The following is a 125,342-nucleotide window of genomic DNA, read 5'->3' on the forward strand; positions in this document are numbered from 1 at the left end:
CAATTTACCTATCAACCTGCAAGTCTTTGGCATGTGGGAGGAAACCGGAGCACCCGGAGGAAACCCACGCAGACACAGGGAGAACTTGCAAACTCCACACAGGCAGTACCCAGAATTGAACCCGGGTCACTGGAGCTGTGAGGCTGCGATGCTAACCACTGCGCCACTGTGCCGCCCCTATTGTTAATATAATATATGTAGCTTCCAGTACACATTAATACACAGGGCCCTCTTCTTTGCAGACAGAAAGAATATGCACAAACATTGCGCCTGTTTCAGCTAAACAAAATAAATGACAGCCATTTGCTGGTTCATTCCTCAGGACAATGCCTTGACCAATCAGAGTCAAGCTGCCTGGTTTAAATTTCAAACAAAGCTTGGCAGTTAACTGTCAGTCACCGTAAACTGGTGCATTCTCCATGACAACGCCTCTACCAATCAGAGTTCACTTGCCAACCAAAAAGCCCTCTCTTCTCATGCATATAAGGTGTTGTTTTTGCTTACATTGGTTATTCTTGCGGATTGTCCTGATGAGTGCAAGACGAAAAGCTTCGACAACATGTCTCTATTTTCAGCAATACTTAGTCGTTTGGTAGTACAGAACTTATTTCTATTTTATTATGCTATAGGTGCTATATAAATATAATTTGTTGTTGTTTAAAAATAAATACAAACTGCTAAGTTTTCAGATATATTCAGGTAGTTACTTTTGTCAACTTCAGTATTGTGACCAGATTTTATTTGAAATAAATGAGACTGACAATCTGCATTGATGAGTACAGAACCCAAACAAATATCCTGAACCTGCATTACAGCAAAAGCTTGTCATTTCTGTAGTGAAGTAACTTTAAAATTATAAAATTAGTACACAAGATCAGAAGGTTTTACAGCTTATGTTTTTTATAATTGAGAACAGGGAAATGGCAGAGAAACTAAGCAATTACTTTGTATCTGTCTTCACAGAGGAAAATACAGAAAATCTGCCATAAATACTAGGGAACCAAGGGATATGAAACTGAGGAACTGGAAGAAATTAGTATTAGTAAAGAGGTAGTACTTGAAAAACTAACTGAGTTGAAGGTTGATAAATCCCTTGGACCAGATGAGCTACATCCCAGAGTGTTGAAGGAGGTGGCTATAGAGCTAATAGATACATTGGTGGTTATCTTTCAAAATTCTACAGATTCTGGAAAGTTTCCTGCAGACTGAAAAGCAGCAAATGTAACCCCACTATTTAAAAACAGGGAACTACAGGCCTGTTAGTTTGATGTCAGTAGTAGGGAAAATGTTAGAATCTATTATAAAGGATGTGTGAACTAGACACTTAGAGAATAATGATATGATTGGGCAGAGTCAACATGGATTTATGAAAGGGAAATCATGTTTGACAAACCAGTTTGAGTTTTTTGAGGATGTTACTTGTAACATAGATAAAGGCAAACCAGTGGATGTGGTGTATTTAGATTTTCAGAAGGCTTTTGATAAGGTCCCACACAGGAGGTTAGTAAACAAAATTAGAGCACATGGGATGGGGGGTAATATACTAGTATGGGTTAAGAATTGGTTAACAGACAGGAAACAGAGAGTCAGAATAAACGGGTCATTCTCAGGATTGCAGGCTGTTACTAGTGGGGTACCGCAAGGATCAGTGCTGAGGCCACAGCTGTTCACAATCTATATAAATGATTTGGATGTGGGGACCAAATGTAATATTTTCAAATTTGCTGATGACACAAAATTAGATGGGAATGTAAGTTGTGAGGAGAATGCAGGGAGGCTTCAAGGGGACTTGGACTGTCTAAGTGAATGGGCAAGAACATGGCAGATGGAATATAATGCGAATAAGTTTGAAGTTATCCATTTCAGTTCATAAACAGATAGACAGAGTATTTCTTAAATGATGAGAGATTGGGAAATGTTGATTTCTAAAGGTACCTGGGTGTCCTTGTTCATGAGTCACTAAAAACTAGCATGCAGGTGCAGCAAGCAATTAGGAAGGTAAATGGTATGTTGGCCTTCATCGCAAAGGGTTTTGAGTACAGTGGAAAGAAGTCTTGCTGCAATTGTATAGAGCCTTGGTGAGACCACACCTGGAGTATTGTGTACAGTTTGGTCTCCTCATCTAAGGAAGGATATATCTGCCATAGAGGGAGTGCAATGGAAGTTCACCAGACTAATCCCTGGGATGGCGTGATTGTCTTACGAGAAGAAATTGAGGAAACTGGGCCTGTATTCTCTAGAGTTTCGAAGAATGAAAGGTAATCTCATTGAAACTTAGAAAATTCTTACAGGGCGTGACAGGGTGGATGTAGCTAGGATGTTTCCCCTGGCTGGTGAGTCTAGAACCAGGGGACATAATCTCAGAATAACGGGTAGGCCATTTAAGACTGAGATGAGGAGGAATTTCCTCACTCAGAGGGTGGTGAATCTTTGGAATTCTCTACCCCAGAGGGCTGTGGAAGCTCAATCATTGAGTATGTTCAATACAGAAATCAATAGATTTCTTGATACTACTGTCATTAGGGAATATGGGGATAGCGTGGGAAAGTGGTGTTGAGGTCGATGAACAGCCATGGCCAAAACATTGTATGTTTTCAAGAAGGAGTTAGATATAGCTCTTGGGTCTAAAGGGATCAAAGGGTATGGGGCGAAAGCGGGAACAGGTTACTGAGTTGGATGATCAGCCATGATCATAATGAATGGCGGAGCAGTCTCGAAGGGCCGAATGGCCTACTCCTGCTCCTTTTTTCTATGTTTCTATGTTAATTGAATGGCGGAGCAGGCTTGATGACTCCTGCTCCTATGTTCTTATGTTATGCTAATTTATCTACTAGAGCGATTTGAATGCGCCATCCATTCCAGCATCTAATTGTTTTTTAAAGGTTTCCAGAGCTTTAGCTTTCACTCTACTCTCTGGACGTCTATTTCACACTTTGATCGCTCTTTGGATAAAGAATAAGGAATTCCCTAACATCAGCCCTAAATGTATCTTTTACCAGTTTGAATCTATGTCCCGTTGTCTTTCTCTCACAATTTAATTTTAAATAATATTCCATAGGTTTCTGTATCTATTCCCTTAACTTACCTTGCAAACTCACATAAAACCAAGGGCTAAAAATTCGTCATGGCCCATTTTAGGGCATGGAGGGTCACGGTTGAGGCCTGCCCTCATTCCCAATGAGGCAGACTTAGTGCTGCCTCCTCATTTACCTAATTGGCGCATTGGTCCAAGTGGGCATCGTGCTGCCAGCTACCTGAATACTCAACAGCGGCGGAGCTGCGTGCACTGATAGCAAGTGGTGCAACCAGTCTGCTCCTTTTAAAGGCAGTCTCCCCCTCTTAAAGGGGAGTTGCACTCAGCAGAGTTGGCTGCTAAGGACTGCCTGTACTGACATTATCTGCAAGTAGGAGCTGGACAAATTGAGCACCAGGGAACAGAGAGGACTCCTAGGTTCACGGATGCAGCCCCAGAGGCATTGGTCATGGAGCTGGACAGGAGGAGAGAGGCTATGTTTCTGTGCTGGACCAGGAGGCCCTCAAAGACCACCCTAAGAAAGGAATGGGAACAGGTGGCTAGGGAGGTCAATACAAGGAGTCCAGCCCTGAGAATCCGGCAGCAGTGCTGCAGAAGTTTAATGTCTTCACTTGGATGTCACAGTCAGTGAATGCATCTTCAAAGGACCTCATACCCACCTCACCACCAACCTCTCATGCTGCTCAATGTAACATACCCCCATCACACACCCATCTGCAGTCCTTGGCTCTCAAGAAACATCCTAACTTCAAGATACTCAACCTCACCAGCATATACATTTCAATAGTGCAGGTCTCACACTCAGCTCCCATAGCTTACACATACTTAGTTTTTAGAGATACAGCACTGAAACAGGCCCTTCGGCCCACCGAGTCTGTGCCGACCATCAACCACCCATTTATACTAATCCTACACTAATTCCATATTCCTATCACATCCCCAAATGTCCCTATATTTCCCTACCACCTACCTATACTGGGGGCAATTTATAATGGCCAATTAACCTATCAACCTGCAAGTCTTTGGCATGTGGGAGGAAACCGGAGCACCCGGAGGAAACCCACGCAGACACAGGGAGAACTTGCAAACTCCACACAGGCAGTACCCAGAATTGAACCCGGGTCACTGGAGCTGTGAGGCTGCGGTGCTAACCACTGCGCCGCCCCAGCTATTTAACTGTAACAGGCACATCACCCAAATAAAGTGCACCACACTGATATTCACTGAAATTCTACTCGCTCTCTTTCAGGACAAGGTCATCCATAACCACTGGGAGTAGAACAGAACTGGCGGGAGAAAAATAAACTCTCATGTTCTGGGCCCTATGGTGGAGATAATTCTCCACATCATGGGTTCAGCTGCGACAGAATGCATGGCATCCAGCATCACTGAGAACATTGAGGATATTGTGTGCTCCTGACTTATGCCCCTTCTTAACTACCAGCTCACCCTCATCCTGCTATCTGGCATGATGAGCAAGCTGCTGATAGCGTGACCATGGACCTCTTGCTTTCCAACCCACCCTACTTCCCTTGCTCCAGCCTTCCCTTTCTGATTTTCTGTTTTCAGACACCAAACTGTCTGCCCAGCGACAGAAGCTCAGGAGAAAGAGAAAGTGTGCAGCAGCACATCACTGATGAAGAGGCCCTGTCACTTGATCTGATACTCGCAGCCATTAGCTCAGATATTGGCACTGCATGTACCTTAGAGGCTAGTATAGAGTTGAATCTGCACATGGTGAGTCACCGAGCACGAGTGGGCTGCATCCAGGCCAGGGAAGAAGGATAGTTCCTGTGCCAGCTCATCAGAGGGCAAGGTCGCAGACGGGTTCTGCTACAGGAGACACAGATGAGGATTTTGTTGGGACAGTATACAGGAGAATGCTGATGAGATGCTCAGTGAGATGCGGGTGCATTGGCTAGCCTGCCAGACTGCCTTCTGTCAAGGAGCATGGAGGAGCCTGGCTCTAACTTGGCAAAGTGCACCGTGTAGGGCTTGACCTCTCTCTAGCCTTTGCTCCATCTCCCTGTTGTGTTGCAGACCCAGAGACTGCAACTGCAACCCCCATATCTGTTTCTGTGGGTAGATAACCAAATTCTCTGCCTTCCCTATGAGGATGCAACAACACTACCTGCCAAATCAAGCACCACTACATCTCCAAAAACTCATCACAGAACTTTCAGAAACTTTGCAATCGCATAAGTTAATCTAAATGATCTTACCTTCAAGTTGGTTGCCTGGCCCTTCAAATAATGCTACTGATGGGTCTCTCTTGCATTTGTACAAACGTTCTTTTGCAAGTGACAAGCGAATACTTTGAGTGAGACTGTATGGTCCAAGTTTGTAAATAGTGCACCAAATTAGCCATTTGATGGTATGATCTGGTTAGTTGGGAAGCTTCCAGTACACGCATGGCACACCTGCATGAGCGCCCTTCCAAACATGGAGTGCCATGCAGACCATGGTGGACGCGGTGGGAGGCACTACATGCCCCACTTGGAGGACTTGTATTTAACTGCTTTGTAAATGTAGTTCAACATTGTATTGGGTTTATTGATTGCTGCTGTACATTGGTCGGACATGTTAAACCAACCTAGACATAATTCCTTTAATGTGTCCTTATTGTTTTAGGAACAAAGGAACATAGGAACAGGAGTAGGCCATTCAGCCCATCGAGCCTGCTCCACCATTCAATTAGGTCGTGGTTGATTAACTACCCCAATGCCACTTTCCCGCTTCTACCCTTCAGCCAACATTTAGCCCTATATCCTTATCTTGTATTGGGGATAGAAAAACAGAATACTGGCAATTAAAAGGTCCTGAAGATCATAAGATCATTGCAAGTCATTTTTGTTTGACAGAGAATGAGGTGGTTTCAATTCCTGCCCTTTGCAGAAAGAGCAGCTGACAGAGCCCAGAATTTGCTGACTTAATGTTAGTCTTGGTCTGTTCATGATCTTAGACAGAAAAACAGAATATGTTTGGAAACACACAAGGTCTGTCAGCATTTGTGCAAGAAAACAGATCCTGTTCTTTCCAGTGACTGACTGCCCTGCCGTATGCTTTCAGATTTCCAGCATTTGCAGCTTTTTAATGTTATTTTTACACTGGATTTAAACAGATTCACACTAGAAACTTTGGGTTGGATTCTCCCATGGGCTTCAGGACCCTGATGTCAGGAATAAATGGGTGTCCCGAGTCTGCACTTATTGGCAGCACAATCTTCCCAGGTGTCCTGCTAATTGGCCACCAACATGTTTGCCATCCTATTAAGTACACCGGACAGGCACCTGATGCTGCCAACCCAGTCAGAGGGCCAGTAGCTCTGGAGCCTCGGCAGCCCCACTTGGAGAGGTGAAAACTGCTCAGGCAGGCTCCCTCAGTGGCGTGGATCTAAAATAAAAATGATCAGGGGTGTTAGGCTCCTCAGAGCAGAGGGGAAACTCTTACGGGATGAATTGGTTCGGCCTTTCCTGCTCGCGGCCCCATCATTGGGGCATGAAGCCTCTGACTCTGATGGTCTCCTGTCTGCTGCACAGAGGCTGCATCTATTGAGGTGGCGGTAGCTGCACATGGTGAGTGGGCCGTTCTGCCAGCAGCAAAATGCCGGGGGACTCCCAAAATTGCCCCTAATTGGGGCCTTGAACATTTATTTGGCTGCCCGCCTAGAACTATAGAAAAGTTATGGCCAGGAAAGAGGCCATTCAGCCGATCATGTCTGCGCCGGCTGAAAAAACTAGCCGCCCAATCTATTCCCACCTTCCAGCACCTGCCTTGCAGGTTACAGCACCTCAGGTGCAGGTCCAGGTACCTTTTAAATGAATTGAGGGTTTCTGCCTCCACCACCGATCTAGGCAGCAAATTCCAGACACCCACCACCCTCTGGGTGAAAAAGCTTTTCCTCATGTCCCCTCTAATCCTTCTACCAATCACCTTAAATCTATGCCCCCTGGAAATTGACCTCTCTGCTAGGGGAAACAGGTCCTTCCTGTCTACTCTATCTAGGCCCCTCATAATTTTGTATACCTCAATTGAGTCACCCGTCAGCCTCCCCTGTTCTAAGGAAAACAACCCTTTTCTTTCCTCATATCTGCAATTTTCAAGCTCTGGCAACATTCTTGTAAATCTCCTCTGTACTCTCTCCAGAGCAATTATGTCCTTCCTGTAATGCGGTGACCAGAACTGTACGCAATACTCCAACTGTGGCCTAACCAGCATTTTATGCAGTTCCAGCACTACATCCCTGCTTTTGTATTCTATACCTCAGCCAATAAAGGAAAGCATTCCATATGCCTTCTTCACCACTTTATCTACCTGTCCTACCACCTTCGGGGACCTGTGGACATGCACTCCAAGGTCTCTCACATCCTCTACTCCTCTCAATATCCTCCCGTTTATTGTGTATTTCCTTGCTTTGTTTGCTCTCCCCAAATGCATTACCTCACACTTCTCTAGACTGAATTCCTTTTCCGCCCACTCAACCAACTGTACAGGGTGTTGGTGAGGCCCCACCTGGAGTACTGTGTAAAGTTTGGTCCCCGTATTTAAGAAAGGAGATACTGGCATTGGAGGCAGTTCAAAAGAGATTCACTAGACTGATTCCTGGGATGAAGGGGTTGACTTGTCAAGAACGGCTAAACAGATTAGGCTTTTATTCATTAGAGTTTAGAAGAATGAGGGGTGATCTTATTGAAACGTATGAGATTCTGAGGGGGCTTGACAGGGTAGATGTTGAGAAGATGTTTCCACTAGTGGGGGAATCTCGAACTGGGGACATAGTTACAGAATAAGGGGACACTCATTTAAAACTGAGATGCGAAGGAATTTCTTCTCTAAGAGGGTAGTGAATGTCTGGAATTCTCTACGCCAAAGGCTAGATCACTGAAAGTATTTAAAGATGAGGTAGATAGATTTTTGAAATATCGGGGAGTTGAGGGCTCTGAGGAGAGGAGCTGGCAAGAAAGAGGAGTTGAGGTCTGGGGCAGATCAGCCATGATCTTGTTGAATGACACGGCAGGCTTGAGGGGCGGAATGGCCTACTTCTGCTCCTATTTCTTATGTTCTTATAAACCATTGATATCATTCTGGAGTCTACAGCTATCCTCTTCACTATCAACTACACGGCCAATTTTTGTGTTATCTGCAAATTTCCTAATTGTGCCTCCCACATTTAAGTCCAAGTCATTAATATATACCACAAACAGCAAGAAATCCAACACTGAGCCCTGTGGATCACCACTGGAAACTACTTTACATTTGCAAAAACATTTGTCGACCACTACCCGTTGTTTCCTCATTGAACCAATTTTGGATCCAACCTGCCACATTCCACTGTATCCCATGGGCTTTTACTTTTCTGAACAGTCTGCCGTGTGGTACCTTGTCAAATGCCTTTCTAAAATCCATGCATACAACATCCACTGCACTACCCTCATCAATCCTCCTTGTTACTAATTTAATTGAATTTTTTGAGAAAGACTCTTTTTAAACAATGGTACAATGTTGGCAGACTTCCACTCCTCTGGTACCTCGCCTGTGTCTAGTCAGGATTTGAAGATGATCCTCAGAGCATCTGCTATTTCCTCCCTGGCTTTCTTTAACAGCCTGGGATACAATCCATATGGCCCTGGTTATTTATTCACTTTCAAGGATGTCAGACCCTCTAGTACTTCCTCTCTCATTATGATTATCATATCTAATATTTCACACTCCTGCTCTTTAACTACAATGTCTGCATCATCCCTTTCCTTTGTGAAGCCAGAGACAAAGTACTCATTAAGAACACTGCCCACATATTCTGCATCCACGCATAAGTTCCCTTGTACATCTCTGAAATGCAGTGAAAGATCCCCGGCGATGGGAATGCATCAGGGAGCCATCCGGACCTGGCTCCCCACTATTATCCCGGCCCCCTCCCCCCCAACTCTAAGCCTGCCACCACAGGGCCAGGAAAAGTCAGCCCTTTCTTTCACTGACATCCTCATGTGCCGTTGAGACAGTGAATATTGTTGAAAACCAGTTGAGAAAATATTCTCAAGTGAAAGACATCAATAACTTTTTATTTAACTATTATATTTTTACTTAATCTTCAAAATGTGCTGACTTTGTTTTAAAAACACAATCTTCAAATATATTATACTGCCACAAAATAAAGTCCTTGGGCTACATCTTCAAAAATGCTCGAGGTACAATGTCCAGAACTCATTTGTTTTTTTTTTTGCAGAAGACTAGTTAGTCTTGATAGTTAATCCAGGCACCCATCTGAGGGAAGAGATGGCAAGAGTTGGCAAATGTCTGTATGAACAGATGTTTGATAGTAAGTTTCTATGTTCACAAAGGAACAATAATTATATCTGTATTTTAGATTGCTAGATATTACAGATCTGATATGCAGAGACTGAGTAATGTTTAAAATTGCCATTTCACCTCTAAGTAAATGATAGAGGCTATAAGGTTTGAAATATTTTCATGAATTTACAGTATATGGTTATCTGTGAATCAATTAGCCCTAGAGTGAATGCCTTTTTTAAACAAGGATGTTTTTGACTATTTGGCTTGAAAAAAGGTACCCAGAGATTGTTGAAAGAACACAATGAATAGATGGCACAGCAAGGAGAAATGCACGGTAGTCATTGGTTAAGATTCAGATCACTCAGTGTTATGTGGTGCCACAAGTGGAGATTCTCGAGATGGCGCTTCCATTTCATCCTCTGGCATATGAACTGTCAGGGTACATGCCCGAATGCCACCAAGCGGTTCTGGCACATCAAAAACTTTCTGCCACTCATTTTTTTCCGGATCATACCGCTGGACAATTTCTACCATACAACGATTGTTCCATGAGTATCCCCCAATGACGTATATGTTATTGTTAAAAACTGCTACACCAACGTCACTCTGTCCTCGTAGCATTGGAGCAATATGAGTCCACTGATCTGCAACGGGGCAATAGTACTCACAACACAGTACATCATCATAGTCATTTATCCCTTGGAAATGGTTCCCTCCAATAACATAAAGCCGATCTCCAATTGAGCACATACAATGTAGTCCACGGACAGTAGACATGTCTGTTTTCCGGGACCAGCTATTACTTTCTGGATTATAGCACTGCAGTTCTTTCTGAAATGCATCATGGGTAATTCCACCTATAAGTAGAGGTTATAAATGGTTATAATTAGGAAGACAAAGAGTTAGTGTGACAGCATTGGCTATTAGCTTATGTTTGTCATTCTTCCTGAAAATCTGATTCTTGCAGTTAACTAACCCATGCTTTAGTCTGAGGTAATTTGCTTGCTGGTTGGACTTTTTAGATTACCATTATCCTCATATAACAGTCAGAATAGTTACCATAGGGTTTATCTTATTGCAATTTCAGATACATCTATCATGGATATAAGAACCATCCACAATACTTTAAAAATAGAAATGTACAAACTGGAAAATGGAAACTGCACAATTTATTCACTGAAAAATGTCCATTACCCGTAAGAAAAAAAAGGTTTGCATTTATATAATGCCTTTCATAACCTCAAGATCTCCCAAAACACTTTACATCCAATGAAGTACTTTAGAAGTGTAGGCACTGCTGTGATGTTGGAAACAGAGCAGCCAATTTGCCCACAAACAACAATGTGATAACAATCAGATAACCTGATTTTGTGATGTTGATTGAAGGATAAATCCCCTGCTCTAATAGAGGCATAGAGTCATTTATGGCATAGAAGGCGGCCATTTGGCCCATTGTGTCCATACTGGCTCTCCGCAGAGCAATCCAGTCAGACTCACTCCCCTGCTCGATCCCCTTGTACCATCAGTTAATGGGAAGTTTTTCCTTGTCTAACTTATGTAAGCCTGTCATAATCTTGTACACCTCTTATCAAATCTCCCCTCAATCTCCTTTGCTCCCGGCAGAACAACCCCAGCTTTTCCAACCTAACTTTGTAACTAAAATCCTCCATCCCTGGAACCATTCAGGTAAATCTCCCCTGCACTCTCTCAAGGACCTTCACATTCTTCTTAAAGTGTGGTGACCAGATCTAGACGCAATATTCCAATTGGGGCCTAACCAGAGCTTTATAAAGGTTCAGCATAACTTCCCTGCTTTTGTACTCTATGCCTCTATTTATGAAGCCCAAAGTCCTATATGTTTTACAAACCACTCTCTCAACATGTCCTGCCACCTTCAAAGATCGATGCACATGAACCCAAGGTCCCTCTGTTCCTGCACACATTTTAGAACTGTGCCATTAGGTCTATATTACCTCACCCTATCCCTTCTTCCAAAATGCATCACCTCACACTTGTCTGTATTAAATTCTATATGCCACTTATCTGCTCATTCTGCGAGCCTATCTTCGTCCTGTTGCATGCAGTCGTATCGTCCTCACTGTTTGCTGCTTCTCCAAGTTTGGTATCATCAGCAAATTTTGAAATTCTACTCTGTATTCCAAGATCAAAGCCATTTATGTATTACAAAAAAGGAGTGGTCCTAGCACTGACCCTTGGGAACATCACTATTCTCCAACCTCCAGTCTGAAAAACAGCCATTTACCGCGACTGTTTTCTGTCCTTAAGCCAATTTTTTTTATCCAACTGAACATTAACCCTTCTATTCCATGAGCCTCAATATTGTTAACCAGTCTTTTATATGGTACTTTATCAAACACTTTCTTAAAATCCATATAGACAACATTCACTGCATTCCCTTCATCACCTTCTCTGTTACTTCATCACAAAATTCAATTAGATCAGTAAAGCATGATATTCCTGTTACAAATCCGTGCTGACTATCCTTAATTAATTCACACCTTTCCAAGTGCCTGTTGATTTTCCCCACCCCCTGATTATTGTTCTTTCTTTGAAATAGAGTCATAGGACCTTTTAAATCCATGTGAGAGGGCAGACACGGCCTTGTTTTAACACCAGAGTCATTTATGGAACAGAAGGAGGCTATTCGGCCCATCGAGTCCATGCCGGCTCTGCATGAAGCTATGCTATCAGTTCCATGCCCCGGCTCGATCCCCGAAGCCCTGCAAGTCTATTTCTCTCAAGTGGCCATCCAACTTCCGCTTGAAGTCAATGATTGTCTCTGTTTCCACCACCCTTGTGGGCAACGAGTTCCAGGTCATTACCACCCGCTGCATCAAAAAGTGCTTCCTCATATTCCCTCGCATCTTTTGCCCAAAGCCTTCAATCTGTCTCCCCTAGTCCTTGTACCATCAGTTAATGGGAACAGCTTTTCCTTGTCTAACTTATCTAAACTTGACATAATCTTGTACACTTCTATTGAATCTCCCCTCAATTTCCTTTGTTCCAAGGAGAACAAACACAGCTTTTCCAACCTAACCCTATAACTAAAATCCTCCATCCCTGGAACCATTCTGGTAAATCTCCTCTGCACCCTCTCAAGGACCCTTACATCCTTCCTGAAATGTGGTGACCAGATTTGGATGCAATACTCCAGTTGGGGCCTAACCAGAGCTTTATAAAGGTTCAGCATAATTTACCTGCTTTTGTACTCTATGCCTCTATTTATGAAGCCCAAAGTCCTATATGCTTTACAAATCACTCTCTCAATACATCCTGCCACCTTTAAAGATCACTGCACATGCACCCCCAGGTCCCTCTGTTCCTGCTCACTCTTTAGAACTGTGCCATTAAGTATATATTGCCTCTCCCTATTCCTTTACCTCACATTTGTCAGTATTAAATTCTGTCTGCCACCTCTCTGCTCATTCTACTAGCCTATGTTCTGTTACAGGCGGTTCAGATTATCCTCACTGTTTGCCACACCTCCAATTTTGGTGTCGTCAGCAAATTTTGAGATTCTACTCTATATTCCAAGATCCAAGTCATTTATATGTAGCAAAAAAGCAGTGGTTCCAGCACTGACCCTTGGGGAACGTCAGTGTCTACCATCCTCCAGTCTGAAAAGCAACCATTTACTATAACTCACTATTTTCTGTCCTTCAGCCAATTTTTTTGCCCAATTGGACACTGAGTCCCCTATTCCATGAGCTTCAATTTTGTTAACCAGCCTCTTATGCTAAAGACAGTACTGGAATGTCAGCCTAGATTTTTGTGCTCCAAGTCCTGGAGGGAGACTCAAATCCACAACCTTCTGACTCAGAGGCGAGAGTACTAATAGAACCATGGCTGATACAGCTAGAAAAATCAATTGAAAATTCCTTGTTAACCTTCTAGTTTATACAACAACTAAAGCATAGATACAATAAGGATTAAAAGTGTTAAAATAATAATGCTTCTTTGTATGTGTAAACAGTGATAAAAACTTAATCACTTTGATGTTATGACATTCGAGAACAATTATATCCTGTATTAAAATAATTTTACTGCAATTAAGTTGTTATGCTGCCAAACATCACACAGTTGTCTTAGTTTTTATCTACCTGATATGTACATGTATCCCCCGTGAACAGTCCCAGCATGTCCATAGTGAGGCTCATTCATTCGAGCGGCATAAGTCCATTCATCAGTTGCTAGATTGTAGCGTTCAACTGTGGCTATTAAAACAGTAGAATTATAGAGGACATTTGGTTTAAAATTTGTGTTCATCAAGATTAATGTCTTAACTGGTGAACAAAAAAAATTAGTTTCACTCTATGTAAGAGTAACATTATTAAGCAGTAATCATTCATAATTAAGCATGAAGCATTGGAATAATATTCAGTTAGAGTCTCTTAGACTCATTCACAGTAGACCAATAGCTGGGGCTAAGCAAATACCAACTTTGATTTCAGAATTAGCTATGGAACCACCTCTGAGCTAATCGAATAGACTCTTTCACTGGTTGTCCCCATAGTTGAAGCTCACTAAGAACTGGATTGCTGTTTGCATGGTGTTCATACCTTTTTCATGATCTACTGGTCATACGATACCCATCATTGCTTGTCTGACTCATACGAACATAAGAAAGCATGGATTGAGAAAAGACCATTGAGCCTTCAAGCTTGCTCACAGACCATATTATTAACTTTACCCTAAAACCTCTGCATAAATATTCACTGACACTCAAAGGTAATGAAGTAAAACACCAGACTATCTGGGGTTCATTTTGACTCCCTTTGCTTGGCATAAGTGGGATGGAACAACCTCAAGATTAATGTCAGCTAGCTCCATTTTGGAAGGTGTCCATGGCCCAGAAAAGTGATTTGGGTCGCGGTCACACATGACCCTTACTCTCCACGATTGCGTCCCCCAGCCCTTCCAAAGTACATTGCTAGCAGCTGCCCCAGCCCAATCTTGGGGCAACAATCCAGCGAACTGAACTGGAACATCTGTTTTGCACCCTGAAGCTCAACTGCCAAATTTAAGCGAGGCCGGGGCCTCAAAATCATTGTGGCGTCTTCGCTGCCAGAACGGGTGGCCTACCAGCACACTCCACCAGTTGGTCACCACAAGTTATAATCAATGGGCTTAATTTTTGGGCCCCACCGACGTCAGGAACAGAAAAGCTATGAGGCTGGCCGGCGCGCTGGCTTCCTGATCCTCTTCCTGACATCCGCCATTTTTGCCAACGTGGATTCAGGGCCCGGGAAGGCTGCCCACTGCCATGAGGTGGGCAGGCAGTTAGGCTCATTACGAACCTTGTTAACCAGAGATAGAGGAGGATAGGAGGCTGACTGGGATTTTCCAGTCGGCCATCAGTTTCCCGACACAACGATGGGGCATATTAACTGCCTGGAGGCGGCACCTAGCCTGGGTGGGGGTACAGCCAAAGTCCGCCCTGTAGAGGTGGTGGGCTGGCCGCTTTTTGTGTTTTTAATTGAAGTTTTTAAAAAGTGGCTGAGAAGGTAACTTCCTGTTGAAGCACCCTCCCAGTTACTTACCGTCTACTGCAGCTGGGTGCTTCTCTGAAGCTGGAAAGCCTCTTACAGGCTCTCCAGCTTCAAACGACCACCCACTGGCCTTAATTAGACAGCGAACTGTTGTATATTGTTGATAGCATTTAAGACGCTAGGTCGAGCTTTGTCTACAGAATTCTCAGAGTCTGTGTATGCCCAAATAATACTTGTTTATTGTATTTACACAACTATATATACTTTCCTTAAGCATGTCTTGCTCGCACCTGTCATGATGGTCCTTGCTTCTTCCAAGCCTATTACCTAATTGGAGGAGGTGGTTCCATAAATATCCCCATCTTCAATGATGGGGGAGCCCAGCACATCAGTGCAAAAGATAAGGCTAAATCATTTGCAACAACCTTCAGTCAGAAGTGTCGAGTTGATGATCCATCTCGGCCTGCTCCTGAAGTCCCCAGCATCATAGATGCCAGTCTTCAGCCAATTCGATTCACTCCGCGTGATATCAAGAAACGACTGAAGGCACTGGATACTGCAAAGGCTATGGGCCCTGACAACATTCCGGTAGTAGTACTGAAGACCTGTGCTCCTGAACTTGCTGTGCCCCTAGCCAAGCTGTTCCAGTACAGCTACAACACTGGCATCTACCTGGCAATGTGGAAAATTGCCCAAGTATGTCCTGTCCACAAAAAGCAGGACTAATCCAACCCCACCAATTACTGCCCCATCAGTCTATTCTCAATCACCAGTAAAGTGATGGAAGCTGTCGTCGACAGTGCTATCAAGCGACACTTTCTTAGCAATAACCTGCTCACCGACGCTCAGTTTGGGTTCTGCCAGGGCCACTCAACTCCTGACCTCATTACAGCCTTGGTTCAAATATGGATAAAAGAGCTAAACTCAAGAGGTGAGGTGAGAGTGACTGCCCTTGATATCAAGGCAGCATTTGATCGAGTATGGCATCAAGGAGCCCTAGCAAAACTGGAGTAAATGGGAATCAGGGAGAAAACTTTCCGCTGGTTGGAGTCATACCCAGCACAAAGGAAGATGGTTGTGGTTATTGGAGGTCAATCATCTCAGCTCCAGGACATCACTGCAGCAGTTCCTCAGGGTAGTGTCCGAAGCCCAGTCATCTTCAGCTGCTTCATCAATGACCTTCCTTCAATCATAAGGTCAGAAGTGGGAATGTTTGCTGATGGTTACATAATGTTCAGCACCATTTGCGACTCCTCAGATACTGAAGCAGTCCGTGTAGAAATGCAGCAAGACCTGGACAATATCCAGGCTTGGGACGATAAGTGACAAGTAACATTCGCACCACACAAGTGCCAGGCAATGACCATGTCTAACAAGAGAGAATCTAACCATCTCCCCTTGACATTCAATGGCATTACGATCACTGAATCCCCCACTATCTACATCCTGGGGGTTACCATTGACCAGAAACTGAACTGCAGTAGCCATATAAATACTGTGGCTAAAAGAGCAGGTCAGAGGCTAGGAATCCTGCGGCGAGTAACTCACCTCCTGACTCCCCAAAGCCTGTCCACCAACTACAAGGCACAAGTCAGGAGTGTGATGGAATACTCTCCACTTGCCTGGATAGGTGCAGCTCCAGCAACACTCAAGAAACTCAACACCATCCAGGACAAAGCAGCGCACTTGATTGGCACCCCATCCACAAACATTCACTCCCACCACCACCGACGCACAGTGGCAGCAATGTGTACCATCTATAAGATGCACTGCAGCAACGCACCAAGGCTCCTTAGACAGCACCTTCCAAACCCGCAACCTCTATCACCGAGAAGGACAAGGCAACAGATACATGGGAACACCACCACCTGCAAGTTCCTCTCCAAGCCACACACCATCCTGACTTGGAACTATATCACCGTTCCTTCACTGTCACTGTGTCAAAATCCTGGAACTCCCTTCCTAACAGCACTGTGGATGTACCTACCCCACATGGACTGCAGTGATTCAAGAAGGCAGCTCACCATCACCTTCTCAAGGGCAATTAGGGAGGGGCAATAAATGCTGGCCTAGCCAGTGATGCCCACAACCTTAGAATGAATAAAAAAATGTGACTCTTACATCATCATCACCACTACAGTGGGACGGGATTACTCTCACTGTCTCAAACATTAACCCTTTTAGACCCTTATACTACATCTCCCCCCAGTGTCTTTGTCCATGAAAGGGAAATCATGTTTAACCAATTTATTGGAGTTCTTTGAGGGAGTTACATGTGCTGTGGATAAAGGGGAACTGGTGGATCTATTGTACTTAGATTTCCAGAAGGCATTTGATAAGGTGCCACATCAAAGGTTATTGTGGAAAATAAAAGCTCATTGGCATGGATAGAAGATTGGTTAACTAACAGGAAACAGACAGTAAGCATAAATGGGTCATTTTCTGGTTGGCAAGATGTAATGAGTGGTGTGCCACCGGGATCTGTGCTGGGGCCTCAACTTTTTACAATTTATATAAATGACTTAGATGAAGAGACAGAAGGTATGGTTGCTAAATTTGCTGATGACATAAAGATAGGTAGGAAAGTAACTTGCGAAGAGGACTTAAGGAGGCTACAAAGGGATATAGATAGGTTAAGGGAGTGGGCAAAGACCTGGCAAATGGAGTATAATGTGGGAAAGTGTGAAATTGTCCACTTTGGCAGGAAGAATAAAAAAGAAGCATATTATCGAAATGGTGAGAGATTGCAGAGTTCTGAGATGCAGAGGCATCTGGATGTCCTCGTGCATGAATCGCAAAAAGTTAGAATGCAGCTACAGCTCGTAATTAGGAAAGCTAATTGAATGTTATCGTTTATCATGAGGGGAATTGAATACAAAAGTAGGGAGGTTATGCTTCAGCTTTACAGGGCATTGGTGTGACCACATCTGGAGTACTGTGTACAGTACTGGTCTCGTTATTTAAGGATGGATGTAAATGCATTGGAGGCAGTACAGAGAAGGTTTACTAGACTAATACCTGGGATGGGTGGGCTGTCTTATGAGGAAAGATTGGACACGCTAGGCTTGTATCCGCTGCAACTTAGAAGAGTAAGAGGCGACTTGATTGAAACATAAGATCCTGAGTGGTCTTGACAGGGTGGATGTGGAAAGGATGTTTCCCCTTGTGGGAGAATCTAGAACTAGGTGTCACTGTTTAAAAATAAGGGGTCGTCCATTTAAGACAGAGATGAGGAGAAATATTTTCTCTCAGAGAGTCGTGAGTCTTTGGAATTCTCTTCCTCAAAAGGCAGTGGAAGCAGAGTCTTTGTATATTTTTAAGGCAGAGATAGATAGATTCTTGATAAGCAAGGGGGTGGAAGGTTATTGGGGTAGGTGGGAATGTGGATTAATTAGTTCAGCCATTAACATATTGAATGGCGGAGCAGGCTCGAAGGGCCAAGTGGCCTACTCCTGCTCCTAATTTGTATGTTCGTATATATATTTTTGATATATATACACTCATTCATCTTGACTTTACATACTAATCCATCTCCCCGCCGAGTCTCTGACGTTACAGATTCAATCTGTCTGGCGGCTTCACAACTCTCCCCAATAGTGTTCTTTTCGAACTCGGAAGATCAGTAGTCATCCGCGTGAGTCTTGGTCAACAATTTGGATTAAGGTTTGTAGTATCTTGTTGTCTCTGGGTATCATAATCACCATCTGGCTCATCCAAATATATAACTGATTGTTGTTTCTGAGGAATAGGGAAGAGTTTTCTCTGATTTCATATTATAGTACCTTCTGAAGTATGTACTAAATAAGATTTCTGATGATTTTCATCTCTCTGGATGGCTACACCTTCTCTTCCTAGATCTCGTATCCATACCTTTCCTCCTTCCTTGGTTAGGTTTCTGGTACAAAATCTCATTGTAATTGTGAGCTTATTGTTTCCTCTAAGACTTCTCTCTGTTTACAACGCTCTGATAATCCTGGACGTCTAGCCCTGGAAGTAGCGTTTTGGATAGAATAGGAAGTTGAGATTTTAGCTTCCTCCCATCAACAACTCTGAAGTTGATAGTCCATATAACAATGGAGTAGATTAATAATTCAAGAGTGCAGTTAGAAGATCTTCGTTCTTCATCAACGACTTAATTCTAACTTCTTTTTTGGCTTCTCCATTAGATTGAGGATATCTTGGGGAACTTGTGAGATGTTCAAATCCCCAATTTCTTGCAAATTGTATTTGTATAAAAGTATTTATTTGCAAACTGTGGTCCTTTGTCTGACACAACCTAGTCTGGAATACCATGAGTTGCAAAGATCTCATGTTAAACACAAATAACAGATTCTGTAGTTGTTAAATACGACCTTTTCACTTCAATCCATCTTGAAAAATAATCGATCATAACATGTAAGATTTTCCATTATACATAAATAAATCCATACCTAGATGTTCCCACAGTCTGTTTGGAAATTGTGTCGCTATAAGAGGTTCTTTCTGGTCCGGTCTGTGTACTGCACATATCTGGCAATTCGAGATCATGTGTTCTCTGTCTCTGTATATTCCTGGTAACCAAATGGATGACTGAGCCCATGCTCTGCATTTCTTGGTACCTATGTGGCCCTCATGTATTATTTCCAAGATATCTAAGCTAAGTGAGATCGGAATGGCCAGTCTGTCACTATATTCCATGATAGTGAATTGTTTCCTGAACTCAAAGAAGATTTTCATTATCTTACCACTGGGACATTGTTGTGGCCAACCCTGTGTACAATATTGGCATATACAAATGCTTTTGAGTGTGACAGATTTCTTGGAGCTTTTGTGAACTTGCTGGCCATTGCAACGCTGTGTACTGTGAATACAACTCAATCTCGTCCACGAAGTTAACATCCTATTGTGTAGGATGGTCAACAGTTGCTCTTGATAATGCATCAGCAGAAGTTTGCATCTTTCTTTGTACATATACCATCTCCTATGTATATCTCATCAACCTCAACCAGAATCTGAATTCTCGGAGGCATCCTCACAATTTCCTTTTCATCCAATAAGGAAACTAAGGGCTTGTGGTCTGTCTCAATGACAACTTTCAAGTCAATAATGTAATCTGAGAACTTCTCGCAAGCCCACGTGACTGCGAGTGCTTCTTTCTCAATGACAGCATACCTTGTCTCAGTGTCGGACAAAGCTCCAGATGCATAATAGATCAGTCTTCGACATTCATCTGGCTGTTCTTGAAAAGAAGGACTGCCCCTAACACTGTAGATGAGGCATCTGCTGCAATTGTGGTTGGTACTGAAGGGTTTTAGTGAGCAAAGACATCTGGCGATATGAGCATTTCTTTGATCATTCAGAATGCCTGCTCTTGATGTGCATTCCAAAACCACACTTGATCTTTCTTCAAGAGTTGTCTTACTAGATCGGTAACATGTGCTAAATTGAGTAAAAACTTTGCCAACTGATTCACTATTCCAAGGAATCGTTGGAGATGTTGGACAGACGTAGGAATTGGGAATTCCCTAATGGCGGTTATCTTTTGTGGGTCTGCTATTATATCCTTTCTACTTGCAATGTATCCTAAGAAACGAATAGATGTTTTTGAGAATTCACACTTTTCATTAAGTGTCAGCCCTTCTTCCTGAAGATGATCTTAAACTGCTCTAACCCTCAGGTCATATTCTTCGATGGATTTCCCATGGTCTAGGATGTCATCCATATGGCACATTACTCCTTTAAGGCCTTGTAGCATATTCAACATAGTTCTTTGGAAAATTTCATGTGTGGATGTTATACCGAATGGTAAGCGATTAAAACAAAATCTTCCGAATGGAGTGATAAATGTTGTCAGTAATCTTGACTTCTTGTCCAAAGGAACCTGCCAAAAGCCACTATTCCTGTCGAGTTAGTAAACATAATGCTTTTGGATAACTTTACCGAGCTTTTGTCTACCGAAGGCATAGGATGAATTTCCCTCGGCACAGCTTTGTTAAGCTGCGTGAAGTCCACACAGATACAAAGAGTACCATTTGGTTTTGGAACTGGAAGCATAGCTGAACACCACTCTGTTGGTTTCATGACAGGAGAAATGACTCCCATCCTGGTCATCTCTTCCAGCTGATGTTAAGTTTGGTTCATCAACAGGTGTGATATCTTCCCAGGTGTAAAGATGTATGGCATCTTCTTTTAAACCTATGTTATACTCGGTCTTCAGTCTTCCTAGACCCGAAAATAGTTCTGGAAAGTCTGCTTGAAAGCAACTGTTGGACTTTAGCTGTTTAATTTTATCCATTTTTAAAAATTAGATGTAAGTCTAAGCATGCTTTTCTGCTTAACAGAGAAAATTCTTGGTTTTTCAGAACGTACAGGGTTTCCAGTATCTGCCTTCCCCTGTATTACAGTGTTGCTTGTAGCTTTCCCTTGACCTTCACTTCAATCCCTCTGTATCTGCTGGTTGCAAGCAATGCATCGACAACCACAGCTCTTGGTCTGGCAATACTGAAACGTGCATCTGTGTCCAATTTGAAATTAGTAATATGTCCATTGACATAAATGTCCACCATCTGGAATCCCTGATTGGGATACGAACATACAAACTAGGAGCAGCGGTAGACTATTCGGCCTCTTGAGCCTGCTCCACCATGCTATAAGATCATGACTGGTCGGTTTGTGGACTCAACTTCACTTTCCTGCCTACCCCTGATACCCTTTGACTCCCTTGTTTGTCAAGAATCTGTCTACCTCTGCCTTAAAAACATTCAATGACCCTGCTCTCTGGGGAAGAGAGTTCCACAAACTCACTACCTTCTGAGACAAAAAAGTTCTCCTCATCTCTGTCCTAAATGGGAGACCTCTTATTTTTAAACTGTGATCCTTAGTTTTAGTCTCTCCCACAAGGGGAAACATCCTTTCAACATCCACCCTGTCAAGTCCTGTCAGGATCTTAAATGTTTCAATAAGATCTCCTCTCATCCTTCTAAACTACAATGAATATAGACCCAACCTGCCCAACCTTTCCTCATAAGATAAGATCAGATCATTAATCTCTCCTAGGAGGTCTCCTGGTTTATTTTCCAATGGAAGTTGTTCCACTTCATTCACAGCTTTATGTGTGAAGACTTTTTGTTTGGCATATTTGTAAGAAGTGGTCTTGCTCTGGCACATCTTTCCAAAATGGCCTGTCTTTTTGCAATTAAAGCATTTTGCTTTACTAGCAGGACACTGTTTGTGCCTGTGGGTCCTTTTGGCACCACAGTGGCAGGGTTTCATGGCATCCTGCACCTTCCCACCTGAGTTAACCTTTTTATCTGTAGAGTGCTTTTCTGTCCTGGGTTTCAGGATTTCTACAGTCATCAGATTTTTTCTGACCCAATGCTTCTCTTCAGCCAGCAGGATGGCTGTTTTCTCTTTGAACCTTTGCCTGTCGCACCATCTGAATCGCTTTCTCAAGGGTGAGGTCATCATTTGACTGTGAGAGATCTGATAAAGACTCATCAGCTATTCCCACTACTATTCGGTCCTTTATTAACTCAGACTTCAGTCCTCCATACTCACATCCCTCAGCCAATCTGTACAAATCATTAATGAAAGCATCCACTGATTCGCCCAGCTTCTGGACCCTTTTATTAAACTTCGGTCCTTCCCAAATCTTATTGTTTCTTAAATTAAAGTACTTATCAAAGGCTTGTAAAACATCATCAAACTTGTCTGAAGCCTCATTGATGCCTTGTCTTACGATCACGTCATCAGCAATTGCACCCATGAAGTATAGTAGTGCATTTATTTGCTCCACTTCAGATCTTCTGTGTAGCTGAGAAATTATTCTAAATCTTAGAAATTGTTTTCTCCACGTAGACCAATTCTGTATCTGATTGGGCCCTTCCGAATTCTGAAAGCTTTCAGGCATCATGTATTTTGAATCCATCCTTTGATAAACTCTTCAGAGTGTTGCCTTACTATTTAGAAATTTTCATTGCTTTAATGGGGATGTTCCCGCTCTTTTCAGAGGTTTCCCCTGCTTCAACTTTGCGATGCGCTCGAGTAATGGCCGCCAACTCCGGACCCACCCTTCGTGAGGGATCGGCTTTTCTCCCTGTTTTGCCTGCTGTTAGACAATGTTTCTACCCTTTTCAAAAGGTTTCTCACCTGATCCCTGACCATTGCTCTGTTCTGTGACTTGTAATGTGTGATCGCTAGACCTGGATTCTTCTCGCAGACCACCACATTTCTGTAGTGCAACCTGAATGCCTTTGCGGCTGACTCACTGACTGTCCATATCTTCCTTCGGATACAGAGCAGCTCTGGAGCTCTTTGCAGTCTCCCTTTGAGATCTGCAGTCTTCTTGGCACTACTGTACTGGGTTAGAACCATAGAACCATAGAAAAATTATAGCACAGAAGGAGGCCATTCAGCCAGTCGTGCCTGTGCCGGCTGAAAAACCTAGCCGCCCAATCTAATCCCACCTTACAGCACCTGGTCCAGAGCCTTGCCAGTTACAGCACTTCAGGTGCATGTCCAGGTACCTTTTAAAAGAATTGAGGGTTTCTGCCTCCATCACCGTTCCTGGCAGTGAATTCCAGACACCCATCACCTTCTGGGTGACAAAGTTTAACCTCATGTCCCCTCTAATCATTCTACCAATCACCTTAAATCTGTGCCCCCTGGAAATTGACCTCTCCGCTAGGGGAAACAGGTCCTTCCTGTCTACTCTATCTAGACCCCTCATAATTTTGTACACATCTATTAAGTCACACCTCAGCCTCCTCTGTTCTAAGGAAAACAACCCTAGCCTATCCAATCTTTCCTCATAGCTGCAACTTTCGAGCCCTGGCAACATTCTTGTAAATCTCCTCTGTACTCTCCAGAACAATTATGTCCTTTCTGTAATGTGGTGACCAGAACTGTATGCAATACTCCAACTGTGGTCTAACCAGCGTTTTATACAGTTCCAGCAGGTCGTTCAATATTCTTTGGGTATGTTCACCATTGCCACCACATTGTACATTGTTGACAGCATTTAAGATGCTAGGTTGAGCTTTGTTTACAAAATTCTCAGAGTCTGTGTCTGTCTAAATAATAACTCGCTTATTGAATTTACACAACTATATACACTCTCCTTAAGCATGTCTTGTTAGTACCTCTCAAGATGCTTCTTGCTTCTTCCAAGCCTATTACCCATGTGACAATTACATTATTACCATTACTACAGTGGGAGAGGTTACTTTCACAGTCTGAAATATTAACCCTTTCAGACCCATATACTACAGGAAACTGTCTCCATACCAATTAAAGGCTCACCCACATGAAAATCTTGACTTTAATCAGTTTCCCATTGGAGGTGGGTTTGGGAAAACAGTCCCGGCTCCTGTTTCCTGCATCCATGGGAAAAATTGAGCTCAATATCGCTGTCTAAGTTTCCATTCAACCTTGGCTACTTATCTTCCACAGAGTTGATTCGCATTTTCTGACCCAGCAGTACACTGCTTTGGATTGCACTGGGTGCTGCTGGTGGGCACAGAGTGTGAAGAAGGGAGTTTGGTAAGTGAAGAAATTCGGTAAGGAGGAGAACTATAAATTAATTAATAAAAAATAAATTTAATTAAATTAACACAATAAAGATGGGACAGGTGATGAGTCACGGCTGCAGTATGTGGGAGCTTCTGGATGCCATGGCAATCCATAACAACCACGTCTGTAGAAAGTGTCTGCGGCTTGAGGAGCTTCGGCTCATGAGTCATTGAGCTGGAGGCTGAGCTGCAGACAGTGCACTGCATGGTATTATGCAATGGGATAGGAGTAATTAATGACCTCATAGTGAAGGCACCCCTAGGAAGCAGCGATCATAATATGATTGAATATTATATTCAGTTTGAAGGAGAGAAGAGTGTGTCTAAGACGAGTATTTTAAACTTAAATAAGGCAATTACTGGGCATGAAAGCAGAGCTAGCAAAAGTGAACTGGCAAAGTAGGTTAAGGGATAGGTCAATAGAGATGCAGTGGCAGACATTTAAGGGGATATTTCAGAATACACAGAATAGATACATTCCAACGAGAAAGAAAAATTCCAAGGGGAGGACCCATTATCCGTGGTTAACTAAAAAGTTAAAGGTAGTATCAAACTTAAAGAAAAACATATAATTGTGCAAAGATGGGTGGCAGGTCAGAAGATTTGACAGAATATAAAAAGCAGCAAAGAATGACTAAAAGATTAATAAGGAAGAAAAAATTAGAGTAAGAGTTTCTATAGATATTTAAGAAAGAAAAGAGTTAACAAAGTGAGCGTTGGTTCTACAGAAAGTGAGTCTGGGGAATTAATAAGGGAAAAGAGGGCAGATGAATTGAACAGGTATTTTGCATCGGTCTTCATCATAGAGGATACAAGTAACATCCCAGAAATAGCTGTAAATCAGGAAATGGAAGGGAGGGAGGAACACAAGAAAATTACAATCACCAGAGAAGTGGTACTGAGCAAATTGTTGGAGCTGCGGACTGACAAGTCCCCGGGTCCTGATGGACATCATCCTAGGGTCATAAAAGAAATGGCTAGTGAGATAGTTGATGCTTTGGTTTTTAATTTTCCAAAATTCCCTAGATCAGGGAAGGTTCCAATAGATTGGAAAATAGAAAATATAACTCCTTTATTCAAAAAGGGAGGGAGGCAAAAAGCAGGAAACTACAGGCTAGTTAGCTTAACATCTGTCATAGGGAAAATGTTAGAAGCTATTAGTAAAGACGTTATAGCAGGGCACTTAGAAAAATTCGAGGTAATCAGGCAGAATCAACATGGTTTTGTGAAAGGGAAATCATGTTTTACAAATTTATTGGCGTTCTTTGAAGAAGTAACATGTCCTGTGGATATAGAGAAACTGGTGGATGTACTGTACTTAGATTTCCAGACGGCATTTGATAATCAAAGATTATTGCGGAAAATAAAAGTAGGGGGTAACATATTGGCATGGATAGAAGATTGGCTAGCTAACAGGAAACAGAAAGCAGGCATAAATGGGTCATTTTCTGGTTAACAAGATGTAGTGAGTGGTGTGCCACAGGGATTTAAGAAAGGGGCCTCAACGTTTTATAATTTATATAAATGACTTAGATGAAGGGACCGAAGGTATGGTTGCTAAATTTGCTGATAACACAAAGATAAGTTGAGAAGAGGACATAAGGAGGCTACAAAGGGATATAGATAGGTTAAGTGAGTGGGCAAAGATCTGGCAAATGGAGTATAATGTGGGTAAATGTGAAAATGTCCATTTTGGCAGGAAGTATAAAAAAGAAGCATATTATCTAAATGGTGAGAGGTTGCAAAACTCTGAAATGCAGAAGTTTCTGGGTGTCCTGGTGCATGAATCGCAAAAGGTTAGTATGCAGGTACAGCAAGTAATTAGGAAAGCTAATAGAATGTTATCATTTATTGTGAGAGGAATTTAATACAAAAGTAGGGAGGTTATACTTCAGTTATACAGGGCATTGGTGAGACCACATCTGGGGTACTGTGTACAGTATTGGTCTCCTTATTTAAGGGAGGATGTAAATGCGTTGTAAGCAGTTCAGAGAAGGTTTACTAGACTAATACCTGGAATGGGCAGGTTGGCTTATGATGAAAGTTTGGACAGGCTAGGATTGTATCACTACAGTTTAGAAGAGTAAGAGGCGACTTGATTGAAACATATAAGATTCTAAGGGGTCTTGACAGGGTGGATATGGGAACGATGTTTCCTCTTGTGGGAGAATCTGGAACTAGGGGTCATTGTTTAAAAATATGGGGTCGCCCATTTAAGACAGAGATGGGGAGAAATATTTTCTCTCAGAGGGTCATGAGTCTTTGGAACTCTCTTCCTCAAAAGGTGGTAGAAGCAGAGTCTTTGAATATTTTTAAGGCAGGGGTAGATAGATTCTTGATAAGCGAGGAGGTGAAAGGTTATTGGGGGTAGGCGGAAATATGGAGTTGAGGTTACAATCAGATCAGCCATGATCTTGTTGAATGGTGAAGCAGGCTCGAGGGACCGAGTGGCCTACTCCGGCTCCTAATTCATTTGTTCGTATGTACAGAAACATTGCATTCTGTGGAGTTTATAATCATGTAATGATAAGAACAATGACAGATCTTTTGGCCCATCCACCATGTTCCATATGAGATCATCTCAGTCTATAACTATCTCTTGAGCCTTAACTCCCATTGTTTATTTAATAATTCTCCAGCTCATTTTCTTGAAGGAGTTAATCAACACACCAACAACTTTTTTAATCTGCTCCTCATATCTATTACTCTGGGAAAAGTCTTCTAAGGGTTGGTTGTTTTGAACCTGTGCCTGCTAGTTTTGTGTTCACAAGCAAGTTAAATAACTTGCTTATATCTGTGTCATTCATGCATCGCTCTGTTTTAAAAGCACTGATCATCCTTCAAACGTACTCTCCAAATCAAATAAACTAAGCGCTTCCTTCTTATAAATTCATCATCTAAATCCAGAATCATCTCTGTAACTCTTCTCATCACTCTTTAATTTGCAAATGTCCTTTTGAAAATGGGTATTCAGAATTGCAGACAGTATTCCAACTGTGGCCTCATCAGTGATTTTTGCAAGATTAGAATAATCTTTTAAACCTAAAGGAGCTGATAATCTCAATCTAGCACAGCAATCTAGCTCTTTCCCTGCTGCGTGCATCTGTAGCTCTATGAGCTGCCTTTGAGCTATGATGAGTCAACTCATTTTCATGATATTGTGCCTCGCCCAGTGCACAATGCCTAATGCACTGAAAGCATACTGGGGTCAAGGAGTGGTTTATCCAACACTGGCAGCTCTTGAAAAGCTGCTGGTTATCTTGCGATTGAGGGGGGAAAATGGCTGCAGCAAGGCTAAATGAGTGATTATTGTTTCAAATGTCCCATAAACCTGGGAGTAGCAAGTTTGCCAAATACACTGCACTCAATTTTTAAATGTATGCTAGGGATGATGCAGTAGCACACAATTTCAAACAGCAGTCACTGTCAGTCACTGATCAAGTCAGCCCTGTACTCAAAGTGGCTTCAAGATTTGCTTGAAGGACACTGCCCAGTTGTCATGGCCTCTTCAGTAAATTGTATTCTTTGCATACAGATCCTCTTTGACATATGCCGGTCTGAATGCCTTTGCTTATGTCCATGGCTGGTGGCATATAGATGGCAACTTCCTGCTTGCTTAAGATATGAGAGCACCTGCCTGGCATGCCTCTACCTCCAGAATCTATACAGAGAGGGAAACCTCATTAGATACCTACGGGTGCTTGATAGTCTGCATAAGTTCCCTATGTAAACAGGTGTGCATAGCTTCAGCAGTAAAAGGAAAAAGAAGCAGTTCAATCAAAATATGGCTGCTTGTTTAAACTGCAAAACAGACACCCATTAAAAAAAGTGACATCATAAACTGTGAGAATGAAGCTCAAATGGCATATAATTTATGCCTGAGCACAGTTATTATCATTTCAGGGATTGGTTACTTCCATAACTGATTCCAATTTTGTGAGTTTGCTATAGTTTACTCAGTGTTGATTTCATTTCCTCAGCAGCAATGGGTCTTTTGGTGTCCGGTGAACTAACGTTCCTAATGGAGGAGAATGTTAACACTGCAAGAATTATTAACTTTGCTTGGACTATGACGTGAAAATATCCTAGTGTTTGTTGAGAATTTGCAGGGGTTCACAAAAACACTTTATTGTCAGTACCTCACGGGAAAGGAGACTTTTGATTCCATGTTGAAAATGAACACAAAGAAATATGTAGCAGATATCATCACTACAAGAGATCAGAAAATAACCCTCACTGGAGCATCATTACCAACATTAGAGATTTCAGGCACCAGAAACAAAGCAACTGATCAGATGAAACTCAACTGCTGAATACAGTCAAATGGGCAAGGTGCAGAATAGTGGGTGCCAAAAGCTACCAGTGGCTGAAATCAAAATTGTTGGTTCCAGCTGCTTTCATGGTCTAGTTCTCACCACTTATAGTGGCCACATTCAACTCAATGGGATTTTCCTAATATCGGACAAATACATATGGTGCAAATGGCTGGGGGCTGGAATGACAGACTGAGCTGCTCAAAATTCTTAGATGAAATGCTTAAGGTTTATGAAGGATGAGAATGTACTGTAGCCAAAAATGATTGCCCACCATTTGCATGTGTGCAGCATTCCCATTCCTTTCAGGAAAGAACAAGGGCTATTGGGAATACCTGTAAGAGAGTTGAGATTTTCCTAGGTCTCAACACATTTTGCACTGGGTAAAGTCTGCTGAGCTTTATAATTTCTATGCCAACCATGACATAGAGTTAAACATATCCTCAATGTACTTAGCTTAGAAAAAATGGGTTAACAGCTGAATTCTGACAGTAAGCAATAACTATCTGGCCCTCATATTTAAAAAAAACCATAAAAAATACTGCATTCATCAGATACTCTTTCCATAAGAATGTTTTTTGGGGGAAAACACATTTTAGCCTCATTGTGCCACCTTCATGTCCCTAGATATAAATTGTTCACCCAATGGTTCAACACACCATTAACATATCTGTGCTCCATGACCTTCTGGTCAGCTATTCTGTGACCTTGTCCTATCTACACTTTCTCCTTTGTTACCTCTTGCCCCACCCCCACTTTACTTGCTTGTAACCTTTTACATTTCTAATATTTGCCAGTTCTGAAGAAGGATCACTGACCTGAAACGTTAACTCTGCTTCTCTCTCCACAGATGCTGCCAGACCTGCTGAGTGTTTCCAGCATTTCTTGTTTTTAGTTTAATTTTGGAGCCTCCTCAAAGGCCTGCAGACGAGCACAATTAGCAGAAACATCCAATAGTGATTAACCATTCTGGGGGCTGTGGCCAATTTTGTGGATGGGGCTAACTTCTAGTGTGATGTTTTTTAAACGAGTTCAAAAGATTGCAGAAACTGGAATTGTGCTGAAAGCAATTTACACTTAAATTTCTGTGGTCCTTTGCATTGAAAAACCAGCATAATTGAGTCGAAATTCCAAGTCAGGATATTGGATGAGTTTCCTGGACTTATGTCTGTTAGAACAGAAGAGGTATCCCCCGTGTACTGTGATTGCTACTCAACCATAAAAAAAGATTTTTATTTTTAACACCGAATTGAACACAAATGCTGCAGCCACCTGTACTTATCACATTCTGCTTGAAATCTACATTGCACTTGTAACAATACCCATTCCTTTGTAAAGGAGCAGTGTTCACTATTTTCTGTATTTTTAGCAAACAGGATTGCTGAAAGTCCATCATGTATAACTGGAATATAGTGCTGAATACAATGAACATAAATTAAAAACATTTAGAAACTTTGCGAATGAAGATGTGACTGCTGTATTGAAAAGAAACTGATCTAATAAAGTGAAACCATTACGATTTGTCCTTTAAAAGAGAATAGAACTGTGTGTTTTTCCTCACTGTGAGGTGTGGAAATACTGGGATTTGGAGCAATAAACCAAGATCAATGTAATCCAAGGGAAGATACCCTTGATATTGCACAGTTCCAATTTGCAACCTATAGTGTTAAGATTTGCTCGGAATTGTGGTTCTGATATGGGATTTATATTCATAACCTGCTCCAAAAGTCAAAATATTACCAAATGATCTTACTAAGCAATAAGTGGATGTAGATAGATCACAATTTACCTAATTCTCCAGTGACATTCCGGCCTCCCACTGCATACAGATTTCCTGAAAGAGCACTTAAATGGAAGAAAGTTCTCTTTTCATTTAGGGAACCCATCTGTTTCCACTTGTTGTAGCGGGGGTCATATCTGTATGTTGTATCAACAGCAGTTTTTCCTTTTGTGTCATAGTTGCTCTGCCCACCAACTACAAAGAGGAAATTTCCGATCACAGCTACACCATGCTGGTAACGCGGCACATCCATGGCAGCCAACGACTTCCACATTTGGGCGTCCTCATCAAACAAACGCAGCTCCTTGCTCACCAGTAGCTGCTGGCGGAGCACACCACCCAGAGTGACCAGGTGTGTTGAATTGGAACGGATCCTAGTCCTTTCTGACTGCATGATTGGTTGCATGTTGGGCAACATCTGGTAGTTGCTAGCTTCAAGTAGAAGGTTAACACAAGTGGTATCAGTTCGCATGAACTCAACTTTCTGAACATGTTCAAGAAGGTCCTGCGGTGAAATCAATGGGAAGCGAATGTGCTTCATCAGTTTTGCAGCAAACTGCATTCGACATTCCTCCTGCTCCAGCCACTGACAGGCAGCTTTAAACAGCTGAAGCTCAGAGCAGTTTTTCAGGCTATCATTGCCAAGTGCAAAGGCAAGTTGGTCGTATGACAACTTAATAAATTCTCCATTGTTTAACATAGTTGAGAAATTCTTCAGTATACAGTCTTTGATATAATCATCTACTTTGGTCAAGTGGTAAGCATTGGCAATACGACCAATTTCTACACAATTTTCAAGAGAAACCTGGAAAATGAATTCAAGGAAGGTTACTTAATAAGCACAGTTTACCACCAATAGTTCCGGTCTGGCAGAAGTCAACACTATCTCAGCACCATGAGTCACGCAGCATCTTATTTCAATGCGAGATCTTATTAGGATGGGAATTTCCTACATCAAAGCAAGAAAGAACAGCTGTGGATCCCATGTTTCTACTGGCTCATTGATATGCCTTTATACCATGCATATTTGTACAGCAATTAATCAGGCTGTCTGGTTCATAAAGAGGACAGCTAATGTATATTGGTCATTCACATAATTATTGGGAGTGGTGGTGGTGGCGGGGAATGGGGGGCGGTGGTGGGCAGGATGAACAGAGAGCTACTTAAGAGTTCTGTGCATTTATGCTCCAGCACACAACGTCATTACTAAAGTAGCAATTTTATCTTCTGTTTAGAAGACAATGACAAGAATTTCAATATAGCATCAACTTTAAAAGTGCTGTAGAGTTTCATTTTGGTTCACAGGGTTAATACACATGGGAGATTTTTCTATTGAAATGTTAATACACCAAGGGTTACATTTACTCTTTATTAGTGTACTGGAACACAAGCTAATGTAATATGTCATTCAGTGCCCTTAGGCAGAGCTGAAGTTACTTTATTCAACAGTATAAAGTACCGTTTCACACAGGCAAGTAAATTCATGAGGTGATTTAAATTAATCACCAGTATGTTCTTAGACCAGGATTTTGTTGGGGCAAGAATAGTCTCATATTACATATCCTAAAACCTGATGCCACTTCCTCTCTGGCATAAACAACAATTTGATTTAGGATTAAGCAATGCTGAAAGAGTGAACAGATGAAAAAGATTGCCAAGTTTAGCACAGGAATAAATTAGAAAGGATTGACTGAAACGGCCTTCCTGCTCTGTGTCAATTGAGACCCTTAACTGGGTAATTAACCCCCAATTAAGGGCCTCTTTCTGCCACAGTTGCAATTACCCATGTGGTGGGTGGCCATGTGGCCGCACAGAAAGCACGGCATGAAAATCCATGTGGGCTGCTTCCACCCCTCCCGCCTTGACCTACCTTAAGCCTGGTTCCAGAGTAGTTCCTTGGTGTCTGATCACTGCAGCTACAGCAGCAGCCACTGCCTCTGCGGTGTCCAGTTAAGTGCCTGATTGGCATTAAATTTGGCAGGCCTTCCATTGAAGAGGTGACGCAGGGATCCCGGCGTCTGTTTCCCCTGACATCGAGGCCGCCACCATAACATTTGACCCACTCTGTTCAACATGTCCAATAGTTGGAAAAATTTGCAGCCTGACATTCTGCAATTGGCTGTCTGGGCCTACTTGCCTGATTAAGTGAGGAACCATTCCAGGGTGCAAAGGTGCACAGGTACACTTTGTGAGTAGGTCTTTGATGAATTCACTTTTCTATTCCAAAACTTTTAGATCTAAGATATTTTGTCAATTTAATAAACAGTTCAACAATGGACCCCCTTTCAGAAGGCTGTAGTCTAAATCTTAGCCTCCAATGGTGAGGTTCACCAATTCTTGACTGAATCAATAGAACTCTTTAGAGCGATCAAACTCTCTACGGAGGAGATTGGCAAAAGCAAACATAACCAACCTGAAACTGAGTAGCATCCCAAATCTCTGACTCAGATTGCAGTGGATCATGGAAGATAATAGCATGAAGCCAAAGCAAAGCAAGAGCTGAAGGCAAAAAATAGAAGCATATTTTCAACACGAATCCTACCGCCCCAAAAAAGTGAAACAAGTATTTTATTTGGGCATAGAGATAATGAGACAAACCTGAGAAATTAGAAGCTCTTTACAGAACTCAAGAATAGGCATTATCTGGAGGAAGCTGGCTGCTTCTAGTGTGTCCTGGAGGTTGTCCATATTGAGAGACAGCTTTGATGTATAGATGAACTCTATGATATTTTTCAGTCCTATTTTGCTTATTCCATGCAGTTTGATAGACATCAGCTCTTGTTCTTTCATACCACCTAAGACCAATTGAACCTGAGGTTAGATGTACAATGGTTCCAAATGCTCGAGCATGCACTTACTACATTTGTTAAAGTTGTACAAACTCTATCTGTGAGCACTCATTAGGAACAGCTTTGAAAAGTCACAAATTCAGGTTATTTGAGTCCTTTAAGAGACAGCAGAGAGATTTGTAATGGCTGAAGTGAAACAAAAAATGTTGGAAATACATGAGTTAATGCTTTAAGATAAAGGTCTTTCCTTAGAATTAAAAAGGACAATTGATGAACCTCTTTATAAAATTGAACAAAACAAAGAGGTTAAAAGAAAACAAAAAGATAAAAGTCACGACCTTGAAATTTTTCAGTTGTAGCATTGAGATCGAACTTCACGGTGCCAACCAGTGCTGCAGTTTTCAGGGTTAGTGAGAGGGCACATCATTTATAAAGGGACAGGTGGGCACAGGTGCTACTATGAGCTCATATACCACTACCAGCCCACCTTCCCATATTTTCTGGAAACTTCAGTGCCTATCTATGGGGCAGCGGGCTATTAGTCCCATCACGGACCCCATACATGACCACTGATCCCTGAGGGGGTAGATATGCAAAAATAATTTCCAGTGTCCCCAGAGGGGTTTAGACGGTCTCCTGCAGGAATTACAGTGGGATATTGCTGTAACCCCTGAAGAGGTGTCAGGCATTTTGCATTAAATAGACAAATTACTAGTACAAAGTAGCATCCATTGAGTTTATTAGATTGTAAATTGATTTTTCTTTTGAAGCAACGAAAAGAGATGAAAAGTACATGGATGATATGCATTGTCCATCTTAGTCTATGAAAAGTTATTAGAAGAATAAAAAGTGAAAAAAGCACTGAAAAATGAAACAGAGGTTGGAAGATGAATTGGAGAAACTGGCAGGTGAATGGAAGAGACAGTTAAAATCTGCAGCTGCATATGCTCAATGTCCAGACTGGAAGGCTGCAGAATGCCCATGAGAAAGATGAGATAATATTCTTGAACAGTGGTACATCTGGCCGGGACCTTCACCATTGTACGATCAAGGGGAGATCCCCTGGTTTTCTTGGCACTGACAGGCATCTGTACCACTAGGGGCCCATCTAGAAACTTCTCATTGAAAGTCTGTCTGGAGAGTAGCTGGTCAAATAACTGGAATACTTCCTTATAACTTAGGTGTAGATTTTTCATGAAGGTTCTCATAATTTTCTCAGGTAACTTTGGTGGCCAATCAGCAGAAACTCAATAGAAATGTCATAAACAAATCTTCTGCTAAAGTTACAGCAAGTAGAACATCCCAACACCAACCTCCCCCCCCCCCACCCCCACCCCCATAGACATTCTACCTCATAGTTTGTTGGAAGGTGTGGAACATTCATTGTTTATGTTAGATGACCTAAATAATAATTGATAAAAATCATAATTACCTGTGAACATGGCCTTAAAATAGTCACTTGCAGATGCCATCATGGCTCTGTGCACAGGAAACCTTTCATCTCCATCTTCTGGCACTAAAGTGACATCACAGAGTAAACCATCATTCCTCAGGTTGTTAAATCCCTGAGAAAGGAAGAAAATAAGAGCACCAAGATCAGAATTTAATGAATGTAAAATATCACGACAAGAGTGAAACCATATTAGAAGTAAACGCAAATGGGCCAAAAATCTGTGTCTAAAGATTAGCAAATTAATTAGCCACCAATTTTAACTCTCATAGTTTGTCAACATTATAAGATAGACCTAATGATTGAACAATCCTTAGTGTTATTCTTGGAAAGAAACAAAACAAAACTTGCAAAAATATTGATAGAATATTTTCTCAATATAAGACAAGTGCACAAAGAGAGATTTTATACCATTTTGGCAGACAAAAGCTCAATCCCTGATTTCAGTCTGGTCAGTGGTAAAGAAAGTTTGATGAGCAAGTGAAAATTAACTTCTCAAACTCTGCTTGGTATGACTTCACCTGAAAATGACTTATTTTACTCATAGATGCAAAGCACCCACATGTATGACAGGAATAAAAATATTTTTGAATTTACCTGCAGCACAGCTGAACTGTGTGTCTCGCTGTTGAAGGCTTGAGGGCTCCCAAGAGAGGCAGAAGACTGACAATCTTTTGACACTCCCATCCTACTACAGGCCAAAGACACTTTCAGAGGAAAAGTGTCCTCGTCTAGCAGTGAACTGAAAGGCAGAATAATATAGACAGATGTTTAGTTAGGTAATGAGGGTCAGACATCGCTCTGTCACAGGCAACACCTGTTTCTGGGACATTCCCTAGGAGAAAATATTAGGCCAGATGGGTCTGCATTAGAATACATAACTGCAAATGTATCACTAAGTATTATTGTATCCCAACTGTCAGTAAATGGAATTTTTTATGCAAATAGTCTATTTATAAGTAGTTTCCATTTATATCTTTATGCCAGCTCTTTTGAATCTGATGCCAGTTTGGAACACCAAAATGATAAAACTTTCATACTCAAGCAAAATCTGAATTGTACTGGATCAAACTTAGACTTGACATTGACAGCCAGACCAATTTGGAGCCCTGCTCATTAAAGCAGAAATTGGGGTATTATGCAGAAGCTGGGCGATATTGTATGCTCACCCTCATGGCATGTTTGAAGGTGGGGACAGCATTTAACTGGGCGGGATGGTGGTGAGTGGGGACACCCGCCACCTTCCTGCCACCAATTGAGGCCCTTAAGGGGCAATTAATGCCCAGCTAAGGGTCTCTTCCTGCCATTGCTGGTATTAACCCAGCAGCGGGTGGGCCTGTTGCCATGCAGTGAGCACAACATGCAAACCCATGCGGGGCTGCTTGTGGTCTCCGGGTGGGGGGGGTTCCCTCATTCAAAGGCACTCAGTGCCTGATTGAGGGACACGGCACGGAGGAGAGGGGGGCCACTGAGAGCCAGTCCCCTGCCCTTACTGCCAACCTGCTACACCCTCCTCCCCCACAACTCCCATCCCGTGATACCCCTCCCACCATCGCTCACCTCTGCCCTGGGTTCCTTCCCGATCCTGAGCCTCCGGTGGGTGTCATTCTGGCAGCAGCCACCGCCTCCCCAGTGGCGCTGCTGAGCAACAGAGCTGCTGTCCTCTTTTTGGCTGGCAGCTCTCGGCAGGCGGGATTTCCCTCCCCTGGAGTCCTGATTCTGGGGAGACCCACCGGTGCCCTCTCAAGTGCCCGATTGGCTCATAAGACTGGCGAGCCTTCCCGCAGGAGGCAGTGCGGATCTCTCGCCAGCTCTCCAGCCGGCGACCAAGACTCCCTTGCCTCCATAAAATCCCCCTGGTCGTGCACTGCTTCTCCAACTCTACGGTGGTGCTGCTCAGAGGGTGGGACCTCCATTGCCAGGGTCCTCGATCCCGTGGAGGGCCTACCGCTGTCCACTTAAGTGCCCTATTGGCACAAGATGTGGCAGGCCTCCCACAGAAGTGGTAATGCAGGGTTCTCGGTGTCGCTTTTCCCCATCACCAGGATAAAATCTCGGCCCTCATGTTAGACTAACTCAGTGAATACACAACAGAAAGATGCCAACGAAGATGTGATTGATTATTTTTTACATTAATTCGAGAGATTGCAGTCTGAAGAACATTGGGAGCTCCAAAAAGTGTCAATTTTTTAGAAGCTTGGGTGATTTGAAAAATTGCTCTGGGTGTGTCTGCACTTTGTGTTCAAGTACAACTCAGCAGTGTGAGTCAGCACAGTACGTAACTGAGAAAAAAATGGCACTGAATACATATTTTGGAACAATGGGGGAATTCAACCCTAACAAAGGGGACTGGTGTAAATGTGAATGAAGGTTACACATTTGTCTGCAAGCTAATAAAATAGGGGATGAGGATGAAGTGAATGTTTTCCTCACCATGATAGGGCCAGATGCTTTTGAGGTTGTGTTTAACCAGTGTTGCCCATGAGACACCAGTACTTTGGACTATTCTGAAATTAATGAGATTCTGGACTCATATTATGGCACAACTAAGAATGAAATTGCACTCCAGGTTGCATTGCATGAAAGGAAGCAGTTGTCAAGTGAGTCTATTGCAGATTATATTCTTTAATTAAAGAAACTCTCTCATCACTGTGGTTCTGGCACTGACTTAGAAGTCAACCTTACAGACACGCTTATTGGAGGTGTAAAGAACAGTAAAATCCAGACCAAGCTTTTGAGTAAAGGCATCAAGTAGACGTGGAAGGAGGCCAGAGCCAGGGAAATGGCAGAAAGAGATAGCTGCAGATTGCACTAAGCCAGCAGGGGAAGTCCACCAGATTTCAGTGGGAACCAGGCCACGGCAGCCAAGTTCACAGTCTCAGGGTCAGAAATTTAGATGCTACCATTGCCATGGTCAAAATGCTATGCCTGTGGAAAAGTCTGTCATATCCAGATGGCATGCAGGAGTAATGGAAACAGTAATGCTCCAGGTCTCAGCAACGCACCAGGTTGAGTTTGTGGTAGACCTAAAGCTAGTTCAGGAGCCTGGAAGTCCTTGAACGTGCACATGATAGATATTGAAACAGAAGTTGATGTTATTGAGCAGGAAGATCAAGAGTTGTACTCAGACAAAAATCAAGAAAAACAACACATAGAAGATGACAGTAAAAAGGCTGAAGATATAATTCTAGTGCCCACAGTAAAATGAAAGTTGGAGATTCTCAACTTACTTTCATCATTGATACAGCCACAACAGTGTCTGTTATCTTGGAAGGAGGGTACAACGAGTCCCAAAGTCACATTCCCTTACAAAATATTGGTGTGAAACTGACCAGTTATTCCAATAACAGTATTCCAGTGTTAGGTGAAATTAGTGTTAGGATGGAATACGATGATGCATCCTATTACTTGCCAATCTTAGTAGTAGGAGGGAACAAAGTCTCCCTGATTGGAAGAAATTGGCTTAAGCAAATTTGTTTAATCTGGGCTGAGTTATTTACAGTAGGGATCAGTAAGAGTATGTCTAACATTGAGGAAGTGCTAAGAGTGCACAAAGTGGTCTTTGAGCAAGCAGCACCAAATGATAAAATTAAGCATTATGAGACCGAAGTCAAGATAAAGCACAATGTACAGCCAACATATTGCAAAGCTAGGCCAGTGCCATAAGCATAGTTAGAAGCAGTAAGCAAAGAGCTGGATAGATTAGAAAGAACAGGGGCAATTAAAAAGGTGAAGAGCACCCATTGTGGTAGTTCAAAAAGCAGACGGGTCCGTTCAGATTTGTGGAGATTATAAACTAATAGTAAATAAGGTGATTGAAAATGATACCCACTGTCTACTAATGACTTGTTTTTAATTTAGCAAATGGGAAGGTGTTCAGTAAGATGGATCTGTCAAATGCATATTTGCAATTAGAATTAACTGACAACAGCAAGGAATTGCTACCATTCATACACACAAAAGGTTGTACCAGTATGAAAAGTTACCATTTGGGGTGTCTACTGCTCCTGCAGTGTTCCAGTGAGTCATGGATCAGATACTAAGTGGGAAAAAAGAAGTTTGCTGCTTCTTGGATGACATTTTAATTAGCAATAAGACAGAGAAAGAGCACATTGTAAGGTTGAACAAAGTCCTAGATCGATTACAAGAGTATGGCATCAAAACTAAAAAGCACAAGTGTTGCTTCATGGTGTCAAGTGTAACATACCTAGGTGGTGAAGGTATCCACCTAATGCAGAAAGTTGAGGGATTTTGAAAACAAAGATACTGAGAACAAAGAACTTAGAACATTCATAGGAATTGATTTGTATTAGTCTAAGTTCATCCCCGATTTAGCTAATACATTCGCTCCATTGTATCAACTGCACAAAGTTGGAATAGAATGGGATTGGTCTCTGCAGTATCAGAAAGCATTTGAAGAGTGAAGAAAGTACTGAGTAGCGATACTGTTTTGACCCACTATGATCCCAAGAAATCATTGTTTTAGCGCACGTGCCTCACCACAAGAGTTAGGTGTGGTGTTATCTCACATAATGGAAGACGGAGTGGAGAAGCCTGTAGCATATGCTTCGCATACTTCAATGAAGTCAGAACAAAATTACTCAGAATTTGAGGAAGAGACATTAGCGATCATGGTATGGTATTCCAAAGTTCCATAAATGCCTGTATGGTAGAAGTTCACTTTGTTAACTGACCACCAAGATTTTACGATCATACATGGTTCAAAGACAGGAGGACCATCTCTAGCGGCAGCACGATTTCAGAGATAGGTGTTAAATTTGATGGCCATTAGTACAATATTAAATATTGTAAGTCAGCAGATCATGCAAATGCAGATGTTCTTTCAAGATTTCCCGTGAAGACTGATTCAATTTTAGCAAATGAGTTACCTGTGAATTACTTAACATACATAAATGACATGCCAGTGTCTGCCAGAGGAATTAGTGAAGAAATTTGTAAGAATGTTGTGCTCAGTAAAGCGCTCAATTATGTCATGAATGGCTGGTTTAAAGAGTGTGATGAAGAGAAATTGCAGGAGTATTTCACACGTAGAAATGAACTGAGTTTATACCAAGGCTGTCTCCTATGGGGTTTAAGAGTCATTATTCTGTCAAGGTTTAGGGAGAGATTGTCAGAGGAACTTCACCAAGATCACGCAGGGATAGTTCGTATGAAAGCAGTAACAAGAAGCAATTTTTGGTATCCAAAGGTAGATAGAGATATTGAAAAGTTGGTGAAAAGTTGTGAAGTGTGTCTCAGAATGAGAAATGATCCAACCAAGGTTCCTTTCAGTTCCGAAGAAGGGTCACTGACCCGAAACGTTAACTCTGCTTCTCTTTCCACAGATGCTGCCAGACCTGCTGAGTGATTCCAGCATTTCTTGTTTTTGTTTCAGATTTCCAGCATCCGCAGTATTTTGCTTTTATTTTAAGGTTCCTTTCATTCCCTGGTCAAACACAAGAAAACCATGGGAATGAGTACATGTCGATTTCTTTGAAGTGGAGGGTAAAGAGTATTTTGTTTCGGTTAATATAGATATTGTGTCAATGCCTAATACCACGAGTGCCAAAACTACTGAGGTTTTGAGAATTTGAGGTTTGCAATTTATGGGTTGCCAGCAGTGTTGGTGTCAGATAATGGTCCACAGTTTACATCAGAAGAGTCTGAAATATTCCTAAGAAGTCAAACACACTCTAATATCACTCAGCATCGAAGGATGCTGCAGACGAAGTGTACAAATTTGAAGAGGTCTTTGCAGAAGTATTTGCTAGGTGACAAGCTTGGCAGTATTTTCCAGGTTTCTCTTTGACACAGACTTGACAATTTTCTGTTCTCTTACAGAATAACCCCACTGTCTACAACAGGTTGCTCACCTTATGAGTTAGTGTTTAAACACACTCCTAGGACAAAGTTTAGTTTGCTTTAGCCTGATCTCAATAGCAAAGTAAGAGAAAAGCAAGACCAAGTGAAGATGAGTCATGATACTCGAGGCATGAAACTCGTGAATCTCCTCTGTACCCTCTCTAGTGTAATTACATGCTTTCTGTAATGAGGAGACCAGAACTGAATGCAGTACTCAAATTGTGGCCTAACTAGTGTTTTATATAGCTCCAGCATAACTTCTGGAAATATTGGTCATATATGTTTTAGTTGTGATTACAGTAACAAGCATGCAACCCAACCTGTTAAATGTCAGATACTGTAATTGTATTCTAGGAAAATATGTACATGTACCAGTTTATATTTTAATATATATATTGTTTTTTTTTAAAGTGGGCTAGGGAGTATGGTATATTTTAATAGCTGAGCATTTTGTATACTGTCCTCTCTGTTGGGGAGGTGGAATAAGGTTTGTTCAACAAAGGCTGCTTGCACTGTGAGACCGCATGTTAGACTAACTCAGTGAATACACAATAGTTTCACTTCAATTAGTAATAAACTATAAGGGGACAAATGCAACATCATCACTCCCAATTTACAGTCATAAAATGGCTGCAACAACGCTGAATTTAGCAATGTGACAGCCAGTATCTGATGTGTGTGTGTATGTTTGGGCAACTGCTAAGTTCATTAGAATTTTTTTTAGGCAGTCCTGGTGGTTGCCTGAAATGAATGCACCCCTCATTTCAAGATTGCAATGAGGGTCATGGGTACATTTCAGGACCCATTTGTTAAATTTGTGAAGACTAGTTGTATCTTGCGCTGTGCAGGCTTCGACTAGCTTTTGTGATTCAACAGTGGTCTAACCAGAAGTGGAACCGACTCGGGATAAAGCTATCTTAGATCTAGTATTGTGTATTTAGATTAGATTAGATTAGAGATACAGCACTGAAACAGGCCCTTCGGCCCACCGAGTCTGTGCCAACCATTAACCACCCATTTATACTAATCCTACACTAATTCCATATTTCTACCACATCCCCACCTGTCCCTATATTTCCCTACCACCTACCTATACTAGGGGCAATTGCTAATGGCCAATTTACCTATCAAATGAAGCAGGGTTAATTAGTAATGTCATAGTAAAAGAGCCACTGGGAATTAGTGACCATAATACCATTGAATTCCATGTTAAGTTTGAAAGTGACATACTCCAATCACAAATAAGAATCTTAAACTTAAACAAAGGTAATTATGTAAGTATGAGGAGAGAACTGGCTAAGGTTAATTGGTTCAATAGGCTAAAAGGCCTGGCAGTAAATGAACATGGTAAACCTTTGAAGAAACCATTTGAAATGTTCAACAAAAATACATTCCACTGAAAAAAAACTCAGCAAGAAAGACCCATCCGTGGCTCACTCAGGAAATTAAGGATAGTATTAAATTAGAAGAAGAGGCTTACAATGTTACAAAGAAGGGTAGCAAGTCTGAGGATTGGGAGTGTTTTAGAAACCAGCAAAGGGCCACCGAAAAGTTGATTAAAAAAAGGAAAAAAAATAGAATGAGAGTAAACTAGCCAGTAATATAAAAACAGATTGTAAGAGCTTTCATAGGTATATAAAAAGGAGAATAGCTAAAGTAAACGTTGGCCCTTTAGAAGCAGAGACAGGAGAAATTATTATGGGGAATGAGAAAATGGCAGAGGCATTGAACAAAGTAGAAGACACAAGTTTCACACCAGAAATAGATGGTAACCTAGCGGCTTAAAAGAATGAGGAAATTAATGAAAATCATATGAGCAGAGAAAAAGTATTAGAGAAATTTAAGGGACTAAATCTGACAAATCCCGGGGACCTGATGGCCTACATCCTAGGGTTCTAAAAGAAATAGCTGCAGAGATAGTGGATGCATTGGCTATAATTTCCCAAAATTCCTTAGAATTGGTAATGGTCCCATCAGATTGGAAGTTGGCAAATGTTACACTGCCTTTCAAGAAAGGAGGGAGAGAGAAAATAGGGAACTACAGGCAAGTTAACCTAACATCAGTCATTGGGAAAATGCTGGAAACTATTATTAAGGAAGTCTGAAGAATGCACTTAGAAAAGCACTTGATTGGAACAAGTCAACATGGTTTTACTAAAGGGAGATCCTGTTTGACAAATTTCTTAGAGTTTTTTGACGATGTAACTAGTAGGGTAGATAAATGGGAACAGTAGATGTAGTATACCTGGATTTCCAAAAGGCATTCGATAAGATGCCACACAAAAGGTTAATAATCAAGATAAGGGCTCATGGAGTTGGGGATAATATATTAGCATGGATAGCGACTGGATAGTGGACAGGAAGCAAAGAATGGGCATAAAGGGGGCATTTTTAAGTTGACAGGCAGTGAATAGTGGAGTGCCGCAAGGATCAGTACTGGGGCCTCAGTTATTTACAGTCTATGTCTGTAGGCACTCTTGATTATTTCAGGGGTAATGCTGTCCTTTCCAGGGGCTTTTCCACTGGCTAGAGAATCAATGGCATCACTGAGTTCCGATTTTGTTGGCTGTATGTCCAGCTCATCCATGACTGGTAGAGGCTGGGCTGCATTGAGGGCAGTCTCAGTGACAACATTCTCCCTGGAGTACAGGTAGTGCTCAACCCAGCGGTCCATTTGTTTGCATTGGTCAGTGATTATGTCCCCTGATTTAGATTTGAGGGGGGTGATCTTCTTGATGGTTGGTCCAAAAGCTCTCTTAATGCCATCATACATTCCTCTGATGTTTCCGGTGTCTGAGGCCAGCTGAATATGACTGCATAGGTGTTGCCAGTAGTCATTTGCGCAGCGCCTGACTGTTCTTTGTGCAGTGCTTCTGGCTGCTTTAAGTGCTACGGATGTTAACTCGCTGGGGGCTTTCTTGTAGTTCAACAGTGCAATGCGCTTAGCGGCTATGACAGGTTCCAGCTCTTCAATATGAGATTGAAACCATTCTGCATTTCTCTTCGTACGTTTGCCGTAGGTGGTCAAAGCTGACTCATAGTACAAGAATTAAGTACAGGAATAAAGAATTCCTGTTATAATTAAATATCCCATTGAAACATACAAAATTCTGAAGGGGCTGGATAGGGTAGACGCTGAGAGATTGTTTCCACTGGTCGAGGAATCTAAAACATGGGGACGGTCTCAGGATAAGGGGTCGATCATTTAGGACTGAAATGAGGAGAAATTACTTCACTCAAAGGGTTGTGAATCTTTGGACTTCTCCACCCCAGAGGGCTGTGGAAGCTCAATAATTCAGCATGTTCAAGACAGAAATTGATAAATACCTGGATACTAATGACATCAAGGGATATGGGGTTAGCGTGGGAAAGTGGCATTGAGGTAGATGATCAGCCATGATCTAATTGAATGGGGGAGAAGGCTTGATGGCTGAATGGCCTACTCTTGCTCCTATGTTCCTATATTCCTAAACCTACGCACACAGCACGTGGTAGTCTCTCCGTCAAACCTACACAAACAGCACATTGTAATCTCTCCCTCAAACATAAACACACGCAGCACATTGTAACCTCCCCCACTCCACCCCACCCCGTACCTGATATGGATGCCTCTGTTTCGCTGAATCAAATGTGCGTATTTGCATTTTTTTATGTAACAATTATTACAATATTTACGACAGAACTGTAATGTAGGAAACATTAGTGTATACAGAGTAAGTTTAACCAGCTGTGGCCAGTGTTCCTCATAGTCAGTGGTTAAAATACCATTGGGGGTCCCGTGAACATCATAAGTATATGAAGCTCCTGCCATATTCAGGCAGGCATCATGGCCACCCAAGAAAACAGCAATTTTGAAAGTGGGAACGGAGGGGGAAAGTAACTTGCTCCATTTTAATTCCAGCTCCACCCGATTTCTGCAGGGTGGGGGAGTTAACATTCCCCCTAAAACAAAAGTGACTTCCTCTCCCATCTACACAGTTTATTATGCCTTCTTTTGCAGAGTCACTTTAAAACTTGGAGTTGATTTAGTGTGAGTTAATTGAATGGTGGAACAGGATCGAGGGACTGAATGGCCTACTTCTGTTCCTACTTTGCTACATTCCTATACGTTCCCTCAGCCCAACTGAATATTGTTGTGCAATAGGATCTGTTTAAATGGAATCTGGGTTTTACTAGACCAAACATTGCCAATAGATTGCTTAATAAGGGAGTACACTTCTCTGCAAGATTGTGTAATGCTGGTACGACTTCTGAATTGTTTGTTGTTTTTGGTGCCTATGACTAATCAAACACCTTCTCAAGACTGGATCAGTATTGAAATGACTTTGAATCTGTGCATTGTAAACTATTATTGCTCCTATTTGTATAAGGTAGAATCTGTGGCCTCTAAGTTGGAAGATTGTAGGTACATTTCCCACTCCAGGGACTTGAGCACAAAATATTGACTAATATTCCAGTACTGAGGAAGTGCTGCACTATCAGAGCTGCTGTCCTTCTGATGAGATATTAGATGGTAGCCCCTTTCTGCCCTCTGTGCTATGTGTGGATCTTGCTCTATCTGATATTAGCTGCTATGTTTTCTACAGCAGTGACTACATTTCAAGTGGATTTCATTGGCTGTAAAGTGCTGTGGGACATCCTGAGGTTGTGAAAGTTATTATGTAGCTGCAAGTTTTGCTGATGTATTAAATATTTTTGCTCATTTATTGCTGATGAGGTTGGTGGTCTGGGTCCTTGAAGGATTGTGTCAGTTATTCATGCAAATAGCATTCTGAAGGCTGATGTTAATTATGCCAGTGATTCATTCTATCTTTAAGAAGAATTAATACCTGCACTTGCAAGATGCAGGAATGAACCAAGTAAAAACTCATTTTGTTTCTATTACACTTTGTTAAAGGAAATTTTATTCAGTTTCAGAATGTCACCTCAAGACTCCTTTGCATTCAACAGAAATAGGCTAGTAGGCCAGCTGTTAGAGTATGATAGAGATGAGAGATTACACTGTCAACTCGGAGAGACAACCCTCTAACAAATGTTATAAAATCTTACTTTTATGTACATCTGAAAAAGAGATTCAGCAAAGTTAGCTCTCTATGTGAGACATTAATCCGCTATTGTCACCTTTCAAGTTTGCTGTATTGACTATCTTTAAGAAGAATTAATTGGCGAATCCAGAAAAAATGCTGAGATGCAGCATCTGAAGCTTTGTAGGACTCATTTAGAGATCACTAACTGTCACTCCAGCCCAACTACCAACCAGCTCGCCTGAGGACGAAAAGATAAATGGTGTTCTTTAATTCTGCTGGCACTGAAACAATGGGATAGATTTTAACTTGCATCATTGATAGAAAACTGGCAGTACCGGATCAGCTGCCCATTACATACCCGGATCAATGCCCATTACATACCCAGATCAGCTCTGTTACATACCTGGATCAGAGCCCATTATATAACCTGAGCTGCTGTCCGTTACATGCCTAGATCATTGCCTGTTACATATCCGAAGCAGCTTCCTGTTACATATCTGGATCAGGGCCTGTTACATACAGAGATCAGTGCTTGTAACATACCTGGACCCTGCCAGGTGGACGTAAAAGATCCCATGGCTTTCTTCAAAGAAGAACAAGAAATTTCTCCCCAGTGTCCTGTTCTACATACATCCTTCAGCCAAATCACTAGAACAGATTCTCTGGCCATTTATCTCATTGCTGTGGAATGTTGCTGTGTCCAATTTAACTATTGTGTTTCCTACATTACAGCATTAAGCGCAATTCAAAAATACTTCACTGGCTGTGAAGCACTTTGGGACCTACTGAGGTTGTGAAAAGTGCGATATAAATACAAGTTCTTTCTTTCTTCCATTAATCTAAGCTGCACAGCTCTGGGCGGAAGGAGTAATATTATTGGGCTGGTCTACAACCCTTATAACGGCATGATCAGAACGGCATTGGTGGAGGCTCCCCATCCACCCATCCTCTTGGCCACAGTTGGTTCATACCTGAGATTTCCAGGAAAAAAAAGAGGATGTAAAAAAAAAATTCAAAACAACGGGATTTGTGCTTCATAATAATGAAGGAACAATACCTAATATTTGTGTGGCATTAGCTCCAAATAAAATGTGCATTGTTATCAAGATATTAGTCTCTGGAGAGGGAAATTGTAGTGTACACATGTTTAAAGCCCTTTTGCCAGCTATTGTGGCTGAGGCATAATTGCAAAATTTCTACATTCTGAATTATATTTAAGTCATTAAATCCAAACAAGCTTACTTATTGATTTAACAGCTGAACAAAGAGCAAGTGTGACCCTTTTCCCCTAAAAATTGCCATGATGTAGTATCAACAACAAATGTGTTTTTGTTTATTCTTTCGCGGGATGTGTCACTGGCTAGGCCAGCATTTGTGTTCACCCCCAATTGCCCTTGATCGTGGTGAGCTGCCTTCTTGAACCGCTGCAGTCCATCAGGTGCGGGTACTCCCACAGTGCTGCTAGGAAGGAAGATCCAGGTTTTTATCCGAGTGATGATGAAGGAATGGCGATATAGTTCCAAGTCAGGAATGTGTGTGCCTTGGAGGGGAACTTGCAGGTGGCGGTGTTCCCATGCATCTGCTGCCCTTGTCCTTCCAGGTAGTAGAGGTCACGGGTTTGGAAGTTGTTGGCGAGTTGCTGCAGTGCATCTGGTAGATAGTACACACTGCTGCCATTGTGTGCCAGTGTTTGGAGGGAGTGAATGTTTAAGGTGGATGGGTGCCAATCAAGTGGGCGGCTTTGTCTTGGATGGTGTTGAGCTTCTTGAGTTGTTGAAGCTGCACTCATCCAGACTAGTGAAGAGTATTCCATCACACTCCTGGCTTGTGCCTTGTAGATAGTGATTAGGCTTTGGAGAGTCAGGAGATGAGTTACTTGACGCAGGATTCCTAGCCTCTGACCTGCTCTTGTAGCCACTGTATTTATATGGCTGGTCCAGTAAAGTTTCTGGTCAATGGTAACGCCCAGGATGTTGACAGTGGGGGATTCAGTGATGGTAATGACATTGAATGTCAAGGGGAGATGGTTAGATTCTCTCTTGTTTGAGATAGTCACTGCCTGGCACTCGTGCGGCGTGAATATTACTTGCCACTTACCAGCCCAAGCCTGAATGTTGTCCAGGTCTTGCTGCATATGGACAGAGACTGCTTCAGTATCTGAGGAATCGTGAATAGTACTGAACACTTGTAATCATCAGCAAACGTCCCTACTTCTGACCTTATGATGGAGGGAAATGATTGGTTAAGCAGCTGAAGATGGTTGGGCCCAGGATACTACCCTGAGGAACTTCTGCGGCAATGTCCTGGGGCTTAGATGCTCGGCCTCCAACTTCCACAACCTTTGTGCTAGGTATGAATCCAACCAGTGGTGAGATTTCCTCCTGATTCCCATTGGCTTCAATTTTACCAGGGCTCCAAGATGCCACACTCAGTCAAATGTGCCTTGTGTCAAGGGCGGTCACTCTCACCTCACCTCTGGAGTTCAGCTCTTTTGTCTACGTTTGGATCAAGGCTGTAATGAGGTCTGGAGCTGTGACCCTGGCAGAATCCAAACTGAGCATTGGTGGACAGGTTATTGATGTGTAAGTGACACTTGATAGCACTGTCAACTTTGCTGATGATCGAGAGTAGAATAATGGGGCGGTAATTGGCCAGATTATATTTGGCTTGCTTTTTGTGGACAGGCCAAACCTGGGCAATTTTCCACATTGTCGGGTAGATGCCAAAGTTGTAGCTGTACTGGAACAGCTTTGCTCGGGGCGTGTCTGGTTCTGGAGCACTAGTCTTCAGTACTATAGCCAGGATGTTATCAAGGCCCATAGCTTTTGCTGTGCCAGTGCCTTCTGCTGCTTCTGGATATCATTGAGTCATAGAATTGGAGTGAATTGAATTGGCTGAAGACTGGCTCTAAGGTATGATTTGGTGAGTATGACTATGACATACTAGCATGACACTAAATTGAACTAAAATTGAAGAGAAGATATACCTGATACTGTGATCATTATATTAGCAGTCATTTCCAATTTGCTGATCATCTAGCTCTTACTAAATGAAGAAAGGGATTGCCTCCAGTATTAGAATCCCTCCAATGGATACATATGTAACTAGAAAATAAATTATTGGCAGAGAGCTTTCCATTTTGTAGTTCATATAACAAAATTGTAAATCTGCTTTTTATAAGTGGGTTACATACATACATACGAACTAGGAGCAGGAGTAGGCCATTCGGCCCTTTGAGCCTGCTCTGACATTCCATAAGATCATGGCTGATCTATCTGTGGATTCAACTCCACTTTCCTGCCTACACCTGATACCCTTTGACTCCCTTGTTTGTCAAGAATCTGTCTACCTCTGCCTTAAAAACATTCAATGATCCTGCTTCTACCGCTCTCCGGGGAAGAGAGTTCCACAGACTCATGACCCCCAGAGAGGAAAAAAGAGATGAAGAGAATTTTTTTCTCTCAGAGGGTCGTGAGTCTTTGGAATTCTCTGCCTCAAAAGGCAGTGGAAGCACAGTCTTTGAATATTTTTAAGGCAGAGGTAGATAGATTCTTGATAAGCAAAGGGGTGGAAGGTTATTGGGGGTAGGTGGAAATGTGGAGTAATTAGTTCAGCCATGAACTTATTGAATGGTGGAGCAGGCTCAAAGGGCTGAGTGGCCTACTCCTGCTCCTAATTCGTATGTTCGTATGTTCATCTCTGTTGTAAATGGGAGACCCCTTATTTTTAAACTGTGGCTCCTAGTTTTAGTCTCTCTCAAAAGGGGAAACATCCTTTCCACGTCCACCCTGTCAAGTCCCCTCAACCAAATCACCTCTCATCCTTCTAAACTCCAATAAATACAGACCCAACCTGTCCAACCTTTCCTCATAAGATAACCATCTCATCCCAGGAATCAGTCAAATGAACCTTCTCTGAACTGCTTCCAATGCAATCCTTTCATAAGTAAGGAGACCAAAACTGTACACAATACTCTAGATGTGGTCTCACCAATGTCCTATACAACTATAGCAAAACATCTCTACTTTGATATTCCATTCCCCTTGCAACAAACGACAGCATTGCATTTGCCTTCTTAGTTACTTGCTGTACCTACATACTAACTTTTTGTGTTTCGTGCACTAGGACACTCAGATCCCTCTACATCTCAGAGTTCTGCAATCTCTCTCCATTCAAATAATATGCTGCTTTTCTATTCTTCTGGTCAAAGTGGACAAGTTCACTTTTCCACATTATACTCCATCTGCCAAATCTTTGCCCACTCACTTAACCTATCTATGTCCCTTTGCAGACTCCTTATGTCCTCTTCAGAGCTTACTCTACCTATCTTTGTGTCATCAGCAAATTTAGCAACTATACATTCTGTCAACTATACATTCTATACATACTTCATCCAAGTCATTGATATAGATTGTAAACAGTTGAGGCCCAAGCACTAATCCCTGTGGCATTTGTCATGCAGACCTCCCAACTGCCAAGAATGAGGCACATTAATTTTGTCATTTGAACATTGATTTCAAAACTGTTGCTGAAGTGAAAAAAGGACTTGTTTAAAAAAGAAATCACCAGGCCCTTGGCTGGAAAGACATTTGCATATTAACAGACAGTGCTTGGGGAGACAAAGGGGTTACTTCCCTTATCCAATTTAACCCACAACGGACTTTGAGCACTAGACATTGAAGGTGAGGGAGCTCAAATTTCAGGATGACTGCTGGGATGGCCGGATCCACAAACAGACGTGGTCAGACCAGCTGGTCACGTGAGTAGCCTGCTTGGCAACCTGGTTTTTCTAAATTGTACAAAGAGTTTTAAACAGAGAGAGACTGCTGCATGCTCCTGGAATGAAGAAGACCTCTCGGGTCTGGCTCTCCCACTCTTTCTCATGGAACTCCAAATCCACTGAAGACACATGAACCCCAAGAGAGAAAGGTCTCCTACAGCGAACAAGGCATAGGAAGAATACTGGGCACCAACGGAGAGCAAGATCTACCTACAATCAAGGATTCTACAGTGAGCTCAAAGAACCGTAACAAAAACCCTCTTCAGAGATTGCCTCAAACTTTTCCACTTTATTTTCTTCTGCTCTTTTCTGTCTCTATCTGCATGTGTGTATCGCGTATGCATGCTAGTCTGGGTGCGTCGTGTATCCGTAGGCATTAACCGAATTAGAGTTTAAGTTTAAGTTTAATAAATTTCAGCATTCCTCTTTAAACCTAAGAAAAGCTGTTTGTGCTGGTTTCTTGGCCTTATAATTGGAAAGCAGTGAACAAGGATTCACCAAGAGGGAGCTAAAAACATGGTGTGTTTAAAATTAAACCCTGTTACGGTAAGAACAGGTGAAGGCTGAGAGGGAACCCTAGACCCTTTTCTCACCTGGTCAAAACACATTCTATTAGTTACAGTTTGCCGACCCAAAAACAACCCATTTATGTTTACTCTTTGTTTCCTGTTAGCTAACCAATCCTCTATCCATGCTAATATGTTACCCCACTATACCATAGGTTCTTACTTTGTTAAGTAACCTTTGACAGGGACCTTGTCAAATGCCTTTTGGAAATCCAAGTACACCACATCGACAGGTTCCCCTTTATCCACATTGCTTGCGACTTCCTTAAAGAACTCTAATAAATTAGTCAAACACAATTTCCCTTTCACAAAACCATGCTGACTCTGCCTGATTGCATTGAGATTTTCTAAATGACCTGCTATAACCTCCTTAATAATAGATTCCAGCATTTTCCCTATGACGGATGTTAAGCTAACTGGCCTGTAGCTTCCTGCTTTCTGTCTTTCTCCTTTCTTGAATAGTGCAGTTACATTTGCTATTTGCCAATCTGACAGGACCTTTCCAGAATCTGGGGAATTTTGGAAAATTAAAACCAATGCATCCACTATCTCAGCAGCCACTTCTTTTAAGACCCTAGGATGAAGTCCATCCGGGCCTGGGGAATTGCCAGCTTTTAGTTCTAATAATTTTCTCAGTACGTTTTCCCTGGTGATGGTAATTGTTTTAGGTTCCTCCCTCCCTTTCAACTCTTGATTCACAATTATTTCTGGGATGTTATTGGTATCCTCTACAGTAAAGACAGATGGAAAAGATTTGTTCACTTGCTCCGCCATTTTCTTATTTTCCATTATTAATTCCCCAGTCTCACTCTCTAGAGGACCAATACTCACTTTACTTAATCTTTTCCTTTTTAAATACCTGTGGAAACCTTTACTATCTGTTTTTATATTTCTAGCTAGCTTTCTCTCGTACAATAATTTCTCTCTCCTCATTATTCTTTTAGTCATTCTTTGCCGTTTTTTATATTCTGTCCAATCTTCCGACCTGCCACTATTCTTCACTGAATTGTACGCTTTTTCCTTCAATTTGATACTATCTTCAACTTCCTTCATTAGCCACAGATGGTGCATCCTTCCCCGGAGTGTTTCTTTCTCACTGGAATGTATCTTTGCTGAGTGTCATATAATATCTCCTTAAATGTCTGCCACTTCATCTCTACTGACCTATCCCTTATCCTAATTTCCCAGTTTACTTTAGCCAGCTCTGTCTTCAAACCCTCATAATTACCCTTATTTAAGTTTAAAACACTAGTCTTAGATCCACGCTTCTCACCCTCAAACTCAATGCGAAATTCAATCAAGTTATGATCACTGCTACCTAGGGGTGCCTTTACAATGAGGTCATTAAATAATCCTGTCTCGTTACACATTACCAGATCTAGAGTAGCCTGCTGTCTGGTTGGCTCTAGAATGTGCTGCTCTAAGAAACTGTCCTGAAAACAATTTATGAACTCATCATCCAGGCTACCTTTGCCAATCTGATTTGTCCAATCTATCTGTAAATTAAAATCACCCATGGTTTACAATTTTATAGTGCACAAAGGAAACCTATCTCTTAAACAGTGAACCAACCACCTTTAGAAACCTTGTTTGAAAGAGGGCAAACCGCAGTTTTTTTTTTCACTTAATTTTACCCTGTCCATGGGTCTCAACATGCCACACACCATACCTGCCTAAGAGGGAGAGAAAACAATCAGCTTCCAAACATCTGCCAAAACAATTTTGAAATCAACAATTTCAGAACTGTACAGGAGCAGCTCAGATAATTGTCCTTCTAATTTTCCCTGCTTCTGCTGCGAAAGGCATCTGGCCTCAACCTGTCACACAACAGCACAGCTGAGATTGCTTACTTGGCGTATAAATGTGCACCTTGCAGCTCCATACATTGTGTGCTGAGGCTCTGATCTATTAAGGCATCACACACTTCTTTCAACCCTACTGGATTCTGTGATTATAGAATAGCAGAACATGCCTGATCAGTGGTTTGGAATTCAAATTGGGCTGTGCGTGATTAATAACATACTCAGTAACATATTCTTATAAAATTCTTGGTACAAATTAACCCATTTCAAAGAAAAAGGTTAATGTGTTCATTAAATTTGTATATACAAAGAACAAAGAACAGTACAGCACAGGAACAGGCCATTCGGCCCTCCAAGCCTGCGCCAATCTTGATGCCTGCCTAAACTAAAACCTTCTGCACTTCCGGGGTCCGTATCCCTCTATTCCCATCCTATTCATGTATTTGTCAAGATGCCTCTTAAACGTCTCTATGGTACCTGCTAAAAATATAAATGAGTTTTATACAAATATACCAGGTGTTCATTACTAATACTGCACAAACAATGTCAACTCTTTTGAAATATCAGTAACAATCCTCTGGTATGGAATTTCTTACAGACTTAGAGTTGCTTTTTGAAATGTAAACAAGTGATACAGGGTTAATATTTCAAGCCTTCAGTAATTTGGTAGATAATTGAAATAACAAATACAATGCATTACACAGAATGTGACTGGCATGACTTGCAGACTTAATAAAACGTGTAATCTGAGCAAAAATACATTTACTTATATTGAAATGAATATATTCGGTGTAGATAGAAAACGATTAATTTTAGCTATCTGATTGTCACTTACATAGAATGAAATTACAGGTATCTGCATACCAGCAACTTATATTAGAATATCAGTACTGTTGACTCCAGTGGGTGAACGTATCGGCTATGCAAATTAGGAATTGACTAGTCATGAGAATTCAAATTAAGATATCAGAACCCAAGGTCTGTCAAACGATCTCTACCAAAATGTAAACCTATCTCTTACCTTGCTGATGAACCAGCTGCATATTGCCAGTATTTCAGATTTTTTATTTATTCAGCATGCTGTCTAGTGAATAAAGTGTTTGCTAAAATATTCTAATCATCTAGTATGTTTCATTGTTATTAATTCCTGTTCAGCTAATTAGTTTTCAAACTATTTATTTACAAATTGCCATTGCCCTCAAAGAGTATAATCGTACAAACAGTTCTGGCATTCACTGAAAAAGCAGCCGCCACACATTCCTGTCCAACCAATTAAACAAAAAGCTTGGCCTGGTGCCAAACTGTAGTTGACATGTTCACGGCGCCAAAGATGCACTTTATTGTTGCTAAAAATATTGTCCTACCTATGCTTATCATCACCTACCTATCATGTTGCTGATCAAACATGACCCAATTATATCCTAATACTGAACGGATTTATACATCTGGAACTATCACAGATTCTACCTATTACTGGTACAGAACTATTTTTTAATTATAATGTTTTTTAAAAAAATGCTTAGTACAAGAGCCAGAAAATTACACCGGGATATCGTGAATGGACAACATTAGATAATTCAGAATGAAGTGACAGTAATAAGCTAATTTATGTTTTTTTCAAATATAGTAGAATTTTGGGGCATTGGCTAGTTAACAGGCAAATCTCATTGTATTTGATCTGTGCCTGAGGCCCACCCTTTGTCACCAACTGTAACTAAGTTTGCAGATGCACAGTTGATCAGCTTTATTTTGCAGTGCACCAAGGGGACAAAAAATGTTTTTAAAATTGTACTGAAGCACACTTTCTGCAGCTGTAATAATGAGGTGAAACTATCAGTCTCTATTGGTAAACTAGCCTAGTCATAATAACGTCTTGTTTAAATTATGTTTTGATTACTTTAATTGCATTGTAGCTGATGCATATTCAATGCAGACTTAATAGTTTTAAGCAAGCTACCCGCGGCAGTTTTACAAACATTCTTTTCATTGGCATATAAGTCATATCTTTGTGTCACAACACAACTCTCAAAACTACTTTGCACAAAATCAGTCAGTTCATCTTTTAGTTATCTAGGTTTTACAAATCTCTGGAGTTGATATTAACCGTTCCCGCTGGGTGGGAAGTCAATGAAAAGGAAAATCGAGTAGGCTGTAAAACAAGGGGGTCCACCAGTGCTGCCTCCTAGCAGGAACGGTTAAAATCAACCCCATAAATAGGAGATGAAGTATCAACAGTTAAGGGGAATCTACATGAACACATGAGGGAAAAAATTGAAAGTTATAATGATAGGGTTAGATAAAGAAGGGAGGGAGGAGGCTCGTCTGGAGCATAAGCATTGGCAAGGACCAGTTGAGCTGCACGACCTGTTTCTGTGCTGTAAATTCTATATAAAATAGTCAAATATGCAGTTTTAGACTTATTGGAACTTCATGGCAAAGCAAGCTATACCACTGAGTGATGGGAAATGTAACTCTTCCCTTCCTCTTCACAAGTTGCTGACTAATACTGGGGTATTATTCCATGGACACCATGATACTTTGTCCAAGATTACTCGATAGTGAATGTTTGTAGACTACATGACTGTGAGGGGTATCAGATATAAGCCCAATCTTATCATCACCTCACATCCATATATGTGCAATTACAGCAGGATTAATTGGATAGTTCTCAGGAGTTGAAACCCTGGCTGCGTTCTTCCAATTTCTAACCAAGGGGTATTGTGGCCAACTGGAGCATCTCCATTACCACCCCTAGCTGTGATCTGCAAATCCGGCAGAGGCCGTGGTTTTAAATCTGCAACCTCCTCAATCTGTGTAGCTTAGCTCCACACTGAGTAGTGCATTTATTTGCTGAGCCATCTGGTGAGTTCAGGTACCTGCTCTTATCTGGCACATTGAGGGAAACAGAGGAAGCAAAAGAGAAAAGAAAGCTCAAGTGATGCCAATGATTTTCAAAAAATTCCTCATGTTCAATAACAGAGCACCCTCTGCAGACTCTACTGATCATGTAAATGTACACAAAGAATAGGGGAGCAGGGCAACAAAGCTAAAAGGGAGAGATATAATTTGATACTGTTGCTTTATATACAAAATGCAAACATATCTCATCCAACTATTAATGGACATTCTGTAAGTGGGTATATTTGTTAACAAAAAAAGGTTTGGCTAAATAAAAGCCACAGGATAAACGCAAACTGTTCGCACATCACTGTAATGTTGCCATTTAAAGGTATCGACAATATTTTTTTTCTAAAATATAAAAGTCTGTGGTTGTGGACATACAAAAAGAGTTAAGAAACCTGCTCCAAAATGATATGATTCACTCACATTTTTTAAAAATTAAATTTTAAGAACAATGTTTATAAACATCAACCACAATGGCTCAGTTTCATGAACAGACCAACACAGGATTATTACAGTCTCATCACATCAAAGTAGCAGGGTGAAATCTTCTGATCAATATTAATCAGAATCCTGTTAGCTTTTTAGAATGGCATCTTTCATTCCACAATTTCCTAAGAAGTCAGTAAGAGTCTTGTTATCATAATAATTTGATACTGTTTTCTGTTGCCTAAATAGTCCTCATTAAATTCTTACTTATATATATTCTAAGGTAGTTTATGCAGATTTCTGATCAGTAACTTATTGCTCCTACAGTCATGTTCTGATTATCTGATCACAGAAGCAGGCTGGCTGAAGAAAAATAAAGTTCCACTTACATGTATGTTGGAGAGACTTTGCCGTCCTGGAAGCCTTCAGAACAGAAACCAAAAATCTTCTGTCACTGGGGCTATTACAGAGTTTCCATTTCAACGGCATGGTGGGTTAGATAAGACAGCAAACAATGTCGTGCATTTTTATTTACAGCAGAATCTGTTCTCTCACTCCCTCAGATTAGTCCTTGTCCCCTCTAGGTAACTTAATTCTGGAGGCATGTTCTAAAAATAGCAGGACATGATCCAGTTAACGCCATCAGTTTCTAAAACTGGCAGACTGAGGAACATAAGCTTGCTATAGTCAGAAGCTTTTCTCACTGGCTCCCTCTCTCTTTACTTCCCTATTCTGGGTTATTGACAAACTGTTTACTGTGGATTCTATCTAAGTAGACATAATGATATTTGTTCAATCAAAACCCATCAAAGGCAATGGAACATTTCCTAAATTTCCCCCTTTCAGGCTTTCTCAGAACAGAAAGGGGAACCTTGAAGAATATCAGCGATTGATAAGCAGTGTATAAATGAAATCCAGAGAATATATGATAAGTCTATAGGAAGAAAACTTGGAACCATTTGTGCCAAGACCCATTGTATTCATTCTCATATTTCATCCGATCGGGTACTCAGTACAAAAATATTTCTCACAAGGATTCAAACAAGAAAATAACAAATGCCACCAGTAATCATTAAGGTAATGAATCTGCTTCCTTAAGTAAAAAAAAACACAGAAATCACGATTAAAAATGTCAAAATGGGATTTCCTAGGTGACAGATATTAAAACACTAAGAATCGTTACATGGATGGCCAAATTTTTCTTAAGAATGTTCAATATGCTGGGAGAAGAGAACCAAGTTAAACAAAAAGTTTCAGAGTTTCTGCTAAACTTTGGGGGAAATCTTTGACTTTCAGTCCTGGTGTGCTGCTGAAAAAATACTTGTGCTTGTGTTTACTATTTTATACAGATCAGAATCAAAAATTTATATACTAATTGCAAATCTCAGTTGTCTCCAGCAACCTGGAACCTCTGCTGTCATTGCTGGGGCACAAAACTTACTAAAAGCGTAGGAGGTTCTAGAATCACCAGCCTAGCATTTTATTGTATGCATGACGATAATTGGCACCCTGTACACTGGTCCCATTGTTTTCCCTGGAGTTTCAGCTCATGAAATAAATCATTTTGGACGGCATGAGGCAGTGACTAAACATGAAGAAAAATTACTAGTAACATAATTGGGGGGAAAGAACTTGAAAGTAATTGGTTGCAAAGGCAGAAGTGATCCAGAATATGCTTTAGTGTGAACCTGATTCAGTTAGAAGCACTCTCAATTTTGAGTCAGAAGGATGTGTGTTTAAGCTCCACTCTGGGACTTTAAGACAAAATCCAGACAAATGCTTTACTATACTGCTGTTCCAATTGACATCAAAGATTCCATTGTACTATATGAAGAAGAGCAGAGTCTCTTAGCCAATATTTTTCCTCAATCAAAACCATCAAAAAAATAAACAAGCCAATTGTTAAATGTTTGTGGGATTTTGCTATGCTTGACTATTACACTTGCCTCTACAACAGTGACTTCACTTCAAAGTGTATGTGAAATGATTTGGGATTTTTCTTATATACATGATAAGGCACTATTTAAATTCAAGTTCTTCCTTAAAATAGCAATGCCATTCCCTCCCCTTCCCCACACAGAAATATTCATACAATGGGGCAGCCAGAATTGGTTTCCATTCATGATACTGATCTGAAACAAGTTTATTTTTCGAACAGTTGATCAAGTAGAGATTTTTTTAAAGTGCAAATGTGTAAAGTCTGAAATAAAATGGTGGAAAGGCACAACTGGTTAATCTGAAAAAAAAAAGGTTACATTTTGGGTCTGGCTCTTTATTAGAACTGCAACTCTATATCATCTGTCATTGCACTCCAAAAGTAATTAATTGTGTGAAGCACTTTCAGACTTTACAACCTGATACAGTGCCATAAAAAGCCAAGACATTAACCTTTCTTTCTTTTTCAGAACCTGTGGTGCATTTCTTTTGCACTTCTCTGTTTATATATGTATTTATGTTTTGAATTGAAAGGATCAGGAAGCTGTAGCTGTTCACAGTAGGTCAACTGTTAAGATTACTTTCATTCTAAACAGCCCATGGGTTTCAGTCCCAGAACTGAGTGCTACTCAGGCATGTCTTTCTTGGAGAAGCCTTTGTCCAAGATGATTTCATCCTCCTAACTGGGACACAGCTTTGCAGCCTGTGGCACTGTTGAGAAGCTGAGAGGGGAAGGGGAAGAATACATTCAGTCTGCAAAGATTCATCTCTGGAACAAGATGTTCAGTAAAAATTCTGCTTTGGCTTATTGGATTAAACAAAAGCTGACCGATCAATACATTTCTAACACAATTAAGGCTGTGGGTGGTTTAAGTAGTCATGTACCGAGGTGCTATCAGTTACAGATTCACCACGAACAGAAACAATTGCACGGTTGCCAATGAAAGGAAGTTCTGCGAGGGTAAATAGCTCCTTTAAATCAAACAATCACCATTTGGATTCAAAATAACCATCATGGGTGAGACTGAAGGAAATAATAAATTCTCAAGTACTGCCCCAGGTTCCAATTGTCACCTACGGTGAAGCTTATGGTTTAGATCAGGAAGCAATCTGATTATGAGTTTAACAAATTCAATTTTCAGAGTAATTTATTTATTAAACTTGAACAATTCATTGCACAAAATTAAAGGCCATATTTTGCAGTTTTTCCCTCCTCCAGAAGAAAATAAAGGAGAAATCAGCAATCTTGCTTTCAAGCATCAGATTCCTGTTGGGATCAAGATATTCAGAAATGAAAATTTAAAAGGCAATGTAATGATTTTTTTAAATCAGTAAATGTTTTCATTTGCTTACAAAAAAAACTGTTATGATGACTGAAACTGCACTTAAACACTTCATCCCCATATCACATGACTTTTTGGCTTCTCTCATGTCTTATAGAAGGAGGAGAGTTCTTTTGTTTTCTATTTGCAGTAAAAATGTGACCATCACTCTCAATGTCTGTTTTACAAATTCCCCACAAGTAGTGAACAGCAATCTTTAATGTAAAAACTATGGCAATTCTGTGGTCATCTTGGAATAGACATTAATTAGGATGAGGATATAAACGACTACTCTAAGCTGTTATCAACATTGACTCATCCCCTACACTTTCTGCTGTATAAATTATTGCCTTGTTGTTAGTTCTGATTCGGCACTAATTGAGCACCTGCTGGTATTAGTGGTGCACTATGAGCCCAGTGTACTTCTGCCATCTATCATTTCGTTTAAGTATAGCTGCCAGAACGAGTTTGACCATATTTCTTTTTCCTCAGGGTCAGAGTCACAGTTTTCTTGGAGATTCTCAACAATCACAGCTGATTTATAATCTTGGACTGAAATGTTAGAAAGTGTATTGTTGCCTACCGCAGATTTATAGAGAAATCAAATACAATCGTTTCTGCTTACTAACACGTCGCATTCAGTCACACTCAAGCAAAAGTAGCATTAAGTGTAAAACTGCTGAATTTATATAAACTGGATTTCACAACTTATGGCACAGCCCAAAAAACATACGTCCCATAGAAAGCCTAAACCAGGTCTTCTAGGTTAGTTGCCAGATCAGAAATTCAGATGGACCATTTTTAGTCAGTCTATTAAAAAAAAACATCAATTTGGCCTCATTTAATGTGAAGTAGCGAGCTGTGAGCGCTGATCTCGCCAGTCAGGAAGGCAGGCTATCCAGCAAGCCTGCACTTCTCAATGTGGAAGCCGGTTTTTATTGCTGGCGTGTGGATAGCATGTTTCTGGATTAATAGGTCGGGACACGGCAATTTTCACATCTTGTCCTCATGGGGGTGAGGGGGTGGTGTGGAAGCACCTCGGCGGTCACCCGAGTTCTTCTTGTGGAGTCTGAAGGAACCACTCGTGCTCCTCACGGCCCCACAAAAATAATAAAGACGTACCTTTCAGCCTGTTGTCCAGCCGGATCGCCAGCTGAAATCGCAGGGGCATATGCTTCACCCAGTTGTGTCCTAAAATGGAACTCAAGGCCCTTACTTGCATATTAAGAGGGCCTACCGCCTAAATCAAGCAAGCCCTCTTACTGTCCAGTGCTAGGTCCAGAAGAGTGAGGAGATTTTTTAGAGTTAATAATTTTATATTCTGGGCACAAAGACTCCCGGTGGCCAGAGTGTGCAGTTACAGCATGATGAGTCCACCTCGGCAAAACCCACAATAAATGTGAACATAGAAATGTATAACAGGGGAAAAAGTTGACACAAAAATGTGACAATAGGAGTTCAGAGGTGCAGACAGAAAGTATATGCAGCTGCAAGATTTTTAAAAAGAAATAAATAAATATGTGATATATGACCCAGATCTGCTCTTTAAAATTGAACCAAGTTGTTTAACCAATCTTAGCCTATTAAAGGCACTGAATGAAGACTAATCTTCAAAACTAGATTTTAATCATCTTCTGAGACGGCTCTCCTTTATTGTGATTATAAACCCATATTTAAATTTTTACTATGCCTCCAAATAAGGATGACTCATTATTTAATAAAAACAAGAAATGCTGGAAATACTCAGCATCTGTGGAGATAGAAGCAGAGTTAACGTTTCAGGTCAGTGACCCTTCTTCAGAACTGGCAGATATAAGAAATGTAAAAGATTTTAAGCAAGTAAAGTGGGGTGGGGCAAGAGATAACACAAGAGGTGTTGATAGGACAAGGTCACACAGAATAACTGACCAAAAGGTCATGGAACAAAGGCAAATGGTATGTTAATAGTGTGCTGAAAGACAAAGCATTAGTACAGATCGGGTGTTAATGGACTGAAAACTGAACAGCCACAAGCACAAGCATGAAAAAAAACCATGCTGGAGGTGGCAAAAATGGCAGAGGATGATCCTTTGGATGTGGAGGCTGATGGGATGGAAAATGAGGACAAGGGGAACTCTGTCGCAGTTCTGGGAGGGAGGGCAAGGGGTGAGGATAGAGGTGCGGGAAGGTGAGGGCCCTGTCAACCACAGTGCCAGGGAATCCTCAGTTGAGGAAAAAGGAAGACATATCAGAAGCGCTTCATTTCCCGCACCTCTACCCTCATCCCTCCCAGAACCGCAACAGGGTTCCCCTTGTCCTCAGTTTCCACCCCATCAGCCAATGTTCATTGCACTTGAATAGGGAATCAGACTGCAAGATGCTGTTTTCACGAAGCTAAAGGTGAAGCGGTGTACCTCTGACAGCAACTTTTTGATTTCTACGTTTAATCACGCATCTGGCCTGGCCTGAGATGATACGATATTTGCACTTTAATGGGAAATGCTAAGAGCCTCTCCATTATTTTAACAGGTCATTATCATTGTTGGTCACTCATTTCTAATAGTACATGAGTAAGTAAGGTAGTTGCTATCCTAGTAATCCATCAAATTTGAGTTCAAATCAAGCAGTTTCATTGCTCACCAAAAAAGCATATAATGAGCATTTATGTACTTAAGTGTCTGAAAAATAAACTATGGGATGAGCAGGCCACTGCTTTTACCTACATTGCTGAATTGTATTTCTAAAACATGCGGAGAGATTTTAACTATCCCCAAGCTTCAGGAGAGAAGTGCATGAGCAGTTAAAATGGAACAGGCTGGGTTATCAATAGTATTTTCTACCTGGCATCTGTCATTTATTTATTGATATAGCACTGAAACAGGCCCTTCGGCCCACTGAGTCTGTGCTGACCAACAACCCATTTATACTAATCCTACATTAATCCCATATTCCCGACCACATCCCCACCATTCACCTACCACCTATCTACACTAGGGGCAATTTACAATGACCAATTTACCTATCCATGGAACAGCTCCATCTTCCATTCCATTCCGCTGATCTTTTTTGAATTTATTCATTAATGAGGTGTGGGCATTGCTGGCAAGGCTAGCATTTATTGCCAATCTCTAATTACCTATGCAAAGGTGGTGTTGAACCGTCTTCTTGAACCATTGTAGTCTGTGTGGTGAAGGTATTCCCACAGTGCTCTTAAGTAGGGAGTTCCACGATTTTGACCCAGCAACAATAAAGGAACAATGATATATTTCCAAAACAGGGTGTTGTGTTATTTAGAGGGAAACTTGGAGGTGGTGGTATTCTCCTGCGCCTGCTTCCCTTGTTCTTCCAGGTGGTAGAGATTCAAGTTTGGAAGACGTTGTTGAAGAAGCCTTGGTGGATTGCTGCAGTGCATCTTGTAAATGGTACACACAGCAGCCAATTTGCACCAGTGGTGGAGGAAATGAATGATGTTTAAGGTGGTGAATGGGGTGCCGATCAAGCAGACTGCGTTATCCTGGATGGTATCAAACTTCTTGAGTGTTGTTGGGGCTGCACTCATCCAGGAAAGTGAGAGTATTCCATCACACTCCTTGTACATGGTGGAAAGGCTTTGGGGAGTCTAAAGGTGAGTCACTTACCACAAAATACCCAGCCTTTGACTTGCTCTTGTAGCCACAGTATTCATGTGGCTGGTCCAGTTGAGTTTCTGGTTAGTATTGACTGTGTGGGATTCAGTGATGGTAATGGCATTGAATGTCAAAGTAGGTTGTTAGTCTCAGTCTTGTTTGAGATGGTCATTGCCTGGCACTTCTGGTGTGGATGTTACTTGGCATTTATCAGGCCAAGCCTGGATGTTGTCCAGGTCTTGCTGTGATCATAATATTGCTGGTTTTGGTATACTGGATGAGACTCTGGCAGAAGCCTCATTAATAATGCAACTCAGAGCCCCATGATGTAAATTTTTTTTATTCATTCATGGGATGTGGGCGTCACTGGCCAGGCCAGCATTTATTGCCCATCCCTAATTGCCCTTGAGAAGGTGCTGGTGGGCTGCCTTCTTCCCTTCCCCTCCCTTGTCAGCATTCCAAATAGACCGTTCCCTCCGCGACACCCTGGTCCACTCCTCCATCACCCCGACACCTCGTCCCCTTCGCATGGCACCTTCCCATGCAATCACAGGAGATGTGCTATTTTACCTCCTCTCTCCTCACCATCCAAGGGCCCCTTCTAGGTGAAGCAGCGATTTACTTGTACTTCTTTTAAATTAGTATACTGTATTTGCTTCTCACAATGTCGTCATCTCTACACTGGGGAGACCAAATGCAGATTGGGTGACCGCTTTGCGGAACACCTCTGCTCAGTCTGGAAGCATGACCCGAGCTTCTGGTTGCCTGTCATTTTAATTCAGCACCCTGTTCTCATGCCCACATTTCTGTCCTTGGCCTGCTACAGTGTTCCAATGAAGCTCAAAGTAAGCTTGAAGAACAGCACCTCATCTTCTGATTAGGTACTCTACAGCCTTCTGGGCTCAACATTGATTTCAACAATTTCAGACCATGATGGTCGTTTTAGCTTTTTAATTTTTTAAATTTATTTTATTTTATTTTTTAACCATGTCCCTATCTTTAAACCTGTTTTCATGTTTTTGCTTTTGGACAGAGCTATTCATTATTCTCCCATTAACACTCTGGACTAATGCTTTGTCTTTACTGCAACTATTAGCACTCCCTTTGCCTTTTATTCTGTGACATCGCTGTTGTTAATCTGTCCTGTCCTCTGCCCTATCACACACCTTCCCTTTTGTTCTTTTTCCCCCCTCCACCTTTTACTTGCTCAAAGCCCATTACATTTCTAACTTTTGCCAATTCTGATGAAAGGTCACAGACCTAAAACATTGGGCTGGATTTTAAAAACCTGCCTCCTGCTGGCATATTTAAATTTTTAAAGATATAACCCCCCCCCCCCCAAAAACTTATCAAATAAATTTCTAATGTCCCTTTCTCACACCCCCATAACAATTACATGAAGTATTTGCCCTATCCCCCTCAAAACACCTACCTTTTAAATCTGACCGTCTCCCCACCCCAGACTGCACAAAGTTTAAAGTTCACCCCTTCCCACCATCCCCTACATCTATTATGTTTATTTGACCCTGTCCAACACTTCCCTCCCACCCACCCACCCCCCCCCCACCCCCACCATCGCACTGAAAATTTTAACTCCTCCCCCCTCCCCATTAGTTTCACGCTGGCTTTCCCTGGATGGGGAATTGAAGGTGTGGGAGTGACGGCCGCCACACCAAAGATTGTGGCGGGCCCGGAAGATTTCAGGTAAGTTTATTTATATTTATTCAAGTCATTCATTTCAATCTTTAGATTCAGTTCCCATCGCCCAGCGGTGGGGGGCTGCCACGGAGCCTTGCCGCCACTGGGAGGATCGGGCCAGGTCCTCCCGGTGTCCACCTCCGTGGCAGGCCACTGCCGGACCCATAATCCATAACCACCACCCCCCCACCACTGCCATGGAGCCCGACATTATGGGCTTGGTAAAATTCAGCCCGTTAACTCTGCTTCTGTCTCCACAGATGCTGCCAGACCTGCTGAGCATTTCCAGCACTTTGTTTTTATTTCAATTAATTTATAGTCTTATCTAAATTCCAAATGATAGACTGCTGGACAATAAACCTGTTGTATCACATTTTTTTCAGTAACAAGTCACTTTTTTATTTTTAGAAAATGATCCTTTTGCAGCATATTTCATTGTAATTATTTCAGTGGGTTTTCAATCAGTCATCGTGTTTTCTGGGAAATTCAGTTGCTGTGGCTTGACCTGGGACTGACCAAACTGAACCGTACAGTGTGTGGCAGGTACAGGAATGCTCTTTCAATTATGCATATAATAAAGCTGCCAAAAATAAGCATAAAATATGCCAAAATGCAAACTCCAAACAGCAAAGTAATATACGTTTATTTGTCACCAAGCTGAGTAACATATTTGTTTAATAATGTCATTTACACCAAGACACTGATAAATGAGCTTCTGTAAAAGTTACCTCTCCCCAGATATTACTGTAAGGCACCTCACACTTCCAATTAATGAATTTTAGATATTGATGTCTCACCAATAAAATCAAATTAAATGAACTTTCCAGAATTAACTATGACCATTGAATTTAATATTTATTAATGGGAATTTATGGGAATATGTTCCTTTGAAATGTGGAAGGTGTTAATAAATAGAACAAGAAACTATGTAAATAAATAATGTGCTACGTATAGTTCTTTAACGTGCAGAAGTAAAAATATGAGGCACATGTGGGATAGGACTTGCTGAGGGGGAAGTTGAAAGAGATCTCAGGATACAAGTTGCTTCATCACGCACTGAGAGTAATTTTGACATTGGCTGAGAGTGTAAAACGAGTTAACAATTTAGCTGTCCATTTTATACCTCTCCCAATTTTAATTTCCATTTGCTTCAAATACAGTGAGGTGGCAATAAACAAAGCAGCTAGGATAATGGCTTATATTTGTGAATTTAAGACAGATTTCAGGAAGTGGCACTTTACACAGAGAGTTATCAACTGTTGGAATGGGTTGTCAGGAAGTGGGGTAGGGCATAATGCCAGGAGACTGAACCTATTTAAGAAACTTTTCACCTCATGAAATCTGTAAATGTACAGAGAACAATTGCTTAGCATAAAAGTTTATTTACATCCAGCTCAATATTTAGGATAGAGGTTTCCCACATCAAAGCAATAGCGAGTCGACGGCCCATTTTACACTTTGCCCGATTTCCTTTCAATGGACTTCAATAGAAGAGAAAGTTGGATGGCGTTGGATGGAGTGTAAAACATGTGGTCAAATCACTACAGCTCAGTTTGTGCTATTGTCCAAGAAAAATTTCACCCCTAACGTGTCCAGAGTCGACAGAAGTGTAGAATCAAATAATATCTTGGAGGTGGAAAAAAGCAGTCTTGTTAGCAGATAGGATGTGGGGTTTGTAGCTCAACTCTGGGTCGATCACGATGCCAAGGTTTTGCACAGTCTGGTTCAACTCAAGCAAATAGTCAGCTGTGGGTATGAAATCAGTAGCAGGGAAGCAGACTATCTGGCAGAGTTCACAAACAATGGCCTAGAAATTCAATTGCATCCTGATCCTGGTGCCCATTGTATAATCCCCTAATGGGCTGGCAGTAAGACCAAGGTAATTGGTCTGCCACCCTCATTAGCTTAGCTGTGGGTGCCATGGGTGGCCCCAGAGAGACTCATGATGAGGCAGTGCGGGGGGTGGGTGGTGCCAGTGGTGCGCGGTGGCCAGCGGCTTCTGAAGCATTGGTTCTCGTGGGCGTTATGCAGCTGGCAGCAGCAATCACAAAGGAAACTTGCCATAGAATCATAGAGTCATAGAGTTATAAAGCACAGAAACAGGCCCTTCAGCCCATCGTGTCTGTTCCAGCTATCAAGCACCTAACTATTCTTATCCCATTTTCCAGCACTTGGCCCATAGCCTTGTATGCTAAGACATTTCAAGTGCTCATCTAAATACTTCTTAATTGTTGTGAGGGTTCCTGCATCTACCACCCCTTCAGGCACTGTGTTCCAGATTCCAACCACCCTCTGGGTGAAAACATTTTCCCTCAAATCCCCTTTAAACCTCCTGCCCTTTACCTTAAATCTATGCCCACTGGTTATTGACCCCTCCGCTAAGGGAAAAAGTTTCTTCCTATCTAACCTATCAATGCCCCTCATAATTTTGTATACCTCAATCAGGTCCCCCCTCAGCCTTTTCTGCTCTAAGGAAAACAACGCTAGCCTTTCCAGTCTCTCTTCATAGCTGAAATGCTCCAACCCGGCAACATCCTGGTGAATCTCCTCTGCACCCTCTCCAATGCAATCACATGCTTCCTATCGTGTGGTGCACAGCATTGTACACAGTGCTCCAGCTGAGGCCTAACTAGCATTTTATACAGCTCCATCATAACCTCCCTGCTCTTATATTCTATGCCTCGGCTAATAAAGGCAAGTATCCCACATGCCTTCCTAACCACCTTAACTATCTGTGCTGCTGCCTTCAGTGATCTATGGACAAGTACACCAAGGTCCCTCTGACCCTCTGTACTTCCTAGGGTCCTACCATCGATTGTATATTCCCTTGCCTTGTTAGTCCTCCCAAAGTGCATCACCTCACACTTCTCAGGATTAAATTCCATTTGCCACTGCTCCGCCCATCTTTCCAACCCATCTATATCGTCCTGTAATCTGAGACTTTCCTCCTCACTATTTGCAACACCACCAATTTTCTTGTCATCTGTGGACTTACTGATCATACCTCCTATATTCACGTCTAAATCATTAATGTACACTACAAACAACAAGGGTCCCAGCACCGATCCCTGTGGTACACCACTGGTCACAGGCTTCCACTCGCAAAACCAATCCTCAACAATCATCCTCTGCCTCCTGCCACTAAACCAATTTTGGATCCAATTTGCCAAATTGTCCTGGATCCCATGGGCTCTTACATTCTTAACCAATATCCCATGCGGGACCTTATCAAAAGCCTTACTGAAGTCCATGTTAGCCTCACCAGCCTGTAATTACCTGGTTTATCCCTGCTACCCTTCTTGAATAATGGTACCACATTCGTTGTCCTCCAGTCCTCTGGCACCTCTCCTGTGGCCGGAGAAGATTTGAAAATTTGTGTCAGAGCCCCTGCTATCATCTCCCTTGCCTCACATAACAGTCTGGGATATATCTCATCTGAGCCTGGGGATTTATCCAATTTTAAGCCCGCTAAAAGAGCTAATACCTCCTCCCTTTCAATGCTAATTTGTTCGAGTATATCACAATCCCCCTCCCTGATCTCTACACCTACATCATCCTTCTCCACAGTGAACACGGATTAAAAGTAATCATTAAAACCTCACCAATGTCCTCCGGCTCCACACACAGATTGCAACTTTGGTCCCTAATAAGCCCTACTCTTTCCCTGGTTATCCTCTTGCCCTTAATATACTTATAAAACGCCTTGGGATTTTCCTTTATCTTGCTCGCCAGTGTTTTTTCATGTCCCCTTTTTGCTCTCCTAATTACTTTTTTAAGTACCCCCCAACACTTTCTATACTCCTCTAGGGACTTCGCTGTTTTCAGCGCTCTGAATCTGCCATAAGCCTCCTTTTTTTCTTATCCAACCCTCTATATCCCTTGACATCCAGCCTTCCCTGGACATGTTGGTCCTACCCTTCACTTTAGCGGGAACCTGTTGGCTCTGAACTCTCGCTATTTCCTCTTGGAATGACTCCCAGTGGTCTGATGTAGACTTTCCTACAAGTAGCTACTCCCAGTCCACTTTGGCCAGATCCTGTTTTATCATATTGAAATCAGCCTTCCCCCAATTCAGTACCTTTATTTCCAGTCCATCTTTGTCCTTTTCCATAACTACCTTAAATCTTACAGAGTTACGGTCACTATCCCTGAAATGCTCCCCCACTGACACTTCTCTCACTTGTCCGACTTCATTCCCTAGGATTAGGTCCAGTACTGCCCATTCTCTTGTAGGAGTTTCTACATGCTGGCTCAAAAAGATCTCCAGTGTGCATTTTAAGAATTCCGCCCCCTTTAAGCCTTTTGCACTAAGACTATCCCAGTTGATATTGGGGAAGCTGAAATCCCCTACTCTTATTACCCTATTATTTTTACACCTCTCTGAGATTTGCCTACATATCTGTTCCTCTATCTCTCCCTGACAGTTTGGAGGCCAGCAGTACAATCATAGCCAAGTGATTGCCCCCTTTTTGTTTTTAAGTTCTACCCATATGGCCTCATTTGAGGAACCTTCTAAAATATCATCCCTCCTTACTGCAGTAATTGACTCCTTGATCAACAGTGCAATGCCACCTCCTCTTTTACCCCTTCCCCTGTCACGCCTGAAGATTCTATACCGTGGAATATTGAGCTGCCAGTCCTGCCCTTCCCTCAACCATGTCTTTGTGATAGAAATAATATCATATTCCCATGTGTTAATCAATGCCCTCAATTCATCTGCCTTACTAGTAAGACTCATTGCATTAAAAAAGATGCAATCCAGCCTTGCATCATTCTCTTGTGCCTTAACAGGTCTATATTTGCTCTGCCTTCCAGACTGACTCAGTTTCTCTTCTATATTCGACTGTGCATCACCCCCTACTGTACCTCCACCTTGTATCCATCCCCCCCCAACAGCACCAGCAAACCTCCCAGCAAGGATGTTGGTCCTGTTCCGGTTCAGGTGCAACCCATCCAACTTGTACAGGTCCCACCTTCGCCAGAAACAGACCCAGTGATCCAGGAAACTAAAGCCCTCCCTCCTACACCATCTCCTCAGCCACGCATTCATCTGCTCTATCCTCCTATTCCTATACTCACGAGCACATGGTACCGGGAGTAATCCAGAGATTGCAACCTTTGATTTCCTGCTTTTTAATCTGCTACCTAGCTCCCTAAATTATTGTTGCAGGACCTCATCCCTCTTTCGACCTATGTCGTTGGTACCAATGTGTACCACAACCTCTGACTGTTCACCCTCCCCCTTCAGAATGTCCTGCAGCCGCTCTGTGACATCCTTGATCCCATCCTGGAGTCACGTTTGCGGCCACAGAAACGCCTATCTGTACCCCTTATGCTAGAATCCCCTATCACTATAGCTCTCCCCCTCCTTTTCCTCCCCTCCTGTGCAGCTGAGCCACCTGTGGTACCACAGACTTGGCTCTTGCTGCATTCCCCTGAGAAGCTATCTCCCCCAACAGCATCCAAAGTGGAAAATCTGTTAGATAGGGAGATGGACTCAGGGGACTCCTGCACTACCTGCCTCGTTCTTCTACTCTGCCTGACGGTCACCCATTCCCTTTCTGCCTGAGCAGTTTTTACTGGTTCACAGAAGCTGGAAAGGACCACTAAAATGTGTAAAAATAGTTCTGTAACTTAAGGGTTAAATTGTTTGTGCCAGTGATGTCCTCCCACACAGAGCTATCTGCATTCATGATCATATACATTTCTGTAGATAAGATCTGGAAGAATGGGCATTGTTCAAACCACCAGTTTCCTGTGTTAAACTGCTGCAGCTAGAAATAGGTTGCGTATTTCCTCGTAATGTTTGGTCTTTTCATTGGCCTCATTAGAATGTTTTCACAGTACATGCCTCAAAAGAACAGGCGCAATGAGGACTTTTACCTCACTGTGCTTAAATTCATGAGTGTTTGATTTCTGCAGTAATCTGGTCTGATTATCCCCAAAATAAAACTGCAGATATCAGAAATTTCACAGAATTACAATATCAACACAATTCAGTCCTTCACCATGGTGTTGGTTGGCTCAGTTAGCTATGCGGCTAGTGTGTGATGCAAAAAGATGCCAGCAGTGCAGGTTTATTCCCCGTACCGGCTGTGGTAGTTCATGGAGGCCTGCCTCCTCACCTTACCCCATGTGTGTGGAGTGGTGACCCTCAAGCTTTACATCACCTCTCTCAAATGGGAGAGATGCCTCTGGTCCTTTGGGACAATAGCTACAACAACAATCCTTCACCAGCACAAGCCAAAGTCAGATTCAATCAGGAAATCAAATTGGTTCCATCTTTATTTCAATACACTCGGTATTCTACAGTCAAGTAATTGGATAATTGAGTAGAAGCAGAAGTAGAAATCCACCATTCAATGAAGTCATGGTTGAATCCTACCTCAGCTGTATTTACCTGATTTTGCTCCATATTCTTTGACACCTTGGGCTGAATTTTATGAGTGTGCCACAGTTCTGGGGAGGAATGACCAAAACTTGCTTCAAGTGGGGAGGAAGTTGTTGCCTATAGCAATTTCATTTAATGCCTTCATATTGAATCTGTGATTTTCATGAATGATGAAACTTGTCTTGAATCACATGTTTGCTGTTTACCAGTGATTTGCATTAAACAGCCTATGTATCCATTGGGCCACTTTACAAATTATGTGGACAACTTTTTCTGATAAATTACCCATTCCTAAATGTTCTCTTTTTATACATATTAATTTGAAGACACATTTAGACTTTTTCAATTAATTTTTTTTTTACCAGTTTTGGGCTATTTTGAATACTATCAGTATGCAATCCACTCTGTATCCTCTGTCACAATGTTCTAGTGTCATGGAACCTTCTCACTTTTACAAACAGTAGTCCTTTATCAATCCAAGCTCCAAACACCTTTTAATTCATATGACACAAAGCAAGTCACTTTCCTTTAGCTCCTCAACTCTCTGTTCACTATCGCTCTGACTGAACCCCTCTCACTTCTCCTGAACCTTCTCTTTTACATTCACCTGGCTGGGGAAACTGTCCTCCTACTCCAGGTACCATTACTTGGGAACCAGGGCCCTCATTCATCCTGCTACACCTCCCATTATGTCCATGAAAGGAAATAGCGTGACAGAGAGCTACACCTTTATTCTCGAAAATAATCAAATACATCAGGTTTAAGATTAAAATTCAAATACATATTCTAAATATACATATGGACATAGGAACAGGAGTAGGCTATTCAGCCCCTTGAACTTGTTCTGCTATTCAATTAGATTATGGCTGATTTGTATCTTAATTCCATTTACCCAAATGTGCATAACATAAATGTAGCATTAGCCCTAAATGCTTTTAGAGCTGTTAAACATAACACCAGAAATCAACAGCTAAGAGCCAAAATAACAAAAATGTTTTCCAAATTACATTTACTGGGAAATTAAAGGGTAAATTTTAATGTTTATGCTCCTGATACAGAGATCCATGTGACGGGAGTGTATATCAGAGATTTGGAATAGAGCCCAGAATGCTGATCTGTGGTCCGTGTAGTTATCTGTCCACAAACTAATGCATGCCATGAATCGGGGAGCACTGACCTCTGCACCAGAATTCTGATATATGCTCCTGCTCACAAAACACTGCCGAAGTGCAAACATGTAAAATTTACCCTTGTATATTTTGGTGTGTTTGAAAGACAAACAACATCTTACATTTTCAAGATACATTGCCGTTTGATAAATATATTAAAATGTTTAATTATACAGAAGTATGACCTAAATAAACCAAAAATACTCATTCTTACCATATTCATTCGGCATATATATCCATTTTATGTATTAATTGTGTATGTTTTGTGTGGCTTATATTATATAATGAAAAATTTTATTTAAAATATACTAATTGTCCATATTGTAATAAAATCCATGTCAGTGGTACTGGTTTACAGGAAATAAACTACTTTTGTAATTAATAGCTATATGTTACTTGCCTCTTCAACAAGTACATGACCAAGGCAGCTCTTTCTTTTAACTTGACAGTACATCACTGCAGTGACCTGTTTGTCCTTGAACTGACCTTCAAACCTCAAATTCAGTCCACCAACTTTAATTAATAGAAAATTATGGATGGTGTGCCTGTGATGATGAGGTTTCATGCTGGGAGCACACAATCAGAAAATGTGGCTTTTAATTTCCATCTCCAAGCATCTGCACCTTCCTCACCCCACCACAACTGAGACGTTCACTGAAGCTTATTTATGCTTTCAGTCTTGGCTTCCCCAGTGATCCCCTTGAAAGTTTTCTGAGCTGCACAAACTACAACATGTCAAATCCTATCTCTTACCACTTCTTACACATCAAGGATTGCCATCTATTTTTGGACTGTTTTGCTGTCATGTCAAACTAAACAGCTCCATAGTAATACCCTTTCAGCTTCAACTCTAGTTGGAGGTTTCATCTCCCACCTCCAACCTCACCCCACTCCAAGCTTCTGCCATTGGTCACCTGATATTTCAATCAGTCAACAACAATGGCTCTATTACCCACAGTGCTTTGTGGTCCAGAAAGCCCTCTATCCATTGCGTGGTTTTGGCAGAGCATGCAAGGTCCAGGGCCACATTGCACCCTGGAAATGCTGCAGTCCTTTTGTTTGTTGTGAGTCTAACTGAAACAAAACATGAAAAGAAAATGTAGCTCGAATCTTTCTCCTGGATTGCTTGCAGGAGTGTCCAGGTAATTAATCAGGATATAGGAACTGTTATACAAAATCAAACCAATGTTCATCTAGCTTGTCTTCTACCATCCTGGAAGTTGCATGGTACAATGATAATTGAGTTGTTGACTAATCCTGGCCATCATTCTTTATCAATTAGTCTACTACAGACGCAGACATGGGGTGAGAGAAACTGCAATATTGGAAAGCGTTGGGAACAATAGGTCCAAAGTAACCTGTTACTTCCAAGTATCCTACAGTTACCCTATGTCATATCAAAAATTGTTCCTATGCTGTATTCCAAAAGATTATTTTCTAAAATAAATCTATCTAAGATACATTTGAATTAATCAATACTATCTGTTTCTGAGATAATGGGGGCCCTTTTAATCACCAAGAATGGTAGGTTTAGGTTGGGTGGGAATTCAAAATTTCAAACCAGAACCCAACCTGCCTCAAACCTGCCTATTCCCCGTATTAGTAGAGGTGGGACCGGCGAGTGGGCGGGTGTAGGGGGTTGAGTGACCAGCCTGTTCCAAGGAGGCCTCATTTGAATATTTTAATAAGGCTATGTGCCTAAGATTGTTATCTCTGCTTCCGCTTTAACACTGGCCGGCTCCTGGGTTTCCTAGGCCTCAGGAACCCTGGCAGCTGAAGAGAGGCAAGGACTGCTGGATGGAACAAGTAAGTATATTTCCAAAACTTTTGGGCCAAGGGGAGCAGGAGTGCTTTCCCCTGGACATTGTTAACCTTTCCAGCAATTAGACTCCCCATTGCCCGGCAATTCAATGCATCCCATGACATCCATAGCCCCCTGCATCTTTTCCTCTTCTCCCTTGAACTCTCCTGTCAGCCTGTGATCTTCTCCCCTCCTCCTTCGATCTCTTTGGCCATCCCATCTATGTCACCGTTCTCTCCCAATCTCTCTCCCTTTCCTCTATGCTCCCCGACTGAGGCCTGGTGCAGCAGGCCTCCCTGCCCAATGGCCAAACAGCCTCTCGGTCTTGTTCTTCCAGGTTTCCTGCCCGCTAAAGTGGTCCCTGCACCCCTGCTCTACCCAACCCAACTCCCTACCCCGGCCTCCAAGTTAATATTGGGGCCAATATTTCTGCAGGTTAATTGGAATTTACTTCCTTTCAAGTGCAGGTCATGCCCCCTGGTTCTGCTGTTCTGGACAAGATGGAAAGCAGCTTGTCATTTTTACTCCTGGGAGATTTCAATTCCATCCGAAGGGGAGGTAACCCCATACAACCTGTCAGCCCTGTCATTGCCAAGTTTCAGTGCATTTTCAAATTCTCCTGTTGTATTGCTCTACCCTGTGTCTAACTCTGCTCCTGCTGTATCCCAGTTCACACTGTCTGCTCTTTCGACACTAATCTAATGTACTTCCATTCATTCTCAGCTTCATTCTTGATAGTAGAGCCTTCAGCCGCCTTGTGCCCACACTCTGGAATTGTTTTATTAAATCCCTCCTCTTTGCTACATCTCTTTTGATCTATGAAAGACTTTTCAATCTTACCTTCAATCACCTTTCTCCCATTTGCTTCCTGATGTCTGATCCACAAGGAGTGGCTTGGGATGCTTCCCTATCACTGGAACTTTCTACTTCAACAGGGGTACAAAACAGGTAAAATCGGATTGGTTGCTTCTTACACATCCTGTCTGAAAGTTCATGAAAGTTCTGCTCTGTGTTACAGGTGTGATCTCAGTGAAAGTTGTTAGCGTTTATAGGACAAATACTTTGGGCCTGATTTTCAAATTGGTGTCGGGAACTTGATGCCCAGATGAATTCCGAGTCCTGACCCCCCGCAACTCTGCTGCGTCACTCTCGCGAAGCTATTTTTAAATATAAATTGGGCAGGAGGTGAGCTTGGCACCCAATTAGTGGCATGAGTGTCTCCAGGGGGCAGGAGCTGCCTGCTTGGCACTGGCAGCGAAGGCAGGCAGCAGCCATGTTGGGGGCTGTGCTGCCTTGCCAAAGAAAGCAGGCAGCTCATTACAGGGCCAACAGCATCGATGAGAATGAAAGGGTGTTAAATTCCAGAAAGCTTGCTGTGCTCAGTTTCACATTTGTTGTACAGAGTAAAAGGATTATAAACATGTAGCTCCTCCCTCAAAACCCTCTACCAGTGCTCAAGTAAGATCCCAGTTAATACCCTCCACTTGCATATAATTAAACAACTGATACACAATTAACAAAAGGGCCATAAGCTCCAGCGCTAGCATCGGTGCAAGAAACTTTATTTGGCCCCTGCAGCAAATCTGACAGCTGTGCACTGACATGCACCAGACTGTTCGGGCTCACCAAAATAAAGTTTGTAAATTCCATCCTACACTGGACAGGCCCCCGAACAAGCTCCTTAAGCTGGTTTTCCATTCCATCACGCTGCCAGTCCTTTGAAAATTACAAACTGTCCCGGAGGCACGGGATCCTGAAACAACTTCCAGGAGCACAATTCTGAATTCATACCCGCACCAGGTCCCGACCCCGCAGCTCTTTGAAAATCTGGCCCCTTGTTTCTGCACATCACAATTATCTCTTATTTATTTCAATATATTGTTACCCAACACCTCGGGTGTCTTGCTGCTTTATCAATCCCTGGTCCAAATTAATTCTTATCAGCATGTCCTCTGTTCACCCTCACATAATCACAATTCTAGACTGGCGTTAAAGAGTTACCTCAATAGGAGCCACCACAGCCCTTTAACGTATTGCTTTCTGCTAGTACCTGTGGCAAAATAGGGGATTTCCAGATAGCATTTTTATTTGAATTTACTTTAAACCTGCTTAATTGAAGGTAAATGGGGTTTCCACTGCACTTCCGATAAAGCAATGCCAGTGGAACGGGAGCAGATCCAAAGAATTTCCTGGCCCTGAACTCATAACAAACAAGAGCTGAAGTTACAAATTAAATACATAGGTCTGGCTCTGAGTGAATTTGTTAACATGAGCTACAGGAGAACTTTTTTTAATTCATCAATGAGATGTGGGCATCACTGGCAAGGCCAGTATTTATTGTCCATCTCTAATTGCCATTGAGATACAACTGAGTGGCATGCTAGGCCATTTCAGAGCACAAGTCTGGAGTCACAAATAGGCCAGATTAGGTATGGATACCAGATTTCCTTCTTAAAGGGGCATTAGTGAACCAGATGAGTTTGTACAACAATTGGGTAAGTTCATGGTCACCATTACTAACACTAGCTTTTTTATTCCAGATTTATTTAATTAACTGAAACCACGGCACAGTGGCGCAGTGGTTAGCACCGCAGCCTCACAGCTCCAGGGACCCGGGTTCGATTCCGGGTACTGCCTGTGTGGAGTTTGCAAGTTCTCCCTGTGTCTGCGTGGGTTTTCTCCGGGTGCTCCGGTTTCCTCCCACAAGCCAAAAGACTTGCAGGTTGATAGGTAAATTGGCCATTATAAATTGTCACTAGTATAGGTAGGTGGTAGGGAAATATAGGGACAGGTGGGGATGTTTGGTAGGAATATGGGATTAGTGTAGGATTAGTATAAATGGGTGGTTGATGTTCGGCACAGACTCGGTGGGCCGAAGGGCCTGTTTCAGTGCTGTATCTCTAATCTAATCTAAATTCTCCAGCTGCCATGATGGGATCTAAACTCATGTCCCTGGATCACTAATGCAGGCCTATGGATTAATAATCCAGGTACATAACCATTATGCTACTTACAGTGCTCTGTTTGGGTTGTCAAAGTACTGACAGGTATTACTATTTTGACTCATTTATTTCAGCTCAGGGATTTAGTTAATTTTGTTAAAAACATTTTTTACAATACCACTTTCTCTGAAGGGAAGCAATTCCAGATAGTGTTAAGTGCTGCAGACAGATGTTAGGCTGTTACTTTTTTTTTTCATTTGTTCATGAGATATAGTTCCAAGTCAGGATGGTGTGTAGTTTGGAGGGGAACTTGCAGGTGCTGGTGTTCCCATGCATCTGCTGCCCTTTTCCTTCTAGGTGGTAGAGATCGTGGTTTGGAAGGTGCTGTCTAAGGAGCCTTGGTGCATTGCTGCAGTGCATCTTGTAGATGGTACACACTGCTGCCAATGTGTGTCGGTGGTGGAGGGAGTGAATGTTTGTGGATGGAGTGCCAAACAAGCAGGCTGCTTTGTCCTGAATGGTGTCGAGGTTCTTGAGTGTTGTTGGAGCTGCACTCATCCAGGCAAGTGGAGAGTATTCCATCACACTCCTGACTTGTGCCCTGTAGATGGTGGCCAGGCTTTGGGGAGTCAGGAGGTGAGTTCCTCGCCGCAGAATTCCTAGTCTCTGACCTGCTCTTGTTGCCATGGTATTTGTATGGTTACTCCAGTTCAGTTTCTGGTCAATGGGTTTGGAAGGTGCTGTCAAAGGAGTGTTAGTGAGTCACTTATGGTCATTGTTAAACTTCGAGAACTCAAAGTTAAACAGATGCCATAGAAAAACTGAAAGCAGCTAATTTTTAAGTATCTGTGTATCTGGTGCATATTATTCAATGATTATGGGTCTAGTTTTGTAATAGTTTAACATTCAGAATCCTGGCATATTGCCAGCACCTTGAAGCAAATATTTTACAACTCTCTCTACAATGTTGTTTCTCTCGTCAATTCTCCTAGCATTAATGTTAGTACATCAGCAAATCCCAAGGAGTAAAAAATAGCTATCTCCAGTGCTGATTGTCTTTAACCAAATGCTTTGTGATTATTTTGATGCTATATTTCATGTCTAATTTCCTGCAATACTCCTCTCACTTTAAAAACACATCAATTCTCTCAAAGCCTTCATCGTGAATATGAAATGTTACTGATTGCATAAAATAGAATGAAGAGAATAGATAGGACCTGAATAAGAAAAGGTCCCAATTATTACTTCTTCTGAAAAATCAGTTACAAAGAGTTATGATTATAATCCTTTGAGAACTCGGCATTCCTTCAACACTGGCCTCTTGTACATTCCCCACTCCTTTTGCTCCACCTATTGGCAGTCATGCCTTCAGCCATCAAGACTTTACACTCTGGAATTTACTCCCAAAACCCACCTACCTCTCGAGCTGTTTTTCTTGCTTTAAGAATCCCCTTCTTTGACCAGGCTTTTAGTCACCTATCCTAATATTTCCTTCTTTGGCTCAGCATTAAGTTTTGTCTGATTACATTCCTGCAAATGTTAAAGGTGCTGTGTGAAGGCAAGTTACTTTTGTTGTTGAGTGTCATCTTTTTTCTCACCCTCTCTCTCTCTCTCTCTCTTTATACTTCTATTAATTTCTTGGAAATATTTTGTTAATAGAATGAGTGTTATTGTCATAACAGGGTAAAGCTATCTCAGAGAAATCAGGACGCCTGACTGCATGGAAAACATGAATTGACATATACACAGTAGAAATTACATTGATTGTTGAAGTACCCCAGGCTATAAACCATATTTAGGCTAATGTTCAATCAGTTCCTTACTCAGCCCTCCTCAGTGACTAAGGGCTGGATTTTAAGAGCCCACTGGGGATCTCAGCGGTGAGCTAAACAAATGGCGGCCCCATACCAAAGAGCCGCCGCAATCTCCCGTGCGGCCGCTCATTTAAATAGCCAGGGCAACCAGCCCCCTCCCCCTCCCCCTCCCCCTTCCCCTTCATATGGAGGGGGCAGGCTGCCCGCCACCGGCAATGGCATCAGCTACCTGTGTGCAGACGCTGGCGCCATTTTTAAAGGGCACCCAGCCCTGCTGGCGCATTTAAATTTTTAAATAAGTAACCCCCCAAAATTTCCCACCCCTCCAATAACAATTACATTAACTATTTGCTCGTTTCCTGCCCAAAACACTTACCTTTTACATCTGACCTCCCCCCCCACAAACTGCACAAAGTTTAAAGTTCAACTCTTCCCATCATCCCCTACAGCTAGTACATTTATTTGATCCTGTCCCCGCCCCCGGTCCTGCACTGAAAATCTTACCTCCTCTCCCCTCCCCACCAGTGTAGCACTACGTTTCCCCGGATGAGGATTTGAAGGCATGGGAGTGCCAGCCGCTGCGCCGACGGTTGTGGCCGGCCCTCAAGATCTATTTAAAGACTATTTAAATGTATTCGTTTTATTGATTTGAATATTTTAAATGGTCCCATCACCCAGCGGTGGGGGCTACCACCATGGAGCCTCACTGCTGCCGGAACGATCGGGCTGGGCCCTCCTGGCGTCAAGGTTCATGGCGGGTCTGATCCAAAGCCATCTTCAGGTCCCCCCTGCCACAGACCCCAATGCCTGGGGGAGAACAAGATCCAGCCCTAAGGGCCTGGAAATAAAGTGACACTACAGCCCTAAAGTTGGTGACAAAGCCTACAGCATGCTCGCGATGTGCACAAGCACATTCCATGCCAGAAGTGCACCAACCACCATAGTGGTAAAGGCATCAAAAGAGGCATCCAGGGCCCATGCTTGAAACAAATGTTAGGCTCTTTGCATTTGCAAACAAGGGGTCAAAGGTTTACTTGATGCCCCTTTCACCAAACTGGTTTGCCGGCTACGTTCAGGAAAACCAGGGCTACATGTGGCCTAACCAGCTGCAGGCTGCCATCAAAAAGCTAAGTTTTAAAAAATGTTTTAATGAATGGCCATATTTGAATAAATAACATTGGTATTTCGCTCAAATATGGCGGAAATGATGTCAAGGCCCTTGGACAGGAGCAGGAATTGAGGCGGGTGCTGGCTGTCAGGACCTAATTGAATGGGCCCGGCATAAGTTACAGGGATTGATCTGTGCACACCCGCATGCCTAAAGATTACTGCGCTCATATTCCTAGGCTTTTCCTCTGCTGGGTGGACATTTTTCAAGGAGCCAGGAGTTGAAAATCCCCACCCTAATCTCTTTCATGAGCTCCTGTGCCAGATCTGTCCCAGTGGCATGACCACCACCATGTTGATCCTTGCTGCTTTTAGGCATCCCGGGTAGCTGCCTGAAAGCCGCGATGGATTGATTTAGAAATACAAAGAAGGATCCTATGCATGATTCAGGACTGTTCAGCCAAATTTGTGAAAAACCAGAAGGAATGAAGGAATATATGCTGTGAATGCTCTGAGTAGGTTTGCTAGACTTTACAGGGATTGCTGCAGAAACGCAAAGAAATGGTGGAGTACATTGCTTTTACTTTTCCTCCTGTGGAGCTAAGAGAAGCTGAGGTCCTGCTTCCAGCTCTGCAGTGCTATTGTGGGCTGCTGCCTCTCTGCACGCTGCTTCCCCTCCACTGCCACATTTTTCTCTGCTCTCCTCCCAGAACTTATGTGAGGGCCACTGCGTGTGGCAGCAGGTCTAAATCCACTCACTGACATTGGGCGAGGCACAACACTCTGTGGCAGCTCACCTCTATTTTCAAAATGTGGTCTAAGGCTCAGCTTTGGAGCAGCCTCAGGTGTCTGGTTTCTGGCACGTGTTTGCTTAATTTGGGTCCCAAAATAGGCCTAGATGAATTTCCATCCTGATATTTTTTGGTTTAGGAGTCTGATGCCATTTACATAAGTACTCCAAATAATTAATAGTGAGATTTTACCAGTAACACACGAAAAAACTTGCATTTGTGTAGCACCTTTCATGACCTCAGGATGTCCCAAAATGCTTTCCAGCCAATGAAGTACTTTTGAAGTGTTGTCACTCTTGTACTGTAGGAAACACAACATCCAATTTGCACATAGCAAGGTCCCACAAACAGCAATGTGATCAGACCAGAGAGTCTATTTTTGTGATGTTGATTGAGGGATAAATATTGGCCAGGACACTGGAGATAACTTTCCTATTCTTCTTTGAAATAGTTCCCTGAGGTCTTTTACATCCACCTGAGAGGGAAGACAGGGCCTCGGTTTAACATCCCATCCAAAAGACAGCAGCTCTGACATTGCAGCATCCCCTCAGTACTGCACTGGAGTGTCAGCTTTAATATTTGTGCTCAGGTCCTGGAGTGGGACTGGAACACACACCCTTCTGTCTCAAAAGTAAGAATGCTACCAATTGAGGCACAACTGGCATGCTATGTGCAGTAGTGCTGTAACTTAACTGCAACAGTGTACCTGAACCCCAGATCCTAATGTCTTCAAGTCCATGTAAAACCTTTGATTGTGTTAGTATCAAATTTTGCCAGTACACACTCTGTGGAAAATATGCTATAAGGGTTATTTTTTCAAGCTGAATGCTCTCTGGCTGCATTCTGGCTAAGTTCCTTTTAGTAAGTATAAAGTATGAAGAATCAAGAGGATGTGGTTCATTGTGGTCACTGTGTTCTAGGCTCCTCGCTAAGTAATCTTTTCCATCTTCACATAATGCACATCTGTTTCAGTATATTCTACAGCAGCCAACAACAGTTTAAAATTCTTTATGTTTTCTATTAATTAATTAAAAAGACAAAGGAACAGTTTATGTGATAATAGACAATAATATTCTGTTTTTTTTAAGCAGGTGTAGTGTGGTTTCTTTAAGATTTTGTGGCAATTTTTAGTCTGTCATTTTGTCTCTGTTTTCATTTTCTGTGATGTGTGTTTAAATTTTAATTAATTTAACAATCATCCTTCCTTCCTGTCTTCTTTGAATGCGATCATATTACCAGCTTGCACTTTATTGAAATCACGTATTCTCCTCAGAGAGATATGATGGGTAAACATGCCAGAATCTCCCACTGATATAAGGCTGTATTGGCATAAAACCACACTGACTGCAAATGGAAGGAATCATACTTCCTGTAAACTAAGACAGTTTAAGATCTTTTACTTCTAAGTAGTTAAGGCTGCAACTGATAAAGCATAACACACACACACACACACACACACACACAGTTAGTAGCTGAGAGACTCCAAAATCACAGGCCAACAACTTTTTAACTGGTATAAAAGCAAAATACTGTGGATGCTGGAAATCTGAAATAAAAACAGAAAGTGCTGGAACAACTCAGCAGGTCTGGAAGCATCTGTGGAGAGAGAAGCAGAGTTAACATTTCAGGTCAGTGACCTTTCATTAGAACTCATGAAATGTTCTGATGAAAGGTCACTGACCTGAAACGTCAACTCTGCTTCTCTCTTCACAGATACTGCCAAACCTGCTGAGTTTTTCCAGCTGTTATGACCAGGTGAGAAGGGGTCTAGGGGTTCCCTCTCAACCTTTGCCTAGTTTAACCGTAACAGGGTTTAATTTTAGAAGCACCGTGTTATTAGCTCCCCCTTCATTGAATCCTTATTCACTGCTCCAATTGTAAGGCAAAGAAATCAGACAGGTTTCCTTAGATTTAAACAAGAAAGGTACAAGTTTATTAATCTTAAACTCTAATCCGGTTAATGACTACGAATATGTGACGCGACCACGCTAGCAGGCATATGCGATAAACACATACGCAGATAGAGACAGAAAAAGTAGAAAGAATAAAGGGGAAAAGTTTGAGGCAATATCTTAGTTTTTTTAGTTTTAGAGATACAGCACTGAAACAGGCCCTTCGGCCCACCGAGTCTGTGCCGACTATCAACCACCCATTTATACTAATCCTACACTAATTCCATATTCCTACCACATCCCCACCTGTCCCTATATTTCCCTACCACCTACCTATACTAGGGGTAATTGCTAATGGCCAATTTACCTACCAACCTGCAAGTCTTTGGCATGTGGGAGGAAACCGGAGCACCTGGACGAAACCCACGCAGACACAGGGAGAACTTGCAAACTCCACACAGGCAGTACCCAGAATTGAACCCGGGTCGCTAGAGCTGTGAGGCTGCAGTGCTAACCACTGTGAGTTATTTACTGTCCTTTGAGTTGAATGTGGAGTCTTTGGTTGCCGGTAAGTACTGCTATTCGTTGGGGCCCAGTTCACGCTTTTTGAGCCAGCACGTAGAAAGTCCCACAAGAGAAGGGGTGGTACTGGACCTAGTCCTAGGGAATGAAGCTGGACAAGTGGTAGAAGTGTTAGTGAGGGAGCATTTCGGGGATAGTGACCATAACTCTGTAAGATTTAAGGTAGTTATGGAAAAGGACAAAGATGGACCGGAAATAAAGGTACTGAATTGGGGGAAGGCCGACTTCAATATGATAAAACAGGATCTGGTCAAAGTGGACTGGGAGCAGCTACTTGTAGGAAAGTCTACATCAGACCAGTGGGAGTCATTCAAAAAGGAAATAGTGAGAGTTCAGGGCCAACATGTTCCCGTAAAGGTGAAGGGTAGGACCAACAAGTCCAGGGAACCCTGGATATCAAGGGATATAGAATTAGAATTAGAATTAGAACATTACAGCGCAGTACAGGCCCTTTGGCCCTCGATGCTGCGCCGACCTGTGAAACCATCTGACCTACACTATTCCATTTTCATCCATATGTCTATCCAATGACCACTTAAATGCCCTTAAAGTTGGCGAGTCTACTACTGTTGCAGGCAGGGCATTCCACGCCCCTACTACTCTCTGAGTAAAGAAACTACCTCTCACATCTGTCCTATATCTATCACCCCTCAACTTAAAGCTATGTCCCCTCGTGTTTGCCATCACCATCCGAGGAAAAAGACTCTCACTATCCACCCTATCTAACCCTCTGATTATCTTATATGTCTCTATTAAGTCACCTCTCCTCCTCCTTCTCTCCAACGAAAACAACCTCAAGTCCCTCAGCCTTTCCTCGTAAGACCTTCCCTCCATACCAGGCAACATCCTAGTAAATCTCCTCTGCACCCTTTCCATAGCTTCCACATCCTTCCTATAATGCGGTGACCAGAACTGCACGCAATACTCCAGGTGGGGTCTCACCAGAGTTTTGTACAGCTGCAGCATGACATCGTGGCTCCGAAACTCGATCCCCCTACTAATAAAAGCTAACACACCATATGCCTTCTTAACAGCCCTATTAACCTGGGTAGCAACCTTCAGGGATTTATGCACCTGGACACCAAGATCTCTCTGTTCATCTACACGACCAAGATTCTTCCCATTAGCCCAGTACTCTGCATTCCTGTTACTCCTTCCAAAGTGAATCACCTCGCACTTTTCCGCATTAAACTCCATTTGCCATCTCTCAGCCCAGCTCTGCAGCCTATCTATGTCCCTCTGTACCCTACAACATCCTTCGGCACTATCCACAACTCCACCGACCTTAGTGTCATCCGCAAATTTACTAACCCACCCTTCTACACCCTCTTCCAGGTCATTTATAAAAATGACAAACAGCAGTGGCCCCAAAACAGATCCTTGCGGTACACCACTAGTCACTAAACTCCAGGATGAACATTTGCCATCAACCACCACCCTCTGTCTTCTTTCAGCTAGCCAATTTCTGATCCAAAGCTCTAAATCACCTTCAACCCCATACTTCCGTATTTTCTGCAATAGCCTACCATGGGGAACCTTATCAAACGCCTTACTGAAATCCATATACACCACATCCACTGCTTTACCCTCATCCACCTGTTTGGTCACCTTCTCGAAAAACTCAATAAGGTTTGTGAGGCACGACCTACCCTTCACAAAACCGTGCTGACTATCGCTAATGAACTTATTCTTTTCAAGATGATTATAGATCCTGTCTCTTATAACCTTTTCCAACATTTTACTCACAACCGAAGTAAGGCTCACAGGTCTATAATTACCAGGGCTGTCTCTACTCCCCTTCTTGAACAAGGGGACAACATTTGCTATCCTCCAGTCTTCCGGCACTATTCCTGTCGACAATGATGACATAAAGATCAAGGACAAAGGCTCTGCAATCTCCTCCCTAGCTTCCCAGAGAATCCTAGGATAAATCCCATCTGGCCCAGGGGACTTATCTATTTTCACACTTTCCAAAATTGATAACACCTCCTCCTTGTGAACCTCAATCCCATCTAGCCTAGTAGCCTGAATCTCAGTATTCTCCTCGACAACATTTTCTTTCTCTACTGTAAATACTGACGCAAAATATTCATTTAACACTTCCCCATCTCCTCTGATTCCACACACAACTTCCCACTACTATCCTTGATTGGCCCTAATCTAACTCTAGTCATTCTTTTATTCCTGATATACCTATAGAAAGCCTTAGGGTTTTCCCTGATCCTATCCGCCAATGACTTCTCGTGTCCTCTCCTTGCTCTTCTTAGCTCTCCCTTTAGATCCTTCCTGGCTAGCTTGTAACTCTCAAGCGCCCTAACTGAGCCTTCACGTCTCATCCTAACATAAGCCTTCTTCTTCCTCTTGACAAGCGCTTCAACTTCTTTAGTAAACCACGGCTCCCTCGCTCGACAACTTCCTCCCTGCCTCATAGGTACATACTTATCAAGGACACGCAGTAGCTGCTCTTTGAATAAGCTCCACATTTCGATTGTTCCCATCTCCTGCAGTTTCCTTCCCCATCCTACGCATCCTAAATCTTGCCTAATCGCATCATAATTTCCTTTCCCCCAGCTATAATTCTTGCCCTGCGGTATATACCTGTCCCTGCCCATCGCTAAGGTAAACCTAACCGAATTGTGATCACTATCACCAAAGTGCTCACCTACATCTAAATCTAACACCTGGCTGGGTTCATTACCCAGTACCAAATCCAATGTGGCATCGCCCCTGGTTGGCCTGTCTACATACTGTGTCAGAAAACCCTCCTGCACACACTGGACAAAAACTGACCCATCTAAAGTAAATAGAGGATTGAATAAGGAAAGAAAGGAGGGTTATGGCAGATTCAGGGGGCTGAAAACAGCGGCGGCCCTAGAGGAACATAGAAAGTGTGGGGGGGGGGGTACTTAAAAAAGTAATTAAGAGAGCAATGAGGGGGCATGAAAAAACACTGGCAGGCAAGATAAAGGAAAATCCCAAGGCATTTTTTAAAGTATATTCAGGGCAAAAGGATAACCAGGGAAAGAGTAGGGCCCGAGAGGCCCTCCAGTTCTGATGAAGGGTCACTGACCTGAAACATTAACTTTGCTTCTCTCTCCACAGATGCTGCCAGACCTGCTGAGTATTTCCAGCATTTCTTGTTTTTATTTCATATTTCCAGCATCTGCAGTATTTTGCTTTTATATAAAGAGTAGCGCCCATTGGGGACCAAAGTGGCAAACTGTGTGTGGAGCGGGAGGAAGTAGGTGAGGTTTTAAATGATTACTTTTCATCTGTGTTCACTATGGAGAAGGACGATGTAGGTGTAGAGATCGGGGAGGGGGATTGTGATATACTCGAACAAATTAGCATTGAAAGGGAGGAAGTATTAGTGTTTTTTGCGGGCTTAAAAGTGGATAAATCCCCAGGCCCAGATGAGATATATCCCAGGCTGTTATGTGAGGCAAGGGAGGAGATTGCAGGGGCTCTGACATAAATTTTCAAATCCTCTCCGGCCACAGGAGAGGTGCCAAAGGACTGGAGGACAGCGAATGTGGTACCATTATTCAAGAAGGGTAGCAGGGATAAACTAGGTAATTACAGGCTAGTGAGTCTAACACAGTGGTAGCGAAACTATTGGAAACAATTCTGAGGGACAGGATTAATCTTCACTTGGAGAGGAGGGATTAATCAAGGATAGTCAGCATAGCTTTGTCAGGGGGAGATCATGCCAAACAAATTTGATTGAATTTTTCTAGGCAGTGACTAGATGTGTAGATGAGGGTAAAGGAGTTGATGTAGTCTACATGGACTTCAGTAAGGCTTTTTTTTAGATTAGATTAGATATACAGCACTGAAACAGGCCCTTCGGCCCAACGAGTCTGTGCCGACCATCAACCACCCATTTATACTAATCCTACACTAATCCCATATTCCTACCAAACATCCCCACCTGTCCCTATATTTCCCTACCACCTACCTATACTAGTGACAATTTATAATGGCCAATTTACCTACCAACCTGCAAGTCTTTTGGCTTGTGGGAGGAAACCGGAGCACCCGGAGAAAACCCACGCAGACACAGGGAGAACTTGCAAACTCCACACAGGCAGTACCCAGAATCGAACCCGGGTCCCTGGAGCTGTGAGGCTGTAGTGCTAACCACTGCGCCACTGTGCCGCCCACTGTGCGGGATAAGGTCCCGCATGGTTAAGAAGGTAAGAGCCTATGGGATCCAGGGCAATTTGGCAAATTGGATCCAAAATTGGTTTAGTGGCAGGAGGCAGAGAGTGATGGACAAGGGTTACATTTGGAAGCCTGTGACCAGTGGTATACTGCAGGGATCGGTGCAGGGACCCTTACTGTTTGGAGTGTACATTAATGATTTAGACGTGAATATAGGAGGTATGATCAGTAAGTTCGCAGATGACATGAAAATTGGTGGTGTCGTAAATAGTGAGAAGGACAGCCTTAGATTACAGGACTATATAGATGGATGGAAAGATGGGCGGAGCAGTGGCAAATGGAATTTAATCCTTAGAGTTGTGAGGTGATGCATTTTGGGAGGACTAACAAGGCAAGGGAATATACAATGGATGGTAGGACCCCAGGAAGTACAGAGGGTCAGAGGGACCTTGGTGTACTTGTCCATAGATCACTAAAGGCAGCAGCACAGGTAGTTAAGGTGGTTAGGAAGGCATATGGGCTACTTGCCTTTATTAGCCGAGGCATAGGATATAAGAGCAGGGAGGTTATGATGGAGCTGTATAAAATGCTAGTTAGGCCACAGCTGGAGTACAGTTCTGGTCACCACAGTATAGGAAGGATGTGATTGCACTGAAGAGGGTGCAGAGGAGGTTCACCAGGATGTTGACTGGGCTGGGGCATTTCAGCTATGAAGAGACACTGGATAGGCTAGGGTTGTTTTCCTTAGAGCAGAGAAGGCTGAGAGGAGACCTGATTGAGGTCTGCAAAATTATGAGGGGCATAGATAGGGTAGATTGGAAGAAATGTTTTCCCTTAGCGGATGTGTCAATAACCAGGGGGCATAGATTTAAGGTAAGGGCAGGAGGTTTAGAGGGGATTTGAGGAAAAATATTTTCACCCAGAGGATGGTTGGAATCTGGAACACACTGCCTGAAAGGGTGGTAGAGGCAGGAACCCTCACAACATTTAAGAAGTATTTAGATGAGCACTTGAAATGCCATAGCATGCAAGGCTATGGGCCAAGTGCTGGAAAATGGCATTAAAATAGATAGGTGCTTGATGGCCAGCACAGACGTGATGGGCTGAAGGGCCTGTTTCTGTGCTTTATAACTCTATGACTAAAGTTGGTGTCTTTTCTCTCTTGAGGCATACGTGTTTTCCTTGGGTCTGGTGGCTTGGGAGAAAGCGAGAGAGACAGCCAGGAGAGAGGCTTGCTTGTTCCAGCTTCAATTGCCAACTGCCTTCTGAATTCTTTTCTGTGTGGCACAAATAAAAAAAGGCAGTTGGCCAGCAGGTCAGTCATGTGACTAACTAGCTTTACCACTTCTGCATTTGTGGATTGTATTGTCTTAGCAGGCCCTGGAATGTGCTTCCTTGCACCTTCAATGTCTGGTGATCAAAATCCATTTGGGTTAATTGGACCAGGGAATAGTCATTTGTCTCCACAAGCAGCGTCTCTTAGTATGCAAATATCCTTCCAACCCAGTGTCTAGTGATCTTCAAACAAGTCATTTCTTCACTCCAGCAACCATTTAAAATCAATGTTCATATGACAAAATTAATATACCTCATTCTTGGCAGGTGGGGGTCTGCATGACTTAATTGGGCTTTTTGTTTTTAGGGGCTTGGCTGTTTATGCAAGTGCAATTTAGTTAGTAATAGGCAAAAGTTTACTCAGAGCATTGGACAGTTGTATAAATGCAATAGATGAGGTTCAAGAAAGAATTTAGCTTTCATATTCTAAAGGACTTTAAGCCAACTAATTACTTTCAAAGTGTAGCTACTGTTGTTTTGTAAGCAAATGCCGCAGCCAATTTACAGACAGCAAGGTCTTGAAAGCAGCAATGAGATAAATTCCTTTCCTTCCCAGTGGTATATCTCCCCTACTCCAGTTATAATACAGAACCTGTATAATCTTTGCTCTTTAACTGTGGGCTGATTGTAAAGCACAAGGTGTGATAGGCAAATAGTTGTACAAGTGTAGCTATTGGTCTAATTTCTAGCTGTGACCAACGTAAAAACACAATTGCATGTCAGATCTGTCAGCTTTAGAAAATAGGAGTTAACATGAGGTTAAAGTCAAAATAACATTCTGAAAAGACGACAACAGAAATATTACCTGTCTTCAGATTCTGACTGAATGAATGAGTATTTTGCCTTCTCTCTCAATGTGCTGTGATAATGGCTGGGAGCAACATTTCAGCCAACTGGGTGCAGGGGCTGCCTTCCCTTTCCTGAACAGCCACAGGGCCTTCTTGATTAAAGATGTTTCTGGTCCAGTGTTTTTTTATTTTGTTGACAATGCATAAGTGTAACAGCTGAGCTAAGATTGGGAGCCTAGGGATAATGGAGAACAAAAATACAGTCATTCCCAGAAGGTTAACTGTCTGTAGTAAAATTTGTCAACAAGATGGTAAATTTTGTCCGTGTCTCAATGACTTTAAAAAAAACAATTCTTTGCACACAAAGGATGCCAATGAGATGACCAGAGAGCTGTGATAAGGCAGTGATAAACATATGTTCATGCTTCCAATTCCTGGTGACTAGTCACAATTTCATTGTAGCTATGGTCAATTTACTACATTATGTACAGCTATCTGTACTCAAAGCTGTGTTTTTATAGATCCTTTGGTCTTCGAAGGAAAATAGAAAGCCAAAACAATCCCTTGTTAGTGCTAAAATACTGCTCGGAACTCGGAGTATATTAAGCTGCAACCTTATTAAATTACTTCTACAGCCAGCTGAGGAAGATGAAAGTCTGTTTACGTAACTTGGGAAAAAAGAACAATGGCTTTGTAATGTGAAACAGATTTATCAGATGAACATACATTTCTCACCAAGGAATTTGCAAAGTACACTATCAGAAAAATACTGGAAGATTTTTAAATCCCATTGTTCGTCCTTTCACTTGTGCTTTCTGCTCCCAGCTGATAAACACCAAATGAGAAATTTCAGAATCATTTATTTTGTGGGGAAGTGTATTAGGGAATATTAGGGACTTGTTTTAAAAAAGCATAAAATCTGAATATTCATGAATTGCTGATAAAGTTCAATCCCAATGGCTTGGTTAAAAGACTCCCCAGGCTACCAGGGAATTAAATAAAATGGGGGTTAAATTGGTTAGGACCCACAAACAGGCATGGGGATTGTGATATGCAATTAACCCATGCTTGTTCACTGCATTGCAGGCAGCACTGTAAATTGGTGCTGCCTGCTGATTTGCATGATTGCTGTTTGCTGCCGGCATTACCTGCGCTTTTCATTAGCTGCTCATATCAGGAGGGGGCCCAATATCCTGAGTGGTTAGTGCTACTTAAAGGCAGCCTGCACCTCTTAAAGCGGAGGTGCATGGTTGCTGCAGGAAGTGGTGGGAATCATTTCAGATGTGAATCTGTCCTGTAGAAGAGTGAAGATTAGCTAACCATGCGAGATAGTGTGCACCAAGGTTTTCAAACATTGCACTGGAGGTTTTGATGGAAAGGAGGAGAGATGCCCTACATCTGCAGAGGCAGTGAGAGGAACTATTGGCAGAGGCCAATACCAAGAGTGTTCGTCCTAGAACCTGGATGCAGTGCAGGAAGAATTTTAACGATCTGACATGAGTTGTCAAGGTAAGTGAGTTCATCTTCAAATGACATATCCTACCAAACTGCACCACTAGCCTCATTCACTGCTCAATTACCGACACACCATCAACCCACCTACCAATGATCTCAATCAATCAGGACCCAACCCTACCAATATGCTTTACCTCATCCTTACACACTTAGTATTGTTGCATGCCTCACACTCCCAACTCACAGTTCACACACACTGGCAGCTATTCAACCATAGCATACACATCACCCAGACAAATTGAAGGACACTCACTTTCAGGAGAAGATGGCGCATAACAGAAAGCTGCAGCAATGAACTGGAGGAGGACAACCGTGCCTGCATGTTTTGTCACCCATGGAAGAGACTATCCTGGCCATCATGGGAAACAACATCACTGAGACTGTGGTCACTGGCACTGCTGAAGTAATCGATGATGTGGGTATCAGCATACATAATGCTCCTTCTCTCATCCCACTTCTCCCTCAACCCTTAGTCTCTTTTGACTGAAGCTGCTGGTCATGTAAGCACGCGCCTCTTACTTTGTCCATTGCTCTCTCCACAACCCAACCCTTGTCCCTTTTTCATTTCAGATACCAGAGAACTGAAACCTGACCAGTCAGTGGATGAAGAGGGAGAAGACAGTGAAGATGAAGAGACATTGTTGTTTGATCTTATAGTCACAGCCATCAGCTCAGATACTGATGCTGCGCATATTTTAGAGGCTAGGATAGAGGAGGGATCAGCTCGTGGTGAGACACCGGGCTCAAGTGCACAGGAGTCAGAGCAGGAGGAAAGAATAGTGCAGGTGCCAGCTCATCAGAGGGTGAGGCCACACATGAGTTCTGCTACAGTTGGCTTGGATGAGGACATCGATGGTCCAGGCTACAGAAAAAGACTGATGGGTGTACACAACCAAATGCTTGGTGCGCTGGAAAGCCTGCCAGAAAGTATGCACTCAGTATCAAGGAGCATGGAAGAATCCAGCACCAACTTGGCACAGGGCTTTGTGCAGAGCTTGGAGTTTATCCTTTCCAGCATGGAGCACGTAACCATTAGCACACCTGTGGAATCAACTATAATGCAGTATCTGATGACCGATGTCATAGTTTCCATTGCAGCACAAACAGCTTCCATCAATGATTGAGGTGCTGCGTTGGAACCTCAAACTGCTGCCTTACAAGCTAGATTACTGCCTTCATGGTTCTAGATACCACTGTTCAAAAGTGCTTCCAGGGCTTCACAATAGTTAATTAATCTGTTCACCAGTGGTTCGGCTGGATAGATGAGGCACTGCCCCCAGAGAGTGGCAGTGCCTTTATGGAGCACAAACCTGCTTTCCTCTCTCAGAATGACAACAATCCTGCTCCCACCCCTGCCCCTCCACCAGTGTCTTTGCTGTTGCCTGTCAACCAGCCAGCCCAGAGAGCTACAGCCCAGGCCAAAATGATGGAGTCCGAAGCTGTCTAGGCCCAGAGCTACTTGAGGTTGCTCTCCAAGGCCATCTGCAGTCTACACAGTTGAAGGTCAACAGCCTTCCACCAGCCATGCTGCAGCCACTGGGGAAACACTTTATAGGAGCACTAAGAGAGGAGCACTAAGACACTTGAAAACCAGGCACTAAGGGAATGCACCAATGTGATTAATTTCTTTTTGTATGCATTATGACACGATTGAATTCATAAATATGGATTGCAATGAACATTTATTGGTGGTTTTTATATATGTGTTGTCAGAAAGAGGCTGATGTGATGGTCTGAAAGGTAAGGAGTGTGGGAATGTTGGCAAATGGGGAGAAGTGGTTCTGTTTACTGGTATTGCTTATTAATTACTTCATCGTGTCATGCTAGGCCCCCACCTGACAAGAATGAGGCACATTAATTTTGTCATGAACATTGATTTTCAACTGTTACTGGAGTGAAGAAAGGACTTGTTAAACAAATCAGCCGTGGCTGGAAAAGACATTTGCTTATTAACAGACAGTGATTGGAAGGACAAAGGACCATTCTCTGACACATTCAACCCACAATGGATCTTGATCACCAGGTATTGTGTCTAAGAGGAGCATTCTAGTGACTGCTAAGGTGATACAATCCAAGACGTGGTCAGACCATAGTCACATGACTAACCTGCTTGACAACCTGCTTTTTTCTGAATTGTACAAACAGTTTGAACTCGGAGAAAGTCTGTTTGCTCCTGAACTGAGAAGCTCTCTCCTGTCTGCTCCCATCTCTTTCTCACAAGCCTCTGAATCCACTGCAGACACATGAACCACAAGAGAAAAAAGTCTCCTACAGCGAACAAGGTTTAAGAAGAATACTGGGCCCCAACGGAAAGCAAGATCTACCTACAATCAAGGACTCTACAGTGAGCTCGACGAACCGTAACAAAAACTCTTCAGATAGTGCCTCAACCTTTTCCACTTTATTTCTTCTGCTCTTTTCTGTCTCTATTTGCATGTGTGTATCGCATATGCATGCTAGCGTGGGCATGTCCTGCATCTGTAGGCTTCAACTGAATTAGAGTTTAAGTTTAATAAATTTCAACTTTTCTTCTTTAAACCTAAGAAAATCTGTTTGTGTTGGTTTCTTTGCCTTATAATTGGAAAGTGGTGAACAAGGATTCACCAAGGCGAGCTAAAAACACTGTGTGTTTAAAATTAAACCCTGTTACAGTAAGACCAGGTGAAGGCTGAAAGCGAACCCTAGACTGCTTTCTCACCCAGTCGTAACAATCACATAGAGCCCAGGCAGAAAGGACTGTCTACTTTGCAGCTTCTCTTCCTCTTCCTGTTACTCCACTTCCTATAGCACTTCCTCGATCTCCTTCACTCCCATCTCCTCCTCTGCCTTGTGCTCCTGCTCCTCATCTTCACGCCTGATAGGTGGTGGCCAGGCCATGCAGCAAGCAGCATACTACCACAAATCTTGATACCCATTCAGCTCAGTACTGTAGGGCTCCTCCGAAGATATCCAGGCAGTGGAAGCATTGCTGGAGCATGCCGATGGTGTGCTCTAGAATGTTCTTTGTGGCAGCATGGCTGTCATTGTAGGACTGCTGTGCATGTGTGTGTGTGTTCCAGATCGAAGCCATGAACCATGTCATGAGTGAATAAACCTTTTCGCCCAATAGCCACTGTTTGACTTGTCATGGTGGGTTAAACATAGAATGATGGAGTCGTGACTACTGCCAGGTTAATGGGCATTCACCTTCATGATGTGCTGCCTTTGGTCACAAAGTTGCAAATTGAGGGAGTGGAATCCCTTTTCAGTTCAGGAAAGTGGCAGAGTTCACAAAAGGTGCACTCAATGCATATGCATGCACCATGCGGAAGCCTGATATCCATACAAATCCTTGTGCTCATTCCATCTGCTTGTCTCTGGCAAGAGGGAATAAGATGAATCTGTCTTTCTGTGTATAGAGAGCCACAGTGACTTTCTTTATGCACTGCAAACAGTGAGATATTGCTTTTACCTCCAGTAGCAGTCTGGAAAGAGCCAGAGCCATAAAAGTTAAGAGCCACATCACCTTGACAGTCATAGGCACTGCTGCCATGCCCTGCTTTGAGGTGTCAGTTATGGCTACAGCAGTTGGCAGTCACAACCTTTTTTATTGAAGTGAAGAAGTCTCAAGCATTAATCATAGCTAAAGCTGAGGCAAGTGAATTGCTCCCTAAAGACCCTCTGTGGATATGGTTGCTTGCTGAGAGTTGTCCCCCATCATCTAGCAACTTGTCCTGCTGCGCGAAGCCTCTCTTTATTCACCCAGCTATGCTCAATTCCAAGAGGAAGTGCTACCAGGCCATCCATGTCTGGAAGCAACTTGTTTCAGCACAAGTTTATAGATCAACACAAAAGTACTTCAGCACAGACGATGCCCTGTTAACTTTTGAAATTTTAGGCAAGTATAGGAAAGCTTCAAAAATGCATACAATTGCACCAGCAGCCGGAAGAAATAATCCAGCAACAAACCATTAATAGTTCATGATGCTTTCAAGTAGCACTGTTGCAGAGGGTTGTCCTACATGCCATTTAACGTTGTGTTCAGCTGTGTGAGGTTGAAACAGGTCATAGGCTGGAGCACAGCATTGAAAAATGACAATACTGGTGTCCAATCGGCATTGCACACTGATTGATGTCATAATCTGCCTGCTGTACATTTCTTTTATTCTTTCATGGCATGTGGGCATCACTGGCAAGGCCAGCAATTGTTACCCATCCCTAATTGCCCTTGAACTGAGTGGCTTGCTAGGCTATTTCAGAGGGCAGTTAAGTGTCAACCACATTGCTTTGGGTCTGGAGGCACATGTAGGTCAGACCAGGTAAGGAGAACAGGTTTCTTTCCCTAAAGGACATTAGTGAACCAGATGGGTTTTTATCACAATTGATGATAGTTTCACAGCACCATTACTGAGACTAGCTTTCAATTCTAGATTTTTATCAATAATTGAATTTAAATTCTACCAGCTGCCATGGTGGGATTTGAACCTGTGCCCCAAGGTATCAGCCGAGGCCTCTAGATTACTAGTTCAATGACATTACCACTATGCCAACATCTCCCCATGTATGTCACCATCTCCCCGCATGCTGCCAGTCATCGTTAGGTGCGTGAACCAAACCTTTTTACCAAAATGGTGTCCAATGTACTTCCTGTCAGTGGTGTGCACCTGCATCATAAATGCCAGGCTTCGTAGTATCTGACAACTGGGCACAACAGAGCCCAATTTAACCCCCAGTGCTGTCACCACACACTGCTACATGGATGCGCACACACACGACACACACATATATACATATTTAGTTCGAGCAATTACAGAAATATGTTAAACTTTGTACTGACAGGGATCAGAAGCAGGCATCACTCCAGTCTGCCTACACCTGCTGGGAAATGGATGGGCATTCTGTCATTAGATCAATGAGGATTAAATATAGTCCATATTTGGCAGCAGGGGAGGGGGAGGATTTTATTCTTGGGTGGAGTGCAAAATGGATGATGGAGAGTCAGTGACCTATTTAACATTCTGCCTGATTTTCTGTTCCATTGGCTACCCCTGAAGACCCAATTTCGCCCCAAAGTAACAGGTTAAAAAATAATGTAAGTCAAAGAAATCCACCAATATTTGTTACTATAGTTCCAGTTACAGAGAGCTTCTTACATGACAGCATGAGGCAGTGAGAAAAATATTGCATTGTGTGCATATGTGCACTGGAATAGATGGAAGAGAAAAATTGTCTCTTGGAAAAACAGATCTTATCATTCTGAATGTTCAGTGCCACTTCTTTCATTTGAACTGAAGTCAAATGTTTCTGCATCATTTCACATCAATTCAAGTGCTGAACCTAGGTGAAAACCCTTCTGTAAATTTATGGTCATGTTCCATTCCTGTTAAGAACTCCAAAAGCTGGATGGAAATACCACAAGCATTGGGTAAGCCTCAATTAGAATATTGTGCTCAGAGGTTGAATTGATGTACTGCTATCACAAGATCTTCCCCTATAGACTGTCAGCAATAGGACTAATGCACCATCAGCAGGCTGCATGCCCTCACAACTTGACTAAAATGATTGAACTGTTGTATGAGAAATTAAATGCACCATTGCCACGAAGCCAAATTTCATTTATAGATGTATAGTCTGTCATGAATTAGGATGGGATCCAGTTCACAGCAGATTGTACATCAGAGTTACAGTAGACAAATCACTGGCAGGTTTTGTTATTAGAACTGCAGTCACAAATGGCAGTCATTTTGCTCATTGCCCATCACGACAGCTGGAAATGCAAAAAGACACAACCCACCATGAAGCCAAAATGATAGAATAGAATCATAGAATGTTACAGCACAGTAAAGAAACCATTCAACCATTGCATCTGTCAGCTCTCTGAAACAGCTATGCACTTAGTTGCGTTTCCCTGCCCTTTTCACATAGCCTTTTTCATTTTTTTTCCTTTTCAAATAAGTATCCACTTTCCTTTTAAACATTGTTACCCCAGAGAGCTGTGGATGTTCAGTCATTGAATATATTCAAGTCAGAGAGCAACAGATTTTTAGGTAATAAGGGAATCAAGGGACATGGGGATAGTGTGGGAAGGTGGAGTTGAGGTAGAAGATCAGACATGATGGGCTGGATCTTACCAAGCCCACGATGTCGGGCTCCATGGCGGGGGGTGGTGGGGGGTGCAGGTGGAAGATTGTTCCGGCAGAAGCCCGCCAGAGAGGCCGACGCTGGGAGGGCCCGGCCCGATCCTCCCGGTGGCAGCAAGGCTCCATGGCGGACCCCCGCTGCTGGATGACGGGAACTGAATTACAATATTTAAATGAAAGGGATGAATAAATTTGAATAAACTTACCGTTAATCTTCTGGGCCCTCAGCAAGCCTCAGTGTGGCGGCCAGCACTTCTATGCCTTCAATTCCCTGTCTGGGGAAAGCCAGCTTGACACTGGTAGGGAGGGGGGGACGAGTTAAGATTTTCAGTGTGATGGGGGGACAGGGTCAAATAAATGTAATAGATGTAGGGGATAGTGGGAATGGGTGAACTTTAAATTTTGTGCAGTCTGGGGTGGGGGGGAAAGTCAGATTTAAAAAGTGTTTTGAGGGGGAAAGGCAAATAGTTAATGTAATTGTTATTGGGGGGTGGGAAAGGGGTGCTGGAATTTTATTTGATAAGTTTTGGGGGGTTGTATCTTTAAAAGTTTAAATATGCTGGCAAGCTGTCTGCCCTTTAAAAATGGCGCCAGTGCCTGTGCACAGACAGCTGAAGGCAGTGCTGGCGACGGACAGCTCGCCCCTCCATGTGACTGTGGGGGACAGGGGGGGTGGTGGGCATATGCGGGCTGCCATTTTTTGAACTCGCCGTCAAGATTGGCGGTGGGGTCTTAAAATCCAGCCCGATCTTACGGAATGGCAGAGAGACTCGAAGGGTCGAAGGGCCCAATCCTGCTCCTATTTCTTATGTTCATATGGATTCTGCTTCCACTGCTGTATTTGGCAGGCCATTCCACATGCTTACAATCCTCTATTTAAAAAATCCTCCCTCCCCTCTTCATTCTTTTGCTCCTGAGTTACCAACTTGCCAACTAGTTCAAATAGTTTTCACCAATTTATTTGATAAAAAACTCCCATGATTAGAAACACTTCTATTAAGTCTCCTCTGAGCGTCCTTTGTTCTAATGAAATGAGTCCCAGTTTTTAGTCTCTACTCATAACTAAAGCAAATCCCCCAACTGCCGCCCTGCCTTTTGTGGTGTCATCTTATTGAGTCTTTTCAGCAACTTCACTAAGAGCTTAATATTTTTCCTTCAGTAAGGTTTCCAAAATGAACACACAATTCTGAATGCAGTCCAATTAATATTTTATAGGTTCAGCATTACCTCTGCTTTGTGTTTTGAAGATGTAAAAGCTTCAATATTTGAAAGCTTTGAAACAATTTATTCTATATTTCTTCAAGGATCTTTTGGATTAAGAATTATTATATGACTTAATACATTTCTTTAGTTCTAATTTTCAGAACAAAGAACAGATGTAAGAATAAATGAATTTTGAAAATATTTAAACAGTAATGAACAGCAATTAGCAAAGCCATGGTTAATTACTTTGTATATAATTACATACTTAATAAAATCCAGAGAACCACTTACCAGTGATGCCCTATAGGTACTTTTGAAAATAAGAATTTTTATTTCCAGGACAAAAATTTTCAGTTCTTTATCTAGTGCTCTTTCATTTCAAGATTGAAACTGTGCAACAAATGGGGCTGAGAAATAACAATGTATCTACCAAGTGCAGCAGTTGTCAGCACAGATCTGAGTTATATGACAAAGCTGTGGTTTCTGACGTCTTCAAAAAAGCACACTACTACAGTGCTTGAAAAACCCACAAACTGTCAATAAATTCAACAGGGTAAAAATTGTACCGCATTGCACCTGTTCTCTGAATATTAAAGGGCCAATTTCAGGCACCAATTTCCTGTGCCCAAAATAAGCCTGAGAGTTGGCCGACACAATATTGGGTCGGACCATTTTTCAGATATTCCTGGCAGCCACCTAAAACAAGCATTCGGCTCCTTACATTTGTAAACAAAGGGTCTAATGCCTGTTTCGGCTCCCTTGCCAAAATTAAATACCATAGGTCCTGTTCTGTTTAGGATTCTTAGGAAATTATTGCTGTGGCCAAATCAGTGTGTTAAGATCGCCGGACTTTATAACATGTTTATGCAGTACAAATTGTGATTTTTAAAAGTTTAAGATGGAGTCCGGAAGCTCAGGTGACCTCACTTCCACTCTGCTAAAGGACAAAACAGATCAAAGACTTTTTTTTTTTAGAAAAAGGAGACTGGATGGGTAACACCTGAAGAACAATGGGTTTCACCCTCCCAGATTTTCAGGTCATAAAAGATGGGGTCAATGATTCTGAAGATGCAAATGTACCAAGCAGCTGTTAACCCCTGGGAACGATGGCTCTGTAAAACCAGACTTCTGGACTTTGCATATTAGAACAGGACAACAAACTATTGACTTTTGAGTCCAGATAAATTTAACAAATGTTCTGAAGGCAGGGAGGCTGTAAGTGAAAAAAAACAGCAGTTGCAGCCTCAAGGCAGGCTGTAAGAAAGGAATCCAGCTGTTGCATCCTCAAGAGGCCGGGGTTGGGTTGGGGGGGTGGGGGGTGGTGGGCACCTGCTCTCAGAAGCCTGATATAGTAAAAGGCTGCGAAGAATTGAACCTGTTTTGAAAGTTGAATCTTGCAGAGAAGTAGAAGACCTGCAGGATCACCATGAATCACCTTATTCACGCACATCTAGGTTGAAAGTGCTCGGAGAAGTGAACGAAGAGGACATTGATTTTTGAAAACATCTGGGAGATCCAACTCATTGCAACAGAGAGGAATTTAGGAATTTTAGCTGAAAATATTTTGTAATCAAAGAGGACTGTGTAACATATAAGTGTGATGTGAGGTTTTCAAATATTTTAATAAGTAAAGAAAATACCTTTCTTTGTATTCTGGTTTATCAGCTACTTACAAAGTACTATTTGGTTAATAGGTGTTTCTTTTAGTTTAGTTGTTACACTAAAAGTCTGAAAATGTGAAATTTTGTCGTGTAATTCTTTAAATTGTTCTGGTGCTTCATATCTCGTATTTTAACATTAACAATCTCATTGAGGTCATAACAAATTGGGGGCTCAGGTCCAGGTTATGAATTCAGAGGCTGTAAAATGGGTTCATTGGAATTTTCTAGAATTTAAACGAGCAAAATGTCTAATTTCTTTTGCTATATTCATAAGGAGAAGTCAATATGTCTACTTTTAATGTTCAAGCCTTTGTGGAGAGAGATTTAACTCTCAATGATTCAACACAGTTAACAGTGGATGCATTAACAGCTGTAGCAGAGCAAGTGGAAGTTAGTTTAAAATCAAAAGCTAAAAAGGCAAAAATTGTTGAGGTGTTGGCTCAGCATTTTAACCTTGAGGAAGAAAAGGGTGATTCTGGTTGCTCTCAGATTGAGTTAGCTAGAATTCAATTACAAATGAGGCAACTAGAAAAAGAAGAATAGGAAAAAGACAATTTCAACCAGCGCTGAGAATGTATGAATTTGAAGAGAAAGAAAAAGAAAGAGAGTTACAAGAAAGAAAGAAAAGCCAGGAAATTTGCATTGGGCAGAGAACAATTTAGATTATGCGAACAAGGAGTGACAGGAAGGTTTGAGGATAAATCCAATTTAACTCCTGCTTTTGATTTGGCAAGGAATATTCACTTAATGCCTAAATTCATTAAGGAAGGATTTGAAACGTACCTTGTGTCCTTTGAAAATAATGCCATGAAGGTGCAATGGCTGAAGGAAAGTTTGACAATTTTATTGCAAAGTGTATTAGTGGAAAAAGCATTAGAGGTATATTCAATGCTTTCAGAGGAACGGTCATGTGATTATGAAATGGTTAAAACTGCAGTTTTCAATGCTTATGAGTTGGTACCAGAAGCTTACAGGCAAAAATTCAGGAATTTAAGAGAGAAACAATGTCAGATATTTATGAAATTTGCTAGCGAGAAGGAAATGATGTTTGATCGTTGGTATCGGCCCATGAGGATTGGACATGACTTTGAAAACCTTAGTGAATTAATCCTAATAGAGGAATTTAAAAATATTATCCCTTCTGAACACTATGGTCCCACTTGGAAGAGTATGAAGTCAGTAAAATAAGGAATGCTGCAAAAATGGCAGATGATTACGAATTGACCCACAAAGGCAGTAGTTACAGGCCCCAATTTGGAAACTTTCAGAGGAATTGGAAATATAGGAGAGTGGATAATGAGAAGAGATTAACATTTAGTGAGAGAATGGATACAGGCAACCCTCAGAGTAGTAAAAAAAGATGGTCAGGAGACTAGGGTTGTGTCAAAAGGACCAACATGTTATTTTTGTTATAAAAGAGGGCATATAAAATCAGAATGCTGTCAATTGAAAGGCAAGTGCGTAGGTATAGTAGTTTTACCAAAAGCCTGTGCTGAAAAGGATGCCTCAATAGGTGGCGCTGTTGACGAGCCAGTGGCTTTGGCGATGTTGGCAAGGAAACAAAAGTGTTCCCCCTTGTGTGCTAATGAAGTAAGTAAGGTCCCTGAAGGGTATAAAGGTTTTGTGCTAAGGGGTATGGTGTCCCCATATTTGTTAAATGAGGCAGGCAAGCCAATTGTGCTTTTTAGCGATACAGGGGCAACTCAATCATTGATGGTAGCAAAGGATGTAGATTTTCCCCCCAAATAATGCTATGAATGTGAAAGTCATGGTGCAGGGCATTGATGTGGGTTATTTATCCATTCCATTGCATAAGGTTAATTTGCAATGTGATTTAGTTAGCCGTCTGGTAACAGTGGGCATCATCCCAGATTTGTATATTGAAGGGGTGGGTTTGTTGCTAGGGAATGACTTACATGGGGATAAGGTATTGGCGTCTCCAGTAGTTTCACAAAATTCAGTTGAGGTTGCTGAAATGGAAGTTTTGCAGAAGGAATTTCCTGGAATATTCCCAGATGGTGTATGACAAGATCCTGGGCTTATATGATTAAACAAGATAAAAAGGATTTGTTTGTTGTGGAGGACAATTTGGGTGCTTGACTGGCTGAATCTTTTTCAAAACCCTATATATTTGGGCTGTTTAAAATAACTTACCTTTCATTGCAGCAGCTTATTCGGGAGCAGAGAGTGCGAGCGAGTATGCAGCTGGGAAGGTCAGTTTCAGCTTAAACTTAATTCCCTTTTGTTTTCGGCGGACCAAGGGGCTGCTGGGTAAGTAAAACCCTATATATTTGGGCCTTTTCTGAACCCGAGAAACTACACGGGTAGTGTCTCCCACCCGCCCTCTTCCTCTAACCAAAAAAAAAGGACTCGGTGGTGTGTAGATAAGGTAAGGCTTTTTCTACTCTTTTTTTAATTGTGTGATTGGTAAAAACTTTTCGTTCCTTTTTCATTTTTTCTAAGTTTCAGACTAAGTTAAGCTTAAGATTAAAAATGGCAGGAGATCTCAGACCCGTGTTATGCTCCTCTTGCTCAATGTGGGAGCTCAGGGACACGGCTGATGTCCCTGACTCCTTCACGTGCAGGAAGTGTGTCCAGCTGCAGTTCTTGTTAGACCACATGACGGCTCTGGAGCTGCGGATGGACTCACTTTGGAGCATCCGCGATGCTGAGGAGGTCGTGGATAGCACGTTTAGCGAATTGGTCACACTGCAGATTAGGATTGCTGAGGGAGAAAGGGAATGGGTGACCAAAAGGCAGAGAAAGAGCAGGAAGGCAGCGCAGGTGTCCCCTGCGGTCATCTCCCTCCACAACAGGTATACCGTTTTGGATACTGTTGAGGGAGATGGCTCACCAGGGGAAGGCAGCGGTAGCCAGGTTCATGGCACCGTGGCTGGCTCTGCTGTTCAGAAGGGCAGGAAAAAGAGTGGAAGGGCTATAGTCATAGGGGATTCGATTGTAAGGGGAGTAGATAGGCGGTTCAGTGGTCGAAAACGAGACTCCCGAATGGTATGTTGCCTCCCAGGTGCACGGGTCAGGGATGTCTCAGATCGGCTGCAGAACATTCTGAAGGGGGAGGGTGAACAGCCAGTTGTCGTTGTGCACATAGGCACCAATGATATAGGTAAAAAATGGGATGAGGTCCTACAAGCAGAATTTAGGGAGTTAGGAGCCAAGTTAAAAAGTAGGACCTCAGAGGTAGTAATCTCAGGATTGCTCCCAGTGCCACGTGATAGTCAGAGTAGAAATGAAAGAATAGTCAGGATGAATGCGTGGCTTGAGAGATGGTGCAGGAGGGAGGGGTTCAGATTTTTGGGACATAGGGACCGGTTCTGGGGGAGGTGGGACTATTACAAATTGGACGGTCTACACCTGGGCCGGACTGGAACCAATGTGCTTGGGGGTGCTTTTGCTAACGCTGTTGGGGAGGGTTTAAACTAATGTGGCAGGGGGTTGGGAACCAAATGAGGAGGTCAGTGGACAGTAAGGAGGTAGTAACTAAAGCCTGTAAGGAACTAGATAATGAAGTCAGCGTGACTAAGGGAAAGAGTAGGCAGGGAGCAGATGATGAAAGCAAAGGGACTGGTGGTCTGAGGTGCATTTGTTTTAATGCAAGAAGTGTAGTAGGTAAGGCAGATGAACTTAGGGCTTGGATTAGTACCTGGGAGTATGATGTTATTGCTATTACTGAGACTTGGTTAAGGGAAGGGCATGATTGGCAACTAAATATCCCAGGATATCGATGCTTCATGTGGGATAGAGAGGGAGGTAAAAGGGGTGGAGGAGTTGCATTACTGGTCAAAGAGGATATCAGAGCTGTGCTGAAGGAAGGCACTATGGAGGACTCGAGCTGTGAGGCAATATGGGCAGAACTCAGAAATAGGAAGGGTGTGGTAACAATGTTGGGGCTGTACTACAGGCCTCCCAACAGCGAGCGTGAGATAGAGGTACAAATATGTAAACAGATTCTGGAAAGATGTAGGAGCAACAGGGTGGTGGTGATAGGAGATTTTAATTTTCCCAACATTGACTGGGATTCACTTTGTGTTAGAGGTCTAGATGGAGCAGAATTTGTAAGGAGCATCCAGGAGGGTTTTCTAGAGCAGTATGTAAATAGTCCAACTCGGGAAGAGGCCATACTCGACCTGGTGTTGGGGAATGAGCCCGGCCAGGTGGTTGAAGTTTCAGTAGGGGACTACTTTGGGAATAGTGATCACAATTCCGTAAGTTTTAGAGTACTCATGGACAAAGACGAGAGTGGTCCTAAAGGAAGAGTGCTAAGTTGGGGGAAGGCCAACTATACCAAAATTCGGCAGGAGCTGGGGAATGTAGATTGGGAGCAGCTGTTTGAAGGTAAATCCACATTTGATATGTGGGAGGCTTTTAAAGAGAGGTTGATTAGCGTGCAGGAGAGACATGTTCCTGTGAAAATGAGGGATAGAAATGGCAAGATTAGGGAACCATGGATGACAAGTGAAATTGTGAGACTAGCTAAGAGGAAAAAGGAAGCATACATAAGGTCTAGGCGGCTGAAGAAAGACGAAGCTTTGGAAGAATATCAGGAATGTAGGACCAATCTGAAACGAGGAATTAAGAGGGCTAAAAGGGGTCATGAAATATCTTTAGCAAACAGGGTTAAGGAAAATCCCAAAGCCTTTTATTCATATATAAGGAGCAAGAGGGTAACTAGAGAAAGGATTGGCCCACTCAAGGACAAAGAAGGAAAGTTATGCGTGGAGTCAGAGAAAATGGGTGAGATTCTAAACGAGTACTTTGCATCGGTATTCACCGAGGAGAGGGACATGACGGATGTTGAGGTTAGGGGTAGATGTTTGATTGCTCTAGGTCAAGTCGGCATAAGGAGGGAGGAAGTGTTGGGTATTCTAAAAGGCATTAAGGTGGACAAGTCCCCAAGTCCGGATGGGATCTGTCCCAGGTTACTGAGGGAAGCGAGCGAGGAAATAGCTGGGGCCTTAACAGATATCTTTGCAACATCATTAAACACGGGTGAGGTCCCGGAGGACTGGAGAATTGCTAATGTTGTCCCCTTGTTTAAGAAGGGTAGCAGGGATAATCCAGGTAATTATAGACCGGTGAGCCTGACGTCAGTGGTAGGGAAGCTGCTGGAGAAGATACTGAGGGATAGGATCTATTCCCATTTGGAAGAAAATGGGCTTATCAGTGATAGGCAACATGGTTTTGTGCAGGGAAGGTCATGTCTTACCAACTTAATAGAATTCTTTGAGGAAGTGACAAATTTGATTGATGAGGGAAGGGCTGTAGATGTCATATACATGGACTTCAGTAAGGCGTTTGATAAGGTTCCCCATGGTAGGCTGATGGAGAAAGTGAAGTCGCATGGGATCCAGGGTGTACTAGCTAGATGGATAAAGAACTGGCTGGGCAACAGGAGACAGAGAGTAGCAGTGGAAGGGAGTTTCTCAAAATGGAGACGTGTGACCAGTAGTGTTCCACAGGGATCCGTGCTGGGACCACTGTTGTTTGTGATATACATAAATGATTTGGAGGAAAGTATAGGTGGTCTGATTAGCAAGTTTGCAGACGACACTAAGATTGGTGGAGTAGCAGATAGTGAAGGGAACTGTCAGAGAATACAGCAGAATATAGATAGATTGGAGAGTTGGGCAGAGAAATGGCAGATGGAATTCAATCAGGGCAAATGCGAGGTGATGCATTTTGGAAGATCCAATTCAAGAGTGAACTATACAGTAAATGGAAAAGTCCTGGGGAAAATTCATGTACAGAGAGATTTGGGTGTTCAGGTCCATTGTTCCCTGAAGGTGGCAACACAGGTAAATAGAGTGGTCAAGAAGGCATACGGCATGCTTTCCTTCATCGGACGGGGTATTGAGTACAAGAGTTGGCAGGTCATGTTACAGTTGTATAGGACTTTGGTTCGGCCACATTTGGAATACTGCGTGCAGTTCTGGTCGCCACATTACCAAAAGGATGTGGATGCTTTGGAGAGGGTGCAGAGGAGGTTCACCAGGATGTTGCCTGGTATGGAGGGTGCTAGCTAGGAAGAGAGGTTGAGTAGATTAGGATTATTTTCATTAGAAAGGCGGAGGTTGAGGGGGGACCTGATTGAGGTGTACAAAATCATGAGAGGTATAGACAGGGTGGATAGCAAGAAGCTTTTTCCCAGAGTGGGGGATTCAAATACTAGGGGTCACGAGTTCAAAGTGAGAGGGGAAAAGTTTAGGCGGGATATGCGTGGAAAGTTCTTTACGCAGAGGGTGGTGGGTGCCTGGAACGCGTTGCCAGCGGAGGTGGTAGATGCGAACACGATTGCGTCTTTTAAGATGTATCTAGACAGATACATGAATGGGCAGGAAGCAAAGAGATACAGACCCTTAGAAAATAGGCGACATGTTTAGGTAGAGCATCTGGATCGGCGCAGGCTTGGAGGGCCGAAGGGCCTGTTCCTGTGCTGTAATTTTCTTTGTTCTTTTGGAAGTGCAGCAATGGAAATCCAAAAACAAAGCGGAGTTATAAAAAATTGAACACTTTAAAAAGACTGGTACACTTGCCTTCAACAAGATGGAGGACAAAGTCATATGGCACATACCTTCTCTTGCACTGAAATACACATTCAGGTCTGCTCGAACTCAAACTCATTAACATCATCTGCAGTGAAATTAAACAGCTCATCACACATGGGTATGAGCTATCCGCAAAGTGAACTAAAACAAAGGCACTAGAAGATGCTCTGTCTCCTGCTACTATCACTACAATAAGGTGTGAACATCCCTCATCTTCTCAAAATGGGCTGCAATCAGAAGCTATTGTATAGTCCCTTAGGAACTGAAAGCCTAAAGTCACATGGGCAAAACTAACACTATGAATTTACCTTTAAAGGTAACCTTTTTGGAGAACAAAGGATGTCATCAGTCATCAAGTCATCAGAATATCAGTTTGAGATCTCCAGCCACAGAGAGAACATCGAAAGTCATTTTGAATTCCAGCACAAGGCAGAGAGAAAGAGATCAAATCCAACTAAGACAGTTGAACCCTGCTGAGATGAGTTGGCAATCAACTGCAGCAGAGATATAAGAGAGTGCTTATTGAACAGCTACTCCACCTCTGAAAATTGAACAAAGAAATGCCAGCACCATCTTTGAACTGAAGTGTTGACTGCCAGAAGACTTCAGCAACCCAGCAAGGGCAAGATATCCAGAAAATAGGCTTGCAACTTTAAAAACTTACCTTCCAAGGAATTCACACAGATTTTCCCTGAAAACAGCAGACTTTTATACCTTAATGCCTCTTACATGTTACCTCTATCTATCTTTTCTGTGCATGAGAGAGTGAATGCATGCATGGGTGGTGTTATGAATATTTCAGGTGACTATTGTTCAATAAATATTTAATCTTCTATTTTAAACTCATGAGAAAACCTGTCACTGTCTGTTTATTTGGCCAACCAAACACAGGCTGAAGCATTTGTTTAAACAAAAGCACTGATGCTGTGATGAAAGGTCACAGACCTGAAACGGGGTAACTCTGTTTCTCTCCGCACAGATGCTGCCAGACCTGCTGAGTATTTCCGGCACTTTCTGTTCTCACACCATTTCCCACCTGTTCATAACAGTATGGACCTTGAAATTATGCTATGGGATCACAAAATATATATTGATCTTTTTATTTCTCCTTTGTTTGGCCAATGGTGTTGGGTAGAACAGTGAAAAGGTAACAATGCTGGAAGGACTGAAAGACGTCAGTCTAACTTGAGAGGAGAGTACATCCCACATGTTCTTGGGACGACAAGGTGTGGGAGATATTTGGGAAAAGCATAGCTGGGCATGGGCAGGAATTATTCAATCCAAATGCTTCATTACAAGTGATTTTCCACTCCAACCTCCCTGATTGTACAGCATCCCACTCAATTCTGCCCTGTTCCTGTTTCCTGTCAGCCTATGCTTCAAGAGTCTACTTCTTATCTGGCTGCATGCTTGCATTTTTTTGGCTGAATTGTGCAGCACTATTTTTAATTCATTCACAGGATGTGGGTATCACTGGCAAGGTCAACATTTGTTGCCCATCCCTAATTACCCTTAAGAAGATGATGGAGAGCCACTTTCTTGAACTACTGCAGTCTTTGTGGTGTTGGTGCTGTTAGGGAGGAAGTTCCAAGATTTTGACACAGTGACGATGAAGTCAGGATTGTGTGTGACTTGGAGGGGAACTTGCATCTACTATCCTTGTCCTTCTCGGTGGTAGAGATTGCAGCTTTGGGTGGTGCTGTGGAAGGAGCCTTGGCCAGTTGCTGCAGTGCAACTTGTAGATGGTACTCACTGTAGCCACGGTGCTCCGGTAATGGAGGGAGTGAATGTTCAAGTTGGCAGAAGATGTACCGGTCAAGCGGGCTATTGAACATTTTGAATGTTGTGGGAGCTGCACTTATCCAGGCAAGTGGAGAGTATTCCATCGCACTCCTGACTTGTGCCTTGCAGATGGTGGACAGGCTTTGGGGAGTTTGGAGATAGCCATTGTCTGACACTTGTGTGGTGTGAAGGTTACTTGCCACTTATCAGCCCAAGCCCAAATGTTGTGTATGGGCATGGACTGCTTCATTATCTGTGGAGTTGCGAATTGAACTGAACACCACAATCATCAGCGAATACACCCACTTGCTTTCCACATCCACCCTGTCAAGACCACTCAGGATCTTATATGTTTCAATCAAGTCACCTATTACTCTTCTAAATTCCAATGGATACAAGCCTAGCCTGTCCAATCTTTCCTCATAAGTGAGCCCGCCCATTCTAGGCATTAGTCCAGTAAACCTTCTCTGTACTGCCTCCATGCATTTACATCCTTCCTTAAATAAGGAGACCAGTACTATACACAGTACTCCAGATGTGGTATCACCAATGCCCTGTATAGCTGAAGCATAACCTCACTACTTTTGTATTCAATTCCCCTCGCGATAAATGGTAACATTCTATTAGCTTTCCTAATTACGTGCTGAACCTGCATACTAACCTTTTGTGATTAATGCACTAGGACACCCAGATCCCTCTGCATCTCAGAGCTCTGCAATCTCTCACCATTTAGATAATATGCTTCTTTTTTTATTCTCCCTGCCAAAGTGGACAATTTCCCACTTTCCCACATTATACTTCATTTGCCAGGTCTTTGCCCACTCACTTCACCTATCTATATCCCTTTGTTGCCTGCTTAAGTCCTCTTTTCAAGTTACTTTCCAACCTATCTTTGTGTCATCAGCAAACTTAGCAATCATACCTTCGGTCCCTTCATCTAAGTCATTTATATAAATTGTAAAATATTGAGGCCCCAGCACAGATCCCTGGGGCACACCACTCGTTACATCTTGCCAACCAGAAAATGACCCATTTATCGGTCTCCGTTTCCTGTTAGCTAACCAATGCAAGCTCATTGCGTACTCTGTGGTATGGGACCAGTTTTCCTCTATTTCACAAGGAACTGGCTTACTTTCTGCAGCATGTTGTCTACCACCAACTCTGCCTTCAACTGCTCTTGTGTCAAAAGATACACGATCTCGTATAAAATCACCACAACTACATAAGTCTTCGATGTCGCTTCGCTATCCCCAGTGCTGTCTGCGATAGTAGTGCAGCTAAGCATGTCAGCTACTCGGTTACATGAACCTGCGAGATACTCGATCTCAGAGTTGTACTGATGAAGACAGTCAGACCATCAGTAGATATGTAAAGATCGATGACCTGATCCTGATGTGGCTAACAATGTAGTCAGTGCTTGGTGCGGAGGGTGAACTTCCTACTATAGAGATAAATGTGCCAATGTTCACAAGTGTAGATACAGGCTAGTGCTTCCCAATCTCCAGTGGAGTATTTGTGTCAGTTTCCGACATCGGGTGTGACACACAATTGGGCGGTTGATGGTCGGCACGGGTGGTTGATGGTCGGCACGGGTGGTTGATGGTTGGCATGGGTGGTTGATGGTCGGCACAGACTCGGTGGGCCGAAGGGCCTGTTTCAGTGCTGTATCTATAAATAAATAAATAAACATACGTGGTCGGTCGTTCATTTCCTGCAATGTACTGTGAGAGTACAGCTCCTATTGCATTCCTGACACATCTGTTGTGACGTATGTTACTGCATGTGGGTTGAAATGCATGAGGATTGGTGGAGATAATGTGTCAAATGCTGTTTGCTGTGTGATTGTCCATTCCCATTGTGTATCTTTGCGCAGTAGCTTTCGAAGAGGCTCCACGATTCTCCATGTCCTGGGGCATAAATTTGTGCTATAAGTCGGTAGTGCTGAGGAACTATGCTAACTCCTTCACATTAGACAGGGTTGGAAGTGCATGAATGGCTTTGATGTTGTTGTACATAGGCTTTACTCCAGCTGCTGTCACTTTGTAGGCAAGAAAGTCAATCTCGGATGCCGCAAATGAGTGTCAAATTGCATTGTACGAGTCGAGCGAGCACTGAGGATAACCACTGCTCATATTCTGCTTTGTCCTTTCCATGGACAACGACATCGTCGAGAAGGTTGAACATCACCTCGGTGTCGGACAAGACTGAAGAGACAATCTTCTGGAACACGCTAGGTGCTAAACTTAGTCCATAGGGCATTCTGTGGTACTGAAACACGCCATTGTGTATAACAAAACTGTAAGGTGCCAGCGTTACTCCACTAATGAAGATAACTCAGTCGTGTATCAAGCTTCATGGGGACTGTGGAGTCATGAAGTGTTGCTGATAGTTCTTGGATTGTAGGGAGATTGTAGGGTACTTGTCTGGAATAATTGCTTTGTCAACGCATAACCTAAGTTCTCCATTTTTGCGTCATGCAATGACTAAGTTCGATATCCATGGGGATGAGTTGATTCACTCAATGATCTCGTCTGCTTCCAGTCATTTCAGCTCCTGTGACACTTTGGTGTGGATTGCGAATGGCAACCATCTCAAATTTTGCAAAACAGGTGGAATTGACATGGCAACATGAGGAGCATGACAATATCCCTTAATCTCCCCAAATTCGGTGAATAAGGAAAGATACTGTTATGCATGATATATGTATCTTCAATCACATTAATATGTGCTATGTGGGGTCTGAAAGTTTGAAACCAAGCTTATCGAACAGGTCTATCCCCATAAGGCTCTTGCCTTTGGCCACATAGAACATGAACTTGTCTAGGTTGATATTTTTGTAGCGCACTGGAACTGTGATTGTTCTGAAGACTGGGATAATTGAGTCATCAAAAACTTGAAGAGTGTTTGCCGCAGGAATGAGAGACAATTGCAAAAAATAACGAGGTAGAGGTCTTTGCTCATTATGGATACTTTCACACCCACATCAATGAGGAGTGACACTGACATTCCCGTGATCAGGACTGTGCAATCGACCACTGTACATGGGACCAGGTGCTTTACTGGCCACGATAGTATACACGTACAGTATTTTGCTCTCAGGAATATGTTCCCCCACATGTCAAACTGAAAAAGTCTTCTCCTTCGATGACCTGCATACCTTTGTGAAGTAATTCATTTTTGAGTTTGAGTTGCACTTTTTTCTCATGCCGGAATGGTGTTTTGAATTCATTGGTTTTCCTTCAATTTAAGGACGTTTTTGAGGGTGCCTGACTGTGATAAGGCAACTGCTGAGGTCTTACTGTCTGTAACCCTTGCACTTGAGCTGATTCGGCAATCCTGAGCCTGAGGGTGTGTTTCTGTGTAACATATTCGAATCTAACTTGCAGATTCGATTTGGATAGCCTAGGTCCTGGCCTTTTACAAAGTCAAACCATCATCCTTCGTGAGTAGGCATTGTCTAATTTGTGAGATTGAAGTTTTTTCAATTAGTTGGTCACAAATTATTTCATTAGATAGTGTGCCAAATTTGCATGTAGAAGCCAATTAACACAATACTGCCATATATTGTTTTATAGGCTCACCATTTCCCTGGCATATTTGGCGAAATGTGTATCATTCAATTATCACATTTCTGTTCAGGCCAAAGTATTTCTCAAGAGCACTTACCACCTTATCAAACATAGATGTGTCATCCGTTAGCTGCTTGAATATATGCTGGCCCTCTGCTCTGAGGCAATACATGAGTTTCGCCTTCTTGTGGGTCACTGCTATATCCAAAAATATACATGTAGTGAGCAAGTAAGTTTCAAACTCAGACATCCATCTGTACCAGAGAATGGAAAGATCTCCCGGCGATGACAGGAAAGGCACTGGGGCCGGTAAGTTTAAATTACTCGCCTTCTTCGTCGCCATATATTATGTTTCAAACCACAAGCATGAAGAAACTAGACTCACAATTTCTGTGTGTGGAGGCTTTATTTAAATGGCTGCCCGGATCTGTCTTACTTTCACTTTTGGAGCCACGCCCCCTCAGGGTTGACTGACAGCATGGTGAGCAGTCCTACAAACACAGCACAGAGCAATCAATCAATGAGCAATCAAACACAACAACTTGTGTGGCACGAAGGCTACTTGCCACTTATCAGCCCAAGCCTGAATGTTGTCCAGGTCTTGCTGCATGCAGGCATTGACTGCTTCACTATTTGTCCTGGACGTACCTGCCCAGACCCCTCATGATTTTGAACACTTCTATCAAATTTCATTTTAATCTTCCCTTCTCCAAGGGAAACAACCCCAGCCTCTCCAACCTATCCATGTAATGGAAGCTTCTCATCCCTGGAACCATTCTCATGAATCGTTTCTACACCCTCTAATGCCATAACATCCTTCTGAAAGTGTGGTGCCTAGAATGAACACAATACTCCAGTTGAAGGTGAACCAGTGTTTTATACAGATTTATAATAACTTCCTTGTTTTTGTGTTCTATGCCCCTATTTATAAAGCCCAGCTCATATGCTTTATTGACTGCTTTCTCAACCTGTCCTGCAACCTTCCATGATTTGTGCACATATACCCTCAGGTCCCTCTGCTCCTGCACCCCTTTTAGATATGTACTCTTTAATTTATATTGTCTCTCCTCATCCTTCTGCCACAATGAATCACTTTACACTTTTCTGCATTAAATTTAATCTGCCACTTGTCTGCCCATTTCGCCAGCCTATGTCCTTTTGAAGTTTATCACTATCCTCCTCACAGTTCACAGTTAGTGTCATCCGCAAATTTTGAAATTGTGCCCTGTATACCAAAGTCTAGGTCAATAATCTATATCAAGAAAAGAAGGGTCCCTGCATTGACCCCTGGGGAACCCCACTATATATCTTTCTCCAGTCCGAAAAACAACCATTCACAACTATTCTTTGTTTCCTGTCATTCATCCAATTTCATATCCGTGCTGCTACTATCCCTTTTATTCCATTAGCTCTAACTTTGCTCACAAGCCTGTTATATGGCACTTTAACAAATACCTTTTGGAAGTCCATGTACACCACATCGACCACATGTCGGTGATGTTGCTGTACTGAATTGCTCAACCAGAGGTGTGGCTGGAGCATAAGTCTTCAACACTGCAGTCAGGATGTTTTTGAGGCCCTTAGTCTTTGCTGTGTCCGATGTGCTCAGCCACTTCTTGATATCCCGTGGAGTCTGTGACTTGTGTCTGTGAAGGTGAGGACCTCAGGAGTAGACCAAGATAGATCATCAACTTAACACTTCTGGCTGAAGATGGTTGCAAATGCTTCAGCCTTTTCTTTTACAACCACATACTAGCCTACCCTATCATTAAGTATAGGAGTGTTCGTGAATCATTCTTCTCTCGTTAGTTGTTTAACTGTCCACCACCATTCCTGACTAAATATACAGGACTGCAGAGCTTTGATCTGGTGGGATCACTTAGCTCTGTCTATAGCATGCTGTTTCTGCTGTTTAGCGTGCATGTAGTCCCATATTGTAGCTTCACCAGGTTGGTACCTCATTTTTAGGTATCCCTGGTGCTGCTCCTGACATGCTCTCTTGCAGTCCTCATTGAACCAGGGTTGGTCCCCTGATTTGATGGTAATGGTAGAGTGAGGGTTACGCCAGACTATGAGGTTACAGATGGTGGTGGAATACAATTCCACTCTTGTTGATGGCCCAGAGCACCTCATGGATGCCCACTTTTGAGAAGTTATATCCTTTGTGAATCTATACTATTTAGCAGGGTGTAGTACCACACAACACAATGGAGGATATCATCAGTGTGTAGATGGGACTTTGTCTCCACAAGGACTGTGCTGTCTGTGTTCACTCCGACCAATACTGTCATGGACAGATTCATCTGCGACAGGTAGATTAATGAGGATTAGGTCAAGTAGATTTTTCCCCCGTGTTGGTCCTCTGACCACCTGTCACAGGCCCAGTCTGGCAGATAGATCCTTCAGGACTCAGCCAACTTGGTCAGTAGTGGTGTTACCCAGCCACAATAAGTGAGGGGAATTGAAGTCCCCACCCAGAGTACATTCTGTGCCCATGCTACCCTTAACGCTTCTTCCAAGTAGTTTTCAACATAGAGGAGTATTGATTAATTAGCTGAGGGAGGGTGGTAGCTGGTTATCAGCAGGAGATTTCCTTGCGCAATTCTGATTTGATGCCATAAGACTTCATGGTGTCTGGAGTCAATGCTGAGGTCGCCCAGTTCCAGTTTCTCCAGACTGTATACCATTGTGCTGCCACCTCTGGTAGGTCTGTCCTGCCGGTGGGACAGGACATATCCAGGCATGGTGATGCAGGGTGTTGTATGTTTGGTTTGTAAGCTGCTGCCTTAATATACTTAGTTAGTCTAGCTGAGAGAGATTCCTTAGTCTTGAGTGCTTAGCACATTAACCTTTATTACATTATAACTATGTACAGCTCCACACCAGTCTATATGACTCCTCTAAACCATAGAACCATAGAAAAATTATGCCACAGAAGGAGGCCATTCAGCCCATTGTGTCCGAAAAATCTAGCCACCCAATCTAATCCCACCTTCCAGCACTTGGTCCATAACCTTGCAGGTTACAGCACTTGAGGTGCATGTCCAGGTATCTTTTAAAAGAATTGACGGTTTCTGCCTCCATCACCGTTCCTGGCAGTGAATTCCAGACACCCAACACCCTCTGGGTGAAAAAGTTTTTCCTCATGTCCTCCCTAATCCTTCGACCAATCACCTTAAATCTGTGCCCCCTGGTAATTGACCTCTCCGCTTGGGAAAATAGGTCCTTCCTGTCTACTCTATCTAGGCCCCTCATAGCTTTGTATACCTCAATTAAGTTACCCCTCAGCCTCCTCTGTTCTAAGGAAAACAACCCTAGCATCTTTCCTCATAGCTGCAACTTTCAAGCCCTGGCAACATTCTTGTAAATCTCCTCTGTACTCTCTCCAGAGTAATTATGTCCTTCCTGTAATGTGGTGACCAGAACTGTATGCAATACTCCAACTGTGGCCTAACCAGCGTTTTATGCAGTTCCAGCATTACATCCCTGCTTTTATTCTAATTCTCGGTCAATAAAGGAAGGCATTCCATATGCCTTCTTCATCACTCTATCTACCTGTCATGCCACCTTCAGGGACCTATGGACATGCAGTCTAATGTCTCAATATCGTCCCATTTGTTGTGTATTCCCTCGCTTTGTTTGCCCTCCTCAAATGCATTACCTCACACTTCTCTGGATTGAATTCCATTTGCCACTTTTCTGCCCACTCAACCAATCCATTGATATCATTCTGGAGACTACAGCTAGCCTCTTCACTATCAACTACCTGGCCAATTTCTGTGTCATCAGCAAATTTCCCAATCATGTCTCCCACATTTAAGTCGCAATCATTAATATATACCACAAATAGCAAGGGAACGCCACTGGAAACCGCTTTCCATTCGCAAAAACATCCGTCGACTACTACCCTTTGTTTCCTGTCACTGAGCCAATTTTGCATCCAACCTGCCACATTCCCCTGTATCCCATGGGCTTTCATTTTACTGACCAGTCTGCTATATGGGACCTTGTTAAATGCCTTACTAAAATCCATGTAGACCACATCCACTGCACGACCATTATCAATCCTCTTTGTTACTTCCTCAAAAAACTCAATCAAGTTAGTAAGACATGACCTTCCCTTAACAAATCCATGCTATCCCTGATTAATCCGTGCCTTTCTAAGTGGCAGCTTATCCTGCCCCTCGAAATTGATTCTAATAATTTCCCACTAACCAGCCTATTTGGCCTAGCTCTCACATCCTTTTTATACAATGGTATAATGTTCGCAGACCTCCAATCGTCTGGTACCTCGCCTCTATCTAGTGAGGATTTGAAGATGATCCTCAGAGCATCCGTTATTTCCTCCCTGGCTTCCTTTTAACAACCTGGGATGCAATCCATCTGGCCCTGGCAATTTATCCACTTTCAAGGATGTCAGACCCTCTAGTACTTCCTCTCTCATTATGCTTGTAGTATCGAATATTTCACACTCCTGCTCTTTAACTACAATGTCTGCATCGACCCTCACCTTTGTGAAAATAGAGATAAAAAACTCCATAAGAAACCTGCCCACATCTTCTGCATCCACGCATAAGTTCTCTCGTACATCTCTGATAGGCCCTACCCTTTCCTTAGTAATCCTCTTGCTCTTAATGTACTGACAAAACAGGAGTAAAAGTTCTAAATTGGGGCAAGGCAAATTTTACGAAACTGAAAGGTGACCTGGTGAAAGTGGACCGGATACAGCTACTTGAAGGAAAATCAGTGGCAAACCAGTGGGAGGCATTCAAAAGCGAGATACTACAGGCACAGTGTAGGCATGTCCCCACAAATATCCAGTCCACTTTCGCCAGGTCACCTCTCAGTTTCGTAAAATTTGCCTTCCCCCAATTTAGAACTTTTAGTCCTGTTTTATCTTTGTCCTTTTCCATGATTATGCTAAAACTAACTGGATTATGGTCACTATCTCCAAAATGGTCACCCACTGTTACTTCATCCATTTGCCCAGCTTCATTACCAAAGGTTAAATCAAGAATTGCATCCCCTCTCATTGGGCTTGTTATGTGCTGGCTAAAAAAGTTCTCTTTAATGCAGTTCAAGAATTTTGTGCCCTTTGTGCCCTTCACACTGTTTCTATCCCAGTTGATATTGGGGTAATTGAAATCCCCAACTATTATTGCCCTAAAGCCATGCTGCATCTCTCTTCAAGTCTCTCTTACATGTGATCTCTTCCATTATTATGGTCGGAGGCATTCTTTATACTTCCTCAGCATTAACCTTTTCAGACCCTTATACTACAGAGGGATCTGGGACATTGGCTGTAAGATATGAATCTGTGAGTATGACTATGTCAGGCTGTTGCTTGACAAGTGTGTGGGACAGCTCTCCCGATTTTGTCACATATCTCCAGATGTTAGTGAGGAGGACTTTGCAGGGCTGACTGGGCAGAGTGTGCCTTTATTGTATCGAATGCCTATGTTGATACCGAGTGTTCCATCAGGTTTTATTCTTATTCAACTTTTCTGTAGTGGTCTGGTACAACTGAATGGCTTGCTAGGCTATTTCAGAGGGCTGTTAAGAGTCAACCACATTACTGTGGGTCTGGAGTCACATATAGGCCAGACCAGGTCAGGACATCAGATTTCCTTCCCTATTAGTACTACTGAGCCAGATGGGTTTTTACAAAAATCTGGTAGTTTCATAGTCACTATTACTGATGCTAGCTTATTATTCCAGATTTATTTAATTAACTGAATTTAAATTCCTCAGCTACCAGGTGGAATTTGAACTCATGCCTCTCGATCATTAGTCCAGGTCTCTGGATTACTAACAACATAACCACTATGCTACCATTCCTGATTGTATTCAATGGAAGATGTTGATTTTGAAGATTTTGCCTGGAGTGGAGAGCACAATTCTGCCTGAACTGTCCAAGAAATGGAATTGTTGCCTCAGCAACTGTATGGTGATTGGATGATGACATGTTTCTCACAGAATCTGTCCTTTGCTGTGTGGAGGTTATGAATTGGGGTCATCAGCTGTGGTCTCACAAAAAAATGTCTGTTCATTCTCGAGACTATCAATGCAAGCACCATTGAGTAATTTGGCAGGGAGAAGAACTCGGAATAAAAGCAAAATACTGCGGATGCTGGAAATCTGAAATAAAAACAAGAAATGCTGGAACCACTCAGCAGGTCTGGCAGCATCTGTGAAAAGAGAAGCAGAGTTAACGTTTCGGGTCAGTGACCCTTCATCGGAACTGAAATAAAAACAAGAAATGCTGGAACCAGTCCGATGAAGGGTCACTGACCCGAAACGTTAACTCTGCTTCTCTTTTCACAGATGCTGCCAGACCTGCTGAGTGGTTCCAGCATTTCTTGTTTTTATAGAAGAACTAGGAAGTTGCAGCAGAGAGGAGCGACAAGGTGCATAGAAAACCAGAAGTACAAATAGCAACAGAATGAAGAATAGTGTAGATAAAGCAGGAATTAGACAGAGGAAACAAGCAAATCAGAGTGGCATGCTGTTGGAATGCTGGAATATTAATGTGAGGACTGTTACAAATAAGGTTGCTGAGCTGCAGGCACAAGTTGCCACATGGAATTATGACATAGTGGCTATAACAGAGACCTGGCTTAAACTTGGGCAAGAATGGTAACTGAGCATTCCTGGCTACAATGTATTCAGGAGCTCCCTGGGTCACAAAGGAAATAGAGGTGAAAATAAAAAGTAAAAGGAGGTTTATGAAAAATGGCAGATAATGAATACCATTGAAAACCGGGCAGAATACAGAGAGTGCTGGGGTAAGTTAAAGAGTATATAAGAAGGGCAAAGAGAGAGCAGCAGAAAAGTTTAGCAAGTAACATAAAAGGGAACCCAAAAATCTTTTCTAAACATAAAAACTAAAAGGATAGTTAAAGAAATGGTGGGGTCAACAAAAGAGGAAATCTTGTTGAGGCAGAGATCTTGACTGATGCACGAAGTGAATACTTTGCATCTGTCTTCACAAAAGAAAGGGAAGTAGTTAATGTCGCAGTAGTGGAGGTGGGGAGTAGAGATGTTGGGCTGGATTTTACCTTAGGCGGACGGGAATTCGCCACTGATGTAAAAGTCAGTGGCGAACCCGCTTCCGGCTAGCCCGGGGATCCATCCCGCATTTTAAGGGTCCCCTGGCTTTAATCGTCCCGAGGCAGGACTTCCATCCGCTTGAGGGAGATGGTCCTGCCTCAGTGAGCTGCCGGCCAATCAATGGGCCGAAGATTCTTATTCCCAGCAGCGCCACCAGAAGTGGTGTCCACTGCTGGGACTGCAGTCCAGCCGACCAGATGGAGCCAGGAGACAAGGTAAGTTTGCTTGCCTCACCAAGGAGATTGGTCCTTCGCTGGTGAGGCTGGAGTGGTCATTTGGGGAGAGGGGGTGTCTTGCGTCCTGGGGGTGGGTTGGGAGGTGGGGGTGGCCCTCAATTGGGCACCCTGTGCCCAACTGCCATGGCCACTCCACCTCCCCCCACCGGCGCACGGAAAGTCCGGCAGCTATCGTAGGGAAGCCTTTCACGTCCCCAGCACGCCCGCTTCCCACAGGTAAAATACCCATGGAGGCGGGAGAGGGCCCTTAAGTGGCTACTTAAGGGCCTTGATTGGCTTTGGGCAGGCAGGCCGTTCGCCATCCCCGCCACCCCCCCTTTGCCTGACTGCCGTAAAGTTGACTGGAGGCGGGAGTGGGACGGTTAGGCCTACTGGAGCCTCCTGCCCAATTTTACGCTGCCCTCATGCCACAATCCATCCTGCCGGGGCGGCATAAAATTCAGCCCATTGGATTGGAATAAAATGAAAGGAGATGGATGCTAAATATGTTGGCATCACTCAAAATTAACAAATCCTCCGGTGAGATCGAACGCATTCTAGATTGCTGAGGGAAGCTGGGGGGAGATAGCAGAAGTTTCGAACAAAATCTTATAATCTTCTTTCAATATCTGCGTAGTGCAGGTAACAGGGTTGTAGTGGTGGGTGATTTTAACTTCCCCGATATTGACTGGGACTCACTTAGTGATAGGGGCTTGGATGGGGCAGAATTTGTGAGGAGCATCCAGGAGGGCTTCTTGAAACAGTATGTAGATAGTCCAACTAGGGATGGGACCATTCTGGACCTGGTATTGGGGAATGAGCCCGGCCAGGTGGTCGAAGTTTCAGTGGGGGAGCATTTCGGGAGCAGAGGTTTTAAGGTACTTGTGGATAAGGATAAGAGTAGTCCTCGGGCGAAGGTGCTAAATTGGGGGAAGGCTAATTATAACAATATTAGGCAGGAACTGAAGAATTTAGATTGGGGGCGGCTGTTTGAGGGTAAATCAACATCTGACATGTGGGAGTCTTTCAAACGTCAGTTGATTAGAATCCAGGACCAGCATGTTCCTGTGAGGAAGAAAGACAAGTTTGGCAAGTTTCGGGAAGCTTGGATAACACGGGATATTGTGAGCCTAGCCAAAAAGAAAAAGGAAGCATTTGTAAGGGCTGGAAGGCTAGGAACAGATGAAGCACTTGAGGAATATAAAGACAGTCGGCAGGAACTTAAGCAAGGAGTTAGGAGGGCTAAAAGGGGTCATGAAAAGTCATTGGCAAACAGGATTAAGGATAATCCCAAGGCTTTTTATACATATATAAAGAGCAAGAGGGTAACCAGGGAAAGGGTTGGCCCACTCAGGGACAGAGATGGGAATCTATGTGTGGAGCCAGAGGAAATGGGCGAGGTGCTAAATGAGTACTTTGCATCAGTATTCACCAAAGAGAAGGACTTGGTGGATGATGAGCCTAGGGAAGGGAGTGCAGATAGTCTCAGTCATCTCAGTATCAAAAAGGAGGATGTGTTGGGTGTCTTGCAAAGCATTAAGGTAGATAAGTCCCCAGGGCCTGATGGGATCTACCCCAGAATACTGAGGGAGGCAAGCGAAGAAGTTGCTGGGGCCTTGACAGAAATCTTTGCATCCTTATTGGCGACAGGTGAGGTCCCAGAGGACTGGAGAATAGCCAATGTTGTGCCTTTGTTTAAGAAGGGTGGCAAGGATAATCCAGGAAATTATAGGTTGGTGAGCCTTACGTCAGTGGTAGGGAAACTACTAGACAGAATTATTCGGGACAGGATTTACTCCCATTTGGAAACCAACTAACTTATTAGCGAGAGACAGCATGGTTTTGTGAAGGGGAGGTCGTGTCTTACAAATTTGATAGAGTTTTTTGAGGAAGTGACGAAGATGATTGATGAAGGAAGGGCAGTGGATGTTATCTATATGGACTTTAGTAAAGCCTTTGACCAGGTCCCGCATGGCAGACTGGTACAAAAGGTGAAGTCACACGGGATCAGAGGTGAGCTGGCAAGATGGATACAGAACTGGCTCGATCATAGAAGACAGAGGGTATCAGTGGATGGGTGTTTTTCTGAATGGAGGGATGTGACTAATGGTGTTCCACAGGGATCAGTGCTGGGACCTTTGCTGTTTGTGGTATATATAAATGATTTGGAGGAAAACGTAGCTGGTCTGATTAGTAAGTTTGCGGACGACACAAAGGTTGGTGGAGTTGCGGATAATGATGAGGATTGTCAGAGGATACAGCAGGATATAGAGCGGTTGGAGACTTGGGCAGAGAAATGGCAGATGGAGTTTAATCCGGACAAATGTGAGGTAATGCATTTTGGAAGGTCTAATGCAAGTGGGAGGTATACAGTAAATGGCAGAACCTTAGGAGTATTGATAGGCAGAGAGATCTGGGCGTACAGGTCCACAGGTCACTGAAAGTGGCAACGCAGGTGGATAAGGTAGTCAAGAAGGCATACGGCATGCTTGCCTTCATCGGTCGGGGCATAGAGTATAAAATTTGGCAAGTCATGTTGCAGCTGTACAGAACCTTAGTTAGGCCACACTTAGAATATTGCGTGCAATTCTGGTCGCCACACTACCAGAAGGACGTGGAGGCTTTGGAGAGGGTACAGAGGAGGTTTACCAGGATGTTGCCTGGTCTGGAGGGCATTAGCTATGAGGAGAGGTTGGAAAAACTCGGATTGTTTTCACTGGAACGACGGAGGTGGAGGGGCGACATGATAGAGGTTTACAAAGTTATGAGCGGCATGGACAGAGTGGATAGTCAGAAGCTTTTTCCCAGGCTGGAAGAGTCAGTTACTAGGGGACATAGGTTTAAGGTGCGAGGGGCAAAGTTTAGAGGGGAGGTGCGAGGCAAGTTTTTTACACAGAGGGTGGTGAGTGCCTGGAACTTGCTGCCAGGGGAGGTGGTGGAAGCAGATACGATAGCGATGTTTAAGAGACATCTTGACAAATACATGAATAGGAAGGGAATAGAGGGATATGGGCCCCGGAAGGGCAGAAGGTGTTAGTTTAGGCAGACATCAAGATCGGCGCAGGCTTGGAGGGCCGAATGGCCTGTTCCTGTGCTGTACTGTTCTTTGTTCTTTGTTCTTTGCCGAGGACTGGAGGATTATAAATGTTACAATCTTTTTCAGAAAAGGGGAGAGGATAAATCTGGTCACTATAGGCCAGTCAGTCATGGGAAATCTACTAGAGATCATTGCCAAGGGAAAAATTAATTCTTACTTGGAGAAGCTTGGGTTAATCTAAGAGCCCAAATGTAAGGAAGCACAACAGGTTGAAGCGGTATCACTGGGGGAGCATTTTTGTGGTAATGGCCATAATTTAGTCAGACTTAGCATAGTTATGGAAAAGACCAAAGATAGACCAGGGTAAAAGTTCGAAACAGGGAAAGGCAAATTTTACTCAGCTGAGATGTGATTTGGCAAAAGTGGGCTGGAAACAGCTACTTGAAGGTAAATCAGTATCAGAGCAGTGGGAGGGGATAGTGCGGGTTCAGATCAGATATGCTCCCATAAAGAAAAATCTGGAGCTGCTTGGAAGTTAAAGAACATACAGGGTCGGATAAGACAACAAAGGGAAGCTTATTTTTTTAAATTCATTCATGAGATGTGGGTATCACTAAGCCAGCATTTATTACCCATCCCTAATTGTCCTTGAACTGAATGCTTGCTGGGCCATTTCAGAGTCAATCACATTGCTGTGGGTCTAGAGTCATATGCAAGTCAGACCAGGTAAAGATGGCAGGTTTCTTTCCTTAAAGTACATTAATGAGCTAGATGGGGTTTTAACAACAATCAGCAATGATTTCATAGTCATCATTTGACTAAATTTTAATTCCACATTTATTAATTGAATTTTAATTTCACCATCTGTTATGGTGGGTTTTGAATCCAGATCTGCAGAGCACTAGCCTGGATCTTGGTATTGCTAACCAAGTGGCATGACCACTATACCACCACTTCCCTCATATGCAAGCTATCAAGAGCTCAATACTGCAGAAAGCCTAGCGGAGTATGGGAATGCAGGGGTGAAATTAAAAAGCAAATTAGTAAAGCAAATAAAGGGCTCGAAAAAATATTGCAAAGTAGACTCAAGGAAAATCCAAAGATGTTTTATAGATACAAAAAGAGCAAGGAGATAACAGGGGGACAATTCAGATATCGTGGTTAAGGAAGTGAAGTGTGAAATATTGGATGGATAAGCAGAGTGAGATAGGAAATATTAAGGGATTTCGCATCTTTGAAAGTAGATACATCACCAGGCCCAGATGAAATGTACCCCAAGCTACTAAGAGAAGCAAAGGAGGAGATAATGGAGGCTCTGAGCATTTTTTTTTTATTCATTCGTAGGATTTGGGTGTCGCTGGCTCGGCCAGCATTTATTGCCCATCCCTAATTGCCCTTGAACTTGAGTGGCTTGCTGGGCCATTTCAGAGGGTATTTAAGAGTCAACCACATTGCTGTGGGTCTGAAGTCACATATAGGCCAGACCAGGTAAGGACGGCAGGTTTCCTTCCCTAAAGGGCATTAGTGAACCAGATGGATTTTTACAACAATTGACAATAGTTTCATGGTCACCATTAGACTAGCTTTTAATTCCAGATTTTTTTTTTATTAATTGATTTCAAATTTTACCATCTGCCATGGTGGGATTCGAACCCATGTCCCCAGAGCATTAGCCTGGGCCTCTGGATTACTAGTCCAGTGACATTACCACTATGCTACCGCCTCCCCGATGCATCATTTTCTGAATCCTCTCTGGCTACAGGCATGATGTCAGTGGACCAGAGGACGACTAACATTGTACTGTTGTTTAAAAAGGGAGAAAGGGATAGACTTGAGTAATTACAGGCCACTCCGTCTAGCCTCAGTGATGTGCAAATTATCAGAAAAAATTCTGAGGGGCAGTATTAATCGTCACTTAGAAAGGCACAGATTAATCAGGAACAGTCAGCATGGATTTGTTAAGGGAAGGTCGTGTCTAACCAACTTGATTCTTTTGAATTTTTTGAGGAGGTAACAAGGAGGGTTGAAGAGGCTTGCATGTTTTATGGAGGAGAAATCTATGCTCTTCCCTGCGGTGAGCTTGGACGCAGGGAGAGAAGATAATCGAGTGGGATGGTGATGGTGGGGGAATATCCCACCATCCTCTCTCTGCCAAAATTAAGTCCGGGGTGGGAAGGCCTGTGAACGGTCTTCCCGCTCCGCCAATTGAGGCCCTTAAGTGGACAATGAATGCCCAAATAAGGGCTTCATCCCACCTCCGGCAGTATCAGCACAGTGACAGGTGGGCCTGTTGCCGCACGGGGAGCACAACAAAATAATTGTCAACTGCTTGCCAACTCACGGGGTGGGGGGTTCCAGGGGGCGGGGTGTCCCTCGTTAAAAAGCACTTAGTGCCCGAATGAGGGACCCAGCATCAGGAAGGGAGGGGGGACCCGCTAAGAACCATCCCCTGCCCTTGCTGCCGACCTCCCTACAACCCCCCCCTCCCCCATGGCATCCACCATGCGAGACCCCACATGTCCTGGTCTAACTGCAGCTAAACCTTGGGTGGGCACTCCACCGGCAGCAGCCATCGCCTCCATGGTGGCGGTGCTCAGTTAAAGAGCTGTCGGCCTCTGATTGGCCAGCAGCTCTCAGAGGCCGGGACTTCCATTGCCGGGGTCCTTGACACAGTGGAAGGCCCGTCGCCATCCAGTTAAGTGCCTAGATGATGCTTGATTCAGCAGGCCTCCAAAGAAGGGGTGACACCGGGTTCTTGCCGGTGCTTTTGTGGAGATCGGTATCCCCGTTGCCTGGATAAAATCCTGGCCATAGTCTACATGGATATTAGCAAGGCTTTTGATAAGGTCCCACATAGCAGACTGGTCATGAAAGTAAGAGCCCATGGGATTGAAGGGAAAGTGACAAGTTGGATCCAAGCAACAAGTGGATCCAAGCAAGTGACAAGTTGGATCCAATAAGCAGCAGCTTTTTCAGGAGTAGAGAGTGCGAGCGAGTGAGCAGCTGGGAAGGTCAGTTTAAATTAAACTTAATTTCTTTTTGTTGTCGGCGGAGACCAGGGGGCTGCTGGGTAAGTAAAACCCTATATATTTGGGCCATTTCTGAACCCGAGACACTACACCTGTAGTGTCTCCCACCCGCCCTCCTCCT

General features: G+C 42.7%; 1 protein-coding gene across 4 annotated transcripts; it reads right to left on the reverse strand.

Moving 5' to 3' along the window:
- Positions 1–1,536: 1,536 nt before the first annotated feature.
- Positions 1,537–98,690, reverse strand: si:rp71-68n21.9 (kelch-like protein 13). 4 transcript variants are annotated; one of them, XM_068040757.1, is made up of 8 exons: positions 98,547–98,690; positions 89,436–89,653; positions 35,313–35,457; positions 34,698–34,830; positions 33,075–33,271; positions 30,486–31,281; positions 13,447–13,560; positions 1,537–10,182 (listed from the first exon to the last, which is right to left on the reverse strand). In XM_068040757.1, the coding sequence occupies exons 3-8, from the start codon at positions 35,400–35,402 to the stop codon at positions 9,683–9,685; spliced, it is 1,830 nt and encodes a 609-aa protein (XP_067896858.1). In that variant the 5' UTR covers positions 35,403–35,457; positions 89,436–89,653; positions 98,547–98,690; the 3' UTR covers positions 1,537–9,682. The 4 variants fall into 4 exon arrangements, with proteins under 4 accessions (XP_067896858.1, XP_067896857.1, XP_067896860.1 ...); XM_068040756.1 differs by lacking the exons at positions 89,436–89,653; positions 98,547–98,690 and adding exons at positions 56,472–56,505; positions 60,462–60,611; XM_068040759.1 differs by lacking the exons at positions 89,436–89,653; positions 98,547–98,690 and adding an exon at positions 74,844–74,865.
- Positions 98,691–125,342: the final 26,652 nt, after the last annotated feature.

Source organism: Heterodontus francisci, chromosome 10, assembly GCF_036365525.1.
Source record: "Heterodontus francisci isolate sHetFra1 chromosome 10, sHetFra1.hap1, whole genome shotgun sequence".
Taxonomy (NCBI): Eukaryota; Metazoa; Chordata; class Chondrichthyes; order Heterodontiformes; family Heterodontidae; genus Heterodontus; species Heterodontus francisci.

Excerpts from the sequence above, each read along its gene's own strand:
- si:rp71-68n21.9 (XM_068040756.1), bottom strand. The coding sequence starts at position 60,561 with ATGCAAGTAAGGGCCTTGAGTTCCATTTTAGGACACAACTGGGTGAAG. Across the intron at positions 33,272-34,697 it reads TTTTAAGGCCATGTTCACAG|GTGGTATGAAAGAACAAGAG; the intron begins GTAATTATGATT and ends AATTGGTCTTAG. Across the intron at positions 31,282-33,074 it reads AAGAGCTTCTAATTTCTCAG|GTTTCTCTTGAAAATTGTGT; the intron begins GTTTGTCTCATT and ends TTCATTTTCCAG.